At 44.4% G+C, this 144,179-nt stretch overlaps 3 protein-coding genes and 2 long non-coding RNA genes across 6 annotated transcripts; 3 read left to right on the top strand and 2 right to left on the bottom strand.

Annotated features, from left to right (window-relative positions):
* Positions 1 to 39,715: 39,715 nt before the first annotated feature.
* On the top strand, positions 39,716 to 46,919 carry LOC309542105. The gene is made up of 3 exons (XR_014224068.1): positions 39,716 to 40,163; positions 44,086 to 44,226; positions 45,909 to 46,919. It is a non-coding gene; the product is annotated as an uncharacterized lncRNA (long non-coding RNA).
* Positions 46,920 to 54,504: 7,585 nt separating this feature from the next.
* On the top strand, positions 54,505 to 57,138 carry STMP1 (short transmembrane mitochondrial protein 1). Its single transcript, XM_082240688.1, is given in 4 exon segments — positions 54,505 to 54,555; positions 54,559 to 54,588; positions 54,725 to 54,778; positions 56,534 to 57,138. Coding segments are annotated over 4 exon segments (198 nt in total). The 5' UTR covers positions 54,505 to 54,519; the 3' UTR covers positions 56,612 to 57,138.
* A 6,592-nt stretch (positions 57,139 to 63,730) lies between these two features.
* On the bottom strand, positions 63,731 to 102,222 carry SLC13A4 (solute carrier family 13 member 4). Of its 2 annotated transcripts, none has more exons than XM_082240512.1 (16): positions 102,202 to 102,222; positions 91,031 to 91,159; positions 88,913 to 89,049; positions 87,409 to 87,590; positions 86,505 to 86,559; positions 84,694 to 84,733; positions 82,518 to 82,595; positions 80,399 to 80,589; positions 78,611 to 78,730; positions 73,202 to 73,303; positions 72,074 to 72,175; positions 70,954 to 71,051; positions 69,259 to 69,389; positions 67,405 to 67,566; positions 66,200 to 66,337; positions 63,731 to 65,272 (listed from the first exon to the last, which is right to left on the bottom strand). In XM_082240512.1, the coding sequence occupies exons 1-16, from the start codon at positions 102,205 to 102,207 to the stop codon at positions 65,135 to 65,137; spliced, it is 1,809 nt and encodes a 602-aa protein (XP_082096638.1). In that variant the 5' UTR covers positions 102,208 to 102,222; the 3' UTR covers positions 63,731 to 65,134. The 2 variants fall into 2 exon arrangements, with proteins under 2 accessions (XP_082096638.1, XP_082096637.1); XM_082240511.1 differs by lacking the exon at positions 102,202 to 102,222 and adding an exon at positions 101,465 to 102,195.
* LOC309542124 lies at positions 101,814 to 108,069 on the top strand. Its single transcript, XR_014224103.1, has 3 exons — positions 101,814 to 101,894; positions 104,634 to 104,692; positions 107,875 to 108,069. It is a non-coding gene; the product is annotated as an uncharacterized lncRNA (long non-coding RNA).
* Positions 108,070 to 108,848: 779 nt separating this feature from the next.
* Positions 108,849 to 126,094, bottom strand: FAM180A (family with sequence similarity 180 member A). Its single transcript, XM_082240664.1, has 3 exons — positions 125,793 to 126,094; positions 112,932 to 113,032; positions 108,849 to 110,801 (listed from the first exon to the last, which is right to left on the bottom strand). Exons 1-3 carry the CDS (start codon positions 125,866 to 125,868, stop codon positions 110,445 to 110,447), a joined length of 534 nt encoding a protein of 177 aa, XP_082096790.1. The 5' UTR covers positions 125,869 to 126,094; the 3' UTR covers positions 108,849 to 110,444.
* Positions 126,095 to 144,179: the final 18,085 nt, after the last annotated feature.

The following is a 144,179-nucleotide window of genomic DNA, read 5'->3' as shown; positions in this document are numbered from 1 at the left end:
GGCCCTGTGTGATCGCCACACTCCCCATTTCTGAATTTAGATGTTTAGATTCACAGAACAGTGTGTTTCCAAAATAAATCATAGAGGATGTTAAATGGGCAATGGAAAGTGCACCCCAGTCAAGATTCAAATACAATTATAGGTCCCGTTCTGTAGCTTCTCTCCCAAACAGCCCTTTTTTTCCAAAAAGTGGAACCATTTATGCATATCTGTTTCTTTGTCATTTTTTTTTAAAAAACAGTTTATTAATAAACCAAATATAAAGAGCATAAAGAAATACCATTACAGGAGTTTGAGAGCAGCATAATGTTGGACATTATTGTTGAACTTTTTGTTTCAAAATATATTAAAAGAAACACAACATCAATTTTCTCATAAACTCACTAGGCTGGTTTGAATGTATACTTTTGAGATAAGTTTGCTTAATCATAAGCAAAATATCGTTAAAAAATAAAGTAAAACACAGCCCTTTTGGTATTTTTAACAGAAGTAAATATTATGCTTTCAAATCCATGCTCAGATGGGACCATTCTACTGACTAAAAATATTACCAAGTCGTATGGCTAGAACTGTAAGCGGCTCTTTTACATGGGGGGAAAATCATTTTAATTGCTTCAGGAACAATGAGCTGATGCAAGAGCAATTAATTTCAGAAATTAGTTATAGAAATTTGCCTTCCCTTTTTGGAGGACAGGCAATGCAGTATACAATGTAGAAGCATTACGCAAAAGGAACAGGAGAAATCTCCATATTTAGTGACCATCAGACAAAGCCAATTTAGAGGGAAGACACTGCTTCCACCTCTCATTTTGAATGGGACATCATGCAGCCATCCAGTGTTATAAGGCTAAGCAAGAGAAAGGGTAATGAATTGCTGTTTTCAGCCCCCTTCTCTGAACAATTGCCCAAAGGGGTTGTTTTCTTACTGCTAGTGGGAGCTTTGGTGGAAAATTCTCCCTCCCGAACAACCTCAGGCTTATATAAATGTTATACTGATGTGTCTTTACTCCATTTGGAGCACACATTTTGAGTGCCAGTGCTTAATCCAGCCCTCTATCTCCTCTTTAAGCAATACCTTTAAACTACCTGCTGATTTCATTGTCGAAGGCTGTCACTTTTGACCCTGGCAAAAAGCAACCAAAGGAGGAGGCCACAAGTATGAGCAAAGGTGATTATTGCCTGCCAACACGAAGCTGTGGAAGCCAGTTGATTCACAGTTGCACATCTGACTCCCCAGACAGATTAAATAGCAGCATAAAGCACAAGCATTTCACTGCTGGCACAAGTCAGATAAGCCAGTGGACAGAAGTGGGTTTACGGATCACCTTGACAAGTTTCAGAAGATCCCACTACCACAGCTGAGAACCAGCCTTATCATTAGGCAGAGTGAGGCAGCTGCCTCGGGTGGCAGATGCTGAGGGTCACAGAGCAGAACAAGCTGTGAGCGCCACTCAGCTTGCCCTGTCCCATAACACCTCTGAAGGAACTCCAGGGTAGGGCAACAACCTGGCAAGGTTGACCTTCAACAGGTACAGCTGCTTCTCAACTTTTGTTTGTTGTTACACTCTGCTTCAAGCTGTAACACCTCAGGATGCAGCCATGAACTGGACCAGTGCCAGATTTACTTAAAAGCTAAACAAGCTATAGCTTAGGGCCCAACTCTCTTGGGGGACCCAAAAAAATTTAAAGGGGAAAAAAACCTGGATGTACATTTCCCCAAAAACCAAATAAAATAAAACCTACATACAGCAACAGTGGTTTGTGTAGTCTAGGCTCCTATGATGTAAGTAATGGGCCCCCAATCAATTTAAATTAGAGCTTAATAATTATTTCACTATTAATATAATTCTTCTTAATTGTATTTCATTTCAACAATTACTTTGATAAAATACATATTTTGTTATGTGCAAATGGCTTTAGATACCTATTAGGTCCATAAATTACCATATAGCATATAATCAACACAAAAAACAGTGACAATTTGTTGTTGACAAAGGACAGCTGGACACATAAAGGGCCCCATTACCTTCAGTAGCTTAGGGCCTCATTGAACCTAAATCCGGGCCTGAACTGGACCCAGTATTTTCGTATCCCCAATGGGAATTGTATGACATCTTCCTGCAGAGGTTGCACTCAGCCCAAGGACTGAGCAAAAGCCTGGCACCACACCTTTAACATGGGGGTCTATTGAGTTCAGTTCCAAAGAGCATTCCAGACTCTCCTCTTCAAGACACTCCCTTCTATATGAGGCATCTAGAACAGGGTTGACAACCTTTGTGGCCAATGGGTATGTCTGGAATTTTCATAAAGTGCTGTGGGCACTGGCCACAGGATGGCAGCAATGGGGGCATGGCATAGCTGAAAACAGGTGCCATGGGGTGTGATGTAACAACAACAAAATGGCTGCCACATCTAAAAGAGCAGAAAAAGAGACAGGAGCTCAGAATGGTTCAGACCTGGCTCCTCACTACCCCGTTGCTCCATCAATGGGGGAAAATGCACCTATATTAGCCACTCACAGAGAGCAGCTATGGACATCTCTCCTCCATTCAGAACAAATTGGAGGGTGGGAGTTCAATTCTGGCATCCAATGAGACATGGGCATGTCTGGTGGGAGAGGCTGGGCCAGTGCAAAGAAGAGTAAACAGTTTCTTGTCCAGTGGGGATTTTGAGGGCTATTTATTGAGACCTTTCATGGGCACCATAGGAGGTACTAGGGGCATGCTAGTGCCTGTGAGTGCCACATTGGTGACATGTGGCCTAGAGGCTCTTGAATATGCTATCCAATTACAATCACTTGGTACGCAGTTACAATCACATGTTCCTGATTACAATCACATGCTACACAGTTACAACCGCATGTTCCCAATGACAATCACAAAGGCTCAACCTCTTTTCAGGAAGCACTGCATATCCTTCAAGTGTCCTGATTTTCCTGGGACATCATGGAATTACAGAAGCCACACCGGCTTCTGATTTGATCCAGGAATGTTCCTGTTTTCTCCCTCCAGTACCACCACTGCTGAGCTCGAAGAAGACCTTGGGGAAGAGGATGAGGTGGCGCTTGTATCTGGTGCTGGCATTTGCAATGGTGTTGCACTCTCACAAGAGTTATCTGGTTCCTGCAAGTGCGCAGCATCAAAGAAATGTGTCCCGATTTTCATCATGGGAATGTTGGAGGGTATGGCATCGTAATGCTTTGATATCCCTATTTTGATAAAGAAAGATACCTGGGTCCCTTACTCCACAGTGGAATAAAATGCAGATCATTTTCAAGCTAATAGCGCTAGCTGAGATACTTGTAGAATTATATTTTTGCTGGAGCAGTTCCATTCAAGGATGGAAAATGTGATGCCTGAAAAAACAAAGTTCAGTGAACTAAAAGGCAATTTACACCATTGTGACTGAGTCAACTAATGCAAGCTAGTTCTTTTGGCATGTTTAAATAAGAAACGGGTAATGAGAAAACTGTAGCTAAACAATTGAGACCTCTTGTCAAGACATTGTACATTAGCACATGAGCTGATGCTAACAAAAGTTTATTGGCAAATAAGCAGCAGGCTCCACTTTTGCTGCAAAGGTCACTGACAAATGAAAGGATTGTGTAATTCTCTGCAAGGGCCTCGATACCAATTTGGTGAGTACCGCCCCAAGCTTTTACATGACTCGAGACTAGATTGCAGAAACAGCAAAGGATAGTGAGCGATAAGCGCAATATCTGTAGACTGAAGTTGCTGCTAGAGGAAGGCAGGACAGCAATGCAAACTTAGTATGCTAGATGTTCACATCATCCCAACCAATTCTCCCCCAAAAGGAATATAAGCAATAAGCCATCACTTTAATGAAATTCGAATTGTCCCCCATCATCATCATCTAATAAAATCCTTCCACAGCTGACCTTTTACATTTCTTGGAAAAAAGTTGTGATCTCCCATTTATAAGACATGAGTTGGCCTCCATCTTCCCTGATGCACACCTGCCCTCTGCTTTATCTGAAAGTAAGCAGGGATTTTGAAGAACAAGCTTGGTCACCCACCCAGCATTTACTGCACACAGATAAGTAGGAAATTATACCTTTTATAAGTTCAGGCTACCAGGTTTAATAGACTCCACAGGAACTGGATGGATCAAACAAGAGTACAGGACATTCCATCTCTCAAATGCTTTTTCTTTTGCAGGAAAGAGAGCCAGTAAGTAAAGTGATTTGAATGATAATGACCAGCTGTTTTCAAAAAAACAACTTCCTACAGAAAGGTGCCTAGGAACCTGCCTTATACTGAGTCAGACCACTGATCCACCTTGCTCAGGACTGATCACACTGGTTGGCAGTGGCTCTCCAGGGTTTTAGGGTCATGCTTCTCCTAGCCCTACTCCCCTACCCTGCCCTAAGAAAACATATTTGTAATTTGACTCAGTACTTTTAACCCAGAATTGGCAACCAGCTGTCTCTTTCCTTTCCTCCCTGCTTTCATTGCTTCAGATTGCATCTCCTGGCATGCCCCGCAGAGGACCTTAAGGTCCACAAATGACAACATTTTGCAAGGTGGTTAGATTGGTCTCAACTAGGGCCAGGGCCTTTTCAGTACTGGCCCCAACTTGGTGGAATGCTCTGTCACAAGAGACTAGGGCCCTGCGGGACTTGACATCTTTCTGCAGGGCCTGCAAGACAGAGCTGTTCCGCCTGGCCTTTGGTTTGGACTCAGTCTGACCCTTATGTTTTCCCCTCCCCTTACAGTTTTGATCTATGGGCTACTTTTAAATTGAGGCTGCATTTTAATTTGCATTTTAACCTGTATTTTAAATTGGTCCCCCCCATTATGTTTTTACTGTAATTTTACTGGTGTAAATTTATTATTATTATTATTATTATTATTATTATTATTATTATTATTATTATTATTGCTGGTCAACCATATGGAATTCAGCCCATTTCACTTTAATACACACGACTGCAACTAGGAAGCTGGCTAGATAGGATGTAATCCAATGGGTCTAAACTGTCAACAGGAAGACCAATATTTAATTTTCTCTCTTTTTCTCTTCCCAGTAAGCGCTTCTGCCAGCACTTTGCAGCCTCCCCAACTGCCTGTGCTTATTGATGTGAAAATACCACATGGAAGGAACTGTCTCATTGAAGAGTGGACACCCGGGAAGGCAGCAGAGTGCAAACCGCCAACAAGACGCAGAGATGTAGATGGGACGTTGTAGAAGGAACGACAGAAAAGATTCTCCTAAGCACACCCCACTAGTGGGAATTTCACTGAAATTTTATCTACCCTTTTGATAGTTTTTGAATGTAGTTGCTTTTCTTATTCACTGATGGAGGGTGGTTGTCGGGGGAAAGAGGGATACATTTACGACACAGCAGCACTGGAGAAAACACACCCAGCAGTGCTTACTGGGAACTTTCCATGGTTCTGAATCTGAATGTGTATTACAAGTCAGGGCACACTCTCCAGAATCGGACATTGTCTGACGTGACCTTGCTGAGACGTCCACACCATCTATGCCATACATTTAAATCACAGAGCTTCCCCAGAGAATCTTGAGGACAGTATTTTACCTCCCACAGCGCTACAACTTCCAGGACCCTCAACAAATTATTGTTCCCAGGGCTCTTTGGGGGAAGCCATATGCTTTCCATGTGTAGTGTAGATGTGACCTTTACCTGGCATGACCATTCTAGAAGAGACTTTATCTTATGTAGCCTTATCCTTTGTGCATCAGAAACCCCAATGGAACAGGTGGCTTCTCCATGTCCTTGCTTCCTCTTAGTCCCTACAGTGTTCCTTAAAACTTTCCTGCAGTAGCCCTGCTTTTGTGACCACTCTCATATTCCTATTTACAATGGACTCCCCCACAACACTAATTGCCTCACCCAAAGTACTTGCCTCACTCTTATCCCAGGAGGACTCCCCTGTGTGAATGCCTGAGAGCCCTGCTCTTGCCACTTACCACCTGGCCCAGGGGCGGGGCCTGACGGGCCTCAAAAGGACTGCTTGCTGCTTGCTGCCCAGGAGGACTCCCCTGTGTGAGTGCCTGAGGGCCCTGCTCTTGCCACTTGCCACCTGGCCCAGGGCGGGGCCTGACAGGCCTCACTAGGACAGTTGCTGTTACTGCTGGAGGGGCACAGAGTGTTTTTTAAAATGTTTTTAAAAATTTCTTTTGAATTTTTTGTATGTGGGGGGTGGGGGTGGGATGGATGTTTGGTTGGGCTTGGGGAATTTTTTTGATTTTGATGTTTTTATAATTTTTACAGTTTTTTGTTTGTATTGTTTTATTGGTTTTGTTTGTTTGTTTGAGGTGTTATTTTGTTCTTAAGGGAAGGGGTCAGGGCTGCCGGGGAGTGGGTCCCAGCCCACAAAATGGCTGGGGCATGTTCCACAGGGGGGGGTGCACTGGGACAACCGATCTCACTGATCACGGGTAGGAGGAGGAGTTACGCTAAGACTAGACCATGTCATTACAGAGGGGGCAGGTTTAGTCGTTGTCTGAGAACTATTCCTGCCTCCGGGTCTGGTCCTGACCGGATGGATACTAGAATCAGCAAGGGATACCCACATGACCTGAAGGTGCTGCTGTGCAATGCCAGGTCAATGATTCATAAGACCACTGCCATCCATGACTTGATCATGGATGGAGGACTTGACCTGGCATGTGTAACAGAGACTTGGTTGGATGAAGCAGATCGGCCTGTCCTTGTCGCTGCTTGTCCACCAGGTTTCTCTTACGCACAGCAACCCAGGTCATGTGGGCGGTGAGGGGGGGGGGTTGCAGTGATTTTTAGGAAGTCATTAGTTTGCACCAGGCGTCCTATTGGGAAGACCCAGTTTTCTGAGTGCATGTTCTGGAAGTTGGGCAATAGGGGCAGTACAGGATTCCTTTTGGTGTACCGACCTCCCTGCTGCACCAAGGATTCCCTGCCCGAGCTGCTTCAGGTCGTGGCAGATGTTCTCCTGGAGACACCTAGTTTGGTCGTCCTAGGGGATTTTAACATCCATGCCGACACGACCTTACAAGGGGCCTGTGATGGCCTGGGAATCCGATTCAGAGGCTGAACCGGAGGAATCCCAGCCTGCACAGGAGTCCCCGCCTCCAGGGCCGGCTGAACTGGGGCAGGGCCTTGATTCTGAAGCGCCTGCACCTGTGCTGGATCCTCAGGAGCAGGCACCAGGTGAAGCCACTCTGGCTCCGGAGGTGGTTGAGGACTCAGTGCCTACAGGTGAGTCTCCCCCTGGGTCCAGTAACCCTTCAGCCTCTCCTGAACTGCAGTGGCTCAGAGCAGAGAGGCGGAGGGAACTGGTTTCTCTCAGGAGGAGTGCTCACCTTAAGGCCAGGAGAGGCGGGGCTCCTGGGGGCCGGGACTGCCCCTGGCCTCAGAGAAGATAAAGGCCAGTCAGGTCCCAGGTTGCGGGAGCAACGTTGTTGAAGGCTGTTTCGGCCAGCATCCAGTCCGGTTCCCCCAGAGTTCCTGTCCTTGCCCGGCTCCTCACTGTGGACCCCGCTTCGCCCATGGAGGACTGTCTGCCAACCCTCGACTCAGGTCCTGGACCTCACCCCATGGTAACCTCCCCCCTGGACCAGCACAGGGCCACTCGGGACTTTGTGGAAAGCATGGCCTCCATGGGGCTGTCCCTGAATAAGTCTGGCCCAACCCATAGCCACGGACATGCCTTGGACCTGGTGTTTACCTCTATGGATGTTGGTGATCTGACACTAAGTAAAAGCGAAACGAAAGAAGTGCCATGGTCAGATCACTTCCTGGTGCAACTGGACTTCTCCGCGACCCTTCCCCTCTGCAGGGAGGTGGGACCAATTCGGATGGTCCGCCCCCGCCACTTAATGGATCCAAATGGTTTCCAGAGAGTGGTAGGGGATGCTTTATCCCATGTTGAAGGCCTTTCAGCTGATTCCCTGGTGGCCCGCTAGAATGTGGAGTTAACCAGGGCTATTGACTGTTTGGCTCCGAAGTGCCCTCTCCGATTGCATGGAGCCCGGACAGCCCCGTGGTTTTCCACAGATCTGAGGGCAATGAAACAATCGTTGAGACGGCTAGAGTGCTGGTGGCGGATAACTCATTCTGAATCTGACCGGACACAGGTTAGAGCTCAACGTCGAGCCTACCAAGTGACGATAGCGACGGCGAAGAATAATTTCTTCACCGCCTCTATTGCATCTGCAGAAAACAGCAGCAGGAGACTTTTTCAGGTGGTTCACAATTTAGCGGAATCACCTGCAACATCGGGGCCCAGTACGGGCCACATGATCTCCTGCAATGATTTTGCAAAGTTTTTTGCAGATAAAATCACTCAGATTCGGGAAGAAGTAGACTCCACTGTGCGGGGCGGGAGAAGGCTAGAATTTTGTCTAGTCAAGTTACGTGGGATCAATTCCAATCTGTTACCTCTGAGGATGTGGACAGGCTGCTTGGGCGAGTGAAGCCAACCACCTGTCTCCTGGATCCTTGCCCATCCTGGCTTATAAAAGCTAGCCGGGAAGGGCTGGGCGATGGGCTTCGTGGGGTGGTGAATGCTTCCCTCCATGAGGGAGCCTTCCCAGACCTGCTGAAAGAGGCGGTTATTAAACCGCTTCTTACAAAACCATCTTTAGATGCGGCCACGATGACCAACTATCGCCCAGTCTCAAATCTTCCATTCTTGGGCAAGGTGATTGAGCGAGTGGTTGCTGAACAACTCCAGGCACGCCTGGAAGAAGCGGACCATTTGGATCCCTTCCAATCGGGATTCAGGCCTCATCACGGGACTGAAACTGCCTTGGTCGCACTGGTTGATGATCTCCGGCGGGCTAGGGACAAAGGTGAGAGCTGTTTCCTAGTGCTGCTGGATCTCTCAGCGGCGTTTGATATCATTGACCATAACATCCTTCTGGACCGTCTTGAGGGGCTGGGAGCTGGGGGCACTGTTATACAGTGGTTCCGCTCCTTCCTCCTGGGCCATGTTCAGAAAGTGATGGGGGGGATGAGTGTTCAGACCCCTGGGCTCTCACTTGTGGGGTGCCTCAGGGTTCTGTCCTCTCCCCCATGCTTTTCAACATTTACATGCAGCCGCTGGGAGAGATCATCAGGAGGTTTGGGCTGGGTGTTCATCAGTATGCAGATGATATCCAGCTCTACCTCTCTTTTAAATCAGAACCAGTGAAGGCGGTGACAGTCCTGTGTGAGTGTCTGGAGGCGGTTGGAGGATAGATGGCGGCTAACAGATTGAGGTTGAATCCTGACAAGACAGAAGTACTGTTTTGGGGGGACAGGAGGCGGGCAGGTGTGGAGGATTCCCTGGTTTTGAATGGGGTAACTGTGCCCCCGAAGGACCAGGTGCGCAGCCTGGGAGTCATTTTGGACTCACAGCTGTCCATGGAGGCACAGGTCAAATCTGTGTCCAGGGCAGCTGTTTACCAGCTCCATCTGGTACGTAAGCTGAGACATTATCTGCTTGCGGACTGTCTCACCAGAGTGGTGCATGCTCTGGTTATCTCCCGCTTGGACTACTGCAATGCGCTCTATGTGGGGCTACCTTTGAAGGTGACTCAGAAACTACAAGTAATCCAGAATGTGGCAGCTAGACTGGTGACTGGGAGCAGCCGCCGAGACCACATAACACGGGTCTTGAAAGACCTACATTGGCTCCCAGTACGTTTCTGAGCACAATTCAAAGTGTTGGTGCTGACCTTTAAAGCCCTAAATGGCCTCGGTCCAGTATACCTGAAGGAGCGTCTCCACCCCCATTGTTCTGCCCGGACGCTGAGGTCCAGCACCGAGGGCCTTCTGGTGGTTCCCTCATTGCGAGAAGCAAAGCTACAGGGAACCAGGCAGAGGGCCTTCTCGGTAGTGGCGCCCGCCCTGTGGAATGCCCTTCCAGCAGATGTCAAAGCGATAAACAACTACCTGACATTCAGAAGACATCTTAAGGCAGCCCTGTTCAGGGAAGTTTTTAATCTGTGATATTTTAGTGTATTTTTGGTTTCTATGGAAGTCGCCCAGAGTGGCTGGGGAGGCCCAGCCAGATGGGCGGGGTATAAATAAATAATAATAATAATAATAATAATAATTATTATTATTATTAGTAGTAGTAGTAGTAGTAGATGCCATGTGCTGCTATACACATGCCTACAGGCTCCCCACTCCCTGGCATAATCTGCAATGGCGTCTACTCCTTTCATCTGAACCTGTCGAGGTTGGAGAGCCAGAGAGGTCTAGGGGTCAAAGAGGGAAGAGGCATTTTTTAAAGAGAGAGAGATTGCAACAGGTGCTGTAGGCCAATCAGGGAGCACTGTGCAACTAATTGTCCAGCTGCTCTTGCTGATGTCATCAATCTATGACAAGGGGCACCTAGCTATCCAGAAAATGTGCACTTGCATGGAGCTGATTGAGACAGCACTCTGCCACCTCCTGGTTTCTTTTAAAGATGGGAATTCATTTTCCCTTCCTCAGTCGCCCTGCAGTGTTGGCCAGTGGTTCATACTAGCAAGCCACTTCGCTGGCTGCTTTTTGGGATAATAAAAGTGACCAAACTTCAGTGATGTGGGAAAGCAGTCTACAAAGACTTATGCATCACTAACAGTAGACTGAATTTGGAGCCCGGGTTGCAATGGTGTGAACTAATTGCATCAAACGTGGCCCAGTGCTTATGCTTTGATATAAAGAAAAAGATTCTGTGGTCAGCTGGAAGAAATATGCAACAAAACAAGCAAGCAAGCAAAAGCAGGAATAAAAACTCCCTGTGCGAAGAGTCGGACACGACGAAACAACTAAACAACAGCAACAACATGCTTTTTGACTAGCAAAAATAGAATTCTGCAAATTGACATAAAAGAAGCAGAAAAGAAAAACAAGCAATGACAGAACATGCTGGGCACTGTGTTGTTTTTGGTTCTCTTTTCATTGTAGCCCTTGCAGAAACAATAAACATTTCATTCAGAAGGGCTGTAGGTCCCTGGAGTACCAACTAAAATGAACAAAGAAGGCTAAGGCAAAACATTTGCTTTCGTTTTGTCTTGAGTCTGAGTAAATATAACAACTGGGAAAGACTCAAAGAATAGTGCTGTGCCAGGGACAAACAGCAAGTTTTTGCTCTTCCTACCGTGGCAACTTAGGACTGCAACACATTCTTCTGAGAGATAAAGCAATTCTCCAACATCTATACAACACCTATACAAGGTGCTTTGCACAGAGTCAGATCTGTGGTCTATCTAGCTCAGTATTGTCAACACTGACTGACAGCAGCTCTCCAGGGTTTTCAGGCCGGTATCTTTGCTCAGCTTTACCTGGAGACACCAAGTGCTGAATCTAGGACTTTTGAATGCAATGCATGTGCTCTACAGCTGACCAAGGCCCTTCCACAAAAATCTCTCTTCCCAATCTCTATCAAATATGAATGCAACTTTTACAAATGAAACAAATGCACATACGTGCAACGTGCATTTGCACAATCATATCAAAACTCTTTTCACTTGGAATTCCTCATACCTGAGGAAGGAACCCAATGTTTGCCAGCGTTGACCCATGTATTTGAGAAACTCATTCTTGCTTCAAGGGGAAATCTCTAAGCAGAATCTTAAAAAACAAACAAAAACAACCAACCAAACCCTAGCCTAACAGTTCAGCAGTGTAGACTATCTCCAATGTTTCCCGTTCAATCCCTGTTTATAGTCAGCCCCAGTGTTGGCGATGAATAGTACAGTTGCTTCCACTTGGTGAGATGGCAACACAATTAGACATGACCTGATCGCATTCATAACACTAATTAAAAAGTCCTTGGCAAAGGCAATCAAAGCATGTAAGAAAGCACCAAGACACAAAGAAGATGTTCTTGAGCGCTACAGCCCTCTAATGGAGGAAAGAGTACCAACATTTGAAAATTCATCAGGTCATCACAAGCTGAGAGAGATGCACTGGCTGCCAATTTGCTACCAAGCCAGGTGAAAAGCCCAAGACAACTTGGGTCCAAATTACTTTGAGGACCAGCTGGTTCCTTATGCTCCATCTTGATCACTGAGATCCTCTGATGGGACACTTCTGGTTGTTCCCCGCAACCCCAAAGTCCAGCTGATCATCACTAGGGTCAAGCTTTTCGTGTGACAGGTCCTGCCCTGTGGAACTCCCTACCTGTAGAGGTTCAATGAGAACCATCTCTACTTTCTTTCGGATGTCTCTTGAAGACTTCCTTGTCGGGACAGGCCTTTGGACCACAAATTTTCTTTTTAATCCAGTCAGCATTCAATGATGTTTTTAAAACTATGTTCTTATGGATATCTTTGCTGGTTTTGTTTTTATATGTTGTGTTCCATCATATTTTCTCCCGTGTCCTTACCAATCATGCCTATGATGGTGGCAGGGCCCAGAGAAGGGCCTCCTCTGAAGATCTCATAGAATCATAGAATTTTAGAGTTGGAAGGGACCTCAAGGGTCCAACCCTCTGCAATGCAGGAATAACCTGGGCAGGTTCATATGAAGGAATGTTGTTGTTGTTTAGTCGTTTAGTCGTGTCCGACTCTTCATGACCCCATGGACCAGAGCACACCAGGCACTCCTGTCTTCCACTGCCTCCCGCAGTTTGGTCAAACACATGCTGGTAGCTTCGAGAACACTATCCAACCATCTCGTCCTCTGTCGTCCCCTTCTCCTTGTGCCCTCCATCTTTCCCAACATCAGGGTATTTTCCAGGGAGTCTTCTCTTCTCATGAGGTGGCCAAAGTACTGGAGCCTCAGCTTCAGGATCTGTCCTTCCAGTGAGCACTCAGGGCTGATTTCCTTAAGAATGGATAGGTTTGATCTTCTTGCAGTCCATGGGACTCTCAAGGAGTGAAGGAATATGAAGGAATAGAGTCTCTCAAATAGCTTGGACCCAAGAATTCTGTACTACATGGGATTTTGGCCTCTTGGCAATGTGCAAGGAGCAAGACGTCCTGAGATGCACCCATTGCACATACAGTAGTACCTCAGGTGACAAACACCTCAGGTTACAAACACTTTGGGTTACAGACTCTGCTAACCCGGAAGTAGTACCTGGGTTACGAACTTTACCTAAGGATGAGAACAGAAATCGTGCGCTGGCGGCATGGCGGTAGCAGGAGGCCCCATTAGCTGAAGTGGTATCTCAGGTTGAGAATGGTTTCAGGTTAAGAACGGACCTCCAGAACAAATTAAGTTCGTAACCAGAGGTACCACTGTACTGGAGATATGCCAGTGTCTGTATCACACCATTTAGATTAGCAGATTCAACTCCACTTGCCATGAAACTGTAGTATATCAAAACGGTCATGTCGTCCAGAGACACAATCATTGCCAACTCTCATCACAAGACAGATGTGGGGCTGATTGCCTCTTTGTTTGCTGAAAACTGAGGATGGCAGAAGCAATGTTTTGCCATCCAAAACCTATTTCAGGCGGCAGGTGATGATCTCCAGCACAAATCAAGTTGCTGTCCCTGGGGAAGCAGGAATTCATACGGAAACTTCATTTCACTGCTATCAGGTATCTGTATGAATTAGTCATCTGGAACAACTTCTCTTGATTTATCATGCACGATTCTTTTAGCTGTAACACTTGGCGCTACAGCCAGGTCCTTCAGTCCCCCTCCATCCCCCGCCCTTTACAGAAAATTTTCAGGTGAGAAATTGTAAGGCTGAGTTTTTTTTGCAGCTCAATTTCCTGGTTGCCATTAGACGTTCCCACCAAACTGCTGCAGTTTGAAGTAGGAGACCTCCGTTGCTCATTGGATTCCAGATCACTACAGAGGAAAGCAAGAAGGAAGTGGAAGGAGGGGTTTTTTATTTCTCATTCTTAGAAGAGAAGAGAATCGTGTATTTCGTTTTTTGCATGGATGCTTCCCCCCCCCCAATTCCTTCTTCAATGCCTGATGGGATTCTCTTTAGTTTCCTTCAAAGTTATTAATGAAAAGTCAGGAAGTTAGCCTGGTCAAATGTAATTTATGACTGGGCTTTACATCTGGAGAAAACAGTATGTCCAATTTGATTTGTACAAATGCCATGCACAGACCTCAGACGCCACATTATTCCCTACTCTGCCTTCAGTTGAGCAGTGTAGGGTCACCCCTCCCCCCAATCTGAGTATCTGGTGCTTGTTCTCCAAATGCAAAATATTATGTTGCCAATAGGCTACAGTAAGGGGAAAAAGCTAACACCAAAAGCCTAGAAACTTGACCAGCCGCAAGAGATTCTGAGATGGGAGGAGGGTTAAAAGAACAATTTTTTTAAAATAGAACATCTAAATCAAAACCTTCACAGAAATGATAGATGATAGATCGATAGACAGATAGATGATTACAATTGATAAGCCAGGACAGAAGCAGAAAACACACTATACATTTAAAGTGCATGACTTGCCCTAAATAATCCTGGGGGCTGTAGCTTATGCTACACAGAGTTGCAATTTCAAGCACCCATAGCAAACTACAGCTCCCAGGATTCTTTGGGGCAAGTCATGCGCTTTCATTGAAGCCATAGTTAAAATGTAACTGCCTGCTGGAATGAAGCACCTGCAGGTCTATCTTTCTACCTGGATCAACACAACTGCACGTTTTTAGGGTCTCTCCATGGGTGTGAGGCTATTGGAGCTGTCAGGAGGAGCTGCCACACCTCAACATTTTATCCCGACACCACTACTGGGTGTGCTGGAGCTAGTAAACTAAGCCGCACTCTCAGTGGAAAAGCATACTCTGCTGGAGAGCCACTGCTTCAGGAGTTCCTCCTGCCTGTCTTCTTTTTCTGGCCTAATGGTAAGTAACTGGGTGAGCTGGGACTCATGTACCAGAGAAAATGTTTTTTAGCTATTAAGGTATGTTGGAGGTGCCCTGCTTGTTTCCCCAGCCTTAGTTTCTCCTGGGTAAGTGGCAACATGAGGCAGGGATATCTTGGTGGTGGCCCCATGATTATGTGACCTTCAGTTGCCCCATGGTGGTATCACTTAGGCATAAGGTAATAACTTTTCCATTTACCAAGGCATTTGGAACGCAACCAACCTTCTTTGATGACTCTGCTACTTTCCCTGTCTCTACTGCTGCTGTGTCAGTCCTGATTTCTTTTCTGGATCTGTTGTACTGTTAACAATTTTGTTAAAAGTGTAGTAGACTGCTGTGTATGACATCAGGTGTGGGGCAGGTGAAGACCTAGCTCAGTCCAAAAGGAGTTGCTGTGATCAGCTGATTGACCCACCCGCAAAGGACACATAGGTTATAGCCTGGAAAAGAGAAGACTGAGAAGAGATACGATTGGGAAGCAAGTCAATATGGGAGACATCTAGTGCAAATCTGCCTTGAGATTTTGAGTAGCTGGACTTCTTAGTAAAAGAAAGAAAGGAAAGATTTTTTTTTTAAAAAAAATGAGATGCAGAGATTACTTATTAAATGATCCCAGTGGACTAGAACTCCAAACAGCTGTGCAAAAACTTTCCAGCAGCTCTTAACATATTGTTATCTGCATGACTTTTTCTGAAATGAAAGCCAGTGAAATTGCTGTCAAAAGAGCAGGCAGCACAATATAATAATCAAGGGCTTAGCTCTGGGTTTCTGGAGAAGGACTTCGAATTCTCAGTAAGCTTTCCTTGTACACCCATTTAATATAGCCAAAGACATTCTCAAGGCAACAATACTCTGTCTGACTACATTTTGCAGGTTTTAACCTCTGCAATAAGTCATCATGGCTTAGCTAGGCTTTTCCTCGATGTCTCAGGGGAGAGCCTTGACGGATCGAAGACCCTGGGCTTTTCAAGCAGATGTATCTTAATAAGGAAATACAATATTAGCTCCTCTTCTTGTCAGTCTTTGGACATGTTTATTGCTAAAAGGCGCAGTGTTTTGAAGATGTGTCTAAATATAAAAGCTCCATGTTGACCTGATTGCTAGCCAAAGTGCAGACTGTAGAGAGACAGAGAAAGGAAAAGAAAAGGGGCAGATTTCTACTTATTATCTGTTCTGTTTCTATACCACTCTTCATGTGAGGATCACAAGGCAGTTTACAATATAAAAACACAAAAATAGCAGCAATAATAATAACAACGTAGCAGCAATAATAATAATATTCCCTTCACAGTTTAAAAGACCATAGATTGCTTAATCAGCCAAAGCCCTGGGAGAAGAGGAATGCTTTTGTCTGGTGCCTAAAGATATGTAATGAAGGTGCCAGGTGAGCCTTCCTTGGGAGAACATTGCACAAGCAGGGAGCCACCACAGGAAAGGCCCGTTCTAGTGGTGTCACCCTCTGGACCTCTCATTTTTTTAAAAAATAATTTTATATTAACAGGCCAATCAGATCACATTAATTCCAAATCACATTAGTTCCTAATTATACAGCCAAATTTTTAAAATTTTGTTGGGGGTACGCATACTTCAAGCTCCGAAAGGGATCCAAACATCACTCTTGCTGCTGCTTTAATTACACAGTTCTGTCCAGATAGTCTCTTTGTTATTTTCCTCATCTTCTTGTTGTTATCATATATTCCTTTCTTTGTGATCTCTGATAATCTTCACAAGCGGGTTGAAAACAAACATATCCTGTGTGGATTTTACTTTTTCCAAGAGCCATATCACATAAAGGACAGACGCCATTTCCACACCTCCGTACAGAACATTCCCACAGTCTATCCATTGATTTCCACAGGCCTGCCAGTCTGTCATCAACTTTCTCAGGGGGCCCTGCCAAGTCGAATTCGCATTCTGATAACCATACATTCACATTCCGATGACCATGGTCCTCCTCCCCCTCGTCCTCTTGTGGGCAGGCCTGCAGTAACAAATCTCCATTTGTAACTGCGTCACAAAGCTTTCTTTCCATTCCCGATGTTCCCACAAGTCCTCTCTTTGATTAGTAATTTATTTCCACACAGTTCTTAATCTCCTGCTTGTGATTGGTAATTTGCAATGATTCTTTCTCTTTGGGGGGGGGGTTATTGGGTATTCACATAAGACAAATAAAGAAAAGTTTTTTCCTCCCCCCTTTTCTGTTTCGCTTCGACATTCCAATCTTTTAATGATGAGTCTTCTTTTGATTTATTGTCCAGCCCGTCGCTCCGCTTCACAGAGATCCCATTAATTAGCAGTCTTTACTCCCGATCTTCACTTGAAGTATGTGCATTTGCTTCTTTTTCTAATTGTTTATTTTGAGCTCTGCAACTAGCTGCGCAATCAGAGACAGCGTCCGGGAGAGCCGACCCACCCGAGGGCTTTGTGCCTAGTGCCCTCACCCCCTTCTTTCGAATTGGGGGGTGATATATGGCAACAGCAGGCAAGGCAGTGTTCCCCATTCCCTTGGGGTAACACAGGGAGGCTCTTAATTACCTCGTGTGAGTCGGAGAGAAGGTGTTCTCGGCCATCTTCCAGTGCATCCCCTAGCGGCTCCCCCACCCTCTGGACCTCTCACAGAGGCAGCTTCATGCTGCAGTAATCTAACATAGGGGTTATTAGAGCATAGACCACAGAAGTTAGGCTATCCCTGTCCAGTTATGGCTGCAGCTAGACCCCCAGCTGAAGCTGATGTCAGGCACATCCACTGCCACCAAACATAATCAAACAAACAAACAAACAAACAAACAAACAAACAAACCTGGTTTTCAAATGGATCGTGTGATTGTGCTGTGCCAAAAATGGCTATTGTAATGCCAAAGGCAGATTTTGGTCCGCCATCTTGATTTAAAATGGCAGACAGCATCCAAACATCGATGAAGACGCCCCTGAAACTCTTGTGCCAAGTTTGTTAAAGAGATACCCCACACTTTCCTTCTCCAGTTTGTCCCTGTTGCATTTCTCCTTCCCATTTCACATTGTCTTATTTCCCCTTCCTTTCCATAACTATTTCAGTGTGAATAGCTTCCTCTTGATGGGCAGACAGATGCCCAGCTTCACAGGAGAGCAGCTGCAATCTCCAGCCAGAAAACCTTGCTGCAAAGGAGGAGAGAGGCCAGTCAGCGGAATGGAGAAGTGTTTTGGGGAGGGGGTGAGGAAGTGGCGTCACATGAGCACTTGCCTGAATGGAGGATAGGAAAGTATGTGCATAGATGAAGGAACTGCCCCAGGGAGAAGGAAGCATTGTTATGGCAAGCAAGCAGGAAGGAGGCAGGGAGGGAGGTGCAGCAGCCAGATCCAAATCTGCCACCCCTCCCAGAATGCTGCCTGAGTTGACTGCCTTGGAAAGGCTCAAAGTAGTGCCAGCCCTGGGCTGTTCCCAGTGATGTATGGAACACACTCCTGCCCCTGACACATGGGAAATGCATCAGGAACCTCAACTGCCTGTCCCTTACCTTGCAGCCAGATCTCATTTTGAGCCTCTGAGCTAGGGTTACCAGATGTCCCCGGTTCCTGGGGACAGTCCCCGGATTTGCGAATAAGTCCCCGTACAAATTCCATCCCCAGAATGTCCCCGGATTTCATCTAATGTCCCCGGGAAAAGCAGCAGCGGCAGTCTCAGCAGCCTGGAGCAGTTGGCTCTGGCTGGCTTCAGGAGCTGCTTGGAAGTCCCCATATGATGGTGGTGCAGGGGCTCTAAGATGCAGCTTCCGGGCTGCCTCCACCTTCCCTGACCCCAGCAAGTAAGCTGTGAAGGAAGGCTTCATGCTGCCTATCGGAGCAGCCTCCCAACTCCTACTTGCATGCAAGCAGGAGCGGGGCGATGATCTCTCCCTTCCCAGCTGAGGGATCCCCGCCCCCTCCTGCTTGCACACAAGTAGGAATGGGATTGGGGATGCTCTGATGGCCTCACCGTCGCTGCTCTCGGCCCTCCTTCTCCTCCTTCCATGCCTGACCCACTGCGTACCACTTCCCCACCACCGCCACTGAAGAACCAACAACTCAGGGGCTGTCCAGGCTCATGGAGAAAGGAGATAGAAGCCTCAGAGGAAGGGGAAACAAGGCGGTTGAGGTCAAGGCGACGGCTGCCCCTCTGCCACTACCATAGCTGCAGCATCAACGTCCCGAACGTGTAGTATTTATTTATTTATTTAAAGTGTCCCCGGATTCATTGGAAAAAAATCTGGTAACCTTACTCTGAGCTGTCAGTCATGTATGGTTTTGCATGAATCTTAGAAAGCAATGCTGTACAGCTGGGCAATAATAACTGATTAGTTGAAACACCATAAGCAGACCAATAAATCTACATTGGAACAACTATTTCAGAGCAGAAACTATTCTCTGCTTTCACAAGGGTGCGGGGGAATGTAAGGTTAGACTGAGATCATCCCAGACTTCAAAGAGTCCTTATTGATTGTTTGCAATAAGAACCAAAAGGATTTAAAAGCATGCTTGGAGCAAGAACTTTGCTTGTATATAGTAATGGCACAAAGACACTTTGACAGGGAACTAGAAAGCAAAAAAATAGATTCATGATGTTCATGAACGAAAGCCTGCGAGATGCGATATTCTGCATCAGTGATCCCAGACAGGCAACTGTTTTGGGTAGTATTTCTTTTTGCCATCCAGTGTGATTGCTGTGGGATTGCTACATGGTTTTATTCTAGTCCGCTGAATCCGAGTAGACATCATTTTGACAAAGATGCTTTGAGAGAGCAAAAGAATACAAGTTGGAAATAAGAGTGAGTTCTGGAATGGCTTTGAAGGCCCTTTCAACAGGGCTGCTTCCAAGCGGCTGCTTGAAATTTTGCCAACTTTGAGAATGTGGTATCTTTTCCCCCAAATTTTGCAATTGGGAATACGGACAGTGAGATGAATAATGTGGTTTTTGGAGGAGGATGAACAGCAGCGGAACAGAAACCATGCTGCATGCAAGACATACAGAGCAGAACAGAAAATGAGGGCTTCTGACATCTCTATCAGGACCCAGAGCACCGCCACATCCTCATTTAAAGCATTCTTATATCACTTTAACTGTCATGGCTTCCCCACAAGAATCCTGGAAAATGCAGTTCATTAAGGGTGCTGGGAACTGTAGCTCTGTGAGCGGTCTCCAAGCATCTCTTGGTACTCTTAATGAACTACAGTTCCCAGGATTCTTGGGGGGAAGTCACCACTATGGCGAATGCTCTAAATGTAGGGTGTCAATGTGACTGAAGATTCTGCTTTCGTCCTTCCAAGTTTCTCTTGGAAGAACCAGACAGTGACACCAGAGCAACAATTGGGCCCCAAGAACAGTACTTTGGAGGGGAGAGTCAAGATGGCTCCAAATAAAGTGGTACCTCGGGTTACATACACTTCAGGTTACAGACTCTGCTAACCCAGAAATAGTGCTTCAGGATAAGAACTTTGCTTCAGGATGAGAACAGAAATCATGCAGCAGCGGTGCAGCAGCAGCAGGAAGCCCAATTAGCTAAAGTGGTGCTTCAGGTTAAGAACAGTTTCAGGTTAAGAACAGACCTCCAGAACGAATTATTTTTTTTTAAATGATTTTTTTTATTGCTTTTTTTCCAGGGTAAGAATACATCGTCAGTAACACAACAAAAGCAGTTTTACAGAAAGAAGAAAGAATTATAGAAAGAAAAGAAAAATTCACTTTTTCAAATCAGTTTTCATAATCAACCGGACTTCCCCACGTCCTCCATCCCCTGCTTTCTTTGCAATAAAAATAAACAGCAAATTAATACCTTATTTTATATGTTTTTGTGTTTTCATTTAGTTATATAATCTGTAATTTATACTTTTCAAAATCATAACTTAATTTCCATCATTTACCAATCTCAATACTGAAGCATGTTTTTCCCAAAAGCTTAGCAAATTCTCAACATTCATATAACTTATAATGTTTTTGTAGATAGTCCTTAAATTTTTTTCCAGTCCTCTTCCACTGCCTCTTCTCCCAGATCCCGGATTCTGCCGGTCATTTCGGCTAATTCCATGTAGTCCATCAGCTGCGAATGCCATTCTTCCAGCGTGGGTAACTCCTGTGCCTTCCAGTATTTAGCTATAAGAATTATTGCTGCTGTAGTTGCATATAAAAAGAAAGTTCTATCTTTTTTTGACACTCTCTGGCCTACAATGCCCAGGAGGAAGGCCTCTGGTTTCTTATGAAAGGTGTACTTAAACACCTTTTTCAACTCATTGTAAATCATTTCCCAAAAAGCCTTCACCCTCGGGCATGTCCACCAGAGGTGAAAGAATGTTCCTTCAGCCTCCTTACATTTCCAACATTTATTGTCAGACAAATGGTATATCTTTGCAAGTTTGACTGGGGTCATGTACCACCTGTATACCATTTTCATAATGTTTTCTTTTAAGGCACTACATGCCGTAAATTTCATACCGGTGGTCCACAACCTTTCCCAGTCTTCAGACATAATGTTGTACCCAATGTCCTGTGCCCATTTTATCATGGCTGATTTAACTGTCTCATCTTGTGTATTCCATTTAAGCAACAAGTTATACATTCTTGAAAGCACTTTCGTCTTAGGTTCAAGTAATTCTGTCTCTAGTTTTGATTTTTCCACCTGGAAACCATTTTTTTTGTCCTTTTTAAAGATCTCTAAAATTTGGGCATAATGAAACCAGTCTCGCACCTTTCCTTTCAATTTTTCAAAACTCTGCAACCTCCAGGTATCACCATCTCTTTCTATTATCTCACAGTATTTTACCCAGCCACTCTCCATATTACGTAGTTTTATAGCCTTAGCCTCCGTCGGTGATAACCACCTCGGGGTCTTACTTTCGAGTAAGTCCTTATATTTAGTCCAGACAATGAATAGAGCTTTCCTGACAATATGGTTTTTAAACAATTTATGAAACTTTATCTTGTCATACCACAGGTATGCATGCCACCCAAAAGCATTGTTAAACCCTTCCAGATCTAGGACATCAGTGTTTTCTAGCAAAAACCAATCCTTCATCCAGCAGAAGGATGCAGCTTCATAATACAATCTTAAGTCCGGCAGGGCAAACCCCCCTCTTTCCTTTGCATCTGTTAGTATCTTAAATTTTATTCGGGGCTTTTTGCCCTGCCAGACAAACTTCGTGATGTCCCTCTGCCACTTTCCAAAACATTCCACTCTGTCCACGATCTGAAGGGTTTGAAACAAGAATAACATTCTTGGCAATACATTCATCTTAACTGCTGCAATTCTTCCTGACAAGGAAAGTTTCAATCTTGACCAAGTTTCTAGGTCCTTTTTAATTTCCGACCAGCATTTTTCATAATTGTCCTTAAATAAATTCAAATTTCTCCCAGTCAAGTTAACCACTAGGTATTTCACTTTTGTAACCACATTTAATTCTGTTTCCTTCTGGAACCCATCTATTTCTGAAGATGTCAAGTTTTTTGCCAAAACCTTAGTTTTTTGTTTGTTCAACTTGAATCCCGCCACCCGACCAAACTCAGAAATTAGCTCTAAAGCTCTTTTTGTACTAGTTTCTGGCTCCTGTAATGTCAAAACCAAATCATCTGCGAAGGCCTTAAGTTTGTATTGTTTTTCTCCGACCTGTATTCCTTCCACCAGCTGGTCTCTCCTAATCAAATTCAGCAAAACCTCCAGGACAGAGATAAATAGCAAGGGTGATAGGGGGCACCCCTGTCGTGTCCCTTTTTCAATTTTAAACTCCTCTGTCACCACATTATTTACTATCAGTTTAGCCTTTTGTTCTGAATAAATTGCTTCAATACCATTTTGAAACACCCTTCCCACTCCCATCCCTTCCAAATTTTTCTTCATAAAATTCCAAGATATATTGTCAAAGGCCTTCTCCGCATCTATGAAAATCAGGACTGCTTTCGTATTCATATTTGTCTGTAGTAGCTCCAAAACATCAATAATATTCCTAGTGTTATCAGACAAGTGCCTACCAGGGAGAAAGCCTGCTTGGTCCTTATGAATTACTTCATTCAAAACTTTTTTCAGTCTGTTTGCTAAAATATCAGCAAAAATTTTGTAATCCACATTTAGGAGTGAGATGGGACGATAATTCTTAAGTTGAGTCTTTTCAGATTCCAATTTTGGTATCAGAGTAATAAATGCTTCTTTCCACGATTCTGGTGCCCCCTTCCCTTCCATAATCTGATTGCATACCTCCATTAGTGGCTGTGTCAGATATTCCTTCAGTGTCTTATAATATTTGGAGGTAAGCCCGTCTGGGCCTGGGGATTTGCCTATTTGCATGTTCTGAATGGCTCTTTCAATTTCCTGTTGTGTTATTTTATGATTCAGGGCTGTTTGTTTATCTTGCGTTAACTTTTGAAGGCCGTGACTTTTTAAAAAATTATTTATTTCAACCTCTACTTGTGGTCCTTGGGTGTACAGTTTTTTGAAGTATCTCTGGAAACACTTTCTAATTTCTTCTGGTTTCTGAATACACTCTCCTTCAACCTCCAGATTGGTAACAAAGTTCAATTTTTGTCTCTTTTTCAGCTGCCATGCCAGCAGCTTCCCACATTTATTTGCCGATTCAAATGATCTTTGTTTCATCTGTTTAATTTTCCATTCAATTTCTTGGTTTATCAGTTTCGTATATTGTGCTTGATAGAATTTTATTTCTCTTAAAACTTCTTTTGATTTTGGATTTAGTCTCAGCTTTTTTTCTCCATCTCTTATTTTGTCCAGAATCTTGTCCTTTTTGCCATTCCAGAGTTTCTTCTTAATAGTGTTCTGTTGTATCAGGAACCCTCTCATAACAGCTTTGCTCGCGTCCCAGATTGTTTTCTTTTCCACCGAAGTATTCAAATTTATTTCAAAATAGTCTTTCAACGTTTTTTGGGCCTTCTTCACGATCTCCTGATCTCTAAACAAATAGTCATTCATTCTCCATCTGAAGGATCCAGCTGGTGTGAGTCTCAAGTCCATTTTCAAAGCATTATGATCGGAGCAAGTTTTAGGGCAGATCTCTATTTTTTTTGTCTTAGGAGCCAGCCCTCTAGATATCCAGATTTGGTCGATTCTTGTCCATGATAGGTGGGCCTCAGAAAAGAATGTTCCCTCCTTACCTAAAGGGTTCTTTGTCCTCCAAATATCAATCATATCCATATTGTCTGTGAGTTCAAAAAAGGTCTTTGGAAGTCTGCCGTCTTTGTTCAAATTTTGGTTTTGTGACTTGTCCATGTAAGTGGAGACTACCCCATTCATATCTCCCATCAAAATGATGTTGGTATAGTCAATATGGTCCAGCATTGTCTCATGCAGCTTCTTATAAAATTCCGATTTCCCGTCGTTTGGTGCATATATTCCAACTATCAAGAATTTTTCTCCTTGTGATTGTATTTCAACCGCCGAAATTCTTCCTTGTTCATCTTTAAACACCAATTTTGGTGCTAGGCTCTCCTTTGCATAAATCACCACTCCTCTTCTTTTTACCTTGCCTGATGAAATAAATTCTTGGCCTAATCTCTTATTAATTAGCACTCTCCTGTGGAGCCTAGTCACGTGTGTTTCTTGAAGACAGATGATGTCCAATTGTTCTTTTCTTAATATATGAAAAATCTTTTTCCTTTTTTCGGGAGAATTTGCGCCATTAATGTTCCAACTAAGAAGCTGCAGAGCCATCCTGGATCAATTTATTTGTCAGTGGGAGTGTCTCCTTTGTCTTCTTTACCTGGAGGTGGAACCGGGTTGAGGCCAAACGAAGGAGGTGGCCAGGCTCCTGCTACTCCTTTCCGAAGGTCCTCCCCGTGGTCGTTTAGGAACTTTTCTTGCTCCTCTGCTGTTCTGATTCTTACCTTCCTCCCTTTCAGGGTAAAGGATAATCCTTGAGGGAATTCCCACCTATAAGGGATTGTGTTGTTTCTCAGTAAGCTTGCTAGGTCTTTATATGTAGCTCTTAAATCCAATAGCTGTTTTGGTATGTCTCTGAAGATTTCTGCCGTCCTTCCCTGAATCACCAATGAGTTTTTAAAATGCAGGCCGAGTATGTTATCTTTTTCTTGCTTAGATCTCAAAACGATCAAGCAATCTCTTGGTTTATCCTTCTTGACCACTCTTCCTAGTCTGAAGGCGGTGACGATTTTAAAGTCCTTCTCTTCTGCCAATCCCCAGAATTTAGATATTTCTGTTGTCAAAAAGCCAATCAAGTCCTCTTTTTCTGATTCTGGGATATTTCTAAGCCTGAGATTGTTTTCCCTATTTTTCAATTCAGCCAGGGACAGGTACGCTTGCTGTTCAGTGACCTGTCTACTCAGTGGTCTTACCTCCCCTTTTAATTCCTCTATCCTCTTTTTATTTTCGTCTGCTTTTGTATTTACTTCTTCAACTAATTTTCGATTTTCTGTTGTAGTCTTTTCGATGTTGCCTATTGCCTGTGTATTCTTAGTGACCTGGTCTGTCAATTTATTAATTGAGGCTGTCACCTGGTCAAATTTAGCAGATTGTTCATCAAATCTAGCTGCTTGTTCATCAGCTTTCTTATTCAAAGCTGCCAATTGGTCCAATATTTCTTTAGAGACAGGATCTAGCCCTCCAGCAGCCATCTCCCCTAGAGGTGGCTGTATGGATTGTCCTTCTTGCAGACCTGTCAAAATTGGAACTGACGATCTGCGTAGCTGCACAGGCAAGGTTGTTTGCAAAAGTTCAGTTTGTTTCGCTTTCTTTCCAGCCCTTGTTTTTGGTGCGCCACTCATTCCACAGCTGTCCCTGATTCAAGGTCAAATTGTAAATCCCATGGGAAAAGAATCCAAAAGAAAGTAAACATCCAAATATATAGAAAAACAAGAAATTCCAAATCAACCGGCAGTTCTCAGAGACCAGTAGTTCTATAATCCAGTAGGGGGAGCTCCCAAAAAATTTAGGAAGGGAGGTTAGAAATTTTCTGCCATTAAGTTCCCACAAAAAAGAATTTAAATAAAGTCCAGAACAGGGGGGGAACCCTCCATTTAATTTAACTGCAGAGAGTAAAAGTTCCAAACAAAGGTGCATGCAACAGTTCCTTTTTTTTCCAGTACAAAGTAGCCCAATATAACTTTATATTTTATATACAGTTACCGCAGTCCGATGTTACTTGTATCCATGCAGACCGAGAACCAGGTTTCATAACTTTGTAATCCACGGGTAAATAGAAAAGGGGACCACAGTCTTTATCCACTTATAAAGCTGTTATAACTTTTTTCTAGGTTTTTAACAGTCCAGACCGAATTTGCAAAGTAAATTCCCACTTCTTTTAACCTCCTTTCAATGCTTCCGCTTTAGAAAAATCTTTGCTCGATACTTTAAACAGAGCCGGAAGACTGACTTCCTTTTTAGCGTCTCCCGCTTTCAGCCAAATTTCGCCAGATTTTGTTCAAATAAAGCCTCAAGTTTCTTACTCACGAGTAAGTTGTTTCAGTTCAGTTGTTTAAGGAAGAAAGGTCAGCGCTGATCAGCAGCAGCCGCGCGGCTTCACTTCCGCGGAAAGAGCGATGGATTCACAGCACCGCTACCCCCTCCACGTTCCGATACCCCTTACGGGGTCTCTTCTGCGTTTCCGAGGTCGCTTCTGGTGCCCGCCGAACCCCACGGCCACGAGCTCACTCTACCCGTGGTTTCTCTAAGTGGGTCGTCGCTGTGCCGCAGCGCACGACCCTTTTCCGCGGAGCCCCTCTTCAGCAGCTGAAGAGGACCGCCATTGCTGAGCGCGCCGCCTCCGGACATTTTGTTTAATGCATTCTCAAGCTACTTTTCCTTGACCTCCCCCCCCCCATCCTGGTCTACCGTGTCTGCAAATACCGAATATTTTTGCTACCCTGCGCCAACAGATCCACATGTCCACAATGTACAAAACTACAAGTGGGTTGTTTCTTTGAATACAAGGGCATGCTTGCTTCACCAGCTGCAACTTTCCCTGTGGCTCATAATTACGATCCCATCAGAATCCTGTTGTGCATTGTTAACGTCTGCAAAGCTGCCTGCTTCCCTGCAGCCCTTTGCTCTTCCTGTCACGCTTTATTAATTAGAAGTGATTTTTTAATTACTCAGGAGTTATGAGCACATCTGGGTGATCTACACGTTTTTTCTCAAGGTAAGCAACACTGCTGCATACACAACACATTCCCCAGGAATCAAACTACAGTCTTTTTTAATCTCTCTTTTTAAAAACTTTTTATTTCAAAAACTAAAACAAATGGTGGGTGCGAAAACAATCACAATCTCACTACAAAACACACCCTTCTTGCAAAACAAATATGGTTGCCTCTGATCTTGAAGAGTGATATTCCAATACTTAATAGATAAGATCAGTGTCTGCCAATCTTTTAACAAGGAGCTGAGGAACTTTTGAACCTCCAGATGTTGTTTGACTACAACTCCCATAATTTCCAACAAATGGCCATGCTGACTAGGGTCAATAGAAGGTAGCATCCAGCAACATCTGGAGAAACATAAGTTCCTCATTTTTGGTAAAGGTAAAGGATCCCTGACCATTAGGTCCATTCATGGCCGACTCTGGTATTGCGGCGCTCATCTCGCTTTATTGGCCGAGGGAGCCGGCGTACAGCTTCCGGGTCATGTGGCCAGCATGACTAAGCCACTTCTGGCGAAACCAGAGCAGCACACAGAAATGCTGTTTACCTTCCCGCTGGCGTGGTACCTACTTTTTATCTACTTGCACTTTGACGTGCTTTCGAACTGCTAGGTTGGCAGGAGCAGGGACAGAGCAATGGAAGCTCACCCCGTCACGGGGATTCGAACCACCAACCTCCTGATCAGCAAGTCCTAGGCACAGTGGTTTAACCCACAGTGCCACCCACTTGCCTTGTCATCTCTGATACAACATGCCAATTGTCATCCAGAGAGTCTGCTTAAAATGTCACAGTGCAAAGCACTCTCCTGTGGTTGAGGTAACCTGAGTATTCCTCAGGGACATCTTCATTCCTAGGGAATGTCATAGAAATCTGACAGAAACAAAAATGGGAGTGGATAGAGCCCAGTGTTCACTGGTTTGCCCCATGTCTGGAACTCAATCCAGTGAATGGGATGGGTATTCACTGCTGCTGCTTTCAGCCTGCAAATGCTATGAAACTGATAATATTTCCCCAATTTGGATTGTGTTTTCTTTTGCCATAAAAGGAATCAGATGGAATGACATAATAGCAATGTAATTTACGTTAATTCCATAATTTTGCTACAGCGGACAGACAAATTTTGTAGTTTGGGCAGAAGACAAACAGAAGCAGAATGGGCGAACACAGGACAAGAATGAACGTAGTTGCGATGTATAAAAAGCAACCAAGAAAAATGCTCTTTTTAAAAAATATTTTTTTTCTTAACATCAAAAGCAGAAAAAAAAGAAAAAAGAAAAATGCACATTAACAATGAAATAATGTAAATACAACATGGAGCTGTTGATGATGGAGTCTAAAAGGCTAAACAAACTGGCAGTAAATGAACTGGGAAAAATTATAAATGTGGTATAAAAACATAACTTGTATTATACAATGAAGGAAATGGGGGAGTGGGGAGAGAAGTTTAGGGAAATTTTTAATGTTTGAAGTTTTATTCTGTTTTAGTTCAGTGTTCTGTTATAATAATAATGATGATGATGATGATGATGATGATGATGATGGCCTGGCCTGTTTACAAATGCTGCCATGTAAGACCATATGCTCTTAATTCACTCAGTGGGTCGATTACTCTCTCTCTCAATCTCTTAGTCTACCACAACTCAAAAAGCTGCTCTTCATCAAATTACAGTTTGATAAAAATAGAGACATCCTAAGGATATTCCATAATCAAATCAGAAACCGGGCGGCTTCTGTTCCTGGAAAATAAGGACACTCGAAGGGTGTGCACCCTTGGGCGGCTGCTGGGACCCAAAACTAGTGACACTTGCCCCCCACCGCCAGTTTGGTAGGGCTGCAAAGGTCCGGAATTTCCTGGACATATCCGGAATACTGCAGCCACAAGCAGTGTCTGGGCAAAAATCACCAAAATGTCTGGGGAAATCCATATGTATGTCAGCAGTTAGGAGGAACATCATTTATATTTCCCACATGTAAGCCTTCCATATCTGGATAGAACCATCTGAATGTTTGTTATCCTCAGTAGCATAGCTCATAGCTCCAAAGATTTTCATGCTGAGCCATTCCGGAATGCCACAAGTTAGATTTCCTCTGGGACATTAAATATGCCAGTCAGAAGTTAAACTGAGCTTTTCAAACATTTCCTGGTTTACTCAAACCCTTCATGATTTTTGCTCTAGCTCTTTAAATCATAAACCTCTCTCCCTTCATTTTCCACCTGGTTTGTCCTTTCCTGCACAGTGTCCCACTTGAATTATATAAATTATGATTGGTAAACTGTTCCCGAAGCCAAAATCTCACCGTTTATCAAGCATGATGTGTCCTCGTTTTGTGAATCCAGCTAATTAATTCTGCTACTCAAGTTTCTCAGGGTTTTATGTGCCTTTGCCCTCTGTTTAAATATTTTCACTGGATACGATAGGCAGAAATTAATTTGGGTTTGTAGACCTGGAAGGCAAAAATGGCCTAATCTTGCCGCACTCCTGCTGGCCTCATAATCGCTATTTTTTAAGTGTAATTATATTTTATCCTCCTTCATCTTAATATCAGTATTATTTTAAGCTGTTTTGTAAGCACAGCGAGTTTGCCTTGGGTGATGAGCCTGCTCAAAACCTGCTCCGTGCTTCGGATAAGAAGAGTAAAGCTTTTGCCAGCTTAAGAACAAAGCTCAGCCTGACTTAAATGTCACCTTCGGATGTTAGAGAGGTAGCAGATTATGAAGATAATGAAAAGCTGCAGCCTGTTGCTATGTTACGAGTCACTCAGAACTGACATGTCAGGACAAACAGCAATGAAATGAATTCTTACTTAATGACCCTCCCAGGGCCTCGCACTTAATATTCAGAGGTGTGTCAAATAAAAAAATAATTAGCTGGTGTTTCTTAGAGGATGTAGCTGTAAAAATTTACATCCTCAAAGATTTTCAGTATTTCCTGAAAAAAGGTTCAAGATTCTACCAGTTCTGAACTCTCCTTTGCCAGTCTGGAACTCTCCCAATGCTTTGGATCACAACTCCCAGAAGCCCCGGCCACCGCCATGATGAATCATCAAGATGACACTTAGCAAAGGTTTACAGTGACGCCACAGCACTTTTCTGATGGCTTCACCACTTTACTTGGCAAGAACAATCCTCCGTCAGCTTCTGGTTCTATTACTGATGTGGAGATTTCATATTATTGGTAATTTTCACCTGTGACTCAGAGTGTGCTCGCAAACAGTGTGGATCAAATGCGTATGTACTATGCATTGCCCAAATCCAGCTCATCATATTATTTTGTCTGGTAAATTGCCCAGCAATTTTCCTGAGGAAGAAAACATGTTTCTGTACAATTCTGCTTGTATAACAACAACAACAACAACAACAACAACATATTATTATTATTATTATTATTATTATTATTATTATTATTATTTATACCCCGCCCATCTGGCTGGGTTTCCCCAGCCACTCTGGGTGGCTTCCAGCAAAATATTAAAATACAATAAATCATCAAATATTAAAAGCTTCCCTAAACAGGGCTGCCTTCAGATGTCTTAGAAGATGTCAGATAGTTGTGTGACTAGACAAGAGACATTAGAGCACTGTTTGGTGTATTAAGCCCTCTTTTCTCAATGTTTTATTATTATTATTAAAGTTTTCTTGGTTTACAAAGGTATGTGCAATGCCTCTTTTTTCAAGTTACATTTTCCATAGGTCAGTTTTATTTGTTAAGACATTAGGCTACATTAGGAAGAAAGGGGAAGGGGAGAGGTGGAGGGGGGAAAGGCGAGTGGGGGTGGGGTCGGTAGGTGATGTTTCTAATTTGCTTAATGTATATGTGGGGTTTTGTGTCAGGCCCTGGGTAAGCATGTGGAAACCCTGGAATCTCCCACCACTCAGAGATTGGGGTGACGTGCATCAGTATAAAACCCATACAATTGGATGGGGCCGTATTAGGAAGTTATTCTGACCCCTGGCCTGCAGCTTTGAATGGAAAGACTATATCAGTCATTGCAGCACAATTCTATACATCTCGGCTCAGAAAGAATTCCTAATATATTCAATGAAGGTAACTTCCAGGTTAAATGGGTATAGGACTGCAGGTTGAAATCCTCTACTAACTCACCTGCAGCTATAAAAAGGCATAGGATTACAGCATTGTTGTTGTTGCTTTAAAAAAAACATATTCTGAGGAGCCAGGTAGGTAGCAGCTAGCTGAAAGCAGACATGTAACATATAAATTCTTCAAGATATATTGAAATAAATCAAGTACAGTCATATCTTGGTTTTTGAACAGCTTAGTTCTCGATTGTTTTGGCTCCCAAACGCCGCAAACCTGGAAGTGACTGTTCCGGTTTGCGTACTGTTTTTGGAAGCCGAACGTCCGACGGGGCTTCCGCGGCTTCCGATTGGCCTCAGGAGCTTCCTGCAGACAAGCAGAAGTCGCACTTTGGTTTTCAAACATTTTAGAAGTCAAACTGTTAGGTTGTGGGTGAACATATCAGACGACACAGCGATTTTTCAAACAGCTCTTTTTTATTCACAGGCCAGAACAGAACTGAACTGAAGGGTTCAGTCAGCCTGCTTATATAGAGCTCCAGTACAATGTAACTGTAACAATTTTCTAAAACTATCCAATCACTGAACGTCACTTTCGATCCCTTATTTGCATAACTATCTACAGTATCCCCCTGCTGGCCCAAGGTGAGAACTTCAGTACATAACACAAGCAGACTTCTGGAACGGTTTCCATTTGACTTCCAAGGTACGACTGTACCATCATCTTAGAAAATACATATCGTTTTGGAAAATAGGCTTTGAAGCTAAAATCTGTACCTTTAAAATTATTATTCTTAACAAAATAATTATACCAAACTCAAACTAGCAACTACTGTGTTGTCTGTTGTGTATAAATACATGGAATGGACTAATTGCTTCTTCCTATCTGCCCTGTGCCCAAGCAACCTTGAGAGAGCAGGTGCATTTTTGTCAAAGAGAAAAAGCTTATTATTTAAGATTTATGTCATAAGAGTGGATGCCAAGTGCTCTTACACAAGGTCATTCAGAGACCCATTGTTATGCCACACGTGAAAGTGTTAACTGTGCTTCATTAGGAAGGGTTCCCCCCCCCTTTTATTTGGGTTTATTTCCTATTTGCTTTGCAGCAATTAAGTATTGCCTGTCCGACATGTGCAGAGAGATTTGTCACCCTGAGAACTATTGTGATGGGTTGGCAGGCCATATATAACTTAACAAATAAAATAATAAAACGAAACAGCCAGTAAGAGAGACAAGGCGAGCTACTAAAATTAAATCATAAATCACACCGAGTAGAATTTAGTAGGATGCAACCCAGAGTCGACCTGTTGAAATTAGCAGACATAAATTAGGTACATCCGTTCATTTCAAGTGCTCTACTCTGAGTAGGACTAACATACTGGCTATGACCCACTGTCGCCTTCATAAAACAAGAATTTCTTCAACAATTCTCAGAACACTGTTAAGTCAGCTGCAAGGTGTTCTGCGATCTGAGAACAGCCACTGAGATGGCCTCTTCCTCCTCCTCTTCTGCTCACTTGTGCTTCTGTGATTACAAATACAAAGAAAGGCTTTCCATCAGGTCTTTGCAAGCAGGCAGCATAATTTGGGAGAAAAGTACCGGGAATCTACGCCATTGAGGGCTTTGAAAAGTGCACACCAACAACTCTGAATTGTTCCCAGAAACAAAATGTTGAAACCTGGGATATATGCTGTTATTCATTTAGATATTTATAAACTGCACCTTCCTGTAAGATATCGCAAGACTCAAACCACCACCTTGCAATGAAGGCGTCAAACATCTCAATAAGAGCTAGTTGGCAAAGAATCTCAGGTTCCAAAGGCCTGTCTGAATGATAGTTTTTAGGAGGCATCTAAAAATGGGCATGGATGGACCTCTATTGGCAAGGAGTTCCACAGGGTAGGACCTGCCACACTAAAGGCTCGATCCCTGGTAAAAGCCAGGGACCACCAATATGTGATTTTTTTCTGACAATTTAATATTTCTTGTTATGGCTGATCAATATGGTTGGAAGTTAAGCGAACTTCATGCTGCTGAAGATGCCTTATACCGAGTCCGGCTGCTGGTCTGTCTAGTTCAGTATTGCCCATATGGCATGGCAGCAAATCTCCAGGATTTCAGATCCCTCTTCGCCCTATCTGGAGACGTTGGGAACTGAACACAGTATGCATGCAATGCAGACTATGACTGTTCAGGTAACGATGCTCATGAACATTCAGTCAGTTAAGATGTCACAAAAGAGCTGTTTCCTCCTGTTTGAGAGAGAAGGCCACATGCGCCTCTTCTAAGATCATGCTTGTCATCTGTAGTTCTGTGAACGTGTGTGTGTGTGCCAGATTAATTAGCGCACTTGCTTGGTCAATCAAAAGTTTTATATACATACGTCCTGATGAATCCAACTGCTAAGTGCTTAGACGATAACATATTTTGGTTAATAGAAACAGAATGATACCGAGAACACAGGGCTTCACAGTGTGATGAGAAAATTACTCAGGGGCAAGGACTTTGGAAATGTAACTCACGCTGCACAACACAATAAGGCTCATTATAAGCTGAACCCTGAATTGCACAAAGCTGTTGGGTTGTGTTGAGTGCTTTTGGAAACCTGCAGTAACTTTGCACCAGGCAGCGAGCGAATGCAAAGCTCTTATGGATGCTGTGCTGCCAAAATAAAATAAAATGAAATAAAATAAAATAAAATAAAATCACAGTTGAAGCCCCCTTGCTTTCATTCCGTTGATACGCAGATCTCAGTTCCCAGCTTGCTGATAATTGTGCCTAGTTTCTGCTGCATCACTAATAAATCTTCATGTTCAATTTGAGGTTGCATGGCTACTGTTAAAAAACCATGCACTGCCCATGGTCCCATGCGACTCCAGTGAACAAATTTCAGCCACTTGGATTATGTAGCTACCTTCCAAGCAGTTTTGCAACTTGGAGAGCATCTCCAACAATCCAGACTTGCCTTCAAAGCAGCTATAGAGGTTCCAGATCTTCTAGGAAGGTAGCAAAGCTTTGGTGAAGTTGGCTGAGTCACAGTCAGTTGGTTCTTGCAGTAACTTGACAGTATCGGTGCTCCTTTTATGCGATACTCGATTGAATTCTCTGCATCTGATGACTGGCTCTGTGGGGGTCCAACACAGCTCTGAATTGTTTAAAGAAGAATGGGAACCTTTTACAACAAAATGAACTGGACTCCTTGGCAGGTTTTGAATAAATATCCACAAACTTCTTATTGGTAATATATAGATAGATAAATTAAGGATCTTTACAATTTTATAATATGCAGAAATTAAAATGTGCCGAAAAACCAGAGAAAGGAGCTGAGGGAAGTCTGGGGGATGGGTGGTGGGTTTTTCTTTTTGGGGAGGAGGGAGGGGGAAATGGGGGGTGAGGATGATATGTTTTTGATAAATTGTTATGTTGAAATTCCTAATAGAAATATTCAAAACAACAACAACATAGCTCTGAATTGTAAAAAAAAATGTACCCCCCTTTTGCTGGGGAGGGGCTGCAGCCGAGTGATAGCCGAGTGAGGAGTTCCCAGGTTCAATCCCCATCATCTCCAGGCAGAATTCTTCCTTGAAATCCCAAAGAATCACTGCCAGTCAGTGTTGACAAGAATGAGCTAGATGGACCAATTGTCCAACTCTGCATAAGACAGTTTCCTGTGTTCCTATGGTTCTTCTGCATCAGATATCCACAATTCATGAACCATCTGAGCCAAATGTAGCTGAACTCCATTTTTCCCCAGTCCAAGGCAAGCAACAAAAATGGAAGGCTTACTGCAGGGCTTTGAGGGCCACACTGAAGCTTCACCCAAGGGCCACATGCCAGCACCTGCACACACAGTGGAGGGGAGCGCACACAAACATTGGACAGCTCTTCCTTCTGCCATAGGAGATGCTCCTTCTATGATTGGTTTTACACCTATTTATTTGCCCAGGCTGTCTCTGACCATGGAATGTGGTTGCTAAATTTGTATTTTGTTTCGTCAAAATGATATGGTTAGTAATGGTTTCACATTGCTGTTATTCTATATTGAGATTTGTATACTGCTTAGAGACTTTGCTTGAATGTTAAGCAGATTATAAAGCGTGTTCTCATTAAGAGGAGAGCACGTGTTGCGGATGGGGCCAAACAAAACACCCCTTGGTTGCCAGGCAGTATAGATTCAAGGGGCTTGGATCAGATTGGTGGCTGGTGTTACTGGGGTAAATTTGATGTTGCCAATTTAGGGTGGGATCAGAGGTTATTTAAACAAGGTCCATAGCTTGTTCCTTTCTCTTTCGCTGTGGACACCGAATCACCCGCCCTCCCTCCCTTGATTGGGCTTGTGCTTTGACCTTGCTATGCCTGTCATGGGGTCGTCCGCATTGGTGCGGGGGCCTGGTAGGAATTTTTCCTTTTGGCTGATTAGTGTGTGCCAATTGGTTTTTGCCTACTGCGTAGCAAATCGTCACAACTTGTAAGGTTGGCGGTTAGGCATTGGTTAAATTGGTTGGTGGAGGGGTATGGATTGGCTGTGCCTGCCCCTCTAATGCTGCTGCTGCACGGGAATTCCATTAAAGGAATTCAGGGGCTTACCATCCCCCTCGTCCAAACCCTTGGTGCAGGGTGCGGGCCGCGTAAGCTCCTGGGAGCATGCGGGGAGTAGCTGAGGGTCTGTGTCGCAGCTCCAGTTATCCCTGATCTTGTTCCTCCACACTGACTCTCGCCGGAGTCTGGGAGTCAGTGCTGTCCCCCAAGGCGGGGGGGACAGCTAGCCATAACCAATGCCTAAGCAGCCACTCACAATTTGTATGTTAATAAAGTTGTGGCCAAAATTATGCCAAAAACCTTAAACAAAAATTATGTGTGATGTGTGAGTTATTGGGGTAGGGGTGTTTTGGGGACCTCAGCACGCAAGTGAATAAACAAACTCCACTCTGCCACACACACACACACACACACACACAGAGAGAGAGAGAGAAGCATTTTTACTTTCTAGGGCAGCGCTGGTGTAGGAAGGTCCAAAAGCAAAGCACCGTTTGTCTTTGCAAAAAGGAATAAACAGAGATCTAGTATTGTACCAGGGCTAGGAGATCTTAGAGCACTTCTTCCCACTTTCTAAGAAGTACAGTGGTACCTCGGAGGTCGAACGGAATCGGTTCCAGAAGTCCATTCGACTTCCAAAATGTTCAGAAATCACTCTGTGTAGAAGTCTGTAGAATCATAGAGTCATAGAATTGTAGATTTGTAGAGTTGGAGGGACCACGAGTCTGGTCTAGTCCAAACTCTGCAATGCAGGAGTCTTTTTTACAAGGACCAAACCAGGATGTAGAAACAAAGAATAATCAAGTATATAGGATAGCTTGGGAAGACCAGACATCTCATGCAAGGAAGTCCTTTCCAGGGACTTCTTCTCAGGCCCAGCCCTGCTGTTATGTAGAGTGATGTAGCTACCTCAGGCAGCAAATTTCAGGTTGCATGAAAAGCAGGAAATAGTTCGTTTTTATTGCATTTTTCAGCTCATGGAGGGAGACAGCAAACTAAATTTAATTTTTGGCAACCATGAGCGCACACACTCTTCCTTGCTGATCCAATTGTGTGCGTAATTGCATTCTCAACCGTTCCCCCCTATCCCCTGCCACAAAGCACAGTTTTAATATGCATGAGCAAAAAAACCTGCGCAGTTAAGCTGGTGGCAGAAAGAAAAAGTCAGATGAGCAAAAGAAATAGAAAACTGCCTGTGGCAAACCGAGAATATAGCACTTCCAAGATCAGTTATTTGCTTTGCATAGCAAGAAGAAAAGTGGACTCTGGGACTAGTTATGTCACTGAGATGGAGCAGAACAGGGGGGACCAGTCCATTTATTATGTTGGGTCAAGTTGCAGCATCTTTGAAATGCCTGATACTGGATCTTGATGCTGGAGCAATTAAACAAATTGTAGAAGTGTACCACCCTATGCCCATAATGATTTGCTGCTGGAAAAAGGAATCTGGGCACCTACCTCAGTAATGCTACACTGCCTGGCAGAGGCGTATTGGTTCATTTTTCTTTATTTTATTTCATTAACTTTATAAGCCGCTGAATTGTAAAAACAAACCTCAAAGTGGTTTACAAAAAGACAAGGCAATAAAATCGAGGCGGATTTTACAACCCTGCTGCAAAACATACAAAAGTTAGAATACTAAGACAAATTAAAGTCACCTCAACTTTCTAAGCCTCTGGGTAGGCTTGTCTAAACGGGAATGTTTTTAGCAGGCACCAAAAAGAGTATGTTGAAGGAGCCTGTTTAATCTCAATAGTTCCAAAGTGCAGGGGCTGCCCAACGATCGAGTTCTTACAAATGTGGAATAAGAATTATGTGACACCTGTAGTGCCAATTTTGTTCATCTTAATCAGGCATAGGCAAACTCAGCCCTCCAGATGTTTTGAGACTACAATTCACATCATCCTTGACCACTGGTCCTGTTAGCTAGGGATGATGGGAGTTGTAGTCCCAAAACATCTGGAGGGCCGAGTTTGGGGATGCCTGATCTAAATGGTCAAGTGGGTACGTGTAAGGTGTTCTTGCACCTGGAGACATCAGGGATTGAGCCTGGGACTTTTGGCATGCAAAGCAGATGCTCTGCTTCTAAGTTACAGCCCTTCCTCTTAATAAGGACTGATTTAAACAGGAACATAAGATCATCTTTGGTTCATCTAGCTAAATATTACACATACTGACTGGCATTGGGTCTCCAATGTTTCAGAGTGGGTTTTGTCCCAGCCCTACCCGGAGATACTAAGACCTTCTGCATTCAAGGCATGTGCTCTACCACTGAGCCTTTCGTCCTTCTCCGCAGTTAAAGGCCAACCTGGATAAATAATTTCACTTAGCAAATGTGCAGACCCCTCTGGTGAACATTGCCAATCAAATACCAGTCAAAACCAAAGACTAAAGTGTGTGTGTGTGTGTGGGGGTCTTCAGATGAATACCACCCAAGGAATTTGGAAAAATACCAAATCACTTTGCATAAGACCAGTGAAATTTCCCCAGAGGGATCTGCACATTTGCTAAGTGATGTGTCGCTGAATACCAGAGTTATTGCTCTGCTAAATTCAAGAAATCTGGCAGAACAAAGTCTCCTGTTCTGGAATAAACAGAAAGTCTGGTGTGGCTTTGGGAAGGAAAGCACAACATATTTAAGCTATTGTTACACTTTATCATCCATGTATGTGAATTGCAAAACAAACAAAAAAACCCAGAACTTGAAAAAGCTGAACATGTTCCTAATTATTGTGGAGGAATGATTAAACTATTTGCAAAGGGAAACATTGCCATCTAGCTTCCATTGCCCAAAATGTCATTGTGCTAGGTTTATTTACAAAGTTTGCTTATATCGAATACCGAAGGAAATATAAGCATAAAATGAAAGGGGTTGATGGGAGTTGGAGTGCAAAAATTCCCTGAGAGTCACAGGTATATAGCTGGATGGGAAAATGTTCAGATTTGCCCCCTGCAGATTTGAGATTATGACTCCGTTTCTGTGGTCATTAAATGAATAAAGTATCACCACTGAGAAAAATCCACTAATGTGGATTTCTGGTGCCATCTTGTGTTTGTTTTGTAAAATTTCATTATTCAACAAACTTGAACGAATTTCTAACAGCTAAGACAAAACATGACCATTTTGATACATAAGTTCTGTTTATCAGCTGTATTAACAAACAACTTCCTCTGTGCCCTCCATTGGCTCATTCAACTTTGTTGAAGTTCCATTCAAAAATGGGAGATTTGTGGAATGTAGTGGTGGAACGAAACACACACACACTTTATTCCGTCATCTGAAAAATGGCATTGTTTGTCATTCTACAATTACAAAAAACTTTTATTTTTAACAAGTTTCTTGATTGGGACAGTAAAGCACATTGTTAACAGAAACACACACACATATAATTACAGTGGTACCTCGGGTTAAGTACTTAATTCGTTCTGGAGGTCCGTTCTTAACCTGAAACTGTTCTTAACCTGAAGCACCACTTTAGCTAATGGGGCCTCCTGCTGCCGCCGCGCCGCTGGAGCACGGTTTCTGTTCTCATCCTGAAGCAAAGTTCTTAACCTGAGGTACTATTTCTGGGTTAGCGGAGTCTGTAACCTGAAGCGTATGTAACCTGAACCATATGTAACCCGAGGTAGCACTGTATAGGATAGATTCTGAAGCTGAGGCGCCAATACTTTGGCCACCTCATTAGATGAGAAGACTCCCTGGAAAAGACCCTGATGTTGGGAAAGATGGAGGGCACAAGGAGAAGGGGACGACAGAGGACGAGATGGTTGGACAGTGTTCTCAAGCTACCAGCATGAGTTTGACCAAACTGCGGGAGGCAGTGGAAGACAGGAGGGCCTGGCGTGCTCTGGTCCATGGGGTCACAAAAAGTCGGACACGACTAAACAACAACAGATATGCATAGGTTTGCATGGCTTCAGTTCTGGTCACCTTGCTTCCAAAAGGCAATTGTAAGAATTGGGAAAAGTTCTGAAAAAGAACAACCAAAATGATGAAGGATGGCTCCCTGCTTGTGGAATCCTCTCCCCAGGGAGGCTCACCTGGCACCTTCTTCATTAGGCAGCATTCAAAATATTCCTCTTCTTCTAGGCCTTGGGCTAACTTTCTATGGATTTTTAAACTGTGTGTGTGTGTGTGTGTGTGTGTATCATTATGATTGTTACTGTTACGCATTTTTGTGTTTTTATATTGTAGACCTCCCTGTGACCCGCAGGTGGTGGTACTGTTGTTGCTGGTATCCGTCTGTCTCCAGAGACAATGCCGTGCGCCTCTGGGGGGTGAAGTCAAACCACTGCGCCAGCAGCCCCCAAGTAACTTCCTCCCCAGGATGCAAGCCTGGGAACTGCGTGTATGGAGGTCCTGGCCAAGCAACGTAACGGAAGCAGCTCGGTCGGCGCCGTAAACTGAGCTTAGCCAAGCGCCACCTTCGCCGCTGAATCATCAGCCTGCGCGCGCTTCCTTCCCGGAGCTACGAGGGCAGAGAGAGGAGGAAGCGAGGCTGCCTAAGCTGCGCGCCGCCGAGATCAAGGAGCCCCGGATAGGGCTCCTGAGAGGCCCGTCTAAAGGTTCAGCCAGTGAGGGAAGCCGGAGTTGGGTTGGGAGGCGGGCACCCGGAAGAGAAGAGGCTCTGTGCTGCGCGCGAGGTTCTCCAACTGGAAACGGAGGGGGGAAAAAGGCGGCTGCGCGCAGGCACCATGTTTCAGTTTTTGGTGAGTCTTTTCCCAGGGGCGCAGAGGCTGGGTTGGCTTGGAGCAGGGGTGGGCAGGCATCAGGATCGGAGGTACCCTTTGGATTTCTCTCTCTCTCTCTCTCTCTCTCTCTCTCTCTCTCTCTCTCTCTCTCTCTTGCTCAGACCCCCCAACCAGGGCCGGGCGCAAAAGAGCACATAGTTAGAATGGGCACAGATCCCCGTTTTCAGTTCCAGAACTTGAACTCAACTCGCGGTGCTTTCAGGGGAAAGTGTCCCCTCGGTTAACTGTCTTCCTTTCATTAGTTGGGAAGGTCTCTCTGTCGCTGCCACTGTTAAACAGAGTGGGAGTCAAGAAACTCTTACCAATTTGCTGTACATTAGTAGGCCACCCGGCTTCCGACCGCGATCTACTGAGGGCAGAGGAAGAGAGGCGAATTTGCAGTCACATTGGGCTACTAGAAGAGAAAGATGGTGGTTATGCCTATGAAAGACACCCCCGCCTTTTAAATGAGCAGAGGAATAAATTAAGGCATCGAGAGTGCAAGCCTGTAAGTGGGAGTAAACCCCAAGAAAAGCAGTGGGCTAGGTGTGTGTAAGATTGCACGGCAAGACATTTATTTGGGAGTGCGTCCCTCTGACTTCAAACTTCTGAGTAGATACACAAAGAAGGTTGTGTTGTGAGCCTGGAAACTTATATATCCCTTCCCAAGCCCAAGGTCTGTTGTTGTTTATTAGATTCGTTGGTCGCTTTTGTCTTTCCCAGGCCAACTCAAAGCAACTTACAAACAAACAGAGACAAAAACAGAGGCGTCTAATGTTTCCCCATCCCAATTGTTCTAAGGATGAAAGCTTTCTCCTGACCCACATTTGTGGCAGCTGACAGCAGCTCAGTAATATGGCACCTATTTGGTAGTGTTTGTAAACTGCTGTTGTAATCACACTGTTCAGTATTTTCTCAGCATCATTTCACATGGGTTAAGTGCTCTTCTGTTCCACTTACGAATCATAAGGGCGGAATAACTGCTCTGAGGAAGGTCTGGTCAGCCTGATGTTCTCTTTCCATTAGTGATGCCTCTGGAAACTCACAAGCAGGGCATCAAGATGGCAGCCATCTCCCCTTGCTTGATCCTAGCACCTTCTTGATACATTCCTGGGCTTATTTTGTCTTTTCAAACACAATCAAGCCGCTTTCCCACACTGTCATCTTTGTATGCCCTCTGCCTTAAGCTATCTATTGCATGCAGCCTGACAACGCCTTCCAGAGGCCGTACAACCCCTTAACATATCTCAGAAAACAACACTGGTTGTTGTTTTAAATAAAGCCATTTAAATGTGTCCTGTATATATATTGGAACTATTGGACCGGTGGGTCTCCAGATGTTGCTGAACTCAGCCCCAGTCAGCATGGCCAGCAGCCAGGGATGATGGGAGCTGTAGTCCAACAATGTCTGGAGGGCTATACATTCCCCACCTCTGCCCTGCTGGTTCCTGCAGTAGGCTAGATCATGCCTGATGTGTTCAATATCGCATCTCAAAACTGGGTGCTCTGCCATCTTAACAGTGTATTCCTCATTATTGGGGACCAACACAATTACTAATTGCCTGTCAAATTTCTCCTTGGGATTCCCTGGACTTTCATCCATTTGGGGGCCTGTGCAGTTTCCTTTTAGATTTATGCAACGATATCTTTGCACCAGTTTTGCTTAAATGCTTTGGAGCTAGCTCCTGATATTTGTTAATGCATTTTGACATATTTATCCCTGTGACCTTTCACACAGCCAGGCAGTTTGCTGGGCCAGTGGTTGTTAGTGCCCACAACATACCAGAAGTTTCCAAGTTGTGGGTTTCCTTTTTCTTTTTCTAGCTGTCTCTAGAAAAACAAGATATTAACTTGTCCATATCCAAAGTTCAACTCGTTTCGTCCCTGATAAGGTGCATGCCTTCCACTCTTCCCCTGTTTGTTTCACTGAGCTGCTGCTGCAATCCTAGACCCACGTACCTGGGAATAAACCCCATCTGAAATCAGTGGGACTGAACAGCATAATTCTGTGCATGTCGTCTCAAGTCCTTCGGGAGAGGGCTGTTGTGTTGTGGTCCTGTTTGATTGCAGGCTTCCTGCTGGCAACTGGTTGCCCATTGAGAACAGGATGACAGAGTAGATGGACCAGCAGAGTTTTTCTTATGTTTCAACCTGGATGTTGAACTAATTAAACTTCAAATTTCTAAATATTGTTTCAGAAATGTAGTCACACCCTCATGTGGATAGGTAAATCAGCCACATGTATCGGTGTACTGCAAATAATGTACAATCATACCTTGGGTTACAGACGCTGCAAGTTGTGCATTTTTGGGTTATGGATGCGCTGAAACCCGGAAGTACCGGAACGGGTTACTTCCAGGTTCCGGCGCATGCGCAGAAGCGCTGAATTGCAACCCACATGTGTGCAGATGTGGCGCTGCGGGTTGTGAGTGCTGCAGGTTGCGAACGTGCCTCCCGCATGGATGACATTTACAACCCGAGCATCCACTGTATTGTTGTTGTTTAGTCGTTTAGTCGTGTCCGACTCTTCGTGACCCCATGGACCAGAGCACGCCAGGCACTTCTGTCCTCCACTGCCTCCCACAGTTTGATCAAACTCATGCTGGTAGCTTCAAGAACACCATCCAACCATCTCATTCTCTGTCGTCCCCTTCTCCTTGTGCCCTCCATCTTTCCCAACATCAGGGTCTTTTCCAGTGAGTCTTCTCTTCTCATGAGGTATTACATATATATTAGCAAATGCAAATCTTATGCACATTGGTGTTCTCTCTTGCTGTTTTCCATGATGCATAGTTGCTACCCTATTGAAAAACAACTACTGTAGTTTAAATAAATCCAATTTCTTATATCTATCTTGCAAGTATTACTGAAGTTCCTCGAATGCTGCAACAGAATTTAAATAAATATAGTAGCTTAAATTATGTTGCTGCATTCGAGGAACTTCAGTAATACTTGCAAGGTAGATATAAGAAATTAGATTTATTGAGAATAAGTTTAATTATGATAAAAGAGTGTACTGGCAAAAAGTAATATGAGTTTGAAATATGGAATAGATGGGAAGTTGGGTCTTTAGTGTTAAGACCAATAGATGTTTTATTGTTTGCTAAGAAAATTATGTGTCTATGGTTATTTTTGTAATTTGTGTGTAATTTGGTATTTGTGTGTGTTTTTTTTTCTTGTTGTATAAATAAAAAACTTTTTTTTTAAAAAAGAAAAACAACTACTGCTTGCTCTAGTGCCGTGTTAAAAAGGAAAGGTGGGATGCTGGAGACGGAATGGTTTCTGGCCAGGGCATCTGTACCAAGAGCTGAACAACTTTCCAGCATTTTCAAGTGAAGCATTGAGAACCGGAATCACAGACTTGTAGAGTTGGAAGGGGCCATGAGGGTCATCTAGACCAACCCCCTTTTGATGCAGGAATCTTTTACCCAACATGGGGATGAAACCCTGAGATTAAGAGTCTTATGCTCTACCAAATGAGCTATCCATAGTCAGTAGAAGTCTGGATGTCTGCTGGTTGGCCATTATAATCCGGGCAGGCCAGAGATTCCCTGCAATCACCTGATTACTCACCCTGTCAAGATCTTCCATAACGGCTCAGGATACTAATCCTAGCCAACCTTGAGCCAGCCACATAAGCACTTCAAAGCCGTTTCTGTGGTCTTAACTGTCCCATTGAAATGAATTGTCCCACTGAAATTGAAATACGTGCTTTAATTTCCCACTGGATTGTTCCTGCTGTATTCCTGGGACTCCCTTGGTAACTCATGACACCCCTGATTCTTACACTTCTTGAAATACAATGCCACACAGATGTTTGCTTTCTGAGCTTTGGCTATATTTTGATCAGGCATTAGTAAGGTGCATGTAAAGTTCAGAGGTTCATGTGTCTCTTTTGCAGTAAACATTAGGACCACGGTCCCATAAACAGAGCCACCGGGTCTCTTATTGAAAGGCATCCTGTGTGCTTGAGCAAGACGCAATAGAACTGCATTCTTATTCCACCCTTCCTCCTGGGAACTCAGGACACAAAAGGCCATAGGTCAGTGGGAGAGAACAATGTTTTGTATGCTGGTTTCTAGTTCAGTCTTTGGCACCTCCACATACAGTTGGGAGATACACCCGTCTGAAACCATTGAAAGCTACTGCTGGTCAGCATAGATAGACCATACTGAGCTAGATGGACCAATGCTCTGACTCAGTCTAAGGCAGCTTCCTATGTCCCTGCCACAATCCTGTGAGGTAGATCAGGCTGAGAGTGAGTGACTGGCCCAAGGCAACCATGCGATGAAGAAGAAGAAGAAGAGTTTGGATTTGATATCCCGCCTTTCACTCCCCTTCAGGAGTCTCAAAGCGGCTAACAATCTCCTTTCCCTTCCTCCCCCACAACAAACACTCTGTGAGGTGAGTGGGGCTGAGAGACTTCAGAGAAGTGTGACTGGCCCAAGGTCACCAAGCAGCTGCATGTGGAGGAGCGGAGACGCGAACCCGGTTACCCAGATTACGTGACTACCGCTCTTAACCACTACACCACACTGGCTCTCAATCCTGCTGGATCAGGCCAGGGGTCTACCTAGTCCACCTTCCTGTTCCCACAGTGGCCAACCGGATGCCCAAGCAACATAATCTCAACATAGCCATTAAAAAGGATTCCTGAACTGACGTACAAATTGCGAGACAAGGAGAACTGTGACTTCAAGGAAGAATGGGAACTTTATACAAACTATTTAAAAACACAACAAAATGAATTGGACTCCTTGGCAGGTTTTGAATAAACATACATAGAGTTACTGTTGATAACATGGTAGACAGATAATGTAAGGATTTGTATAATTTTACAATATGCAGAGAATAATATATGCTGAGAAATCAGAGAGAGGAGCTGAGGGACGTCTCTGGGGGAGGGGAGGGAGTGTTTGGGGGGGAAGGGGAAAAATAATGAATACGTTATGGTTTGATATGTTGTCATGTTGAAATTGCTAATAAAAAAAAGGATTCCTGAAAATACAGGGAAGTAGCATCCTCTAAAATGTGCAAGAGTTCCGTGGAAGACGCATAGGGTGGCAAACTGATGCGCAGTAGGTTTTTGAAGTTTGGGCAAACTGATGCGCAGTAGGTTTTTGAAGTTTGGGCAATCTGTGCATTGGGTGTGGCGGCACATTCCCTTTGAAATGCGCTCCCAGTGAACATCAGATGAGCACCTAGTTACTGGCATTTAGGCACCTACTTTAAACTCATCTGTTCACCTAGGCTTTCCCTGGGAGGTGATCTTACTATCTTCTTGCAGCACAGTTTGGAAATCACAGGCCTACACATCAGCCCCCAGGCAGCACATCTGTCTGTCCATTTTAATAAAGTTGCTCTGTGTGGAGGGTCTACATGTTAAAGTTCTGTTTTTCATGGGCATTGTATGTGATGCTCCTGGTGATTGTGGCTCAGAGACGTGGTTAGAGAGTCTTGCAACCTTTAAAGCTACTTTCTCTAACCAGGTTCCTCCAGATGTTTTTTTGGACTGCATCTGACCATTGGTCATGCTGGCTGGCTTTGATGAGATCTGTGGTCCCAAACATCTGGAGGACAAACAGACTAGGGAAGGCTGTTGCAAATGGCACCCTGTGTCCATATTTAATTCCAAGTCCAGACTTTTAATTAAACTATTGCGGGTGTTTGTGTAATTTTACAGTAAATCAGACTTTAATTTGTTTTTCTCTTTTATTTATACAGCTACCTAGCTCAGATGCTGATCTTTGTTGAGAGTCGGCCTTTTGTTATTGTTGCTATTGATTTTCTTTTTTTAATGCTTCACAATCCAAAGCAAAGTCGGAATCGTTCGAAGGACGTCTCTTATTTCTCTGGCGTTGTCTCTTATTCCTCTGACAAAACGACAGATAAGACTCGCAACAGAGAGGGCATCTTTAAGTATTCTTTGATGGAGTAGATGTCTGGTGTTCTCTTGCGTTGCAAATCCACAATAAAAATCACTCCTGTAGAAGACTTTCTGATTAGTGTCTCAGAACCGGAAGAATGGAAGAGGGAAAAGCTGACATATTCAGCCTTGCCTTCTCTTCCCTGTTTTGGTAACATACAGTGTCGGGACTCCGCTCCTTCCTAGTTAAGACTGCTGCAGGCAGATAAAGGGATAATCTCATAAATGGGGCTTTTGTTTTTCAAAAGAACAAAGTAACTATGTGCTTTTTTAAAGGACTATGCATAAAATTAGGATAACTGTGGGAAGCCCTATACACTCCAGCCAATGTTTTGCAGGCCTCACTTGGCATGCAAATTGCCGATTGTCAAACGGGCTGCCAGCTTTTTCCCTCCTAAGACTATTTAAATCCACTTGCAGATGCCGCAGCAAGTAAAAAGTACTTTAAAATATCGGAAAATGAGCTGTGTGTAGGCCCCACAGGGGGAGGGTATTTTGCTTCAGGAACTGACCTTTTATGAACTCCGAAATAAATGGGCCAGAGTACATGGTTGCCACTACCCTAAACTCTGAGGGTGGGATTCAGTGTTGTGCTGTGATGAACTTTCCATCTGCACAAAGCATCGCAGCTTGCCAGATAGAAACACCACCCCTCTCCCCACCCATAGGCTCTGTTATCAGGCTTCACCTGACACAGAATGCCATGGAAGACGGAATCAGGATGCAAGATGGCCTTAACAGAATGGAGAACTGGGCCAAAACTAACCACTGGCTTGATCTAGCTGACTATTCATATGTTCTTAACATGAAGATAACGGACCTGGGGTTGCGGTGCTCATCTTGCTTTATTGGCCGAGGGAGCCAGCATACAGCTTCCGGGTCATGTGGCCAGCATGACTAAGCCGCTCCTGGCGAACCAGAGCAGTGCACGGAAATGCTGTTTACCTTCCTGCCAGAGTGGTACCTATTTATCTACTTGCACTTTGACGTGCTTTCGGACTGCTAGGTTGGCAGGAGCAGGGACTGAGCAACGGGAGCTCACCCTGTTGCGGGGATCCGAACCGCCAACCTTCTGATTGGCAAGTCCTAGGCTCTGTGGTTTAACCCACAGCGCCACCCGCGTCCCATCAACATGAAGATAGGCTTCCCATCAACATGAAGATAGGTGTGTCCAAATAAACCGGATGTCAATGAACAACAATTCCCCTCTTCCCTGGCTGCTGGGAGTTGTAGTTCAGCCACATTTGGGTGGCCAAAGTTTTCCCCACGCCTAAAATAGACAGAGCCAGCTGAGACCATGTTGTTCTCATATAGATATTTGATCTGCGGTTAGCTTTGCCCGTTGACATGCTCCAGCAACTGCCTCACAGCAGTCAATTTTTCCGACCACCAATCGATGGAATGGTGCCGGTACGCATTTTATGTTCTGTTGGCCTGAAAGCAAAGGGGGAGGGGGGAAAGAGGAGTGAGTGGGTGCGGCTTTTGAGATGCAATCTGTTCCCACACCACACCCCTCGATACCCGCAAGTACATGGCAAGCGAAGCAGAACACTGAGGTCTATAAATCTGTTTTCTAAGAGTGGAATGGTAAGCATGACTGTGTTGGAACCAAGATAAATTAGGACAGATGTACCGAAATGCTGGATGGGCAAGGAGAAGCAGTTTGGATTAAGAGTGTTGTTGTTGTTTAGTCGTTTAGTCGTGTCCGACTCTTCGTGACCCCATGGACCAGAGCACGCCAGGCACTTCTGTCCTCCACTGCCTCCCGCAGTTTGATCAAACTCATGCTGGTAGCTTCAAGAACACCATCCAACCATCTCATTCTCTGTCGTCCCCTTCTCCTTGTGCCCTCCATCTTTCCCAACATCAGGGTCTTTTCCAGGGAGTCTTCTCTTCTCATGAGGTGGCCAAAGTATTGGAGCCTCAGCTTCACGATCTGTCCTTCCAGTGAGCGCTCAGGGCTGATTTCCTTCAGAATGGAGAGGTTTGATCTCCTTGCAGTCCATGGGACTCTCAAGAGTCTCCTCCAGCACCATAATTCAAAAGCATCAATTCTTTGGCGATCAGCCTTCCTTATGGTCCAGCTCTCACTTCCATACATCACTACTGGGAAAACCATGGCTTTTACTATACGGACCTTTGTTGGCAAGGTGATGTCTCTGCTTTTTAAGATGTTGTCTAGGTTTGCCATCGCCTTTCTCCCAAGGAGCAGGCGTCTTTTAATTTCGTGACTGCTGTCACCATCTGCACTGATCATGGAGCCCAAGAAAGTAAAATCTCTCACTGCCTCCATTTCTTCCCCTTCTATTTGCCAGGAGGTGATGGGCCCAGTGGCCATGATCTTCGTTTTTTTGATGTTGAGCTTCAGACCATATTTTGCGCTCTCCTCTTTCACCCTCATTAAAAGGTTCTTTAATTCCTCTTCACTTTCTGCCATCAAGGTTGTGTCATCTGCATATCTGAGGTTGTTGATATTTCTTCCGGCAATCTTAATTCCGGCTTGGGATTCATCCAGCCCAGCCTTTCGCATGATGAATTCTGCATATAAGTTAAATAAGCAGGGAGACAATATACAGCCTTGCCGTACTCCTTTCCCAATTTGGAACCAATCAGTTGTTCCATATCCAGTTCTAACTGTAGCTTCTTGTCCCACATAGAGATTTCTCAGGAGACAGATGAGGTGATCAGGCACTCCCATTTCTTTAAGAGCTTGCCATAGTTTGCTGTGGTCAACACAGTCAAAGGCTTTTGCATAGTCAATGAAGCAGAAGTAGATGTCTTTCTGGAACTCTCTAGCTTTCTCCATAATCCAGCGCATGTTTGCAATTTGGTCTCTGGTTCCTCTGCCTCTTCTAAATCCAGCTTGCACTTCTGGGAGTTCTTGGTCCACATACTGCTTGAGCCTTCCTTGTAGAATTTTAAGCATAACCTTGCTAGCATGTGAAATGAGTGAAATTGTGCGGTAGTTGGAGCATTCTTTGGCACTGCCTTTCTTTGGGATTGGGATGTAGACTGATCTTCTCCAATCCTCTGGCCACTGCTGAGTTTTCCAAACTTGCTGGCATATTGAGTGTAGCACCTTAACAGCATCATCTTTTAAAATTTTAAACAGTTCAGCTGGAATACCATCACTTCCACTGGCCTTGTTATTTGCAGTGCTTTCTAAGGCCCATTTGACTTCACTCTCCAGGATGTCTGGCTCAAGGTCAGCAACCACACTACCTGGGGTGTACGAGACATCCATATCTTTCTGGTATAATTCCTCTGTGTATTCTTGCCACCTCTTCTTGATGTCTTCTGCTTCAGTTAGGTCTTTACCACTTTTGTCCTTTATTATGGTAATCTTTGTACGAAATGTTCCTTTCATATTTCCGATTTTCTTGAACAGATCTCTGGTTCTTCCCATTCTGTTGCTTTCCTCTATTTCTTTGCATTGCTCGTTTAAGAAGGCCTTCTTGTCTCTCCTTGCTATTCTTTGGAAATCTGCATTCAATTTCCTGTATCTTTCACTATCTCCCTCGCATTTTGCTTGCCTTCTCTCCCCCGCTATTTGTAAGGCCTCGTTGGACAGCCACTTTGCTTTCTTGCATTTCTTTTTCATTGGGATGGTTTTAGTTGCTGCCTCCTGTATAATGTTGCGAGCCTCCACCCATAGTTCTTCAGGCACTCTGTCCAGCAAATCTAAATCCTTAAACCTGTTCCTCACTTCCACTGTGTATTCATAAGGGATTTGGTTTAGATTGTATCTTACCTGTCCAGTGGTTTTTCCTACTTTCTTCAGTTTAAGCTTGAATTTTGCTATAAGAAGCTGATGATCTGAGCCACAGTCAGCTCCAGGTCTTGTTTTTGCTGACTGTATAGAGCTTCTCCATCTTTGGCTGCAGAGAATATAATCAATCTGATTTCGATGTTGCCCATCTGGGGATGTCCATGTGTAGAGCCGTCTCTTGTGTTGTTGGAAAAGCGTGTTTGTGATGACCAGCTTGTTCTCTTGACAGAACTCTATTAGCCTTTGCCCTGCTTCATTTTGATCTCCAAGGCCAAACTTGCCAGTTGTTCCTTTTATCTCTTGATTCCCTACTTTAGCATTCCAATCCCCTATAATGAGCAGAACATCCTTCTTTGGTGTCACTTCTATAAGGTCTTGTAAGTCTTCATAGAATTGGTCAATTTCAGTTTCTTCAGCACCAGTAGTTGGTGCATAAACTTGGATTACTGTGATGTTAAAAGGTCTGCCTTGGATTCGTATCGAGATCATTCTATCATTTTTGAGATTGCATCCCAGTACAGCTTTCGCCACTCTTTTGTTGACTATGAGGGCCACTCCATTTCTTTTACGGGTTTCTTGCCCACAGTAGTAGATATGATAGTCATCCGAACTGAATTCGCCCATTCCCGTCCATTTTAGCTCACTGATGCCCAGGATGTCAATATTTATTCTTGCCATCTCATTTTTGACCACATCCAACTTACCCAGGTTCATGGTTCTTACATTCCAGGTTCCTATGCAATATTTTTCTTTACAGCATTGGACTTTCCTTTCGCTTCCATGCATATCCACAACTGAGCGTCCTTTCGGCTTTGGCCCAGCCGCTTCATCAGCTCTGGATCTACTTGTACTTGTCCTCCGCTCTTCCCCAGTAGCATGTTGGACACCTTCCGACCTGAGGGGCTCATCTTCCAGCGTCATAACTTTTATATGCCTGTTGTCTTTGTCCATGGAGTTTTCTTGGCAGGGATACTGGAGTGGCTTGCCGGTTCCTACTCCAGGTGGATCACGTTTGGTCAAAACTCTCCACTATGACCTGTTCATCTTGGGTGCCCTGCTCGGCATAGTTCATAGCTTCTCTGAGTTCTTCAAGCCCCTTCGCCACGGCAAGGCAGTGATCCATGAAGGGGTGGATTAGGAGTAGGGATATATATATATATGGAGCTGGATCATGGGATGGAAATCTTGTTAGGATGTTAGTTAAAGGAGATACGGTGCCATTGTGAGGCATTTTTTGAGAAGAGTTGGATGCAAATGATGTCTTAGCTTCCAGCTAGACTAAATGTCTCTTGGCCTGTTTCAGGCACTGCACTATTTCAGAGCAAGGAATGCAGCAAATAACTTTGTGTTTTGTGATGGCACATTCACATGCAGTGGAGTCCAGCAAATCATAAACAAGGCAATGTTCTTTGTTTAATGTGACTGTAAAAAGAAGCCAGTGACTTGAAAAACAGCAACCTATTTTACTTTTGAAACTCAAGAGTGTTGCTTTTGCTGTATGAAAGAGGATGGCTTTTTTTGTTTGGAAATTGGCCATTGTGTCCTGGACTGTCCTGAGACTGTGATTCCTAAGTGACCTCCAGATCATGCAAGCCGCTGGGGGTGTCTTTTGAGAGCTGTAGCAGGACAATCAGACTCAAGTTCTGGCACCGTCCTCAAACTGGCTTCATTCATACATATACAGACAGAGCATCTTCAAGGGTAGCAAAAGCAGCATATATGCATAAAATACCATATTACATAATGGGATGCGGGTGGCGCTGTGGGTTAAACCACAGAGCCTAGGACTTGCCGATCAGAAGGTTGGCGGTTCAAATCCCCACATCGGGGTGAGCTCCCGTTGCTCGGTCCCTGCTCCTGCCAACCTAGCAGTTCGAAAGCACGTCAAAGTGCAAGTAGATAAATAGGTACTGCTCCGGCGGGAAGGTAAACAGCGTTTCTGTGTGCTGCTCTGGTTCGCCAGAAGTGGCTTAGTCATGCTGGCCACATGACCCGGAAGCTGTACACCGGCTCCCTCGGCCAATAAAGCGAAATGAGCGCCGCAACCCCAGAGTCGGTCACGACTGGACCTAACGGTCAGGGGTCCCTTTTCCTTTACCATATTACAGAAAGTAAAATGGATGTAATACAAACTTTTTTAAAAAAAACAAGGCAGTTTTATAGGAGCTATTATCAAGCACATGGCCATGCAACCTATTTGTTTGACTTTCAGCACTGAAATGAGTATTAGACCATGTTTATCTTTGTGTAGCACTGAAATTAGTATTAAATACTATTTAGCTACATGCAGCATGTGTTAATTAATTAATATCAAAACTCCCACATGGTGGGGGGCGGGGGCCGGGGCGGGCGGAAGCTTTGTTAGCTTTTCAAGTAAAATGTAACCCGTACAAGAAAATGCGTAACAAGAATGTTGCCTGTTAATGTGCCAATTGACGAAAATAAGTGCAACGTACCATCCTCCCGAAGAGTCATATATTAAGTTAATAACTGGTGGTATGGAAAAGTGAGGAACCAGTTTTTATTTTTCCATAGAACCTTCTTAATCATGGTATTTCCCCCAAAAGAATGTGTTTTATGACCATGACAGAAGACGCCGGCTCTCTTTATTATTCTGTTGCCTGCTTGCTGCCTAGTAGCCAGATGTTAATTAGGAAACAATTCATACTTAATTATTATTTCTTAAAGTTGGCATTCCGATATTGGCACATCAAGCTCCAATCCACAAGCAACTTTATGTGCAAGATTTTAAGGGTTAGGCAGATTGTTTGCTAGCAATCTGACATTTTTAAAATCTGTTCTGCCCTGAGGCATTGTTGGGAGAGGAGGCACACTTCCTACCACCTTCCCTTACTTCTCCTCTGACCCAAATCCTGCTTCTTGTTCTTCCACGTCTGCCAAGGACTTGGAGGATGACCACTTCATTCCTTGCTGGAAGAAATGATACTCTAGCAAGGTGGGAAGAAACCCCATTTGAAGGCAGTTTCTCCCAGGACCTAATGGCAGCAGATTAAGAAGTGGTGGCGCCAGAATCTCCAGAGGGGAAGCAGCACAATGCAATCAAGTGAATGTGGGCAGAAAGAAGTTCCCATCTTCCTTCTAGCCTACTCTTCTCCTTCCACCCACGTGTTAAGATGCTGTTGTCAACCCCAATCCCCAAAGTCTTGAACAGTGAGGACTTCACTGCATACTTGTTCTTCTCAGATGATGACTGGAGAGGCATTTAGGTGCCTAGCGTGAGGGTGACATGTATGGTTTATAACCTACAATTTCTTCAAGCCAATCTGGTGTAGTGGTTGAGAGTGCTGGACCAGGACCCAGGTGACCACAATTCAAAACCCCATGCAGCCATGAAGCTTACTGGCTGACCTTGGGCCAAAGGGGGTTGTGAAACTGAATTTTTCATGGCGCACACAATCCAAAATTGGCTTTGTTCTCCTATTGCAAGCACTAGATTGACTAGCTCCTACAAAGTGTGATTTCAGCTCCTGAAATAGTGTCCCCACTTTTCCAAGTTTAATTGTTTAAGGCAATTTTAACTTTACTGTACATATTTTTTTATTCCACAGCTTTTTCTACACCCAGTGGCAATAAAATCTGCATTTCTTTTGTGGCTGAAAAATAGATCCTCTTGTGGTTAAACCAGCAACCACAGGCATTGAAATATTTTCACCACTTGGCGACACATTTATTTATCCATTTAACATACAAGATTTGAGGACTTTATCATCCAGATGGAAGAGGTTTACGAGGCCCAAGCTCTCAGATGCTGGATTGGGAAAAACAAAAACCCTTTTGCATAGAGTGGTCACTGCTGGGTTAGGATAAACCTTTAGTCTGTCTTAAGTCAGGGTTTTGGAATCTTTTTCAGCCTGAGGTCCTCATTTCTTCATGGGTAGTCTTTTGGGGGCCATATACCAGTGGTGGTTGGGAGCGGATGCAAACATAGGCAGAGAAGTGGATGAAACCTTTGTGCATTTCTACCACACAAAAGTCGATTTGTGTACAGACACTTCTCCGCCTTCCTTCCAGGAAACCAAGAGACCTTGTCGATGTTTAGTGGCACATTTCCAGCCAGGCAAAAATACTCAAGGAGGATGTGCCCCGTGAAAGACATGTGCAGCCTGGGGAGAGTCCTGAAGGCCACATTTGGCCTCTGAGTCTGTGGTTCCCCATCCTAGATCTATGACAATTTCATAGTGGGCATGCAGTCATATTGGATCCAGTGTCAGGGGTCAGGGCATGGCATGGTCCATGACCTGGGAAGGGGCCCACCATAGAGACCCTGCCAGCTCTACTACCCCTCAGTTCAATTATTGGCACCCCTTTGATCGCCTCTGCTCCAGCCCCGAGTGGATGAGTTGGTGAGAGGCAATTGCGGCAAAGAGGAAGCAGCAGCCATTTTTCACTTTCTCCTTTGCAAGCAGCAATGGCAGTAAGGAGAAGGAGGGGGACCCCCACCCCAATGCCTTTAGCATGTTACATAACATCACCACTCCCATGAAAAAAATCCCCTGGTGCTTGTCAAGTGCTAGGAAGTGTTTGAAATTTTTCAAAATCCCTGCATTTGTACTGAAAATCATGACTGAAGGAATTAATTACAGTATTTGCTACGTAGCTTAACTTCCGAAGCAAGCATTATGAGCAGCAGAAACCACTTGGCAAAAACCAGCAGCTGAGAATGTGACAAACACTTTAATGAGTATCAGGTTTGTTTTGAAACTGGAAAAAAGTTGTTGTTTTTTGTTTTAAAAAGCTTAATGGAAGAGAAGCTATATCCTTAAGCACATTCACCAGATGAGAGAAAAGTATAATCCTTGTCTATCCTTTTTATTTCTTCTTTAGGTTGGTTTTGCACTTGGCAATGTAGTTGGGATGTATCTGGCCCAGAACTATGATGTAAGTATTATTTTGCTAGTTTCCTACTGCTGAGCTTCTGTTAACATTGTTTATGGGGTTGCAGTTTTGTGGGAAGGCAGTTCCATATTCTGGTTCATACCATTTTCACGTGTTCACTTAGAAATCCACTCTGTCCTGTTTCCTTGTTGATCTGATATATTTTAAAAGTCAGTACCAATTGTCTATCAGCAAATTTTGAAGTGCAGAAGCCCATCATGACAGACCCTATATCCATTCCCCTATGGAGAGCCCAAAAACGGAGTCAGCTGCATTGACCCTTATCTAACACACATAAAAAGATAAGAAGGGCCTGCTGGATGAGGCCAGTGGTCTATGTACAGTGGTGCCTCGCAAGACGAAATTAATTCGTTCTGCAAGTCTCTTCGTCTTGCGAGTTTTTCGTCTTGCGATGCACGGTTTCCCATAGGAATGCATTGAAAATCAATTAATGCGTTCCTATGGAAACCGCCTTCAGACCAGGTCCGGGGACAGTCTGTCCCCGACCTCTTCTGAAGGCTGGGGGGGGGGGACAAGGGCTTTTCTTCCCACCCCCAGCATTTTAAAAACCCCCGGGACAGCGGAGGACTTCTCCGCTGTCCGGGGCGATCTTAAAATGCTGGCGGGCGGCATTTTAAAATCGCCCCGGGACAGCGGAGGACTTCGTTCCGAAGCCGGGCGGCGGTGGGAGGTGTTCCCGCCCCACCACCCGGCTTCGGAGGAGCCTTCCGAAGCCCGGCGGCGGGAAGAGGTGTCCCCGCCCCGCCGCCAGGCTTCGGAGGAGGTCCGAGGACAGTGGGGAAGACGCGCTGCGCTTCCCCGCTGTCCCGGAGATTTCCCTATGGGCTGTCGTCTTGCGAAGCAAGCCCATAGGGAAATTCGTTTTGCGAAGCGCCTCCAAAACGGAAAACCCTTTCGTCTAGCGGGTTTTCCGTCTTGCGAGGCGTTCGTCTTGCGGGGTACCACTGTAATTTAACATCCTGTTCTCACAGTGGCCAATGAGATGAAGCCTGCAACCAGGACCTGATGTAGGTGCTTCCTCCCTCACACAATTGATGAAGGGGGGGGGCAGGTCCACAACATTTCTTTGTGTGGTATCTTTTTCTGCCCTTTTAGAGTTGGCAGCCATTTTGTGTGATGTAGCCTCCACAGCAGCCATTTTGTAACAGGTGCCCAGAGCAGTTTCTCAAAATCCCAGTGCTTCCACTGGCCCAGAAAGGTTGGCAGTGTCATTGAAATACTACTCAATATAATCCAGAGCAGATTCCAACGTATAGTTAGCGGAGTAACAACATAAACACATTGCAGGATTCCCCCAAAATAGACCAGAGGCAATTGTATTTCATCCATTAGAGCTTTACTGCTACTGAAGGCAAATGAGCATAATGGTCACAAATCTAATACATTCAGAATTGGCACTGTTTATAAGAAATCCAGTTGCAGCAGACTTATTATAAGTTATTGTAAGTTTAAGTTAAGTCTAAACCTTAACACTAAGTGTACTACGTATAGAACACCAGAACAAAAGAGAGACAGAAACTCTGTTGTAGGGTTTCAGAACCAAACAATAATTCTCTTCCCCGTGCCCACCCACCAAACACCCAGCCTTTCTTACCACACAGACTGATGAAGATAAATGGAAAGCTTGCTCACTGCTTTGTGACATTTTGGTTGGCCTAATGATGGTATCGCCATGCTACAGACAATGAATTCTGTGAACAGTAGAAGATTCTGATACCCTGTTCTGCTTTCAAACAGGTTCCGAACATTTCAAAGAAGATTGAAGACATCAAGAGAGACGTGGAAGCTAGAAAGAAACCTCCAAACGACAAATGATGTTTACCTAGTTGTCTCTGTATTAAATGTAGATCATGTAGTTTTGCCACTAGGTCGCAGATGCCAAACCTTCATGTGGCTTTTCTGGATTTCCTCCAGATGTGTAGTCTTGAAAAACCAAGCTGCTCTCAGGCTGAAGTGTCACCACATCCAAGGGACCTTCTAGCACTTTCTGGATATTTGACTTCTTTTTCTTTCTTTCTTTTTACCCCATGTGTAATAAGAAAAACCATGCAGGGAGAGACTGAGAGATTGGACTATTGTTCTCAGTGTTTGTTTTCAATAATATTTTCTATTCAGTATTAATTTGATTTCGGAGTAGAGTAATGAAATTAATTATTCCAGTGTGACAATCAGTAATGGTCTGGCTGTAGAAGTGACTCATGAAAGAAATTAAAATGCGTCAGGAATTAGCATCCAAAGATTTTTAATGGTATTTTAAAAATTAATTCAGTATTTTTTTGTACAACCTATTTGTAATATACTAAATCACAGATAAAAGTCCTCCTCTCTTTCCCCCCTCTGAAGTGAGAGGCTTTTTTATTTTATTTTAACCTTGTTGATTCTTGTGCTGTGTATTTTCCATGCAAAAGGAGTGTGACTTATTGAGCAAATCAGAGAACTCTGTAATAGTTTCCGGTCTTGCTTTCACCCGTTTTCTTCTCTCAGGCATTTTGTATGGTTGCTCCTTAGATTCAACATTGGTTGCTTTTTTAAAAGTCTTACAAGATGCCCAATAACAAAGTTGTTCCCTGTGAAGAGGAATTGTCTCTCAAACTACTTTGAGAATTGTAACTCTTTGAGGACAATTTGGGTCTCTTGACGACTATCAACACCAGTAACAAAGTGCAGCTCCCAGAATGCTTTGGGGGAAGCCATGGCTGTTTAAAGTGGCATAACAGTGCTTTAAATGCATGGTGTGAATGTGGCCTAATTCTTGTTTTGTCCCTGGTCTGCTCTCTGCTGAGTTCCATAAGGGTGCCTCTCCTGAGATGTATGGCAAGTTAGCAGGTATGAGGGGGTAAGAGCAGACTGAGGTGGGTAGATCAGTGCCTCATTCACCCTAATGAACGAGTGTCCACTATTCAGACATTCACTTACATTCAGTTAATACTGTGCGAACTGGGAGTACAGGGCCATGGGTGTTCGGCCCATGCTTGCCCCTTCCCAAAGTTGTACATACAATTGGGAGGGTATCTGCATCAAGGTGGTCCATGGGATCCCTCTCTGCAGCAGTCGCCATGGAAACTCATGGGCTTCATTCCACTGGGCAGATTTCTGAGGCATTAGCATGGGTACATTGGAGGTCGGGGGTGTGGAGCCTGAGGCCTGAGAGCTAAATGTGGCCTCTTTGGGGCTCTTCCCACACCTTTGCTCCCATATCAACTTCTTTTATTGGCTGGAATGTGTCCTTGAACTCTGACAATTCCTCCCTAGAGGGAGGATGAAGTATGTGTTGAGTGTGATGACGCTGGGGGCAGATGCTCCTTCTTCAGTGGGTGAGGTTGTGGACTCCATGTCAGAAGGGGAACTGCACCCAGGATCAGCCCCAGATAGGACAAAGCCATATTGTCATTGCTCCCTGGCCCACGGACTTATCGTTTCCACTCTCTGGCTTCAAAGATCCCATCACAGAAGCCCGAGTACAACCAGAGTCTTGCCATCTCTGTAGCCATTGTTGCTGTTCTCATGGACTTCTTGAAGACATCTGGGTGGTCATGGTGTGTGTGTGTGTGTGTGTGTGTGTGTGTGTGTGTGTGTCTGAGAAGTGTAAATACTGAAATATGGTGAGCTATTTCAACTATTAAAATGTGTTTACTTCACAGTGAATTAACTGGGAGATTATTCCCTTGACTGGAGCTTGAGGTATATATTTATACAACCTTACATACTGAAACCAGCAATTCTCTTGGATTATGTCCTAGAGCAGACATCCCCAACCTGCGGCCCTCTAGATGTTTTGGCCTACAACTCCCATGATCCCTACAACTCCCATGATCCCTACAACTCCCATGATCCCTAGATAACAGGACCAGTGGTCAGGGATGATGGGAATTGTATTCCAAAACATATGGAGGGCCGAAGGTTGGGGATGCCTGTCCTAGAGCTTCCTTTTTTTCCTTTTTTCCTTTTTACTATATTTTGAGTCTGTGACATACAGGTGCACGTTGTTATGCCGTGGTAAGAAATCCCTTCTTCAAATGAGAATTTTTTTGGGCTAAAAGAACTTGAATTCCTTCACAGGCATTTTATCAAAGAATGTTTTTGCTTCCTTTCCCAGAAATGCAGAGTGTCCATTCTGTATACACTACAAGGAAAAACTGAGGGGTCCCCTCGACCTCATTTTTAAAGTTCCTGCTTATTCAAATCTGCCAAGCAATTAACTTTCAGGCAAACAAAGCTAGTTCTAAACAAAGCCAAGAGACATTCTGATGTCAGTACCCATTAATGTGAATTGAGCGGACTTCTTCCGTCTCTTTCGAGATCTGCAATCCTTTGTACATCAGCGGCAATGGCTTTCGAAAGTCGCTAATGGGTTTCTGAAGTGCCAGAACTATTTGGCAAGGGCACCCTGGTCCGTGGTGCTGACATAATTATGAAGGTTCAAGTAGTAGCAAACACAGACCAGGATTAGCATAAAGCTCCATCTACTTCCATGCCTGCAGGCAGAGATTCTCCCAACCCTTGGTCCATCTAGCTCAATATTGTCTACACTGACTGGCAGTAGCTCTCCAGGGTTTCAGGCAGGGGGCATTCCCAGCGCTACCTGGACATGCCAAAAACTGAACCTGGGCTCTGTAGAGTAGGTGCTCTTAATGTTAGCAGTTTCTTTGAAGAGTGGTTCTACATTGCTTCTCATTGCAAGAAAACAAACAAACAAAATTCTAATACCAGGGATGTTTGTCTACTTCCGAAAGAGGTATGCTTCTCTTCTAGTCTATTGGCAATGCCCATTTCTGTGAAAAGGGAGGCAAGGGAGATGTAAAATGTCAGTGCTGAATTTGTGGCTGAAATCACTTATGCATTCAAAGCAAGAAAGGGAGCAGGCAGGGTTGAGGATATGTATGTTTGTTGTTATACTTTTAAAAAAATCATGGAAGATAATTAAAAAATAAAATAAATGTAGGTCGATACAAACACCAGTTTTCCCCATGCTGTGATTTTTCGTCTGTGAAGGTCTAGCAAGTGTAGCACCTTGAGCAATGCTTGCAAGAGGTATTGATTGATGATAGATAGATAGATAGATAGATAGATAGATAGATAGATAGATGATAGATAGATGATAGATGATACAGTACTTTATAGCAAATAAAATAGCCCACAGTCCCTGATAATGTTGGAAAGGTTCTGGCTCGGTGTGCTTTCTGGGAAGAAGGTCCCAGGTTTAGTTTCTGGCATTTCCAGGTAAGGATGAGAAAGAACTTACTCTGAAATCCCAAAGAACAACCACTACCAAGAAGTGTAGACATGGCTGACTAGATCATGGTTGAAATTATCAATTTGTCCCTTGACACGGGGACATTCCCAGGGGAACTGAAGGAAGCAGTAGTGTGTCCACTCTTAAAGAAAACTTCATTAGATCCCTTAGAGCTATCCAATTACCGCCCAGTTTCAAATCTTCCATAACTGGGTAAGGTAATTGAGAGAGCGGTTGCTGAACAGCTTGGTAGGTTTCTGGAGGAAACATCGGCTTTAGATCCATTTCAGTCCGGTTTCCGTCCTGGTTTTGGGACCGAGACGGCTCTGGTTGCCCTAACAGATGATCTCTGTAGACAACTGGATCGAGGCGGGTCAGGACTGCTGATCCTTTTAGATTTGTCAGCAGCCTTTGACATGGTCGATCATGATCTTCTGGACCACCGCCTCGCGAATGTGGGGACATAGGGCATAGCCCGTAACTGGCTGTGCTCTTTTATCTCTGGTCGGGGACAGAGGGTGGCACTAGGGAGGGAAATGTCGTCGTGCCACTCCTTGGTGTGTGGAGTGCCGCAGGGCGCAATTCTCTCCCCGATGCTTTTTAACATTTTTATGCGCCCCCTTGCCCAGATTATCAGGAGCTTTGGGCTGGGCTGTCACCAATATGCTGATGACACTCAGCTCTGTCTTGCTGATGGATGGCCACACCGACTCGGCCCCCAACACACTTACCAGATGCTTGGAAGCTGTGGCTGGATGGTTTCGTGGGAGCCGATTGAAACTAAATCCTTCGAAGACAGAGGTCCTATGGCTGGGTTGGGATGGCATGGGGATGAGGGACCAATCTCCCTTCTCTTGCGGGGGCCCAGTTAGTGCCATTGCCTTCCGTTAAGAGTTTGGGTGTAATCCTTGACGCCTCCCTGTCCATAGAGGCGCAAGTTACAGCAACAGCCAAGGCGACATTTTTCCACCTTCGCCACATCAAGCAGTTGGTCCCTTACCTTTCCCGCCCCGACCTGGCCACAGGTGATCCATACGACGGTCATCTCCAGGCTTGACTACTGTAATTCGCTCTACGCGGGGCTGCCCTTGAAGCTGACCCAGAAACTCCAGAGGGTGCAGAATGCTGCAGCGAGGCTCCTCACGGGGTCTCTGCCATGGGAGCATATTCACCCAGTGCTTTTCAAACTGCACTGGCTCCCGGTAGAGTACAGGGTCAGATTTAAGGTGCTGCTTTTGACCTTTAAAGCCCTTCACAGCCTAGGACCCTTATACCTATGGGACCACCTCTCCCGGTATGCCCCACGGAGAGCCTCAAGGTCCATAAATAGCAACACCCTAGTGGTCCCGGGCCCTAAGGAAATTAGACTGGCTTCAACTAGAGCCAGAGCCTTTTCAACTCTGGCTCCAGCCTGGTGGAACGCTCTGCCTCATGAGACCAGGGCCCTGCAGGATCTGATTTCTTTCTGCAGGGCCTGTAAGACAGAGTTGTTCCACCTGGCCTTTGGCTTGGAGCCAATTTGATTGCCTCCCTCTCTTTATTTTTTCCTTTCCTTCTCCTCCTGCGATGAAGCTACATTTTAATATTTTAATATTTTAATGTTTCAATATTTTAATGTTGCATTTTAATTTTGTTTTTAAGTTGTAATCATTCAACTTGTTTTTATTATTGCTTGTAAGCCGCTCTGAGCCCGGCCTTGGCTGGGGAGGGCAGGGTATAAATAAAAATTATTATTATTAGATGGGCCAGTAGTCTAACTCAGGGTATTGGCAACTTCCTATCAGCCTCTGTTCCTAAAACACTGCAAATCCCAGGCCTGAATGCTTCCATCTGTACTGTCATGTCCGGGTTACTTCTTTGTGAGTTTTATCAATGCATCTGAATGAGGAAAAGATACCAATGAAGCTGAAGGACTTGGAAGCTGTAGCAAACTGAGGCACTGCAATTCTAGAATTCATGTTAGGAGAAGAATGAGAGCAGAGCAAATCGGAGAATTAACTAGCTTACGGGTGGAGAAGTTGTGGCCCTCAAGATGCTGTTGGATGACCATTCTTTCCCCCCATATTTATTGACTCACTGGGGCTGATGGGAGAGAGTCCTTCATCTTTGAACTAAATGGAATGGAAAAGCCAATGCAGTTCTGGGCTGCATCAATAGGAGTATAGCATCTAGATCAAGGGAAGTAATAGTGCCACTGTATTCTGCTCTGGTCAGACCTCACCTGGAGTACTGTGTCCAGTTCTGGGCACCACAATTCAAGAAGGACACAGACAAACTGGAACGTGTCCAGAGGAGGGCAACCAAAATGGTCAAAGGCCTGGAAATGATGCCTTATGAGGAACGGCTAAGAGAGCTGGGCATGTTTAGCCTGGAGAAGAGGAGGTTAAGGGGTGATATGATAGCCATGTTCAAATATATAAAAGGATGTCACATAGAGGAGGGAGAAAGGTTGTTTTCTGCTGCTCCAGAGAAGCGGACACGGAGCAATGGATCCAAACTACAAGAAAGAAGATTCCACCTAAACATTAGGAAGAACTTCCTGACAGTAAGAGCTGTTCGACAGTGGAATTTGCTGCCAAGGAGTGTGGTGGAGTCTCCTCCTTTGGAGGTCTTTAAGCAGAGGCTTGACAACCATATGTCAGGAGTGCTCTGATGGTGTTTCCTGCATGGCAGGGGGTTGGACCCGATGGCCCTTGTGGTCTCTTCCAACTCTATGATTCTATGATTCTAGATCATCTTGTTTCTGCCGCACTCCAAACATCAGATAAAAACTTGCTGTTTTAATGGAGCTGTGGCGTTATCTACAATCAATAACTTACAGTTGTCACACTGAAGCTAATTTGGGGCTCAAATCCAGTTCTCTCTCTCTTAGTAGAATGGTAAAATTATTTCAGATGCACTTAATAGGATGTATATATTTGGGCAACAATGGTGGCATTCTGTGTCCAGCTGGGACAGGACTTTTGAATCTGGAAGTGATTTGCCCTGGAATTGCCTCTTTAACTTTGGGATAATCAAAACAAGTGTCCTAATAAATTACCCAAGGCATTTCTAATTCAGTTGCTTTCCTATATATTGCTCAAGACATTACTAGTTTAGCTGTTTTCTATTTTGTTGTTGTTTGTTTGCAACTTGGTCTATATGTGCAGAGAATTTTCTTTGTTGTCAATCATCCACTTAAATTAACAACTCAGTGGGTGGCCACTTCTTCTCCCATCATGACTGCCAACTCCCTTCTGGTCACGGACGTGCCATAGACCAACAGAATGAAGTTCACAGCCCTGGTTGAAGAACCCTTGATGTACTGAGTGGGTTCATGCCTGAGTGGCCATTTAAACCTGGGTCTCTCTGCATGCTGCTGGAATAGTGTGGGAAGACGTCACTGTAGGGGAAGTGGATCCCAGGATGATGAGATGAAGTGTGAACTAGGTCTCCGTCACTTGGCAAGCCAGCCATCTCTACATGTGGAGGCTTGTGGCACTGCTATGTCATCTCCACAGAGGGCAGCAGGGCAGTGCTCCCCCACAAGGAGGTACTAGATGGTACGCAGTACTGGCACCTTTCTTGTTTGTTTTGTTACAAAGTGTGTAACAGCTTCACAGTGAATACCGGCACCTATATTTCTAGGGGGGAAAGCACTGCCGCAGAGTACTCACCCAGGCTTTCAACATCTCCATTAATATGTCTACAGATCACAATAATTTCCAAAGCTTGAATAATTTATTTTATTCACAAGCAATTTCTACAGCATAGACATTTTTATTAGCATCAGAGGAGCCCTCCCCTTTAATGGGGAACCCTCCCCGCAAAAAAATTGATCCTAGTACAGTTACTGTGGTTAACAAAGGCTCTATTTATTTCTGTACACATCCAAGAGTTTCTGGTTACATCAGTTATTAAAATAATATGCCTGTTGTAGAGGCCTGGTATTTAGTTTGGGAGAGATTCAGGTGTAAATTGTTCTCTCTGGGAGTCTGGTTTGCCACCTCAAGGCTGCCCCTGTAGTGTAGTGTAGTGTAGTGTAGTGTAGTGTAGTGTAGTGGAAGGAGAACAGAGATCTAGGAATGTATATATATTTAGAACAGGAATGCTGCATCATCTGCAAGAGTGCCAGGCATCTGAAAGATGCTCCTTGCTCTGGCAAGTGAATGTGGTGTTGATGAGGCTTTCAAGTTTTACTTGAAAAAACTTTACTTGAAAAAACATCATCTGCCACAGAAGGCACATGAGCATCAAAGTTGGAGAATGAGGAATATAATTAGCCAGAGGCTGGATATCTGCCTCCCCAGCTTTTTCTATCACTGGGTTCCTTCTTCATGCTAGCAGTTTGGTAACACACCATCACAAGAGTGCATAATGCAGCCTGATGCCCTCTGGCTGTTTTTATTTAATTTATTATTACATTTATGCCCTGCCTTTCATCCAAGGAGCTCCAGGTTGCCTATATGGTTCTTTCCCCTCTTCATTTTATAATTGCAGGAACCCTGTTAAGTTAGACAGAGAGACAATGACCGGCCCAAGATTACTCCGTGAGCTTCACGGCCGAGGTGGGATTTGAACCCTGGTCTACCATGCACTTGGTCTTCTTCCTGGACCAAAGGGCAGCTGTGCAGATAACCCTCTGGCCTTGAGCAATTGGCTGATCAAATTGGTTCTTGTTACCAAATAAATAACTCCACATACAACTTTTTACTTTTTCTTTTTAAAAAAATGTTCTATAGATATATACATATGGATACAGTCTTCAAAACACACTTTGGATGTTGGGACTGTAGGCACTGTGATTTATGTATCAAGTAAAGAAGACAAATTGGCTGAGTGTTCTGTAGAACAAAAATGGGTTTTCTGTGGAAAAGATGGGGGGTGGGGGATCAAAGCAATTCCATGGTATTGCTGAAAGACAAGAATAATGCATGCTTTCCCCAGCCCCTTCAGTACTAGATGGTGGAGATATGATGATCATTAAGGAAACCTCCAAGAGAGTTACTTCTTACTTAGTTCAGGTTAATGGAACAAATATACACTCAAGTGTTTTCCTTTCTTAACAGCTGTGCAAATATTTTGCTCCCAACTTGCTGTGAGCCAGCAAGTTCTGTGGACGCTGACTATGATGGGCCAGTGACATTGCTGGCTGTTGCCCAGTCTGGAAACTTATCCAAGTGAAAGAGTCTAATTCCCCAAGTATTTATTGCCACCGTAACAACCACTAGACCAATCAGATTGACACCAAAGCCAGCTTTGATCTATGAATGAAAAAAAAACAAGGGAAACAGACCACATTAAATGTCAGTTAAGGCAGGACTTCTCCTCTCAAGGTAGCAAGGGGTACAGGCAGACATGCTTTCAATGAAATTATGAGGTTAATCATTTTTCTAAAATGTTCTGGACAAAATCCTCAACATTAGCAAGGGGTGGTGTGATTTCAATTCATCCTAGAGCAGGTGAGAAATCTCTTTTGTATTGTGGTTGTTTTCCACATTTTAACACAAGCGCACCCACAACCACACCTTCCTTTGGCCCTTGTCCATCTGATCCAGTCTGCTTGTAAATTGTGCTAGTAACTTCATTGATGAAGCTGCTGATAATGGGGCAGGGTAATTCTCTTGGTTTTGCCTTTGTGCCATATCCAGGTAACTCATTCTGCACAACACCTGGCTGAGAAGCTGACTCTAAGTATTGCCTTATTTCAGGAAACCTCAGACCCAAGGTAAAAGGTATGCATGCATTTAAACCAACACATGCCTGTCTCTATGCTAGTGTTTTCATTGCTCTCGTAGAAGTGCATGTTGGGGTCATGGGCATGTGGGTTCCGACATACACATGTAACAGAACTGAGATAATATCTGGATGGAGGATGGAGGGGGTGCATGTTTAGAAACCTTTGGCACTTGTGTAAAATTATTTACCCTTTTGTACAGAGGTAAGAGGCTCTTCCTTGGTCCCCAGTCAAGATTCCTCAAGCACATTCCTTGTGCAATTCACAAAAATGTTGACATCCAATCTGAACTCACAATTGAAATGATAGATGCTACCCAGTTTCAAATTTGGGGGGAAACCATCATTTAAGCACCACAACAAAACAGTTGCAGTGTTAAGTGATTATTATCACTGCCCCTTATCTAACCAGTTTGATCACTGATCATTCTGGATGCATCACTCTTGGTACTTACCATATCTTTGATCTGGCAGTGCCCATAATTGAAGACAATGGCATTTGGGGGGTTGCCCACTGGCAGCATCACCGCAAAAGAGATGCACATGGTGACAGGGATCAGGGTGTACAGAGGGTTGATTTGTAGGGTTTCCGACTGGGAAGAGAAAGGGGAGATATGAGCATTTGTAGTCAAAGAAAGTAGTAGACTACCAAAACCTATTCCTTGCAGGAAACCATTGTTTTTCAGAGCCAATGTCAGGTAGTAGATAGAATAAGGTAAAAGGTAAAGGACCCCTGGACGGTCAAAGGCAACTATGGGGTTTCAGTGCTCATCTTGCTTTCAGGCCGAGGGAGCCGGCATTTGTCCACAGACAGCTTTCCGGGTCATGTGGCCAGCATGAGCAAACCGCTTCTGGCGCAATGGAAACTAGAGCACACAGAAATGTCATTTACCTTCCCGCCGCAGCAGTGCCTATTTATCTACTTGCACTGGTGTGCTTTCGACCTGCTAGGTTGGCAGGAGCCGGGGCAGAGCAACGGGAGCTCACGCCATCACGGGATCCGAACTGCCGACCTTCTGATCGGCAAGCCCAAGAAGCTCAGTTGTTTAGACCACAGCACCATCCACGTCCCTTAGTGGATAGAGTATTAGATCAAGGCATGGACCTCCAAAGTGGCACCTGTAGGCACCACTGCACCCAAGTCCCTTTGTCCTTTCATTTTTAAAATTTGGGCTGGCGGGGGTGCAGGTTCTGCTTGTTTGCCCTGGAGGGGGAGGTTGCCTTAGGTTGGGGGCAGAACGTTACTTTTTTTGGTCTGTGTTTTATTTGTTTTGTGGGAGGGGACTTGGTGTTTTGCCTTCTATTTGGGAGGGGCGGTTGAGCACCATCCAGTTTTCTTCTGTGAAATGGATATTTTGTAGTGTCCACAACAGTTTCTGGGTCCTAAAGCGTTGCTGACTCCAGGACTAAGGCAGCAATCTTATATCTGAGAGCACTTGCTTTTAGGTACGCACGTGTAGGATTACTCTGCAATAATATGTTTGTTTTGGCAAGTTTTAGGGTCTTCGTTTTGTATCGTTTTCAAACTTATTTTCAGTTGTATTTGTACTGCTTTATAAACCATTTTAGCTGTTTTAAAGACATGTCTGCAAGTTGCCTTGAGACATATCTGTAACTAGGTGACTGATTGTTAATAAATTGATCCAAAGTCTGTACTCACCATGCTGCATAAAATAGGTAGGAAGATGGTTATAGTTGCTGGGTTACTAACAAACTCTGTTACTATGGAGACCAGGACACAGGCCAACAGACTGACAGCCCAAGAGGGAAGGCTACTCAGGGATAACATTTGTCGCCCAATCCATGTGGAAAGGCCGGAAGTCTGTGGGGGAAAGACAGTGAGTGAAAAAAACTGAAGTCAGGCATCTCCAGTCCATCAGCATCTTTTCAAGACATCAGTCCCACTACTCTGCAGGAATACAGAATGGACTGGTCACTACACTGAGCTGAGCACACATAACTGAATACAGTGGTACCTCGGGTTACAGATGCTTCAGGTTACAGACACTTTAGGTTACAGGCTCTGCTAACCCAGAAATAGTACCTCGGGTTAAGAAGTTTACTTCAGGATGAGAACAAAAATCGTGCAGCGGCGGCGTGGCGGCAGCGGGAGGCTCCATTAGCTAAAGTGGTACTTCAGGTTAAGAACAGTTTCAGGTTAAGAATGGACCTCCAGAATGAATTAAGTTATTAACCCGAGGTACCACTGTACCAAGTTGGGCTATGTGGCCTGGGTTCAGCTAAATTAGCAGAAGATAGCACAAGGACCCTCAATAACACAATGGGGCTTTCCCTCATCTCTGCCCCCACCTTTCAAATGCCCTGCTTGGAGATACTTTCTCCGATACCTTCCTGTCATGGAGCAGGAGGAGGCAGTGGGCTTGATGCCTGGTGGAGAAACTTCAGAGAGTTTACATGGGCCAGAAGCCAGAGAAAAGGCATTGGTTACTATAGTTTTCTTAATAATTGCAGCAATGATTATATTTAGATTAAAATGCTCACAATAACTTTTGTTCCCTAAGTAGGTTTTCCTCATAAATTTAAGATGACCCTACAATTCTGATTTGGCAATCCCTGTACAGTAATCTATTTCTGCAAAACTGTATGTGTGTTCTTAGTATAGTGCACTCTTGCATTTTTTTATTTTTAAAAAAGTTGTTCAGAATAGTGAGTGGGGGATCTCTCGTCGTAATGGGAGATTGCTGAAAAAAATGATCTTCATGTTGCTTCCACTTCAGTATGCTTATGTTAATCTGGCCTTCAGGGTAGAGTAGGGAAGCAGGGGTTATTGTTTTGCTGTTTTGTTTTAGCTATTTACTTGTTTTTATCCTGTATTTTATTCTGTGAACCACCCTAAGATCGTATGATGGGCGGTATATAAATCTAATAAATGGAATAAAATAAAACTAAAATTAAGGATTGAGCCTGGGGCCTTCCTGCAGCCACCAGGAATTCTTTGGCTTCATGCTTTAGGTCTATTGTGATTTTACTAACTGGATTGCATTTATAAGTTTTGCTCAATGCATTTTTATGTATTGCTGGAAACCATCCTGGAGATCATGTCAACATGATGAAGGATGGTGTACAAATTAATAGAACGAAATCAATGTTTTTGACCCACTCCTAAATTCGGGAGGGACCGAGGGTCTCAAACTGGGGTGAGGATTTCCAACTGCAGGGAATTCACTGCAGTGCTGAATTCACTTCATCTCTAACTTTGACTAGGCCCCAATATTACAATGAAAGTCATCCAGGCATCAGTCTTCAGAGTATAATTTCAGTCCAGTGTCATAGGGACATCTGTAGAACAGGAAGGAGAAAAACAGAGAGGGAGGAAGCTCAAAGAATAGTATCTTTGGGGCACCAGAAAGAGTGGAACTGAGTGACTAGGGTGTGTGTGACCTGAGATAAAACAGCATTCTCTTGAAGAGAGTTACATCATTGTTAAGGCGCTCCAACATGTGTGGATCCCAGTTTTATAGCCCAGGGGTTTATCTGGGGATAATGGTGTTACCTTGCATCCAGCTGCTAAAGCATAACCTCCTCCAACCAAGACCACAATCTCCCAGGGCATGGTTTTCTCAAAGTCCTTCCAGGTGATTATTGGTTCCCCTGCATTAACATTGGTGGAATTCGGAACATCTCCTGAGTCAAAACAAAACACACATAGAAAAATAAATTTGTCATTTCCCCAGGTTCCTTTGCAAACTCAGATTGGCATGGAACACACTGTCAGGAAATGTTCACAAAGAAACACAGAGTCCTGGAACAGGACTGACAGGAATGAAGACATCCTCCCTCTGCATTGGTTGCTTGCTCTGAACTTTAAAAAAAACCACAAAAAACCCACAAATCTAGTTAGAAACTGGAGCCTATATGAAACCGCATACACTGAGGATGTGCCGAAAAAGAAGGCTTGGGTTAAAAGTGGTCTCACTTAGCAGTCGCAAAAGGCCAACATTTTCTTCTGAGGGGCAAATTGTTGTTCCTGTTCTGCTTTCAATTTGCTGTGGTGAGTGTGTGAAGCAAACTGTGATCATGCCCAGCTGAAACAAGCCTGGAGAATCTGAGGTAAGGAAGAGGCAACACCTAAATTGTGGAATCCCCCCCCCACCAAAAGGTTTGTTTAGACCTTTAGCTTCTGCAATATGCTTAAGATACACGTCTTTAACCTGGCCTTTGATGCTATATATTGCGAGGGGAGCCTGATGGGAGAAAAGAGCTGAGAAAATAGAAGCTGGTCCCACCCAGAGTCTAGTGAAAAGAATAGCTTCAGGGAAAGAAGTCTGGCCCTCCTATAAAAAGTAAGAATTTATTAATCTAGCAGAAGACCACTGCCTTCTTTTACAGCAGCCTTACCCAACGTTTTGGACTACAACTCCCATATAGCTTAGCCAGCATGGTTGTATGCTGCTGGGGTTGATGGGAGTTGTAGTCCCAAACATCAGGAGGGCATCGTTTTAGGTAAGGCCAGTGTCAGGGAGCTGCCGTCAGCTCAGAGGCGAGAGATGGAAGGGCAGTTGTGTTACAGGGAGCCTCCGAAAATCTTGCGAAGCAGTTCCTCTTCCGGCGAGGAGGAAAGCCCCACCTCCAGTGGAGAAGAGGTGCAGGGACCAGAGGATGCTAGGGAGAGCCTCAACACCAAGCCGAGCAAACCGGAGAGGCGGGAAGTTCGCCCCTGGCAGCGCCCATTCTGTGCAGTAGGCTCTGGTGCAGGGAGGGATGGAAAAGGTTGGGGGCGACACGACTTTTATGCTGGGGGAGGTACAAAAACCGACCACTCCCAGATTCTGCTAGCGACTGAGCCAGACATGAACTTAAGACGCTCTTCACTGTAAATAGTTTGCACCAAGAATAAAGTCTGGAAAAGACAGGTCGGAGTCTTGCCTGGTTACTCTCGAGCAACCACACCATCATCTGACAGCCAGTTTTCAGGAAAGCCTCAGAGTTCACAAGCAAACTAGAATGCAAATGGCTGGAATTGCCCCCATGTGGTTAATCATCATACATCATTGCCTCTTACCTATGTATGTTACGCAAATGCTCCCAATGGGAGCCAATCTGGAAACAAGTATTATCTGAAGCTCACTGTTGCGACCGATTTGAATGTGTGAACTCCCCTGCAGGTACCGTACTTTGTGTGTGGCTGGAGACCAAAAGGAGCTAATACAAGATGTGTCGAGTGCTCTTATGTTTGAGTCCCTCATACCTTTCCTCTTCTTTCCAAAGCATGGCTTCTTTGCTGGAATCAAGAAGAGGAGGAACCCAAGGAAAACAGAGACTGTGGCATCGGTCCGATAGCCTTTCCTAGGGAAGAGACATGGGAGTTGTTTTATAGAAGGCAGGGAAAACAGGCAGCAGAGATCTGTGTGGCTCCTCCTGTTTCCTCTTAATGGCTTGTTGCAAGTTCTACTGGCATGCTGCTCATGTTCTTGCAGTTCTTAGACTCCATGTTACATCCCCAAAACACCACGCCATATATTTTATACATGTTATAGGAAAAGTAACACCAGGGTGGGTCCTAATATATATCTCAAGTGTCAAAGGCCATGACAAAGAGAGGTGTCTTCAAAATGCTAGGAAAACTACAAAATGAAGGTGCCAAATCTACCTCTGTGGGGAGGGAATTCCACAGCATGGGGGCAGCCCCAAAAGATGCCCTCTCCTGAGTTGTCATCCCTCAAAGCTCTGAAGGTGGTACAACAACAAAGAATGTCTCAAATCTTACAACCTGAGAGGGTCTGGAGGGAAGGAGATGGCCCTTCAGATATTTGGGGCTGAAGCTTCACATATGTATCTTCAGAAAAACTGAAAAACTACGTTTGTAAGTTGTGGCAGCGCATTTATTGCCATAAATGGCTTAAGTGTAGCGTAGACTGAAGGCCTTGCCCACAAATTTATTGACAGCTGCACGCATTATTATAGCTAGGAAGTGGAAGGGGCAAGTATAATTTAAATGGAAGAATGGCATCAAGAGGTGTGGGATATAGCTATTAATGATAAATTGACATGTGTCATTAAGGTAAGACGGGGAATATGCAGAAGAAATGATTTTGAGGAGATATGGAGGGTGCTTGTAGAATGTGTTCTGTTAAAGTGGAAAGGGGTCAAACCATCGCAAGAGGTGTTAATGTTTTGGGAGGTTGGATAGTTACAATGGAATGGTCTCGGTGGTGGTGGGGCGTTTGCCTGACACCAAATGTGGCGCTGGAGGCCTCGTTGACATTTCAGTATTAAATATGGCACCAAATATTACACAGGTCCTTCTTGCCCACTCTGCCCCTCCCAAGTCCACTTGGAAAAGTTATTGCTACGAACTAGGAACTTACTTTCCAAAGAAGGATGACCAGCCTGGGACAAATCCAGGCTCCCTTGTAAACCAGAGCAAAGTCATCAAGATGAAAAAGAACGCTGTCACCCACTCTGGATAACTAGAAAGGAAATGGGACAAGGGGAAGCATTTAATACTAGAGAGGCCAATAAATAAAGATTTTACCGATTAGCAGTTAGCTCTTTTTTTTTTAGTTAAAAAACCAAACACTCAGCTCCTCAGTTGACAGCTGTGCATGTGTAGCAACGGGCAATTTTTCCATCCTCTCAGTTTCTCATTTTCCCAATCTTAAATTCTCCACATTAGTTTATGATTTTTTCAAAGTAAAGAGTCTGCCTGAAAATCCATCAGAATTTATTCTAACATGCACCTTTTTGTAAGCAATTCTTTTCTTGTATGATCGTTTCTACAAAGCAGGTTCCCCTAATATAATGCATTTTTGTAAGTCATGTTCATTAATGTTAATTATATGCTTTTCTAGCTGCACTCTAACTTGATACATGCATTTCTGCTTGGCTGGAGAACTGTACTGCAAAGTTCAGAGAAGTGTGAACTTCAAAGAACACCTGAGTTTTGCTTCATGTAATGTTATAGAAAGTACAAATTATGTAACTTTGCCTTTAAATGCAAATTGAATCAAATTCTCCGATGCCTATGCATGAGAAGCAAAACCTATACAGTTCTTCAAATATTTAAAGGACTAGAAGACAGAACAGACTCAAGAGGTAACATAGGCAGTTTCTGCATACCTAGCCAGACCATTGGTTCATTGAACACAGTATTTTCTACGCTACTTGGCAATGGCTTTCCAAAGTTCCAAACAAGGAAAATGCTCAGTCCTACCTAGAGATGCCGGGGATTGAACCTGGGACCTTCGGAATGCAAAGCAGGTGCTCTACCACTGAGCTACAGCCCTTCCCCTTAGGTGGAAATGGAAGGGAAGCAGATTGTGGCTGAAGCTCAAGAGAAACTTCCTACTGATAGGAGCTGTTTGACAGACTGACTCTGGAGGTGGTGGATCTCTCCTTTGCTGTAGATATTTAAGCAGAAACTAGACAGGATGCTGTGAGTGCTAAACCTGGTGATGTTTAATGTCCTTTCCAAAGCTATGACTCTATGATTTTACCTAATATTTCCCAGTTTCTCATATTCTTCCTGGATTCTCTTCTCAGACATCTCTTCCCGTCTGGTCTTCTTCTTCTTGCTTAGTGAACATGTCTCTTTAAAACTGAAAATAATGTGAGGCATGGAAACAGAAAGCAATTAGAGTTGTATAACTCGGTTTGCACCAAATACTCTCTATTTTCATCACTCAACTTGAAATCCATATACTGGATAAAGGTGAGCCAATTACAATCCCTCTCTCAAACCCACCCAAACTGTACCATTTTTTGGGCATGTAAGGAAAAACTGTAACTGTGAGTAAACTAAGAAAATCTCTTGCAGATATCCCACAGAAATAAATGGGATTTGCAGAGCAGTGTGCAATATACAGTGTACTTTTACGCAAAGACTATCACATCCCCAAAGTGAAGCATGAATGACAACACTTCTGTAGATGATCTGCAAAAATAAGGCAGGGGTTTTTGCTGTTGGCAAACTTTAATTTGTTTCTTTGCTCATTCCCAATATTTCAGGGCAAGCCCTCCTAATGTATCTCTCACACATGATGAAAAACATAAAACACACCTAAAAACATATTTTAACAATTACAGAGATAATAACATTTAAACCAGGGGTAGTCAATGTAGTGCCTTTCAGATGTTTTTGGATTCCCAGCTCCCCTTGCCCCAGCCAGTCTGACCAATGGTTGGGAATAATGGGAGTTGTGGTCCAGCATCACCAATCCAGCCCCTTATATTACATGTATTTGCATGACTAGCAACCAAAGGATGATGGGAGTTGTAGTTCAACAACATCTGACTAACATGTTGGCTACCAATAATTTAAATACCCAGCCCAGCACCTTAACTAAAAGCATACTGAAACAGGGATGGCTTTTCAGATGTTCTTGGAGTCCAGCTCCCACCAGCCCCAGACACAGCAGCCGATAGTGAGCACTGAAGGCAGTGCATCCAATATCATCTGGAGGGCCAGAGATTCCTCACCTCTGAGCTAAAATGAGCTGGCCCCTACATCTCTACCACCTGTGTTTTGCAAGAAATGTTTCTGAACACAGCATGAAAAGCTGGTGCAATCTGCACCTGAGCAAAGAGCATATCACAGTAAGCCCCACAGCACTCAGGTCAGGACTCTAGCAACAAGACTCTACTGCAGCAGTAGCAGCTTATCAGAAGAAAGTACATCAAGCCAGCTGGCCGCCGTTCTTGAATACTGCTGATGCAGCTGGCCAAAAGGCAGAACTTCAAACATAATGCCGCTGTTATTCTCCAAACTCCACTGACTCAGCAATCGGTCAGGTGACTCACGGAATCGACAATGCTTCTCCATTCACAATAAACCTGTTCTTGCTCTTTAGCCTCCTCAGGAAAGGGACAGCTCAGTAGCAGGGCACAAGTTTTGCATGAAGAAACCCCCACGTTTGATTTCCACTTAAATGGTCATGGAGCAGACAATGAGAAGGACTTCTACTGGAGACCTTCAAGAGCCACTGCTGGTCAGAGCAAACAACAAAGGGCTAGAGCAGGGATAGCCAACACGGAAACTGTCAGACTCCAACTGCCATTAGTCTCAGCCAGCATAGTCAATGGTCAGAGATGATGGGAGTTGCAGTCCAGCCATCAGGAGGAAACCATGTTGGCTACCACTGAGCACCAACGTGGGATGACACAGCTTCATGCGTCCTTCTTTCTGAGTGCACAGCTTATTGGGAAACAAGGCATCCTTTGGGAGAGCCAAGACATTCTATCTCCTAGCCTCTGACTCACTCACCCTCAGTCAGGGAGTCTGTCATCACAGCCAGAAAATATATATTCATTTCTCTGAATCAACAGCACTGGGGAATCTTGGCTAGTTTTGAAGCTTCACAGGAGTGACCCAATTTACAGGGTAGCTTCCTCCTCTGGTGCGTCTTTGTTTTTGTACCTCTTTGTACTTCTCCAAGCAGGATTCCACCACAACCCCTGCTCCTCCATGCTGCAAAGAGCAGCTGGAACCAAGGAAAAGTTGCCCTTGATGCAGCCTCCCACAAAGTTGGCTAATTTTGTGGAACCAAGTGCTGAAATCCAGTTACACAAAGTACCTGGGGACAAGGACACGGAACATAAAAAGAAGCTGCTGGATCAGACTAAGGGCCAATCTAGTTCAGCATCCTGTTCTCACAGTGATCCACCAGATATTGCAAGCAGGAAGCGAGCACAACAGCACTCTCTTCACCTGCAATTCCCAGGAAATGGTACCCAGAGGCCTACTGCGTCCAACAATGGAAGCAGAACCTAGCTATCATGTCTAATAGACTCCAATAGCCTTATCCTCCATGAATTTGTCTAATCCTTTTTTTAAATCACCCAAGTTGGTGGCCATTACATATCACTTATAGGTGCAATAGGTGAGGTAAAGGGACCCCTGACCCTAATGGTGACAACTGTGGGGTTGCAGTGCTCATCTCGCTTTACTGGCCGAGGGAGCCGACGTACAGCTTCCGGGTTATCTGGCCAGCATGACTAAGCCGCTTCTAGTGAACCAGAGCAGCACACGGAAGCGCTGTTTACTTTCCCGCCGGAGCGGTACCTATTTATCTACTTGCACTTCGTGCTTTCGAACTACTAGGTTGGCAGGAGCATTGACCAAGCAACGGGAGCTCACCCCGTTGCGGGGATTCGAACCACTGACCTTCTGATTGGCAAGTCCTAGGCTCTGTGTTTTAACCCATGGTGCCACCCACATCCCTATGGTGCAATAGTTGTAGTTTAATTATGTGGTTCTCAGCAGGGTAAGTGACCTACTCAACTAGGGCTCATCATCTTCAATTCTGGGTATTGCCATGCAAGGTCCAGGTTTCTTTGCCTGATCTCTGGGTGGCAGGTGAATCAAGCAGGGTGTCCCAGCCTTCTTTCTCCTAACCTGCCTAGCCTGACTTCTTCTTGTGCTGCATTCACTCTCTCTTGCCTCCTGCCCTTCAGTTTCCCTTTCCTCTTTAAAGCAGTCTGGCCTCACCTCTGGCTCTGCCCTCTACATACTTGTGACAATTCCAAAGCCTCTTGTTGTTATCTAAGTCAATCTGAGGTAGGAAGGAGCGAATCTGTCAATTCTGGTTTCACTCAGTTTCTCATTTTCCTAGCCTTAAATTTAGTTTTCCACATGAGTTTGCAAATTCTTTTTAAGTTCTCATGAAAAGTTATACGCATTTCTTCTAGAAACATTTTTTTGCAAGCATTTTTCCTTAATATAATGCATGTTTGTATGCATGCACAATTTTTTATGCCCAGTTTACCCAGCATATGCATTTTTGTATATGTTTACCTGACCGGAGAACTGCATTGCAATATTCAGAGAAGGGCAAATTTTTAAGGATGACTATGAATTAGGTCGATTCACATTCAAATGTGAACTGAATTGAATTTCTTCCCCATGATGTCCCTCATAAATGACAGTGCCCATGCCACACTGGGTTGATGCTGGCAATGCCAGGATGGCACAGGGGCATGTCACCAAACCCTGACACTGTCACGATAAGAATCAAGCTTCTGCTCAAACAAACCCTGTTCCAGAGGACCTTCTTGCCCCCATCTTCTCCCTTGCTTTGTCCTACACATTTGACCCACTGTCTAGGTCAGAAAGAATAGTCTTTGGTGTCTTCACATATTCCCTCCTCTTGAACTATTGCAGCATCAGGTTTCCAGGGGAATATATTCCTGAATGAACTGCAGTAAGCAGGAGTCAGAGATTAATGAGCCTCAGAATCCACTAATGTTTCATAATAGGTTGCTAACGCTTTAATTCCCTTACGGATTTTTTAAAAAACCAACCCTTGTTAGAAAGAATATTTGGAACTGTAATGTGGAATGCAAATGCTCTTTGTGAAAGAACTGTGGATCATGTTAGGACTTGTCGTGGGATTATAAATTATTTCTGATTTACTATAGCCCCCCTTTTTTTGCTAGGGAACAGACAACTTATGGGACTGAATGGTAAAGCACATGGAACAGATTCATATTTAATGCCAGAAAAAGCCAGGGGCAACCAGAGGTTTAACATCTTCCAGCTATTCATGTACTAGCATGAAAACTATTTCTTTATTTAGCATAGTTCTCAATGTGACTTGAAGAACAGAAGGCTCTGGTTTTTTTAAAAAATAAAACCTCCAAATATAATTGATTAATAAACTCAGGGTCATGAGCCCCACATTGGGCAAAAGATTCCTGAATTGCAGGGGTTGGAGTAGAGGAGCCTCATGGTCCCTTCCAACTCTACAGTTCTATGGTTCTAAGGGAAATCTTCACCTGCCAGCAACATGAGGACATGGAAGTTGCTAGGCAGATATCCTTTGACAAAGAATTCCAAAGAGTGGGTGCCAACGCAGACAAGGTCCTACCTTAGATACCTTCCAATCTTTCATCTGAGGAGCAAGGATACATGAGCATCTCAACAGTCAACCAGAACAAAACTGCACTTTTGCAAGCACATGGTGCCCGTGAAAAGCCAACAAACAGGACCTGGGAACAACAGCATGCTTCCCTCCTGTGATTCCTAGCAACTGGTATTTAGAGGCATACTGCCTCTGACAGTGGGACCAGAGCTTAGCCTCCATCATGGCTAGTAGCCATCAATAGCGCCCTCTTCCATGAATTTGTCTAATCCTCTTTTAAAGTAAGCTAAGTTAGTAGTTGTCATGGGCCAGGAGTCACCTTCATCTGCTGAGCAGTAGCCTGCAGGAGCAGGAGGCAAAGTGACTCCACCCGCTAATGATCAGCCTTCTTGCTCCTAATGAGAACCAACTGGCTCCAGCTTTCTTAAGCAGGGTTTCGAGCCTCATTCAGTTGCTGGAAACAACATTTGTCATTACTGGCCAAACCTTGCTGCTTCTTGCTTCTCATGACCTTGGACCCTCAGCTTTCTTGACCCCTGGACTGTCTGACTACATTGGCCTTTCTCAACTTGTTGGTCCCCAGATGTTGTTGAACTACAACTCCCATCACCCCTAGCTAGCAAGGCCGGAGCTCAGGGATGATGGGAGTTGTAGTCCAACAACATCTGGAGACCCACAGGTTGAGAACCACTGGACTACATGAACTGAGATACTCCTGACCTTAGGACTGGACTGGACCTTGTATACGGAGTTCCCCCCTGAGACACAGCTGGTTGGCTGGTTTCTCCCTCCACTGAGCTCTGCTGTGGCTGGCAGCACAGGACTATGACAGTGGCTATTACTGCCTCCTGTGGGAGTGAGTTCCATGGTTTAAGTATGCATGAATCTCCCAAAATTCAGCTCCATTAGATGCCTTCCCATGACAAAAGTATTGGACATCCAATGATGCAAAATGGTGGACGTTTCTGTGAGCTTCTGCATGCAAAACATATGCTCTACTGCTGAGCTGTGCTGAGCTTTTACGAAGATCTTGCAGACCCCACTTACTTGCATCCAAGGAAAAGCCAATGCATCCAAAACCAGGTCAGCACCAGCATGATGAGGGAGATGGGTAAGCTGAGTAAGAACCAGGTTCCAAAATTCACCACTTCAGCATTGGGATAATGGCTGTAAGGAAATCAAAAACAGCCACTTTGTAGTATGCTTTTTCAGGCAGCATCAGGGACCTTTTCCCTTTTCAAGTTCACCTTGTGTACTGCCTGCTTCAGGATGCCTTTAAAATACCAAGTAAACAAATGAACAGCCCCCAAGAAGATTAGTATAGCTCAGTTGGTTAGAGCATGGTGCTAATAGCACCAAGGTTGCAGGTTTGATTCCCATATGGGACAGCTGCATTGCAGGGGGTTGGACTAGGCAATCCTCAGGGTCCCTTCCCACTCTACAATTTTATTATTCTATGAAAAGTCTTCATCTGCCAGCATCAGAAGGATAAGGAAGTTGCTATGCAGAACTCCCTTGACGTAAGTTCCATAATAGACAAGTCAGAGCATTAGTTAATTTCGCTCCGTATTGGTGACTCTGACTCTCCATAAATCTTTCCCAGTCCTACCTGGATTGAACCTGGCTCCTTTTGCATGCCAAGCATGGGTCATAACACCGAGTTTCAGCCTTGGATGTGTAATCTGTGAAATGGCCTTCAGGGTAACCTGAGAGATAGCAAGTTTTGGCTCTTTGGTTGGCTGAGCAAACACAATAGGTTCCATTGTGGAGAACTCTATATAAGAGATCTTGAGGGGGCGGAGGGGGGGAATTCAGAGCACCGTCCTTAAATTCTGCTTTCCCCTCTCAGGCATTTTATTCCCTCCTCCTCTCCCCCCCCCTTGCTAATCGTTAAACAGTAAATTTGCATGAAAATATTCATAAAATCAGATCGTTTTTCTTTTGAAGTAGTTTAGGCATGCCTTTGGCTTCATTAATTTCCCATCTATTGTTAACATAATTTGCTACATTAAAAAGCATAATGATGTTGCACTTGGAAGATTATTACTTTGCAGGGGGAACAAATCACTAGAACAGATGGAGCCGTCCCAGAAACAAAAAGATTCCCCCCTCCCTGCTGCCACCTCCCCTTCAATTCCAGAGCCTGTAGTGATAAAGAATTAGAGAAGAGCGTAAATAGAAATGAAAAAAGAAGCATGTTCCGTCTAGGGTACGGTTAAAAAAGCAGTGACAAAGTCTGCTGGTTCAAAGTGACAAAGTCTCGCTAGTTCAGCGAGAACTCACTCTCTCTTGATGAGCCTGAAGCAGGTCACGATTTCTCAGTCTTTGCTCACCATCTGTTATACGGGGACTGCCTTAGCTTCCTTTCAGGGCTGTTATAAGGGTCAGACACAATAGGAACCAGCTTCATGGTGAAGGAATGACCGCCAGGTGTGGAGCACACTTCCACCCGCAGACAAGCCATAGCTGTCTGAACACCATGCCCTCTATTTAACCTTTGCTCTCTTAGTGGTCTGCCATGCCCTGTCTGTGACCTTTGTCTCCTTCATCATACATTGTTCAAGGGGAAAATGACGCAGTGGAAACAGGTGCCAAAATAACTTTGTACCACCCCACGATCTCGGGATTAGAAGATGTGTAAAGGTCACAGTCCAAAATGTATCTGACTGACTTTGCATATTGTGCTAATAAAAAGAGCCCCAGCAGAGCTAGCTGACAGCTTGCTTGTGCACAGCTCACCTGCATTACCAACTCCTGCCATTCACTTCACATGGCTTGGAACCACACCAGGTTACCAGGTCCTTACTAAACGTGCACTGTGCATGCATTACTCACTTGTTGAAATACTCCAGGAAGATGAGGTTTGTGGAGGTGCCGATGATGGTTGTGAGTCCCCCAATGGTTGCCGCGTAGGAGATGCTCAGCGAGAGGCACTTGCAGACCATCTGGTCGTGCTTGGTTGGGTACCGAGGCTTACTGCTTAGGTCTAAACTTTGAGGCTGAGGTGGCAGAACAAGGATCTGAGCCTGTAAAGAAACCACATCATTTAACACATGTCTGTATGTTGTGACTCTTGGGTGTTGTAAGCTGTTTTGAGACCTACACCGGGAAAAGCAGGGTGGACATTTTTAAATTGAAAGCAAAATGCAGGGCGGTCCACACCAACCAGCACTGCAGAAAATCACAGGGCAGATATTGTTAAGCATAAATGGTTTAATTCACACTGAAATGGGAATGGCTATGAGTATTGGTGAAAGGGTTTAACTGGAAGTTTCCACTGAAGCTAAGTTAAGAGCAGAAAGGGCTCTCTGAGCTTCATTGATGGGTTGATAAATATGCTTTCTGTGTACCAGGATGCCTGTGTTCTGCAGACAGCTTATTTTCTCTAAGAACTAGAAAGATTCAGAACAGGTGTCTTCTCTAGTTCCCTGAAAACTGCTTCGTCAGTGACAGAAATAAAGGCTCAACAGTAATCGGGCTGCTGAGCCACATGCAGCCTTGCGGGAAAGATTCAGTTCAGACGGGTTTTGTTGGGAGCTCATAATCCTCAAGTCACGTGAGAAGTCCAGGGCAATAGTTGGCAGACTTTCCGCCTCAAATTAATCATGTCTGGAATGGTCTTGGGCAAATTGCTCTCTCATTCTCTCAATCTAACATTCATCTCTCAAATGGGACGCGAGCCAAGTCTAGTGCCACATGAGCCTCAACACTTCAGCAGGGGCTGACATTGAAATGGGCCTCCTTTAAAATATTTTAGTCTGATCAACACTGGGTGACTGAGTCTTCCAGCTGCCATTTTAGTTCTCCACAACGCTGAAGAGTGACACCATAGTATATGACAGACAAATCATCTGGTGTTGATGACTAATTAGGAACACTGTTAGGGCTACAACTTAAGTCAAAGAAGGGTGGGGTTATCAACACAGGAGAACAGGGCACTTTGTCAAGTCAGGATCCAGCCCTACACACTGAGGGAAATATCACTTCATGATAGACTGTTTAATATCAAAAAATAGTAGGAGTATTATGCATATGAAAATGCACCCCACTTTCCTGGTGGGATCAGAGCAGAAATGAATGAAACTTTGGACAAGGGGCTTAGTGCTTGCCAGGGTCAAAGGGAGTCAGCAGCCACCAAGAGCCCTTCCAATATCATCACCCAGGGTTGTGTCCTGCTTGAGGATACTGTCAGATGCTGGGTGTGATGTTTTTGATGTATTTCCATTCCCCTTTGTTTTTAATGTATTTATGTGGGGGGTTGTTGTCTGTTTGCTTGTTTAGAAGTCGCTTTGGGTTGCCTTGGGCAAGATAAAGTGACTAACCACTTTTAAAAAAAATAATAGGGTTGGAAGAAGCCTCACTGGTTTCATCACCCTGCTTCGTACCCTGCAGGATCACCCCGAGGTACAGAGGTCCAAGGGAAGGAAAAGAGCTGGAGAACAGAGCTGGAAGCACAGTGCTTCTCTGGCAGCATCTCAAACATTCCCGAGTCTTATGCATGAGGAGGAAGCAGGGCTCTAAAGGCACATGTTCTGGGTCAGGACTCTGAAGATCATAGCTGTCAACGTTTTCCTTTTTTAAAGGGAAATTCCCTTATTTTGAATAGGATTCTTCGCAAGAAAAGGGACAGCTATGCTGAAGATAGGTCAGGTAAGGTAGGGCCACAATACAGATTAAGCTGCCCAAGGGCAGCCGAAGCATCGCTGAAACAACATCTGTCTTTCTGTGCTCCCTGGGGCTCTGCACTGGACAGCTCCCATGCTAAGCTGAATGTTCTTATCCTGGACCCCTGGGGACAGCTTTCGAACTGCCTAGCTGCAGTGGCAGGAACAGAGCAAGTAGGCCACAAACACAAACAGTCCCTGTCATCAAATGTTCTGCTTTTTCCAAGCAATGGTGATAAATGAACCTGGGGTTATTCATTGTCTCTCTCAATAGCGGAGAATGTTCTTACCTGAGGGAGATGCTGCCCATTGGTTTTGTAGCTCACAGTTCCATTTGTGTTGGCAATCATGTGTACGCCGTTCATGTTCTATATATAGGAAGAGAAATCCCCCTTCATTAGAAAACAACTCTTTCAGTGCCATTCCAGGACACCAGTTGGATGGAAGCCAGTTTGAAATTCCTGTGTGGATATTTCATGTTATCGGAAATATTCTGTGCAATTCACTGGCGGAGGAACGGAGGAACGGGGTGGGGGGGTGGGGGAGTGCACTGCCCCCTGCATCATCAGGGAGGGGGGTACCATCGCGGCCACCCCCTGGACACGTGCCACGCAGCCCCCCACTGTGCCAGGTGCCACACCCCCGGGAAGCACGCCACACCCCCTAGGACACACACCAGCCACACACCAGCCTGCTCTCTGCCCCCGGTTCCAGAGCATGCAGCTTCGCCACTGGTGCAATTACAGAAACACTATCAAAGTTGCTGCCTTATCCAGTAATAAAATAGGTTTTGATGTAGAGTAGGTCTTTTCAAGTCAAGACAACACTTACCAAACAATTAGGGCCAAATAAAATGTTATTCTTAATGCACACCATGCAGCCACATTGACCAGGAAGTCAGTGGGTGAATCAAAGCGCATGAGAAGATGAGGGATTGTGTGAGTGCAATAATTTTATGTAATGCATGGGTTGGCAAGACATCCCATGCTTCTGAAGGGGGCATTTTTTTCTCAGGTGTGGACAGGGCATGAGACAGCCAACATCAGAACATCCTTTCTCCACTTTTGCCCAAAATAGAAAAGGTAGAAAGAAAGTGACTGCTCTTCAAAAATTAGTTCCTTTCCCATGCTTCAGGAGATATGTTTGCATTTTGTATTAAAATTCTACATGTGGGTTTAAATTATAACCTAAGCAGGCATCTCTACTTTTAAGCACCAAGGGATCTAGAAATGGAGTGCTAATGGGGACAGGATTAAGCCACCTTCAAGTGTTTGCTAGTACGATTCTTTCAAAAATCGGCTTTTGCCAGCCCCCTCACAGAACCACTGCTTATGTAGTCACCTAATACCCAATGTTAAGTATTGTAATTATCAGGTAGTCACTTGATCATCTGAAACCTTAAACACCTGGTGACTCACAACAAGAGAGGTTCCCCTGCCCGCCCCCATCTCCAAAGAGCAATCACTGCCTATGAGAAAAAAATGCTTCCATTTGTGGATGGTTTGGTTAGTGGATTAAAAGGATTGTTAACACATTCCCTGTACATTAGGATCAGAGGCTTCAGGAGGAATCGGATTCAGGTCCCTGACCACTGGTAAATCAATCTACCCACACATTAATGCACACTGCTTGACCCAAAGGATGGGGGCATATGAAAGGTGTTACTCCCAAGTGAATGCAATGTTAGCCGGCCCAATAAAAACATTGTGTAACTGGCTTTCTCTCTCAAGCTTTGTGGTACCTGAAGGCTTGCTAATGAGAGCATTTACATAACCTCAAACATGATAAATGAGGGTAATTCGTATATTCATCTGTTAAGTCATTAAGCACTAAGATCAAGTTTTGTATGTGAACATGGGAATTGGAAACCACCAACACATTCTATCTCCACAATGGTAGTAACACCCCATTAATCAGTTGATGCCCCCCAGCCTAAAGTAAAACTGTAGCACAACTTGGGGAAGATATCAAGGCACCTAAGAAATTGTGTTAGACCAAGTCAGGTCACTGATCCTTACGGGAGGCCAGGTATGTCAGTTTTGTTCTCAAATCAAGTCATTTCTCCCTAAAAGGCAAACAATATCTTCTTCACCATCCCTCTCAGCCCATCTTGCTTGGTATTTTTCTCTCCATACTGATTGGCAGTGACTTTTCAGGGCTTTGGGCAGGGGTCTTTTGCAGCCCTGCCTGGAGACGATGGCGACTGCACCTGGGAGCTTTTGAATGCCAAGCAAGTGGGTTCTACCACTGACCTCTGGTCTCCCCCTGATTCACACTACAGGCCTGCGCTGTGCATGCAGCCACATCAGACCTCTGTAAGCAGAACAGAAGTGCAGCATTCCTCTAAGCATAGAATGTTGTGCTCCTCCAGACACATTAAAGGGAAGAAAACCATGCAATCCTGTGTTGCTTTCTGTAGAATCAACTTGTTATTTTACAGAGTGGATTCAGCCTACAAAAATATACCTTTGAATGCATCAGAGAGCTGAGGTCAGCAGTTGTAGCACTGCAAAAAAAGAGGATAATTAATGTTGATTTGCCGCTGTACAATTGCATACCATGCAAATGAAATATGGCATTCTAGATGGGGTCATCCAATTCTATGCTTACAACTACCCAGTAAAGAAGGCTAGGCTGACAATAATTGGCCCAAAGGAGTTTCCTGGCAGAGTAGAAACTTGGTTCAAGCCAGATCACCACTGTGGTTCACCCAAGTGGTGTCCAGTTCTGAGAAGGTACAATGCTGGAATGGCAAACCGGTTGCTTCATGTGGAGTGGGGCTTCCAATGTTGCTGAACATGGCAGGAAGGAGTTGCCCTGCACCAGTTTCCCCGCCACTGAGACTAACATCATAATAAACCCTTATACCATAGTTCCCAGGGTTCTTTGAAGAAGACCATAGCTTTATATGAACTTCCCTAGATTGGTAGGTTAGAGATATGTCCATGGCACCACCTCTTTATTTTACAGGAAAGTCACAGGTTGAAATACGAGAGATGCCATAGCTTTGCTTCTGTTTGCCTAGCTCTGGTTCTTAGCCTGCTGCACAGAACCAGTATGGTGAGTGAGGAGCTTGCCTGGGCAAGAGAAAGGGAGAAAGGAGGACTGGTTTCATTTCTTCATTCTTCTCCTGGGCTTTCGGTGTTCCATACGCTGATTGGTAAGTCATCTTTAAAGAGAATGGGAGAGTGGGCTTTTGGAATCAAGATAAGGCCCATGGGAAGGGGATCCAGTGAGCTAGTACTCAGCTTCTGTGCATCTCTCAGGATTCCAGCCTTCCATCTTTGGCAATCACCTGTGAGAGGTTTTAGTCCAACTGACAATTGTCCCTGTGCTTAGAGAAGCTTGACTGCAAACTGCTTCATTCTATAAGCAAACTGAGTCCTCCAAGTCATCCCACCAGCCCAGCCAATTGGTGTTTGCCACCACAAACACATAATGTATATACTGACTGTAGGCATTCATATGTATGTATGCATTCACCACCCTGGGACCTTCTGGCAATGGGCAGACTACAAAAGCTCTAAAATAAGCAAATGATGTGAAAGAAAAGCAAATTACTTGGCTGCATCCACTCTATACCTTTAAAGCACATTGGAAGCGCATTTCCCTCCCTCAAAGAAGTCTGAGGTTTGTTAAGGGTTGCTGGGAATTGTAACTTTGTGAGGGGTGAATTACAGGGCCCAGAATGATTGTTTGGGGTGTGTGCTTTGAATGTGCTTTAAAAGTATAGTGTGTACACAGCCTTAATTCCCACTTGAAATAATAATAATAATAATAATAATAATAATAATAATAATAATTATTATTATTATTATTATTGCTGTTGATTAAATGTCTATATCACCCTTCATCCAAGCATCACAGGGTGGTTTACAATACAATAAATAAATAAAATAAAATAAAATACATAAGGTAGTAACATACAAAAATGATACCCCACCCCCCAGTCTGAAATGCCATAGATTGTTTAATTAGCCAAAGGTGGGGAACAGGGGAATGTTTTCACCTGGTGCCTAAATATATGTAACAAATGAAATGCCACTCTGCACACAAAATTCCAGCCACCACCACCACCACCACTACCATGAACCATTCCTAAGTGTGTCTGCTTCATGTTATACATACCATTATATATTCCCTTAACATCTAAAAACCCTTAAATAAAATAAAATCTTTGTGATCATGCCATTTGCTGGTCCTGCTTTTATATTTTATCTCATTGTGACCTGAAAGGGTTCAAATGTCCATTAGAGCTGGACGGGCTTCATTCTTACTCCTCGTTGATGAAAAAGAGCTCCAGGGACGTTTGCCCACGCTTTTCGCCGAGACCTGTAGCAGGAGAAAAAGGGGTGGAGTGGTGGCATCTGTTTCTCCTATATGCATTTCAGAATTTTTGTACGCTAGGATTGGACTTAGCCTTCAACCCTTCCCTCCCTGCTTAAAAATGCATTTAAATAAGATAAATATAATTATAATTATGAGTTACTAAAAAAATCAAATCAAATCAAATCAAATGAACAAGAGAGTGTTAAATTATTTCAAAGATTGCTTATCCTTATATAGACCTGTTCATTCATTTAGTTCATCTAGGGAAATTATACTCATGGCACTACACCCTCCAGTATATCATAGAGTGGTGACCCCAAAATGAGCATTTTCTGCTGTTGCCCCTGCACTGTGAAATGTCCTTCCCTCTGCCATATGTGGAACAGCTCCAGACATCTTATAAAGACTTGACTTTTTGCCTGGACTTTCCCAATTTGGATCCAGTTTTACAAGTCTCGAGTCCTCTGAATTTCTGTTCTGTTTGCTTTTGTGTGGGTGTTTTTATACTGCCATTTCATTAGTTTTGCGCAGTAACACAGGAAGCTGCCTTATACCGAGTCGGACCATTGGTCCACCTAGCTGAGTATCGCCCACATTGATTGGCAGAGGCCGTCCAGGGCTTCAGTCCAGGTTGTCCCTCAGCCCTACCTGGAGAGTCAGAGGGCTGAGCTTCTTGCATGGAAAACAGATGTGATGGCCCTCCCTTTGGTTGCATTATTGTTTCTGTTATAATAATATATTGCTTGTTTTTCAGACCGGCCGCACACTGACTGCTTAGAGATTTTTGGAACGTGAAGCGGATTGTAAATGCTTATAAATAAATGGACAGAAGTGGGTGTCACCATCATGTACCTATAGTCTCCCGTTCTTCCAGGATGGTGTTGCCAGTGGTACCATTCATCTCGCGGTCATCTTCGGCATTCACTAACTCCTGCAGCACTGCTTCTACAATGGGCATCACCATGGCTGTGGTGGACGTGTTGGAAAGCCACATGGACAAGACAGTCGTGCAGCACATGAAGCAAAGGAGCAGCCTAGAGAATGGGAAAGGAAAGCCCTTTGGGGAAAACTGCAGATTCACGAAGGAAAGCCTAGTTTAGATGCATGTGGCTTAGAAGGAAATGGGGGTTGGTGGGGATTTCCGGAAGCTCTGAGTGAATTCATGCACTTTTGAATTTTTGTTCTACCTGGACACTGAGGTCCAGCACCGAGGGCCTTCTGGCAGTTCCCTCACTGTGAGAAGCCAAGTTACAGGGAACCAGTCAGAGGGCCTTCTCGGTAGTGGCACCCGCCCTGTGGAACGCCCTCCCACCAGATGTCAAAGAGAAAACTAACTACCAAACTTTTAGAAGACATCTGAAGGCAGCCCTGTTTAGGGAAGCTTTTAATGTTTAATAGGTTATTGAATTATAGTGTTTTGTTGGAAGCCGCCCAGAGTGGCTGGGGAAACCCAGCCAGATGGGCGGGGTAGAAATAATAAATTATTATATTATTATATTATTATTGAACTTGCCCTGCACAACTTAAAGAGGTGTCAAAGAGGAAAGAGGCCAGGGTGGGTAGCCCTGTCCAAGTTAAGGGTTGCCCTCCCTTGTGGGGTTGTCCTTCAAGGGACAAACCCAAGGGTGGGAGGGGCCAGAGATAAAAGTGGTTGCAGCAACAGCTGTGGCTCTTTCTTTTGCACAGTAGGCTACACTTGAGCCATGCAAAAGTCGGAGGTCCGACACACACATCACACAAATACACGCAAGGGACATTATCACACAGTTCAAGGGGAGCGTGGCCTGGAAAGAGTCCTGAGGGCCAGAAAGGGGAGTCTGGAGGACTACATATGACCTATGGGCTAGAAACATCATCATCATCATCATCATTACCCTCCCTAACTGGCTGGGTTGCCCCAGTCACCCTGATCTAAATGAACTGAGAGCAGAAATTAAACCAGAATCAACAAAGCAATAAGATGATGGACCAAAGAGAGAAGAAGTTGGCAGGAAGAGGAAGGGAAGGATATTTTCATCCTATTGAAGCAGACGCCACACTTGTCCTAGTGATGTATCTGGAAACCTAGTGACTTATTTATTAAGTGTGCGCCTTGCATTCTGTCAGCCCACTGGGCTCCTGAAGCAGTGCTCTCGCTGGCTAATAAGCACCACTTGACACTTTAATGACAGCGCTGTGTCTTTCTTTTCAACTCCTCTCCCTCCCTCTCCCTCTTTCTGTCATGGGTCAGGAGTCGGCTTCACCTGCTGAGCAGCAGCCTGAAGGAGCAGAAGGCGAAGTGACTCCACCTGCTGCTGGAGGGCCCATGACACTCTTCCTCTCTCCCTCCATGCTGTGAAAAAGCAGGTTCACTCACATGCCTGGTTTCGCTCCGGCCACCATCACCATGCGCAAGGCGATCCGTTTGTGCAGATTCCATTTCTCAACAGAGGCTGCCACACAAATTACACCCATGAGGAGCAAGGTGGTGTTCTTGATGTATTCAGCAGCCACCTGCAGAAAAGACGAGGTGAGGGTTGATAAACCTCTAGGGAGAGCTGACTGCTGGCAGAGAAACATCCTAGGAGCAGGTGTAGAAACAGCTAGAAAAAGCTTTTCCCCTCCCCTGCCTAGACTTTCATTCATTTTTATTTCCCCCCTGTCCCCTATGTCCCCTGTTCAGTCTGATTCATAAACCACAGCAGAATTAGACTTCTGTCTAGAGCTGGAGAAATCTGCTGGTTTGGGTATCTTTCAATTTCTCATTCTTCCAGTCTCTCCACGTTTCTGCAACAATTTCTGATTTATTTATTTTTAAAGAAATCCTCAAGAAACAGGCCCCAAAGTGACCTTTAGAGTCTTAATAAGCTTCCAACCCCAATATCTAAAATGCTGCCTTTCTCCATATAAACCTGCCCAAACCCTGAAATAATCAGCTGAAGCCCTTCTCTGTGAGTCACCTCAAAGGGCCGTTGAAGAGAACAGGCCTTTTCTTTGGTAGCTCCCGATTTCTGGAATTCTCTCTACGGGAAGGTCTACCCAGTGCCAACTTTGTCATCATTTGTCATTTTTTTAATATGCATTTTCATTAATGTATTACATTCTTGAAAACTGCTTTAGGACTTATGGAAAGTCATCCGTGAATCCAATCAGCAAATCTGCAGAGCCACCCACACTTCAGGGACTCCCAGGCCATTGCTGGCAACGTGTGAACTGGCTACCAAATAAGCATGCTTACAATGGGTTGGCAGCTTCCCCCCAAAAAAACTGAGGCTGCGTACACATCACATATGTAAAGTACATTGCACCCCCCTGCAAGAATCCTGGGACCTATCGTTTACCCCTCTCAGAGTTCCAATTCCCAGCATCCTTGTCAAACTACAGTTCCCAATATTCCGTGGGGAAGCCATGTACTTTAAATGTGCTCTGAAGGAATTCAGCCTCAGTAGCATCAGCACACGGCAGTTCTGGAAAATCAGAGCCAAGTCACTAGGGTAAACTGGAAAGCATGACGAAGGTTTTCTCCCCATTCAAGCTGGAGAAACCTGCTGCCTATTGCACAGAGCCGTGTGCATTAGTCTTTGTATCTGCCACGCTGCAAAGAGGCATGAAAGGGATAAAGTGGAATAATAAAGGCTTTTGTGCTTCTGGTTGACATGGTTTCTTTTCTTTCCATTCAAGATTACGCTTATTAAAACAATGGTTTGCATGTGCTAACCAGGGGTTGGGGTGGAGGTCGGAGAGAAAGTTTATGATGCAGACACAAGCCAAGAAGAGTGAGAAAAGAACATGAAAGTGTCTGTGAGGAACCTTTTTAACTAAGGCGCTCTATTTTCATGTTGCATTTGCACATATTTTTTAAAAGAAACTCTACTCTGAGAACTTGTTGTTAATGGGTAGCATTAAAACAATGTAAATAATGAATGAAGTGTTCTTTGCTCTGTCCAAAAATACAGATTAGTCAAGGAGCATGAATTTTGCAGTGCACATCCCTTAGTCGTAAAAGCAGGTGTTATGTGTTGAAAAGAGAAATGTGCATGCCTGCTGCTCTCCAGTACTAGGGAGAAAGTAATACAGTTGGCCCCAACCTTCAAATACAAAGTCACGGAATGATCCGACATAATAGAATCACAGCATTAAAGAGATCAATTAACCCAGCTCCCGTGCTCAGTGCAAGATCTGCAATGCAGACTACAGCCTCAGTATTCCTACCCCCTGGCCAATGTTTAAATACCTGCAGCAGACAGCTCTCTCTCTTCCTCCTGAGGCAATCTGTTGCCCTGCCAGATAACTCAAACCATTAGGGGGTTGCTCCTAATGTTTAGCCAAAATCTGATTCCTTGCCATTTCTGCCCACTGGTTCTATCCCTGCCCAACAGAGAGCACAGCTTCTCCATCTTCCTTATGTCCTCCCTGCAATTGTTTGAAGGGCCCACATGCACAGGTGACTCAGGCCCCAGTAGCACGGATAAGAAAAGGACACGTAAAGCCTGACCTCGCTGGATTTCATGACTCCAAACAGTGGATAGAGGAAAGCAGGAACAAGGGCTGCTGCCCCAAGTGGGACTGCCTCCGAAACCCAGTACACTGCCGTCACGATCAGCACATAGCCACACGAGGCTTCCTGAAAGAAAGAAAGGGAGGAGAAAGTCAATTGAGCTGTAGTGAAGCAATGGCATTCTCTCTGGCTTAGGCAACTTCATGGAGGAAAAGGCTATCAGTGGAACCTAGACATGGTTTATTGATTGGTTGATTTCCAATATTTATAGAATGCTTTTTGCTATCAGTGGTACCTTGGTTCTCAAATTTAATCCATTTCAGGAGTCCATTCGACTCCTGAAATAGTTCGAAAACCAAGGTGCAGTTTCTGTTTGGCTGCAGGAGCTTCTTGCACTCAATCAGAAGCTGTGGAAGCTGCTTCGGAGATTTGGTTTCCGAAAAGCCTTTGCAAACTGGAACACCCACATCCAGGTTTGTGGCGTTCGGGAGCCAATTTGTTCAGGAGCCAAGCTGTTCGACTACCAAGGCACCACTGTAGATTGGTTGCAAGTTGGTTTACACAACAATCAATAGAATAATCCCCAATTCAAATTATACAGTGTTTAAAAGAAACAGAAACTGCAGGTCCAAATGCAAGGACAATAAATAGACATTGCACAACCAACTGAGAGCATCCTCTAATTTATTGCTACAAGGCATTCCTATCTACTTACTCGGCATGTTTAGGGGAGTTACTTACCAGGCAAATTATTCAGGGCTGATGGTGCTGTGGATGGAAGAAGGACTGAAGATCTGTTGCAGGCAAATTGCTCAGGGGGTTTATTGTTTATTTATTTAGGTCAGTGATGGCCAAACTTGACCCTCTAGCTGTTTTGGGACTACAATTCCCATCATCCCTGACCACTGGTCCTGTTAGCTAGGGATGATAGGAGTTCTAGTCCCAAAACAGCTGGAGGGCAAGTTTGGCCATCACTGATTAGGTGATTTAAATCCTGCCCCTCATCACTCGGACTTCAGGGTGGGTTACAGCAGTGTCAAACCCAATAAACTTGAACATCTCCATCTATTCAGTATATAACTCAAGTATCTCTTGGGCTTGGAACTGCCCACTCAGAAGACCAGGTGGAAGAAAACAGTCTTCATTGGTTGCCAAAAAGAATATACAACCTAAGTGCAGTGGGTAGAGTATTTGATAACTGGCTGCTATTGCTGAGAAGACCCTCCATTGAGTTACAGTTCCTTCTATGCCAGCATTGTTGAAAGAACGTCCCAAACCAACTTGAAAGCCCTGGCAGGATTATATAGGGAGAGATGCTCCTTCAGTCTACATTGATGCAAGTGTAGAAAGGAGAGATTCTGGTGTGCAATCCACTTGCTAAGGGGAGCCCATCTCTCCCAACATCACCACCACCTTTATCCTGGTCCAGACAGAAGAAACTGGCTTCATCGCTTGTGTAGATGAAAAACCAGGCCAGGCTGCTCTAGTGCCTGCAGCTTTAGACATGCACACAGCCACTCTTGGAAAGGTACTATAATCTTCCATCCTTAACTTTGTTTTGGTACTTAGCCATTATGTAACTCTGATTCAAATGGTTAAGCTCTCCAGCACAGGGTCCATTATTATTCCTTCGTTAGGGGATCTGACTGTATTAAAGAACAGAGGCCATTTCTCAAGCGCCTGTAGAAGCAGAAGCAATCAGAATTGGCAGCTGCTGTGACCCAAAGCTCTGATATGCATGCATGAAATAAAAGCGTGTGAAAATCATGGGTTGCCCCATTTCACCCAGTGTAAGAGAATGCAGTCAATGGGCCAAACACAATGGATGTTTAATAAACTGGCAGGAATGCCTTCCACTGATTCAGGTTATTTGTCCATCTAGTCCACTATTGTTTGCTCTGACTGGCAGCTTCCCACCAGCTTGAAGCTGATCATTTGTGGACATCGTAAATAAATTGCTGTTTATTCTGTGTATTGGATGTTTTTGTTGGTTTTAGGTATGCTTTCCTCTGCCAGTTTTTGGTAATTTTCTAGTGTTTTTGCTTTATATTTTGCAACTGTTGGCCACCTTGAGCACAGATTGATGGAAATAATAATAATAATAATAATAATAATTATAATAATTATACTCTGCCCATTTGGCTGGGTTTCCCCATTCACTCTGGGGAGCTTATAGCATATATAAAAACATAGGAAGGATGGAAATTGAACAAATGAATAGGACTGCACTCAAAATAAGGCTAAGGAGATCATTCCATAACTAGGAGTCCAAAAATATTTGGAGGGCACCAATTTGGGGAAGACTGATTTAAACAATTGCCATTTCACTCCAGAGCACCTGACTCTATCCTTACGGAATGCTAACCACGTTAAGGATGTGCAGAGCATCCCTAAGATATGTCACTAGCGTCACTGAAATCCTTTCCCCACTTTGTCTCAATAATCCTCAGAAGTTTCACAACCAAGCAGGAAATTCCAAATTTGCCCTGGGCTTCAGGGCAAAACTTAGGTGGAATCTACACACATATAAAAAAAACACGCTGTGGCAATGCTTTTTTTTAAAAAAAAAAACCCCACCGTTTTGAATAATATATTGTATTTGCCATAGCTAACCATCGCCACCTAGTGTCACATTTCTATATTGCACTTTGCAACACAATTAAAACGTTTGATTTGCAGCTGTATATCTGAGTCCTTAGTGACCATCAAGGATCTACAGGATTCTTTCCTACTGCCCTCAAGACATTTTGCTGTTTAAGTGTCTTTGTTTCCCTTAGATTTTTCATCTGAACAGGAACCTTCAAGTCAGCGATGGGCAAGCAGTGCCCTGCCAGTATGGTCAATAGTCGGAAATGATGGAAGTCGTAGCTCAGCAGTATCTGAGAAGAGTGTGCTGGCCCATCTAGTCTAGCATTCTGTTCTCACAGTGGCCAAACTGTTGCCCTTTGCCCTCCTGCAATTTCCAGCAACTGGTATTCAAAGGCATTTCTGCCTCCAAGCATGGAGACAGGGCATAGCCACCATGACTAGTAGCCACCGTTATTCTTTATCCTCCATGAATTTGTCTAATCCTCTTTTAAAGCTATCCATGTTTCCCATTTAAGTGAAATTCAGTGGGAACTCCTGCTACATGTCCACAACTGATGGTGATGATACGCCATCGGTGTACATCTGATGAAGATTATCCCCAAAACACACAGCAGGGAATATAAATTATTTGCCACAGACATTTCTTCCTCTGATCTTTTGAACTCACTGCTAGCATTGATGACTTGGTTATGTGGCAGGATATTTACACTGGCTGCGATTCAGGAAAGCACATGGCTTAGAGCTGTGCACGCCGCAGAATATTCTGCTTGTTTTCCAAACAGCAACCTCTGACTCTACTGCAAAGAATTGAAATCGGAGAGGAGCTCCAGAGCAATTTGTCATATGGAGTTGAGCGATAGGATGGAGGTTTGCTGTTTGAAGAGTGAAAAAGGAAAACAAAAGAGGAACACAAAAATCTGGCCGAAGGAGTGCAAGCTGACCTTAAGGCAAGCGGAAAGATATTTTGAATGTAAACAGCTTTATTCAAAAATATTCACAAGCCACCTTTGCACTGTGCAAACCGCACTAAATCAAAGCATGAAGACCAACAATGAATCAGAAGCAGGGAGGCATCTGGACCGCTAGACGACAAGGGAGTGAAGGGTGTGCTAAAATAGGGCAGGGAGACTGCAGAGGAGCTGAATGAATTCTCTGCAGTTATGGTGCAGATTCTAGGAGGTGGGTGTACATCAGTTCTGTGTGTCCCTCAAATAATGAGGCAAATCTGGGTGCTTCTGGGCAAACTCTCACATTGCTCAGTTAGGTGGTACTGTTAGCTAGGACCGTTTTGGAGATTCCCCAACTTTCAACTTTTTATTATTACGACAAATTAAATTCATCAGTTGCTTTTTCTCCAGAATTGACTTACAATATATAAACAAACACATACATTGAAACTGACATAAAAGAAAAAATATAAAAGACAATCCTTTTGTTTAAAGACAGGATTATAACATCGCAATTCCACCAGGCCACAGATAATTAAGAGCCAAAGGCCTGGCAATAAAGAAACGTTTTCATGCATGGCCTCACATTGTATTGATGGTGCCAGGCGAGTCTCCCCAGGGAGAGCATTCCACAAGCAGGAAGCTACCACTGAGAAGGCCTTTTGTCATGTTGCCACCCTCCTAACCTTCCAAGGCAGGACACACATATGATGATTGTAAGGTCTCGGTTGGTTCACGTGGGGAGAGGTGATCCTTGAAGTCTTGAATGTTGCCTCATCTCATCCCCTCACCTCCTTCTTTTCTGGGAAATGAAACTAAACTGAGTGGGGAAACACCTAGAACTTGAGAGCAGAGGGGTGCAAAGGTGAAGGATCCATTCTCCTGCCACGCTGTTGTGGAAGCACCCCCCTGCCCCCCCACCCCAAAGAGGGAGGATAAGGTTGGATGTGAAAGAGAATGGATCAAGGGGCTCATTAAATGGCAACAGATAATCAGGGGAGGGGAAAGACTCATTCAGTCAATGTTAATTCAGGAAAGACTTGGCAGACATGGATTTTTAGAAGAGATTTAAATGAGGCTTAATGTATGCATCTTTCATATGTAAAGAATGGATATTCTACTAGCAAAGACGCTTATGAATGTCAAAAATGAAACAATAAACCAAAGCAAGTATCAAAGTGGCTGAACATAAGAAGACCCCTACTATCCTACTATCCAGCATAAAGTAGGGCTGCCATAGGTCCGGGATTTCAAAGGTGAAATTGATGTCCGGGAGTGTGTGTGTGTGCTCTGAAAGGTGGTGCTTTGTCCGGGATTTTAGGCAAGTCAATTGAAAAAAATCTTGCTTTTTTGGTTATATATATAAAAAGCTCAACAATTATGGAGTGTCCTGGGGTTGAAATTAATATGGCAACCCTAGCATAAAGATTCAAAACCTTTTCTATTGGTCACCACACGTCTAGTGATAGTATCAGTGGAAATCCCAGGTGGAGCTACTTCTTGAGATGTGATTCAATAATATTTGGGATCTGGCTAGTTCAGGATGACTAACTGGGCTTAGAAGAATCGTGAATGGAAGAGACCTTGTTTTCCTTCCTTGTTTTCATAGGTAAGGGAAGAAGAAAGCAAAGCTCTCCCACCAGCCTCACAAACCTGTCATTTTCTCAGGTTTTAATCCACACATTGTGGCTGGTTTTTTGAGCAGCTTTAGAACTGCTATGGTTAAAGTTAAAAATAATAATAATAAAGAAGAACCCTCTTACAGAGAAGGACTGAAGCTCAGTGGTAGAGTGGTCTTGCATGCAGAAGGTCCCTGGTTCTGGCATCTCCAGATTTGGGAAGGACAACTGGGAAGGACGCCTGCCTGAAACCTGGGGAAGCTGCAGTCCATCAACATAGATAATACTAGATGTGCCAGTGGTTTGACTCTGTATAAGGCAGCTTCCTACATTCCTCCAGGATCAGACCAAACCATTGTCCATCTCGTTCCCACAGCGTCCAATCAAGAAGCTCACAGTCAGGGCACGAGGACAATAAACCACTCGCATTGTCTCTTCACAGCAGCAGCTGTCCACTACCACACTACTTTTGGACCTCAAGATGCCATGCAGACATGATGACTAACAGCAAAGGGCTGACTGGCAAGCCATCAGGAAGAAAAGTGATTCACAACAGCCGTTTTATTAATCTCAGCTAAACCATAATCGGCCTCCATGGGGCTATTTAATGATCAAGTAACTAGGCTATCGGATAACTGGGCTATTGAATGAAGAAGTGCTTAGAAACCAGCTTGTCGTGAGTAGGCACTCTGCGCTAATTTCTTTCCATTCCACTTGATCCACCGAGAAAGACCGCAGGGTTTTCTTTCTGATTGAGTTACGCAATGTTAAATTATTGTCTGTGCTTCGATTCTTCGTGCAGAACACAAAAGGATCAGTTTGATTAGTCATTCTAAACTGCAGCTTATGATGCTCCAGAGGGAGGGGAGCACTGCAGCTGAGTCTCGCTTCTAAAGATGGTGTTTTGGAAACCAGTGGAGACATGGGATACTTGGGTGCTGGTTCGATGCCTTATCATTCGGCATGAGTGAATCTGCTGATTTCATAGGACTGTAGAGTTGGAGGGGACACCTAGTCCAACCCCCTAGAATGCAGGACTCTCAACTAACGAACCCATGGCAGACGTCCATCTGTTCATTTCAGTTTCTCATTTCTCCCAAGTTCAGCTCTCAACATTTCTGCATCATTCTGCATTTTGTTTATTGTTTTTGTTTGTTACCATGTTGTGTATTTTTGTGTTTTTATGTTGTCAACTGCCCTGTGGACTTTGGATGAAATTTAATAAATAATAATGCGGTAAGCAATTTCCCCTCATATACACATTTTTGCAAATCTACATAACCCCTAATATAACCCCTAATATAACAGTAAGCCCTGCAATTTATCTGGGAATTACATTCTGGGGATTGTGCCTAAAGCCAAAATGGCATATTGTCAAAACATATTGGGTTCAATAATGGGTGGGATTGCCAAAGTCATTTTCCCCAGATGCCAGCCTCCTCCCCTTTAATCTTTTTTTTGCCAAGCATGTAAAGCTGAATGCACATGAGTTAAAGGCACATAAGTTGTGGGTTTACTGTATATTATATTATTTATATTGTATCATCCTTTATCCAAAGAGCATGGGACAGTTCACAACATAAAAATACAAGATAGGAACACACTGTCCCTGCCCTGCAACTTTCTCAAGTGTGTTTGTTTGGCTGGAATGTGTCCTTGAAGTATTATAATATCTCTCGCATTTCTGGATGGAGATATGAGTGGAGCTTGTAGGAAGCTCTGAGAGAACAAAGCGTGCAAACATCCATCTTGTGTTTTGCTCTGCGCAAGAGAGACGTGCATGGAGAAAACTGGAGAAAAACCAGGAATGGTTTAATTGAATTTTTAGGCTTTTACAAAAGAATTAAAGTGAGCAGGGAGCGAGAAAGAGAGGTACTAATGCCTATAGTTGAATTGAATCTGATCAAGCACATTTAATAGCATGATGTTTCTGACTTGAGTTACGGTTCCCAATCCTAAAGCCACCTTTTCCAACCTGGTGTCCTTCCACTCTCGTCGGCACAGCTTCAGACAATTCCATGAATTCGCAAAACCACAGAGAAGAGGTTTATTACCACTTCTCTGCCATGATAGCCAAAGAGAACTTCCATCTGCAGGGGCACAATAGCCCTGACAGCCAACTGCTGCAGCCAAAGAACAAGGGGAGGTTGAGCATTGAGCACCTCAGCCCAGAAACCTGCACTGGTTGCCAGTCTGCTGCTGGGCCAAGTTCAAAGGTGTTACTGCTGGTATATGAGGCCTGTCACAGTTTACCTGCAAGATTGCTTTACTCCATGCATACCCACTCAAACCCCTTTGGCACTGTTACAGGTTTCACATAATACTCATTCAGCAGTTGGAAGAAATCTCTCTTTTGGTGTGGCTGCACCTGCACTTTGGAAACTGAGGCAGGCACCTTCCCTGTAATCTTTTCAGCACCCGCTAAAAGCAATTTTGTTTCGGCAAGTCTATCCAGACATGTGGAATGTTGGCATGTGCTTTAAGCTGGTTTTCAGCTTGTGGCTGATTTTAACTATTCTTTGAGTGTTTCAAACAGTTGTTTTCCCACTGATCTAAAATTGTGATTTTAAGCTGTATGTGGGGCATTGTGAGTGATTTGTGGGCATTAGAAGGGAAGCGTATAAATGTTTCCATGAAATAAATATATGGAATTTCCTGTTCTGTGCCTCTATGGACTAAAGGTGCAGATCAGCCCATAGCAATCCACTTGATTTTGCGTTTCTCCAAATTTTGTGATGCAGTTCTTAGAGGTTTAAATATAGCAAAATATGCATTTAAGTCAGGGTGGCCCTGTAGGCCACTGCCTCAGGCCCTCATAACTCTCCCCAAGGCCACCAACCGCCTCTCTCTGGGTCATCCCACTTATTAGCTCTGCTTTGCACCCTGAATGCTTTTGCCAGGCTGTAATGTGCCCTTAAGCACTAGTAATGCCCACTGCTTGTTCAGTTGGAGGAGACAGAGGGCTGGGTGAAACTAGCCAAGGTAAAATTTTCCTTGCTTACCCCACCCACTTTTTCCTCTGGCCCCGCCTACCACTCACATGTGGCCCTCAGAATGTTGCCCAGGAGGGAATGCGGCCCTTGAGCTGAAAAGGGTTTGCCACTCCCAATTTCAAAAGATATTTTCAGAGGAAAATACACATTTAAATATGAATATGAAATGCAGATTAATGCAGGAAAGGAAAAGAATTGTGGGCAAAAGCATACAAAAGTAAAATGGCCTGGAAGCAGACCTGCCCATCCCTTATTTAGTTCTATATTGAGTAACTACCTGCTGGCTAATTTGATTTTTTAAATTCATCATGCCGTCATTCCATCTTCATCATCGCACCAGGTCTGTAAGCTTGTAATTGCTTAACTCTTGTCAGCTCAAGAGAGGCAAAAGGAAAGGAAAAAACCCTCATTTATCTTCCTTTGCCTCGCTCTTCGTTTACTTGTTTAATGAGGTTGAAATTTGTTTTAGCTGACTTCGACTTTGCCTAATTTGCCCATTTGTTCATTTGTTCACTCCAACCCTGATAAACAAGGGGACACCATTAATTAAACAAGTTGCAAACAAATTAATCAAAAGGTGCAACTCGACTTCATTAAAACAAACACTGCCAAGTTAGCGACGCTGCCTTCCTAGAGAGCATTTGCGGCAGTGCAAATTCATTTGCGAAAGGAAACTCGTCTCCAAAATTAATGAGGAAATTTCATCTGCCTTTTCCTTCACTTCAAATGATAATGCAACTCAGCTTCATTCTTTGATTAAGATTATCACAGGAGACCAAGGAGAACTGTTTCCCTCTCCTTGTGTATTTTTGCACTCACAGCTGCATATTTAAATCTAGAATCCAAGACTGTAAACAGAACTTAATTGGAAAAAGGCGCATGGCAGCTCAGCCCTGCATGTAATCACAGCATGTTTCTGGGCATGTGCAGAGCACATTTTTTCTCATTATTATTGAGTATCAGTATTGGATTTGAAATGGTTTTTATATATTTGTTTTAGTTTGTAGATGACAGATAAATAGATAGGCTGGCAGACAATGAAAGCACGTCGAACAGCACGTCAAGCAAGTTTGCTGAACACTTCTGAGAAGTTACGGATAATGCAACAGATCCAACAACGTGGGACACATTAACACCACATGGCCTCAACCTTGAACAGCCTTTCTCAACCTTGGGTCCCCAAATGTTGTTGGACTACAACTCCCATCATCACTGCTAGCTAGGGATGGTGGGAGTTGTAGTCCAACAACACCTGGGGATCCAAGGCTGAGAAAGGCTGACCTAGAAAATAGTACAAGCATCACTTAGCTTCAGCGACCGAAAACCTCCTGAGCATTCCATCCTCAAAGCTCTATAACATCTTCAAATATCTGAAGGGCTGTCGCATGTATGATGGAGCAAGTTTGTTTTCTGCAGCTCCACAGGACCTGAACCAATGGATCCAAATTACAAGAAAGAAGATTCTGACTAAACATTAGGAAGAATTTTCTGACTGTAAGAGCTGTTTGCCAGTGGAATGGACTGCCTCCTTCACTGGAGGATTTTAAACAAAGCTTGGATGGTCATCTGTCAAGAGTTCTTTGAGCGCCTTCCAACTTTACATTTCTATGAGTCCACCCTGGAAACAGCATCACTTTCATTGGAGTAAAGCTGGAATCCAGAACAATTTGCTATAAGAATTTAATTTATATATTTAAAACTGTTTTTAATTGTTTTATATATGCAACTGTTTTAACTCCTTTTGCATACACAATTGTCTTAGAGATGTTTTTGTTGCATTGTGAAGTTGCTTCGTGAAGTGATTCATCAGTGAAATAAATAATCAAGGCTGAGTAGCGTCCTATGGAGATCCCATGCAACGGAGGAAAAGGGGCTGCCACCTTAATGTTGCATTCGAACCCCACTTATTCAATAGGGCTTACTTCTGAGTAGAGGATTGAACCGCATCTCTCCCTGCTCCCCCGCATACACCTTCCTGACTGCTTGCCAAGAATGCTTTGCCTAGTTGGCCTGCTAACTTTTCTCCTTGAGCACATTAATTTATTTATCACAGTTATAACCCACCTTTCCTACGAGGAGCTCAAGGTGGCGTAAACAGTTCTCCTCTTCCCTATTTTATACTCAACACAACCCTGTGAAGGTAGGTTAGGCTGAGCTTGAGTGACTGGGTTCATCCCATCCCCTCTCAGCCATGGTTCTGGTCCAGCACTCTAACCACTACACCAGGCTGGCTCCCAATCCAGTTATGGTGAAAATGAGAGGACGGGGAAGCAAAGTACTTACACTGCTGGGATATAAGAGAGGCAAAGGAAGCAACAAGAGTGGAATCAGGATAACCAGCAACAGGTTTCTGGCGCGGAGCAGCTCCTTGACTACTGTCATCCTTCTGTTCCTGGTGTACCTCCTTGATGACCCAATGGGAATCCTCAGGGTCTTCCTCCAGCCCTGGGGAAATGGTTCCCTCCTTCTACGGAAGAGTTATTGGCGGCTCTTGCTTCTTTTCTCCTTTAAGGGGACGTTGCGAAATGCATTGGAGAGTCTCTGCCTTTATGTAGGACTGACTAGTGCCTCCTCATGACCATCGCACCATAAGTGTCTGAGGAACATAATGTCCTTCCTTCTGACCACCACCAGGAAAATCACCAGGCGGCCTCCGTGGAGCCCATTTTCTTTTCGCCTCCCATCACGTTTGTTTGCTTGGAGTATGAATCAGGTAGGCAGAAACCCAAATGTTTTTTTGAGCCTCGCTTTCTTCTTCTTGCAGGTATGCCCACTTTCAGGTGCACCTCAACTAAAGAGTAGGCATTCAGTTTAGCACAAATTAAAATAGGGAAGAAAATCCACAGCTTTAAAAAAAGAAGAAGTATTTTCTCTCCCTCTCTCTCCCTTTATACTTTTTGCATTCTTTCCTGTAACATTTCTCAACTGCTTAAAGATTATCTTTCTGCTCCTTTCCCTCCCTACCCTCAGATCAGCAGTTCTCAGGGAATGCACAGAGAAGCAATTCTTACACAGATTACCTTCATCTTGAGATAAAAACTTGAGAGGAAGTCCCGACCTATTGCAGCTCACCAATGGGAGGGATGGAAAGGAGCCCAGACTCCGCCTGCTAAGAGGATGGCATTGGGGGAAACCAATATCCTTCCAAGACAAGTGCTATTCCCTCCCTCCCCCCAACTCCTGGCCCCACCCCCCACCTCAGCTGCTGGGCAGTGTGACTGCTTCAAGGCCAAGGAATGGCTGTGAAAATATAAACTCCCCACTGGCAATGCAGAATGATTCACTTTTTACCTCACGTTGTTCACCAGTTGCAACTTTAGCCATAAAGCAGGCCTGTACAAATAGTGGTGCCCATAATATTAGTCAGGGGCCATATTGTTCTGTAACCTTTGGCTCCTGCCCCAGGTTCTCAAGCAGTTAAATCTCTGTGGGAGACAATTATAGTAGAGAAATATTTGACGAAGGGCCACAACTCAGTGGTAGAGCATCTGCTTCCAGACCCTATTTTCCAGGGACATCCCTGATTTAGAGAAGCCATCCCAGTTTCTGATTTGATCCCGGAATGTCCCACTTTTCCTTAGGACGTCCCTATTTTCATTGGAGAAATGTTGGAGGGTATGGAGTTATCTGATGCCCGAGCTGTCTGAAGGCAATCATGTATGTAAAGGCAAAGGGACCCCTGACCATTAGGTCCAGTCGCGAACGACTCTGGGGTTGCGGCACTCATCTCGCTTTATTGGCCGAGGGAGCCGGCGTACAGCTTCTGGGTCATGTGGCCAGCATGACTAAGCCATTTCTGGCGAAACCAGAGCAGCGCACGGAAACACCATTTACCTTCCCACCTATTTATCTACTTCCACTTTGACATGCTTTCAAACTGCTAGGTTGGCAGGAGCAGGGACCGAGCAACGGGAGCTCACCCCGTTGTGGGGATTCGAACTGCCAACCTTCTGATCGGCAAGTCCTAGGCTCTGTGGTTTAACCCACAGCGCCACCCGTGTCCCTTAATCCTGTATAGGGAGGTTTTTTTTTAATGGTCAATGTTTTATTATGTTTTTATATATGTTGAAAGCTGCCCAGAGTGGCTGGGGCAAAGACGTGTGGGGTATAAATAGTAAAATTATCATTATGGAATGGGACATCCCTATTTTCATTGGAGAAATGTTGGAGGGTATGTGCTTTTGCAGGTTCAATCTGTGACATTTCCAGGTTGGGCTGGGAATGTGCCCAGCATGAAACCTTGGAGAACTGCTGCCAGTCAGTCTAGACAATACTGATCTAGATGGACCAGTGGTCTGACTCAGTATGAGAGCTTCCTATATTCCGATGGGCTTGAAAGTACGCTGAACCTTGGTGCACAGAGTCAACTGCAGCTCACCCCTTGAGGGATGGGTTTGCCTTCCTTCTGGAGCTTGAGTCCTGTTTACACACACTTAGTAATGCTACTGGAAAAAGCTAGCTAGCTTTTATTTTTGATTTATTTAATGGCCACACCACACTTTGCCTGTTACCCTGAAATTTACTCATTCTTAGCCTTGGTGTGGGGTGTAGGCCGGGATAGAGGAGAAATTCAATTCAGTTCACATGCAAAGGTGAATCTACCTGATTCTCTCTCTCTCTTTGAAACATAATGTGAACCGAAACACAGCCCCTGATCGAAATTTGAACTTTTCTGAATTTTGCAGGAAGACTATGCCTAGGAGAAATGTGTATATTAGTGAAAATTGCATGCAGAAATGTGTCTGTTATGAGAAATTTCCATAGAAATGCTGGTGAATTTTCTTGAGAACTTTTTCTTTTTCTTTTTTAAAAAAGCAAACTGATGTAACAAAGTGAAGAATGGAACTGAAGATTGGAAAAGTGGGAGAGTGAGAGAAACCAAAAGTGACAGATTTGCCCAGCCCTACTCCCTCTGGGAGCCTTTTCTGGCTGGAGAGCGGGATAAAAATCATGTAAACAAATGCATTTATTAAATGTATAGATGCATAAATGAGACTTGCGACTCCCTTAATGGCTTCCTTCTTTGTTCATGTGCCAGAGGTTTTTAATGTATCAAAGAAGAAAGGTTTAAAAAACAGTTCATAGCAAAAAGATGTGAAGTGGTAAACCTCCCCATCCCAAAGAGGAAAAGTACTAATATATTTTTAAAGTGACTCCCCCACTCCCAAGCAATGAGTAGATGAGTTCATAGAGGACTGGCATTTAGTTAGAAAATCAGTGAAACTTGAAATTAGGGTTGTTTTCAACTGACTGGAATTAAAAATAAAATAAAATGCTGGATGAGCTTTCTTGGTTCTGTGCTTGCTGCCAGAATTATGTGTGCAACTGCATTAATGGCCAGAATCTGGGGCACGTTGCCAAAGTGTTGTTGTTTTTGAGTAAAATCAGAATCTTTTGACTGAAGGTCAGCTGCATCATTGTCACCTCGTGTGCATGCTTCTTCTCAAAGTAGGAAATCCAGAGGAACCTACCTGAAGACCTCCAGCACTGGACAGCTCATCATCCCTCTAGGTCAGTAGTCTTCAGCCTTTTCTGATCTGGGATCCACTTTTAACCCAGAAATGCATTTGGGGATAGAGAGAGAGGTGCTGCTGTTGCAGGATCAGGCCATGATCTGGTAGTGGGTCCACCTACTAGTCTAAGACCAATGCTTTAGATAGTTGGTTGCATTGTCAAGTGTCTCTTACCATCAAGAAGTATCTTACAACATTCAGCTGACATCTACCTTTCTGTAACTTAAGCCTGCTAATGCCATTGCTGGATTTTGGACAAGATGGCCTCTGTGGAATTCCCTTCCCTAAGTTCTATATTCCAGACCCTCCAAGTGTCCCTATTTTCCAGGGACATCCCTGATTTAGAGAAGCCATCCCAGTTTCTGGTTGGATCCCGAAATGTCCCACTTTTCCTTAGGACATCCCTATTTTCATTGGAGAAATGTTGGAGGAGATGGAGTTATTCAACTGCCGAGCCATCTGAAGGCAATCCTGTGTAGGGAATGCCCCCCCCCCCAATATTTAATATTTTGTCATGTTTTTATATATATTGGAAACTGCCCAGAGTGGCTGGGGCAACCCATTCAGTTGTGTGGGATATAAATAGTAAAATTATCATTATGGTATGGGGCGCCCCTATTTTAATTGGAGAAATGTTGGAGGGTATGCCTGCATTCCTGCTCTAAGGATATGCTTGGCGACCAGCTCATTATCTCCTGGTTGCCTCTCTAGCTTTTCTGAGCACCTGGAAAGACTTTTCTTTTAAAAAGAAAACTAAATTAGATGGTGGAGATAAGGGCTTTTAAATACCTTGTGTGCACTTTCTGCTGGCCTTGTTGCTTATCTCCACTGATAAATGTACCTTGAATCCAAGCGTGCCTCAAAGCACGGGTGTTTTGCTTCTTCGTTAGAGATGCTTTAGTAAATAAAATAGACCTTTATGGATGTCATTCCCATATTTTGTGCTTCTGACATTACCCACAGTAAAAGAGGAGGGTGGAAGCCAACAAAGCTCTATTTTACAAGCAGGAAGCAGAGGGTTGTAAGAGTTATTTCTAAGGTTCATTGATCCACTGGGAGCCTGAGGGTGTTTTATGCTTTGTTTGTATATGTATTATTCAGAGAGCTAGCAACGCCGGCTCTTAAATCAACAACACTCCATGTTGACTGTGGGAGAAATCCCACTGTGCTGGGAAATGTGCTTTAGAGTTTAACAATGGCTCTCTATATAAAGAAGGGGTGATGAAGCCCAGGCCTGAAGGCCAAATGCCCCCCCCTCTCTCTGGACCTTGGCACTCTCCCCCTTCTTTGCCCCCCCCCCAAGTGTTTTTGCTTGGCTGGAATGGGTCCTAGAACTTTGATAATGCCTCTTGCTTTCCTCGATGGGGGATAGAGGGGTTATACAAGTTTAAAATATACATGTGTTGCTCGGTCTACCTTTGGCTCTGGCCCTGCCCAGCACTGGCATGTGACTCCCTGTAAGATTGCCTAGAAATGAATGGCACTTCGCAGCCAAAGAATACACACGGCAGAGAGTTAGCTCTTTACTGTCAATGGGAACACTTGCAGTCGCTTCGACACCTCTGAATTCCTGCACACACCAATCTGGCATCTAGGCAGCTACCGGTAATCCCAGGTCTATGGAGCAGTTTCAGCAGAGTCAGCACCCTAGTGGTGGCAATTCTTGTATTCTGCTGACCTGGGCTGTCTGTCTCTCCTAACTGCCTTCTTCCAATGCACCACAGACAGCATGTTTAGGTAGGGCTGTCATACATCTGGGATTTCCCAGATATTACCAGGATTTGAAAGGCGGAAGGGACGTCCAAGGGGAATTTCTATTATTATTATTATTATTATTATTATTATTATTATTATTATTAAATTCAGTTTTACATTTAACATTTGCACTCACATGTAGATCATAATTATATACAAATAGGATTCTCTGAATCCTTCGTCTTCCCTCCATTTCCCCTCCACGGGTTCCATAGTTATTCTTTCCAACTGCATCATATAAACTCAGTTCATACCATAGTTCTTGTTACATTGCAAGTGGTTTTTTTTAAAAAATCCTGCCAATGTTTTTCATTGCTTACAGTTGCTTTTTAAGTAACTTATAATTTTTTCCCATTCTTTATTAAATTTATTATCTGCTTGGTTTCTGAGCTTCCTGGTTCCTGAGATCCAATGGAGTGTGCTGTCCCATCACTGGAGTCCCGTGACACAGATGTGGTCCTGCTACACACATGTAGTTGGATTCCTTTCCTCGCTGCATGTCAAACAAGATTAGCTGCCTGCTGTTGGTTCTCTGACTGGCTGACCAAATGCGACCTAAACTAAACTATTCATTCTGCAGGGGATGCAGCAAAATTATGACTCACACCACAGAGTTACTCAATCACAGGACAGGAACAGCCAGGAATGGTGTAATTACACAGCTAGTAGAATCTTTGATCTGCCATAGCTGAACAGATGTCTGAGCCCACACAGAGTCAGCTCTAGGCTTGGAGCCATACTAGGACGTTGACGCTGCTTGGGCCCTTTCAATCTGACTGCGAGTGCTCTGTTTTTGGAGATATATATAAATATTAGTGTTCCTAGAAAATAAATGCTGACTCTCCACCATTTCTGTGCAAAGGGGCTTCAAAAGCCACTGTTGCTAAGGTTCCTCGTTTAATTTGCAGAAATTGTGGGATTATCTCCCCATTCCTTTAATATCATCTCCAATCTCTGAGGAAAGTGAGACCTGGATAACTCAGTTTTCATCTCTTACAGTGGGTAACTGCAAAATAATTGTGTCATCATCTCTTAACCAAGCTAAACCAAAAGTATGTTCTAGGCATGTGAAGCAACCACAATATTCATTTTGTATCTGTATCTAGCAATGCGAAGGAGCCTGATCTGTTTCAGATCTGGTCTGTGTTGTTCTGGTTTGACATTTGGGTCCAAATCTGACCTGTTAAGCCCAACGCTCTATTTAGCTCCCATTGACCAAAATGGGAAATCTAAAAGCGGCTATGACTTCTTTTCACACAAGTGGATGTAATTTGTAGGCCCAATAGCCCTTGCAGAATGGATCAAGTCTGCCAAAGTTCAAACAGATGCATCCAGGGATTTCCATGCAGGGAACATTTAAGGTGGTTTGTTGTTTGTTTGTTGTCTGAAAGAAATAAAGTATTTAACTGTTTTATTTTATTCCAGAACTGGATGCAAATTGCAGGCACAGTTCTCACTTCTGAAGGAATGAATACTGCCAAATTTCTGACAGGTAGCTACAGCAGTTCTCCTACAAGGTCAGACTACCATTTTCATGTGGGAAAACAAAAAACCACATTCCCTCTCTTAATTTGATCGGGGCAATCCATTTGAGAAATGGGGACACAAGGACAGTTAAGTAACCTGCCAAAGTTCGGACAGATATGATATGATAGCCATGTTCAAATATATAAAAGGATGTCACATAGAGGAGGGAGAAAGGTTGTTTTCTGCTGCTCCAGAGAAGCAGACACGGAGCAATGGAAAGAAGATTCCACCTAAACATTAGGAAGAACTTCCTGACAGTAAGAGCTGTTTGACAGTGGAATTTGCTGCTAAGGAGTGTGGTGGAGTCTCCTACTTTGGAGGTCTTTAAGCAGAGGCTTGACAACCATATGTCAGGAGTGCTCTGATGGTGTTTCCTGCTTGGCAGGGGGTTGGACTCGATGGCCCTTGTGGTCTCTTCCAACTCTATGATTCTATGATTCTAGATAGGTCCAGGGGCTATCATGCTAGGTGATTTTATCTTGTTATAACAAAATAGAAAAGTCACTGCTTTTTCTCCCCACTCCCCACTTCCTAGAAGTACCCCACTTGAAGAAAAAAGAGAGGGCATTATGATTTCTGATGGTTTGTTAGGAAAAGGGATTATTTTCTTAGACCCCAGTAGCCTAACTCTACTGCTTATGCCCTGTTCTTGCAGCCAGAATATGGAGGAGAAAGGCAGACCACATGTTTACTTCAACATTCCTCCTTTAAATCACTGACAGTGAAGTGCACTGGGAAAATAATTCACTGATTAAAAGATAATCAAAATGTCCATCAAAATGAAAGATCCCCCATCTCCCCTCTCCTATATATTCCCTCTCCTCTCAAGTGCTAGACATTTTACCATTCAACTTGATTTCATTTTTCAGGAAAGGAAAGGAAAGGAAGGTCATGCACAGAATTTTTGGGGCATGGGGGAACCGAGGCAACAGAACTACTTCCCTGGGGATTCCCTAATTCACCTGTTAATAGCCTGATCTAACTCAGGAGCATGATATTGTGACCTGTATCACACCAATTTGCCTCATTACCTGAGGTGCACACAGAGCCAATGCACAACCCTATTATTCCCTGCTGAAAAGCTAATGAATTCATCAATGAGAATTTTATTGAAAGGGTATTTTCTCCACCGTGGATCCCAAACATTCACCAGTTTTCAAGTTGGGGGAAAAAAAATTAAGGCTGCAATTGTATGCACACTTACGAGGGACAAAGACCTATAAAATACAACAGGATGATCCTGAATAGGCATGCTTAAAAATGCCCTGCATTGCTGTTTGCACAAACAACTCTGAGGCCTTTTGACCCTGGATATATGTGTATCAAAGCACACACTTTTTATGCATGTTCACATGAACCTAGAGGGAGTAACAAGAGGGAACATCAAAGAACCAATGATTCATTCACTTAGAGTAAAAAGAAGGTACCCTAAAAGTTAGGATCAGATTAACTGATCTTGATGTATAAGTCTATGGAAATTAATTTTCCCTATACAGATTTTGCACGGTTTATACTGATTCCACTTGCCAGTGAGTGGGAGAGAAAATGTGTGCCGTGGTGTTTTGGGCTTTGTGGCTACCATAGTATCTGAAAACAAAGGGGCATGTTGGTTGCCAGAGAAATGTCCTTGGTTCTTTATATAAATTAATGTCAGCTGGGATGGACAGATTGGTGCATCTGTCCATTTTGGTTTCTCCCACTTTCTCACTGACCCAATTTTAAGGGCAGTTTGGTGGATCGTTTCAGAAAATGTGAACCAGGTAGGCTTGCATTAAACTAAGAAACAAACTGAAGCAGGCCTAGCCTGGGATGGGACTCCAGGATGTTAGCACTTTACAGAGAAGGAATATGTGAATAAGGTTGGGGAGGGAACAAGGAAACAGAGCAATATTCCCTTCTCTCCTGTGCCCTCCCCATTTGGTCACTGATTGTCAGACAAAGAAAATGAAGTGTGTCTGGGGGTTGAGGTCAGCTTGCAAGGAGAGTTTTGGGAGACAGCAGGCTGGCAGGACTGAGATGGTGTTTTGAGTCCTCAGACTGGCTCCGTAAAAAAAAAAAAAAGGTAAGTTGTCTCATTTTTCCTTCTGGGAGAACTCAGTTAATTTCCAATCTAATCTGAGCGGAGCTTTGGGGAAATCACTTATGTCTACGAAAGACTGTGGAAAACTCTGCATTCATGGGGCTTCATACAAAATTTGGATTATTTAAAGGAGAAAAGAATAAGAAAGGATTCTTAACTCATTGGTTCCATTTCAGAAGCAGGCACAGGCAATTTGTAACTCCCAAAATCCAGGGAGAAATTCAGACAAGGAGAAATTTCAGAAGCACGTAAAAGATTTTTCAACAGGTGCCCTCTAGGAGGAGCTAGAGAATAAAGAATCTTTCCACGCCTGCAGTCCTAAACTTTTTATATATACAAAAACAAAGCAAAGAGGCAGATGTGCTTCCTATTAAAGTAAATTTCTGGACTACAAAGTCCGCTGAGATGAGGACGTCTGGCTGGTTGAGAATGTCAAGTCGTGCTTCAGGGCCTTGTAGAGACCCACAAAGGATTCCGCCCACGTGTCTTTCTGGTGACCTTGGGACTGAGCTGCCCTATAGGCTGTGTAGACCATGGTCAACACTGTCCTCTCGAAATCTTCTTTCTTTAGCACCCCAGGGTGACCCAGCAGCCTGGCATTCAGTCGGCGAATGTCCGTGATGCTTTTAGGGATGACGTCATTGCAGAGAGTGTCAAATGCAGTCGCCTTCCTCATCGAAGCCAGCTCCTCATCTTTGACAGAGATCTTCAGGTCGTCGTTGATCTGCAGCTCACTTAGAAGAAGCTGGGGCAGAAACACACAGAGGAGGAATGAGGCAAAATTGTCCCAAAAGACGGCAGGGCAACCGTATTTTGGAGTGGTACCTTCCAAACAAAACTTGGCTCATTTGCTGTTTGGGAGAACCCAGCCAGCCTCCCACAGGAACAATGCATAACATTTAGGTTAAATTTAGATTGTTTTTATTGGAACATAAAGCAGACAAAGGGGCTGATTAGTTTAAAAATAAAATGGCAGGAGGCAGGTCAGCAGCCGTTACAGCTGTAGCCCATCACTCAGCTGTGTTTGAGACCACGTTCTTCTGAAGCCAGCATCTAACCACCATCTACGATTTCTGTTAAAATATTGCTCTGGGGCAGGGCCACGGAACCCGTGGCTTTCCACAGGTTGTTGGACTTCAATTCCCATCAGCCCCTGCCAGAACAGCCAATAGCCAGGGGTGCATACCCATCAACATCTTGGAATCCCACTGTATTTGATTGCTTGTATTTGATTATATGTTGTTCTTATATTCAACTAATAAAATATTCAAAACAACAACAACATATTGGAATCCCCAAACTGGGACGTGTGTCTTCGCACCCATGCTCCTGTATGAGTCACGGCACCCAAAATGGTTGCCATGCTCTCACATGAGAAAACGGGATGTCCTGTTTTTTTCCGGGACATTTGCAGGCTGTGCGGGACGATGGTTCCCTATTCCTGCTTTATGGTGACAACTTTAAGCATGCTTATTGGATTCAGCAATGAAGCTACAGATTGACAGTGACAACTCTACACTTCTATGATTCTGTGATTCTATATTTGATGTGCGAGAGAGGCTTTCCATATGCCTCATTCCCTAATCACAGTAAACTTGATTCTTCAGGGTTTTTTTCCTAATGTCCGTAACTTTATTTCAGTGGCATGGATGGCTGCTCTTAAACATGAGAGCAAAAGCCTGCAAATAAATGTCATGACACCTCTCCTCCAGTAGCATAGAGCAGTGTTTCCCAACCTTTTTTGGGCAAAGGCACACTTGTTTCATGAAAAAAATCTCGAGGCACACCACCATGCCAGATGGGGAAAGGTCACTTTTTACTTATGTAAAAAAAATTAAAAAAATAGTAACAGCATAGAAGGTAATGGTTAGGCTAGCATCCCTCTTCCAAATATGCTAGGTTTTTATTTGCAGGGACTGTTCTACATGGGAAAGCATTCAGCACTGTCATTCTCCCATCTGCCATCTGAATTGGTACTATTCTGGGTCAACTTACTCTGCTGCATGTGTAGATGAAAATGGCACCAAGTGTGGGGGAGGTGCAGATATAGGATATTAAGCATACACGTACTTCAGATTGAACTGGTTGCTTGCTTTGCAAGTTTTCATTTCCCAAATGACTGCCTTGGCAAGCGCAATACCTACCAGGCTCAACGCCGGTCTCGCGCTGCCGCTTCCCGCGCTCTCAAGGACCCGGGAGGAGGAAGGTGTGAAGGGAATCCCGAAGGCGCGAAAACCTCGCGCATGCGCAGGCCTTCCGCCTGCGACAGCCCAGTAGGCCGGCCGAAGCGAGCGGCGATGGGATGTGGGAGGGAGCTCGCTCGCCGCCCCGCGTGTGCCTATGTGGGGCACGTTACAGCCCCGTGACGTCAGCGCCACGCAGGCAGCCAGGCAGGCAGACGGCGAGAGCCCCACGCTGGGCGGCCTCTCCTCGCCGCCGCCGCCCCGCCTCTCGCCGCCCGACTTGCCCGCCTCCCTCCCACGGCACACCAGGCAACGTCTCGCGGCACACTAGTGTGCCGCGGAACACCGGTTGGGAAACACTGGCATAGAGCATGGTAGGGCAGAGGCACTCACCTGCCCTCTGAGCAGGTGAGTCACTGAGGAGGAGGATGGGTGAGACAGCAGGAAGGCAGCATGGTGCAAACACACTGGCGGGCGCACCAGGTGGGCTTTACCAGTGCATTTGTGCTGTGCTGCCTGCCCTGCCACCTCACCCCTCCCCTTCATAAGCAGCAGTGAGTCAACAAGTGCTTCTGTCCCACCAGGCTATCCAGGCTCTGAACCAAGCTCCTTATCCTCTGTGCTGCCTTGACGATATTGTTATATCTGGTATATTTCTACACAGAAAGATGGTTCTCTGGTGTATACTAAACCTCGAACAGAAGGTCCACATCATCCTGAGACTTCTGAAGCACTGGGTTGAGGAGAGCTGCCGAAGACCTCTTCACTCGCTGAGCGGATGGGAAGAGCATCGCTGGGGAGGAAGGGAGAGATAAGAAAGAAGCTGTTGCTCTCACTGTGCAGCTGCCCCTGCTACCCAGCCCAGCCTGGCAGGGCCGCTGTTTTTCAGAGCTGCTGCTCATCAGGCAGAAATGCAGCCTTTCATTTAAACCATACCTTTTGAACTTCTGCCCGGCACTGATAATTATAATAAATCTGGTATCTGAGCTCTGACAAACCTTGGCTTAAACTGAAATAATGGCTCCCTTTTTAGCCATTTTGTTCCTTCCATCTAACACCATATTCCAAGACTTTCCTTCTTGCTCTAATGGGGAAGATTATTCAGTCTGAGGCTCAAATTCCCCTCTGAGCACAAGGCATTATGGGAGTTCAAGGACACATTCCTGCCAGGCAAAAACACTTGGGGTGTGTAACAAGAGGCATAGAGGGGTGTGCTTGAGGAGAGGGGGTGTGGCAGGTGGAGAATTCTGAGGGCCAGATGGAGAAGGCAGGGGGCCGCATTCAATCCATCCAGGCCTGAGGTTCCTCTGTGGGAATTTTCCAATGTTATCCTGATGACAGTGAAGAGTCTGAGGATAAAGCGTGTTCTCCTTCATGGAGAGCACGTGTTGCGGTGGGGTCTACTGAGCCACCCCTTTGTTGCCAGGCAGGTTCTCCAAGATGGCATGGGGGCAGTGATTGGTTTGCTGGGGGAAAAGTTATGTTGCAATTTTGGTGGGAGGGGTAAAATGTTTAAATACTCTGCACGCAGCTTGGGACTTTCTCTTTGCTGTGTGCAACAGATCACCCGCCCACCCGCCCTAGAGTAAGGGGTTGTTGTGTTGACCTTGCTATGCCTGTCATGGGATCGTCTGCCTTCGAGCAGGGGCCTGGTAGGAATTTTTCCATCTGGCAAATTGGCCGGTCAGGTGGTTTTTGCCTACTATGTAGCAAATCGTCACAACTTGTAAGGTTGCAGTTAGGCATTGGTTATAAATTGGTGGAGGAGGGGTTAGGATAGGATGGGCCTGCCCCTCCATGGTTGCTGCGGAAAGGGAATTCCGTTAAAGGAATCCTGGGGCTTGCCAACTTTTCGTCCAATCCCTGGAATGGGACTAGGGCCGGCAAGCCTTCGGGGAGCTTGTGGGTGAGAATTGAGGGTCTGTGACTCAGCTCCAATTCTTCCCCGACTTGTTTTCCCACACTGGCTTTCGGTGGTGCCCGGAAGTCAGTTCTGTCCCCAGGCAGGGGGACAGATAGTCTTAACCAATGCCTAAACAACCACTCACAGTTTGTAATTGAATAAAGTTGTGGCCAAAATCATGCCAAAAATCTTAAACAAAAATTATGTGTCCGTTGTGAGTTATTTGGGGGGGTAGATTGGGGACCTCGACACGCAAACAGCAGCAAAACCCCACACCCACTGATGAAGGTTCTGATTCTGAATCTGAAACTGACTCAGATGGTTCAGAGGATTTCAAGAGTGCTAAGGCCTCTCTGCGACCCTCTGAAGGCTCTGATCGAAAACTGGAGGAACCACTGTTCACTATAGGCCACTTTTCTCCTAAGAAAGAAGAGGAGAGCCTTGAAGACTTACGTCTAATTTGCAGGTCTGAAAGAGCCACAAAAGGTAGACCTCCAAAGAGATTTGCTGATGAATTTGCTAAAGCAGCTGAAGCTGTAACTGCTGTTAATAGCTTCAAGAAGGTATTTGAACCTTCAAACTTCCAAGAGATCCAGGCTTTGGACTCGAAGGATTCTGAGCCATGGTTAACTGCTAATGGGAGCACAGTAAGAACATATGAACATAATGTTCTGCTGGATCAGGCCAATGGCCCATCTAGTCTAGCATCTTGTGGCCAACCAGATGCCTGTAGGAAGTCCACATGCAGGACCCGAGCAAAAGAGCACTCCATCTTCCACCCAGTGGTTTCAAACAGCTGGCATTCAGAAGCAGGACTGCCTTTCAACGTGGAGGCAGAGCGTGGCCATCAGAACTACTGGTTAACAACAACCTTATCCTCCATGAATTTCCCCAATCCTCTTTTAGAGCCATCCAAATTGATGGCCATCTCTATCTCCTGTGGGAGATAAAGATTTTGCTCATTGTTTCAACCCTTTGGACCCACACTATGGGGGTGAGATCTTTAAATCAGAAGTCCTTTTTTATTATTCTTTATATATCTGGTTGGCCACTGAAAAAACAGGATGCTGGAGTAGAAAGAATTCAGGTTGATCAATGTCCATCAGTCCCCCGCACCGTGTCATCCTCACAACGGCCCTGTGAGGAAGGGGGTTGCAATCCAGGCCTCCATTTCTCCTCCTCCTCCATTCCTTTTAGGTTCTGCTCTCCTTTGCATTCCCTTCCCTCCTGCCTGAGCTGCAGCACCTTTCCCACAATGTTCTGCCTTGAAATCTTGAAGTGTTAATTGCTTAGTAATTAAAACTTCAATCACCCAGCAGTTACAATGTTTATTTGCTAAACAACCGCTGGCAGGGATCCAGGCTACAATGATCAAATTAATAACTTTTAAAGCACCGTTCTTTGGGGAACATAACTCATGGAAAGGTCTAGTCCTGAGGGATAGATGAATTAATCCATTGCAAAACGACTAAGGGCTCACACAGATTTCCTTTCGTGCCACCGTTTCCAGACCCTCTAGGTGTCTCTATTTTCCAGGGACAGCCCCTGATTTACAGAAGCCATCCCAGTTTCTGATTTGATCCTGGAATTGTTGGGTGTTCCCTGGCTCTCTAATTATTTATGGCTTTTATTTTATGGCTGCCAAAAGGCGATCTTGAAAACCTCATGCCCTTCCATCCCAGGCCACTGGGCACGCTAAGACTTCTATCTCCTCCCATTTATGCACGTGGTTTCTTGTTTCGTTAGCTTGCTCTTCCATTGGCTTTACTCAGTAAATGCATCATCACCAATTGCCAGTGATTCATTTTGCAAATTGTGCAAAAACAGAAACGATCTTGAGATGGAGAAAGGTGTACCGACAATATTTGGCGCAGTGTTTACAAAACCACGCAGAAACTTTTCTGCTGACTCGGCTTCCCCCTACGCCAACGCAGAGCTGTGACACTTGTTCCGTATCAGAGAATAGGATGGCAGGATTAATGTGATTTGCCATCTCCGTCTTCTTCCCCTGGAGGAGTTTATGTAAAACAATTATTTCATCTCACCATGCACTAATTTATTTTAATGATGCCTCCGACTCACATCATGTACAGTAATTGTGACTGCTTGGGAGACAGGAGATCCCTGATCCAGCATAGGACTGGATTTCAAAATACACTGAATTGGGAAACTCTCAGCACAATTAATGCTCTGCTTTGCTTTGGACCACATCAATGAGTCCAAAGGGGGGGGTCTTGCTCTCTGGGCAGCCCAGGACCTCCACACATGATGCCCAAGATTGCGTCCCAGAGAGGTCACCTCAGTGCTGGTCACTTTAGTGCTGCTATTGCAGAAAAAACAATGTGGGAGGCAGCAGTTACTATGACTTGCAATGCCTTTCTGGGATCTCCAGCATATAGTCTTTCCCATCACCAGCTGCTAATCCCTATGTTAATTGGGGAGGGCATGGACTGAACCTGGCTGTGCCCTTCTGCTGTGCCCTGACCCCACTGCTTCTTGGTGGTTTTCTTACTGTTCTAATATTTTAACCAGATGTGTGACTCTCCAGGTGTTGTTGAAGAACCTCCCTCAGTCATGCTATCTGGAATTGATGGGGTTCAGAGTTCAAGAGCATCCAGATAGCCATAGGTTCCACATCCATACTATAAGGAATGTCTGCCTGTAGGCAGATCGAACAAGCCCGCTAAAGTAGGGATGGGGAACCAGTGGTTACCCTTACACTGGAGGACTCCAACTCCCATCAATCCCATACAACATGGCCAATGACCCAGGCTGATAGGATTTAGAGTCTAGCAACATCAGGTGTAGCTTGCACAATAACCTAGAACAGCTCTGCTGGTTCTGGTTTCTTTCTTTTTACTATGGAAGGAGGTGGTCAGTGGGTGAAGGCATGGTGGGTGCTTTCAATTCGGAAACAAGCCAGCACTGCATCCTGCTGCAGTCACTGCCAGCCCGCTGCTGTGCTGTGCACCGTGTGAATCCTCAAATGGCCCTGGGAAATTGCTTAATTCAAAGTGCATTGGCTTTGCTGCCTGCCAGGCACACAGCGAAAGAAGACAAGCAGTGGGAAACCAGCATGAAAGAGGATAACTGGCCACTCTTCCTGGTGGGCATCACATGGAGATGCTGGTTGCATCAGACAGTACTTTCAGGTGGGGACTGTTGACATGGCCTCCACTATTTGTGTTGGCATGGTGACAGAATCTGACCATTGCAAATTCCAATGCGAACTGCTTTTAACTGCACCTCCTGAAGAAGAATATAAGCATCCACTGGATTTTCCACATCTCTAAATGTTGCAGTATGGCATCCCAAAATACATCCATTTCCCCCCCTTTTTTCAGTATTTAAGGAATTTTTAGTAAAGCAAGAATCTTATAATCCAAATTATGGTTCTTTGCTCAGCTATCAATTCCTACTGTTAAAGGACAGTTGATTTTCACTCCCATGGGGAAGATAAATCTACCTTCCACTCTCGGCACTAGGTCGTCAGCACCCTTATCCGCTAAGCCTTTAATAGCCGCTAAACCGCTAATAGCGCTAATCCGCTAAGCCGCTAATAGGGTTGCTTCGCAAGACGGAAAAACCGCTAGACGAAGAGACTCGCGGAACGGATTATTTTCGTCTTGCGAGGCACCACTGTAAGTTGCTATTAGATGAAGTGATCATGCAATATCCTTTCAAAGGATGGAGAACGGACAGGGAGGAAGAGAATTACCCACATACCATATTTTTGGCTCTATAAGTCGCACCAGACCACAAGACGCACCTAGTTTTTGGAGGAGGAAAACAAGAAAAAAATATCTGAATCTCAGAAGCCAGAACAGCAAGAGGGATCGTTGTGCAGTGAAAGCAGCAATCCCTCTTGCTGTTCTGGCTTCTGCGATAGCTGCACAGCCTGCATTCGCTCCATAAGACGCACACACATTTCCCCTTACTTTTTAGGAGGGAAAATGTGAGTCTTATAGAGCAAAAAGTACGGTACTTCCCAAATTCAATCACAGCTGCAATTTGTAGAATGCTTTGAAATCTGAAGATGCAGATTTAAAGATGAGGCCCCAACTCCACTTACCTGGGCATAAGCCCGACTGAATTGTGTAGGATTGTGCTGCAAATCCTTTGAAACAGCACAGTTGTATGCAAAATTGTTTCGCTGTAAGGAATTCATTCCAAGCAGGTCATTGACATCACGGGGCAGTTTGGCTCAGCAGATGAGCCCCACCATCATGGAATTAAGGGTGGAGTGCCCCCATTTTCCAGGAAGTCTAGAAAGGAAAACCCGACTCCACCAAATGATCTCTTCAGAGAACATGACATAAAGCCAGACTCCAGACAGAGAACAAGCGATCTCTCCAAATGCTGCTCTCATTACAGTGTTCTCTGCTCTTTTCCTCTTAAAGAAGGTGAGGCCCTGGCAATGAGCCTAATGGCTAAGGGCCCTCAGGCTCTCGTGCGTCTGGCAAAAATTGCCCTTAGGTGGGTTTGAGAAAGGGAGTGGTCAGCAGGCTAGGCTATTGCGGGTGGAATCACTCCCTCTTCTCCCTCTAGAAGGAGGAGGAGCAGATTTTATGCTGCAAAAGGAGTCTACTGTCTCCTGCTTATATGAATTCAGCTCTTTCATAATCTTAGAAAGCAGTACTCTTATTTAAAAATGAATCAGAATAATAGCTGGTCTGTGGAACTTCAGTGAGTGCCAATTCCAGCTGGGCATGATTTGTTTTTATTCTTGGGGCAGAGCCGTGGAAAAGATAATCATAACCTCAGGCAAGCCAAAAGTGTGACCCTGTAGACAAGAAGCTTCTGTAAGTGTCTGTGAATATTTGCATTTATGTGGAATTAGAGGTATTGGGTTTGATCCAGACTGATCTGGGGTTAGATCCAGACTAAAAGTGCAGGCCTAACTCTGTCCACTCAGAGGTATTTCCTACTGAATTCAGTGGGATGGGTGATCTTATTCCCAGGTGCTTTTAAAGCAGAGATTGGATGGCCATCTGTCATGGATGCTTTAGTTGAGATTTTTGCATTGCAGGGGGTTGGGCTAGATGACCCTCAGGGTCCTCAACAACTTGAAACATTTATGATTCTATGATTCAGGTAGGGATGAGTAAATCTGACAATCATCTTGCCCCATAAAGATGGGCAAATCTGACAATTTAGGTTGCTCCCTGTCTCTTCTTTTTCCAATCTTAAATTCAATCCTCCACATTTCCACATCAGTTTGCAATTTTTAAAAAAAGCCTTTGTGAAAATACATCTGCATTTCAGTGCAAACCTAGTCCAAATATACACTGCTTTGACTGCATTTTAGCCTAATGTAACCTTTTTGCAAAGCTTCAGGATACTTGAACCAGCCGAATGGTTGGTTGGGATAGAGATGGCCTGAGAAAAAACAGCTTTTCCTTGAGATTTTATTCCTTTTCCTAGGGACACTAAGAAGGAGGCTAAAACCTTGACATTTGGCAACCCTAGCCAGGATTGGCAGACAAGTCGTTCCAAAAATATCTACCACATCTCTGTGGTTATTTCATGCTGCACTTATTCACAATGAACCCTAAATGTTAATAATTAGCTGGATTTGCCGTGTGCAGGCAACCCATTTTTTCAGATGTCACTGACTGCATAGTCCTCATTCCATGGAGAATGCTGCATATGGCTCATTAGAGACATCTGTCCTTAATATATCCTGCCCTGATTCAACTGACAATGGATAATTATTGTTCGTTTACAGCTTCTTGGGGAGGGGGGGGAGAAATACATTTTTTTAAGCGTTCAGATTAGTGCCGCACCAAATTTTGGCCACTAAAAATATGGGGGATAATAATATCCCACCCACCCCTTCCCAACACTGCACTGTAACCAAGCCAAGATGTCTCATTGATTCAGCAACAAGCTTGGAATAAAGAAGGGCACTGCACTTTGAGAAGGACATAGAGCAGGGGCTGATGGGACAGGTAATCCAATAACATATGGGAGTCACAAGCTCCCCATCTTTGATGTAGAAAAAGTGGTCCAAAGGAGGTCAACAAAGATGGAAATTGGAAAATAGGTCTTGTTAAGAAAAGAGGTAAAGGAGCTCAGTATGTTTAACTTGGAGAAGCGGAGCAGGGTGAGGCGGAACTGTTAGAATTCCTGCTCCATTATTGCAGTCATGGGATTGTTGTCTTTCACATGACCGTATATGTTTTGACTCCACAAAGTGGGAAGTGACAGAGACAGGATGTTTGTGTTACTGTGTTCTGTGAAGTGGGACTATTGTCCTTTGTTCTTTCTCTTTGCTGTCTGATGCTAGAGACAGGGAGCCATATTGCAGTGCTCCATGTGTGTTTATATGTAAATAAAGTAGATTAGCCAAAATGCTGAGTTGCTGAGGTCTGTCATGCAATGCTCCAAAGACTCTGCAGATCCTTAAGTGTGCTGGTGTCGGTTGCCATCGGTTGCTAAGATGTTCGGGCTGAAGAAAGCTTTGGAAGCTCCCGAACAAAAGACCAGGAGGGAGAGAACATGCCAGTTGGGCATGTGTCTCTGCCAGGGTCCTACTCGAGTGTAGGCATACTTTGGATACCTGAAGCATAGAATCATAGAGTTGGAAGGGATCCCTAAGGATCTAGTCCCAACTCTCCAAAGGATTCCACCTAGAAAGAGGGCAAAGACTTGTTTGTTGCCCCAAGGAACAGCGCATGATCTAAGGAGCTTAAATTCCAGGATGAAAGATTTCAGCTGAACAGTAAGATAACAACAAAAAGCAGTATGGACAATGGAATCAATTACTCACTGGTAGGGATGGGGGGGGGTGAAATTTGATCCAGTTTGCATTGAAAGGGGAACCTGCCAAATTTCTCAGAAGCAATGTGTGAACACAGCTATGCCAGATCTGCATTCTCTGAGACACAGGTATCCTTCAAAGTTCACAGGGGAAAGTGCATACAGAAATGTTTATATTAGGAGAAATTTGCATGGAAAAGGTGAAGGATTTTCATAAGGACTAAATCCGCCCCCCACCCCACAAAGTGATATGGAAGTGCGGAGAACTGAATTTTGAGATTGGAAAAATGAAAAACCGAGGGGGAAATGAAGTTGACAGAGTCGCCCATCTCTAGCTAGCGAGTGAGTGAGTGTATGGACCCTCTGTCATTGGAGGTCTTCAAGTGGAATGGCACTGGGCAGTAGTTGTGGGCCTCTAGATGTTATTGGACTCCAACTTTCACAAGTCCCAACCAGCACAACCAATGGACAAGAATGATGGAAGTTGCCATCTTGTGACACCTAAAGGGTGTCATCTCTCTATCTCTGGGTTTCCCGCAACAAGCAGGGAGTTGGACTAGTTGACCTACGATACCCCATAAAACTGTACAATTCTATGGACAAATTTGTTTCAAAATATCCAAATCAGGCAAAGGCTTTCTCTCTTTTAATTTCTTTAAAAATTACAAATTAAACTTGTCCTGTAAGCCAAAGTTCTCTTGAAAACCTGTGGATTTTGGGGCAGTCCCAACAATCTTGGCTAAGAAGTGTTTTTCTTCTCCATTACAGACAGTGCAATCAAAGCAAACACAGACCAAGTGCCAAATAACAGCGGAGAGATCAAACAGGTTAGGACATTATTACAGACTTCTTCTTTTTTTCATTTTAGCCACATGGACCTCAAAGTAACCCATGAACTTGACTTTCCCTATTACCTAGCAGTGCTTAAAGGACTCCTGGTGAAATGCCATCTGGAATCTGCTAATTTACAAGCATAGATGCCTTTGGGCACCTTAAGGAAACTGGGGTCTCTATGGCCTTGAAGCGTGATCAGTTGCCCTGTAAGCCACATTTTACATTAAAAAGTGGGAAGGGCAAGCAATCTGGGTCCTGGCCACCCCTTAACAATGCCCCCACTATTAATCACCAGCAAAACGAACCAGATATTGCCATATTCCATACCAAGCTCTAAATATTTCCAGGGAGCTTTTTCGAACACAGTGGAACATTTTGATCCCATCAGAAACGAAAAGGGAAACTCCCGTTAGTTAAATATCCAGTTCTCTAAGGGGGATCTGAGGACACAGAAGCACATCCAGCTGAAACTCATCTGCTTCCCAGTCTACATCTCCGGATGTGCCTTTTCATGCAGACGGGGTCAGGCATTCCTATTTGGGGCCATTGGTTCTTGCACATGAGTAGAGATGGATCCGGCGCCCTGTATATGAGCAAGATGATTATTGCAAGTGGTCGTTTGCCTGCCTCCATAAACAGTACAACACACAAATAAGTTACCATGCTTTTTTTCCTCTAAATGATGCTCACAAATCCTCAATAACCCTAAGAAATGAACGTGTATGGTACCCCAGCACTGGGAGTGATATGGAGTGACAATTGAAGGGGTCCTGCTAATATACCTTAGAGAGAAGCAGTGTCAAAAGGGCGGCTTTTAGCCCCTGCCACTGAACGAGAGGCCCAGTGTGCTTGCCAGATGGTGGCACAGTGGTTAGAGTGTTGAACTAGGACTTGGGAGACCAGGGTTCAAATTACCACACAGCCAAGAAGCTTGCTGGGTGACCCTGGGCCTGTCACTCTCAGGCTAACCCACCTCCCAGGGTTGTTGTGAGGATAAAATGGGGAGGAAGAAAATTAAGCATCCCCCCTTGAGATTTTTGGAGAAAAGGTGAGATATATGTGTATTAAAAATAAAAATAAAGAATATACTTTAGCACCATGCAGGAGGGCAATTGCCAAGTGCACCACAACTCTTGTGAAGGCCACTTATGCCATCACTGCTATGCACTCAGGAAGGGAAGTGGAATCTCAGTTCCAGGGGCCAAATGGGGCCCTTGGGAGTCTCCCCAGCTCACACACATCACTGCCCCGACTCTGCATCCTCCTTGAGATTGTGGGGAGTGGTTGGCCTGACCAGCCCGTGACCTTGGACTCTGATCCTGCTTTTGGCTTAACTGGATGGCATACTCTCCAACATCTCACTGATCAAAACCAGGATGCTCATTTTTCTTTTGCCCCCCCCCCAAGTTCTCGCGGGAGCCAGCTGACTTGCACCAGAGCGCTGGACCAAAAAGAATGGGACATTCCGGGATCCAATCAGAAGCCAGGATGGGTTCTGTAATTCTGAGATGTCCGGCTCAAGTTGAGATGGTTGAGGGGTACGGGATGGTGTGATGGGTGGGTGGGTGTAGAAACCAGCCTATGGTACAAAGGGGGAACTGACCTTTGTTGCCCTGCCCACTTTTGCATCTGGCCCCACCCACCACCAGCATGGTTCCCTGGAAAAATGCCCAGAAAGGAATGCAGCCCTTAGGCTGAAAATGGTTTCCCATCCCTGCACTCAAGTGTAAGAGCCCCAACTGCTGGATCTCCTTCCTCCATTCAGAATTCCTTGGCACAAAAACTGGCTGTCTACCAGTGAGTCACCAGAAGAGCCATTGATGGAGCCAAAGCTAACCAGGCTAGCCCCCAGGAGGCTCTCCAAATTGGTTCATGGCCACCCAACTGGCGCGGAGAACACTGACTCATGTGTGTTAAGCACCATGGCTCCTGCATATCACTTATTGACCTTCTACACATGTGTCTGGCCTGACTGATTTCTGGATAACCTAGAAAGGAATGTAGATCTCTGTGTTGCTACAGATTAATTTTTTTACATGTACGTGATGGTAACAACCCAGGCTGAACCTAGATTAAGTAAAAAGTTCTCATTCTGACATCTGCACTTTTAATAGTAAAAAAGTATTATCCATTTTTAAACTCCCATTGGCTTTTAAAATTCCCAGAAGGACTCCAGAAGCTTTCTATGCTATAGTTGATCATTTTAAGGTGTGACGTATTAGTGCCATGAGAAATTGTTATGTGGCAGATGAATGGACGCACAGAGGCAGGGCTGGGGAGGTTGCACACCATAACCAAGAGTCATTTTGGCTACCTGGAGCAAATGCCTTTGGCACTATGCTATCACCTTCAGAAGTAAATCAACTTTTCTTATCGGAACTGATAGCAACAAGCAACACAGCAGGATAAGCTTTGAGAAGCATTGAATGATTCTGTTGGTTCGCAGGTATACAATGCATTCTGTACCACCACTTTGCATGTAAGCATTCTGGTTCTGGGGCAGATCAGTGGCGTAGCGTGGGTTGTCAGCACCCGGGGCAAGGCAAGTAATTTGCGCCCCCTAACCCGTGGATTTGCGCCCCCTAACCCTAACCCCCATATGTTGCGCCTGGTGCGGCCGGCCCCCCCTGCACCCCCACGCTACGCCACTGGGGCAGATTCGTGTCCCACCTGATCCCAATTATACAGGACTGCAGCAGCATCCTAATAATATGTCAATCAATCTTCCCCCCAACTAGTCCATGCCGTATGTTGTGCAAATAATGGTCATTGGTGACTGAGGCTGGTGGGAGTTCTAGTCCATAGTATCCGGAGGGCACCAGGTTCAGAAAAATGGAAGACCACGTCAGGGGAGTTGTATGGCTCAATCCCAATTTAGCCTTGCCTTTTTTTCTGCGCTCACACCTAGGTGGTTACATCTCCACTGTGAAAAAGTGAAAAAGTATTATCCATTTTTAAACTCCCTTTTTAAATTCCCAGAAGAACTCCAGAAGCCTTCTGGAGTCCTCCTTTGGGGCAGCCCAAGTATATCAGCAAGTGAATGTATTAGATGGAGTACAAGGATTGCCACAGCAGCACAGTATTTGCAACCAGAACCCACAACAGGAGCCAATCTGAAGTATTGCTCTGGTGTCATCAAATGGGGCAATGCTATAGTTGATCATTTTAAGGTGCAATGTATCATAAGGTGCCATTGCCTGCCTTTCTGCGCTCACACCTAGGTGGTGACATAGGATGAAGCTATAGGGAAGTTGTTTCTAAGCTGCTGCGGTAATATATGAATAGAGGTGGATGAATAATATACACTCCTCTTTTAAGAAATGCTGCTACTTAGCTTTCCTAAGATGAGATGAGGCCCAGAGCTGGGTTTAAAGGCACATGGTACAGAGACCCCTTGCTGAAGCTAAGCGGTTCTGGCTCTGGTTTTGCAAGCTTCTTTGAGATCAATAAAAGAATGGTGATATACATATAATAAATAATGGTGGCAGCCGGGTGCGTGTGAAGTTAAGTTGAAATAAAAGAGGCACGGCAACATTTCTTTAAAAGAGGAATCAACCGTTCTTCCTTAATTTCCCTTTACATTGCGAGAAAAAGCAGAGCTCAAGATAGGATTCCACCGCAATGTGTTTAAAATCAGCCAGGCTCAAAATGCACAGCTGCATGTGGTTGAGTGTAGCAAAAATAATAATTCAGTTCAGGTCTTCGGCTTGCAGGGTTTCTGTTTGTGTGAACAGAGTCAATGTAGAAACATATGAGACCAATTAGTAGTGTTCGTTTACGGGACTTAATTCCAGATAGGTACCCTGTGGTTTCAATGTCCACCTTTTACAGATGGAAGAGAATCTATGTTAAAGTTAATTTTTTGCAAGAAAGAAAACAGGGGGGCTGTTTTATGAAATGGATGGGAATAGATGAACATAAGCAAACAAGCAAATACGCAGACCACTCTCAAGAGCTGGTAGAGGGAGATGGGGAGAGGGAGCCCTCAATTGATCTCTCCTGTGCAAACACCTCTGTTTCTCTGCTGTAAGCAATTTATATTTATAACTCTTACCTCGGTTCCACCTGGGAGGCACAGTGGCATGAGCATTGTAATATAACAATAGCAGCAGCAGCGTCTTCAAGTGCATCCTTGATTGTCCAAAAATAGTGCCCTAGCTGTGCCTATAGGTTAGGCCTTTCTTCCCAACCTTCTCCTTGTATCTGTAACAGCCAGCAAATTCTTATCCTCTTCCCTCCTGGTAGCAGGAAAAACTTGCTGAGCGCAATTTTTTTCCTGACAAACTAGCGGCACCTCGCCTTAAACCAAGTCTCTTTGGGATCAGGGAATTCATTTGCACAGACGGGCTCTGTTTTATATCCACATCTGGAATGACTCATGACGCATGTGAGTTTGCTGGCAGCTGTGGGGGTATATAAATATCATTACATTTTTGCATTTCAGTTCCATTCAGTAGTCAGGCCAGTTGGAATTTCCCTGTGTCAACAGACAGAAGTAGCTGTATTAAGGAGCACTATTAAATCTTTAGGGTTGCAGTCTGCTATACGCATGTCCTCGTGATCAAAGCCTGTGCTCTTGGAGTGACACATTGGATGCATAAATGAGGGAGTGGGTCGTGCTCATTGAGAGAATGTTCTGTTTTTCTCGGTGCCAATTTATTTTACAGAGAACATTGGAAAAGACTTCAGCCAATCAGGTCACTACTGGGTGGAAGGTGTGTAGAAGTCAATCCTTGACTTGGATTGATGCTCTTGTAAAACAATATTTAATAACAAACCGGACACATTTATGGAAGATGTAGTGAGCTTTTAGTGAGACCACATTCATATTCTCACAGCATGCAGTTTGAAGAATGAGCATGATCCAGCCAAAGTTAAGTGCTTTTTTTTTTTATAAAATTTTTATTGGTTTTACAAAAGTTTTTATAACAAACAAACATAAAAGAAAAACAGACAAACAAACAAATATAATTTCAAAATGTCCTTTCATAAACTTCTTTCCTCGGACTTCCCCATACCTCCCCTTTCTGCATCCTCATGTCCAAATTTTATAGCAACTTATAAATGTTTTTTCCCATCCTAATTCATCATAGTCCTTTCTTGATCTAATCTTATATTACTGCAACCCTTTCTCTCTGTAAAATCTCGACAGACTAAACTTCATCAAGTTTATAATAGTTCTTAAGATAAATCTTAAATTTCTTCCAGTCTTCTTCCGCAGTCTCCTTTCCCTGGTCACGAATTCTGCTCGTCATTTCCGCCAATGTCATATAGTCAATCACTTTTATCTGCCATTCTTCCAAGGTGGGTAAATCTTGTGTCTTCCAATACTTTGCGATCAGTATTCTTGCTGCTGTTGTTGCATACATGAAAAAAGTTCTATCCTTTTTTGGCACCAATTGGCCGACAATGCCCAAGAGAAAGGCCTCTGGTTTCTTAAGGAAGGTATATTTGAATACCTTTTTCATTTCATTATATATCATCTCCCAGAAAACCTTAATCTTCGGGCATGTCCACCAAAGGTGATAATAAGTACCTTCAGTTTCCTTACATTTCCAACATTTGTTATCAGGCAAATGGTAAATTTTTGCTAGCTTAACTGGGGTCATGTACCACCTATAGACCATTTTCATCACATTTTCCTTTAAAGCACTACATGCCGTAAATTTAATACCAGTGTTCCACAACCTTTCCCAGTCAGCAGACATAATATTATGACCAATGTCCTGTGCCCACTTAATCATAACTGATTTAACTGTTTCGTCTTGTGTATTCCATTTCAACAGCAAGTTATACATTCTTGACAAATTCTTAGTATTGGGTTCTAACAATTCTGTCTCAAGTTTTGATTTTTCCTCCTGGAAGCCAATTTTCCTGTCTTGTTTAAAAACTTCCATTATTTGATAATAGTGGAGCCAATCTTGTACTTTGGGTTTTAGTTTTTCATGGCTCTTTAATTTCAGTTTCTCTCCATCCTGTTCTAAGATCTCACAATACTTTGGCCATCCGACCTCCATATTAACTTTCTTGTGGGCCTTAGCCTCTAAGGGTGACAACCATCTAGGGGTTTTGTTTTCCAACAGATCTTTATATCTCATCCAAACATTAAACAACGCTTTCCTTACAATATGATTTTTAAAGGCACTATGCACTTTGATTTTGTCATACCATAGATATGCATGCCAGCCAAATGCATTATTGAAACCTTCTAAGTCCAAAATATCTGTATTCTCGAGGAGCATCCACTCTTTCAGCCAGCAGAATGCTGCTGCTTCATAATACAATTTTAAGTCCGGCAGGGCAAATCCCCCTCTTTCTTTTGCATCTGTTAATATTTTATATTTTATTCTGGGCTTTTTGCCCTGCCAGACAAATTTCGCAATGTCTTTCTGCCACCTCTTGAAACAGTCCATCTTGTCAATAATCTGCAAAGTTTGAAATAAAAATAACATTCTAGGCAATACATTCATCTTAATCACAGCAATTCGGCCTAACATTGACAATCTCAAATTTGACCATATTTCTAGATCTTTTTTAATTTCTGACCAACATTTTTCATAATTGTCCTTATACAGATTCAAGTTTTTAGATGTTAAATTAACCCCTAGATATTTCACCTTCTTAACCACCGTCAGACCTGTCTCTTCTTGAAACTTATTCTTTTCCATATCTGTTAGGTTTTTCCCTAAGACTTTAGTTTTTTGTTTATTCAATTTAAATCCAGCTACCTGTCCAAATTGTTGGATTATTTCCAACACTCTTTTTGTACTAGTGTTTGGCTCCTGCAAGGTCAATACAAGGTCATCTGCAAACGCTCTTAACTTATAGTGTTTGGTTCCGACCTTTACACCTTTAACTTGCTGGTCATCTCTAATCATGTTCAGCAACACCTCCAGGACCGAAAAGTTAAGTGCTTTTAAGGTTTGCTGTTTTTGATGGCACATCTTTAAGCAAGGCTTAATTCTCTCCCATTGAATTCATAGCACCCTCCAGATTTTTTGGGGTGTGTGCTGAACTACAATTTCCATTGTAGTTCTGTCCATTGGCCATGCTGACTAGGGTAATTGGAACTGTATTCCAACAACTTTTGGTGGGCACTTCATTGGTAACCCAGGGCTAGATTGCTCCAAATGTTAAGTGTCATTATGAAAATGGATTTAGACACCCCCTGCAGATTTTTGGCGAATTCTATAGGAAATAATAAGCCTCCATTCTCTAGTTCACTCTTCCATAGCCTCTGATGCTGCAGCATCTCTGAGAACCCAGTCTGCCATCTTGATGTTGTTCACAGCACCATGAGTCAGGGGCCTAGTGAACTGTTGCATGACAACAGCCGTACATGTTTATTATGTGCAAAACATACACATGAAACAGAGGAAGGTTGCTTTTCTTGTGATTACCTTGTGGCATAATTTTTCTTTCCTTTTCAGTGCAGAGTACAAACAGTGTCTGGATCTTAGCCAATTTTTGTAGAGGCAGTTGTAAAGATTGTTGACATGCTGTTCAGAGTGTAGCTGGGCAGAATGTAGATTGGGATCTACCGGTAAATCTCTGGGTGATGTTTGTTAGATTGGCAAGGCCTTCAGACTCCCTATTCTTGAACAACAGCAACAAACCAAAACTCCCCGCACCTTCTCCCCCAGATTAGATTGCTGGGGAAAGTATACTGTTTACTGTCCTGATCACAAATTCCCTGGGTGAGTATGTATTCATAGGCACCCTCACCCTTCCTTCTTAATAAGAACTGTCAGTGGAGTAGACCCACTGAAATTAATAGCCAAGAGTAATGTTGCTTCATTAATTTCAGTGGGTTTACTCTGAGTAGCAGCTAGTCAAATGCAACCCAGCTGAGCCACAATTTTGCATTTGGTTCCTGTTGGTGGGCCTCATGGTTCTAGTAAGAGCCAAAGCAGATGCCACAAATCTGAATTGTGTCGGTGCCTACTCCTGGTCTGCCATCCTTCTACAGAGATTCAGCTGGGGAGGGTGCCCTCTGCTGGCTACTGAGAAGCGTTGTGCTGCTGCTGTTGTCCCAAGCAGCAGTCTAGCTACATTTCCCCCCTGTTAGAAAACAGGGGCGGCAAGGGGAAGCCAACACTGCCCACCACTATTTCATTTAGCACAGGCATAGGCAAACTCCGGCCCTCCAGATGTTTGGGACTACAATTCCCATCATCCCTAGCTAACAGGACCAGTGGTCAGGGATGGTGGGAATTGTAGTCCCAAATATCTGGAGGGCCGGAGTTTGCCTGTGCCTGATTTAGCACTTATGTACCGTTTAAGATAAAAACACCGAAACACCATACAGTATAAGAATATACCACAATAATCAATATAAAATTTAATCAGTGGAACATACAGCTGAGGTCACCCCATCTTTCCCTCCAGGCAGCTCAAGGTGCAACGCGTGGTTCTCCCCATTTTCATTTTCACCTCACAAGAATCCTGTGAGCTAGACGAAGTGATAGTGACTGGCCCAAGGTCACCCCATGAGCTTCACAGCTGAGCGAGGAGCTGAACCCCAGTCTCCCAGGTCCTAGTTGGGCCCTCTAACACTATGCTGTGGATACCTGGCATTCACACAGAAAATGGCTTGTACATGAAAAAAGCTCCCGCCTTCACCAAGCCTGCAGCACATGCTGCGCACGTAGCTTGATTGGTGTTGGCAGCCCCATGTAAACAGGCGAAACCATCCTTGGGCCAAGAGCTACTTTGGAAACACCCTCTGGTGAATGAGCCTTCAGTCTCTTGATGCAGCCGTTGCCTGGCTACTCCGCTTAGCATATAGTCTCGCGGCACTGTTCTATTTGGGGAATCCTCAACGAGGTGTGTACATTTTAATGAAGGAAATGCAGCTCTGGAAGCATGAAGTCATCTCAGCTAAAAATACAAGAAGGGGAACGTTTCCCTTTGCATGGAGCCAGTGTAAATATACGTGTGTGAATGCATCAATGGTCCCAGCAAGCCACGTGATGCTAGTGCAGTTCGTTCCAGATCACACCCATAAGACATACCTTTTAAGAACCATCAGGTTAAAAAATGGCCCATAGGAACTTGGTGTAGTTCTATGGCTGAAGTTAACCAGGTTTGGCTCTTCTACCTTCCTGGATGCCACTTTGAGCTCCTTGCAAATAGGATTGCTTTTAGTTATATTAAGTCAGACTATTTGCCTGTTTTGGTCCAGCATTGCCTATTTCCTGGGGTCTTAGGCAGAGGTCTTTCTCATCAACTGCTACTTGATATCTCTCTCTCTCTCTCTCTCTCTCTCTCTCTCTCTCTCTCTCTCTCTCTAACTTGAGACATTGAGGGTCGGCAGGGGGTTGGACTCGATGGCCCTTGTGGTCTATTAACTCTATGATTCTATGATTCTATGAATCTTGGACCTTCTACTTGCAAAAATCACCTGCTCCACCACTGAGCTATGGCCTCTCCTCATCTTCTTGGAGCCCTTGGGAAACAAGCAAGGCACCCTCCTTAGTTATGAGGAAAGCAACAACGCTTGCAATAAGTTACCTGAACCAGTCGGGGGCAATAGACAGAAAGGCAGCCTATTCTTTTCTTGTAGATTCTTCCTTAAAGAACTACTTGTTGATATGTGGCCTGTGTTCTCAGGCTTCCTTCCTTCCTACTTCTTCTCCAAGTCCATTAGTGTTAGCAAGCGTTAGTGTTAACCTCTTGACTCCATATTGGCCACCTGTAAGCTTATACACAGAATAACTTCGTTTGCCATGAGGAATAAAGGTAAAGTAAAGGTACCCCTGCCCGAACGGGCCAGTCTTGACAGACTCTGGGGTTTGTGCGCCCATCTCACATCTATTGGCCGGGGGCCAGCGCTGTCCGCAGACACTTCCGGGTCACGTGGCCAGCATGACAACGCTGCTCTGGCGAGCCAGAGCCGCACACGGAACGCCGTTTACCTTCCCGCTGGTAAGCGGTACCTATTTATCTACTTGCCCCGGGGGTACTTTCGAACTGCTAGGTGGGCAGGCGCTGGGACCGAGCAGCGGGAGCGCACCCCGCCGCGGGGATTCGAACCGCCGACCTTTCGATCGGCAAGCCCTAGGCGCTGAGGCTTTAGCCATGAGGAATAGACCTTCTTTATTCTTTCAACCAGCACTCTTACTAGACTCTCTATTTCTGCACTCCACTGTGATGATATATACCAAACTCCAGCATTCTTTACCTGTTGCTTTTCAGACATGAGTGTGTCTTTGTTCTTTTGTCAGAACAAGTGGGTAGGTTGGTACACTGATGTAAAAGGTAAAGGTAAAGGGACCCCTGACCATTAGGTCCAGTCGTGGCCGACTCTGGGGTTGCGGCGCTCATCTCGCTTTATTGGCTGAGGGAGCCGGCGTACAGCTTCCGGGTCATGTGGCCAGCAAGACTAAGCTGCTTCTGGCGAACCAGAGCAGTGCACGGAAACGCTGTTTACCTTCCCACCGGAGTGGTACCTATTTATCTACTTGCACTTTGATGTGTTTTCGAACTGCTAGGTTGGCAGGAGCAGGGACCGAGCAGCGGGAGCTCACCCCGTCGCGGGGATTCAAACCGCCGACCTTCTGATCAGCAACTCCTAGGCTCTGTGGTTTAATCCACAGTGCCACCTGCGTCCCATGACTTGGTCATAAATCAATTTCATTCCCAGTTCATGTCTCCAGGCTCATCTGCCATTTTCAATTTCAGCTGCTTCCCATTGTGTTTCCATGCCTCCAATGTGTTCTCAGTTGCATTCTTTAATCAAAGGCCTCGTGCTCTTATCCACATGCAAAATTTCTTAAATATCTTAATGGCATGAACTTGCACTCAATCCTGTGCATTCCCGGTCAAGTTGCATCATGGGCTTTGTGGTTTTAAGGCTGCATAAACAATAGTTAGCAGTGCCTTGGAAGGAAGCCTCTAATTCTTCAATTCCTCTGTGGCTCTTTAATTGCTAAGTATAGACCACTTTGGAGTGTCAGTGTAACTGGAACACATATAATAGTACCAGCTACTTGTACATAAGAAAGTACACCGTAAATCCAGGCTGACAATCTCTTGGATGCTGGTGATAAATTTTTGAGATCCCCCCAGGAGTCCCTTCTTTAAGAGGTTTGATCCAACCTCCCAAAGACAGAACTCATCTCTGCTTAGCACATTGAACTCTTTCCCAGATGTCTGGAAATTTGGGAGCTATCCTGTGAGCTGACCAAGTTACAGAAGCAAAAAACAGTCATTTACTTGTTGGAAAGCTGGATAGGTTGTTTGGAGTACAAACAACCTTCTCTTAATTCAAGAAGGTTCATCCCGATATGGAACAAACCCAGACCCTTTCAAATTTAGGCCTAGCCCATATTGGGGTTCACCTGCCATTGCTGCCAGCCTGCTTCTCTCAAATCCACCTGGAGGCCAAGACACCAGTAGGGAATCAGAAAGGTGTCTTTGGAAACTGGTGGGATAACTCTCCCTCCCTGGTAACTACAGTAGATTGCTGTTTCAGCGCCACTAAAGCGCTACTAACCCTGATGGTCTGCCTTTACTGCTGGAGGCAGCATCCTTCTGAATACCATTTGCTGGAAACTGCAGGAGGAGTCCTGCACATGGGCTTCCCATAGGCATCTGACTGGCCATTGTGAGAATAAGATACTAGACTAGATAGGCTACTGGCTTGATCCAGAAGGCTCTTTCTATGTTCCTAGCGGTGTTCGGTCATCAGAGAACCTGGGAAAGGTAGTACTCTAAGGCATCTCAGTCTAGACCAGCTTTCTCAGCCTTGGGTCCCTACAACTCCCATGAACCCAAGATTAAGAAAGGCTGGTCTAGACTAAGGTCTTATATTATGGACCCAGATGCTTCCTGGTTACTCTTACATCTGGGGTGCTATCCGTGAGATTGCTCAATGCATTCCCTTCAGTTTTGTTTAGGCTCGACATGACCTCAGAGCCCTATTATTCACTGGAAGGTTCTGGCCAGTCCTTTATTCCTCTTGGGAAAAGTTGAGGACTCTTCTTACTATAGGGCACTGCCACTTATCAAGCACAGTGTTTGCTGCTTTTAAGTTACAGAAGCCCTTACAATTCCGCTCCTCTAATCATGGAGTTGACTTCAGTCCTCTTATCAGTTAAGCACATTCTCCACTTGAAATCAGTTTCCCTTTTCCATGGTGGTTCATGGGTCTGGTATGCTTCTGTCTCTAGGCATCAAGGTCAGTTGCTCTCAGCTGAGTGTTCAGCCTCCCCCAGCTGCACCCTCTCCTTATATGCCGCTGGGGGAGAACAGAGCAATGACATGTCTCAGACAGCATCTCATACTATCTCAGCGTGAGAGGAGGAGGAGGAGGAAGGGAGATCTCACATGGGTTTCTCAAAGAGATTTTGCTGCTTTCTGCTGCTGCCCGGAATGTTTTGGCACACAATATTGAAACAAGGAAGCCTGCTATGTAGGCCCCTGCCGAATGGGAAACTGGAAGGGTTTGTGCCTCAGGGAGAGTGCTGGTGGGGAAGATTGGGCCTGCAGATCAAAAGCCCACTGTGCCTTATTTAGATGGTTAAGAGCTATAGCAAAGGTGTCTTGGTCAGATTGTGCCACTGTACCATTCTGGACTCACATTTTGCATCAACAACAGAACATAGGAAGCTGAGTTAGTCAAACTCAATACCGTACTGACTGGCAGCAAATGCCCAGGGTTTCAAGCAGGGGACACCTGAAGTTGCTGGATACTGAACCTGAGACCTAAGACCGGGCATAATCTCCAGGAGATACCTTGATACCTTGAAAAGGGTGCTTCTTCTGACTCTACCAGTGTCAAATATAAGCTGGGTGTGGTGCAAAGTATCACTGAATTCTCAGGAATGGAGGCTGCTGAAAAAAGGGGTCAGTTGCCCCTAACCATCATTAAACTTAACTATGGCTTTATCTGGGTCAGATATGGTTGGTACTGTATTAGTTACATCACTCTGATTAGAGGGTATGCTTGTCTGAATGACTTTCAGGAAAACATACAACCCAACTGGTTGGACAATCAAGTAGACTCCAAAGGCTTCTTACAAAAGCTAAATGGTCATAAGAACATAAGAACATAAGAACAACCCCAGTGGATCAGGACCAATGTCTGCATAGTCTAGTCCAGCTTCTTGATCTCACAGCGGCCAGCCAGATGCCTATGGGTTAGTTGGTTGGTTGGCAGCTGTCTGTCTCAGGAGTCCCTCTGGGGGTGAAGTCAAACTGCTGGAAGGTTGCGGCACCTGCTGTGGCAGTAGAGACTGATACAGGAGAGACATGTTTAGTTGTAGCTGGGGCAGATGAAGGTGTCTGATTTTGCTGCTGCATTTCCTCTCTCTGCGCTCCCCACAATCAAATAATTTATGACAGGCTTCCTCAAACTCAGCCTTCCAGATGTTTTGAGACTACAATTCCCATTGTCCCTGACCACTGGTCCTGCTAGCTAGGGATCATGGGAGTTGTAGGCCAAAAACATCTGGAGGGCCGAGTTTGAGGAAGCCTGATTTATGATAATGACTTTGCAAAGCTGGGGAGAGAAAACACTAAGGCCCAGGGGCCAAATGCACCCCTCTGGGCTTCTCTCACCGGCCCTTTGAGCTCTCTCATAGAATCATAGAATTGTAGAGTTGGAAGTGACCCCAAAGGTCATCAAGTCCAGCTCCCTGCAATGCTGGAATTTCAGCTAAAGCATCCATGACAGATGGCCATCCAACTTGAGCTTAAAAACATCCAAGGAAGGAGAGTCCACAACCTCCCACAGGAGACCATTCTCGAAGTCTCCTTCCTAAGCTACTCATTCTCTCCAGAGGCCACAACTTTCACTGGTCTTGATCCTCCTCTGCACCTCTCAAGTGGCTTGACATACTGAAATGTGTTATTGAGCTGTATTAATGCCTCCTCTTACTTACCTGGATGAAGGCCGGAGAGGTGTGTGTGAGGAGTGGAAGCCCTCCTACACCACCCACTGCCTCTGGAAGACTAGAAAATGCAGACCTTGTGATGAAATATGTTCCCAGCCTCTGAGGTTAAGCCACGACTCAAACCCAAGACTCCTGCGTTTTTGCACTGGCTTGATTAGCTGTACCTCTTCCAGCAGCATCAGCTTGGCTGAATCAACCACGGGAAGAGGATCCCCACCCCCTCCAGATGCCTTTAATCAGCTCAAAGGCAACTTTTCACCCCTTAAAAGGATGGCTCACAGACTTCCAAGGAACAGTTACTTGAAAAACAGATGATTGGCAGCTGAATCTCATTAGTAACCAGGGGTTCTTGGGATTTTTTTGGTCTCGGCCTAAAGTTGCTCGCAATAAGTGTTTATATGTTGAAGGGAAAGCTCATACAAGAACTCCTAAGAAGCTGAAGGGATCGGAACGCCCTTTGAACATTTCTCATTTTGTATCCTTGTTGGGACAGTTCTTCAATATGTAGGGAGGATTCTTCAAGCCACCTTGATGGCCCACAAAATCCTGTTAGCTGGGAGTTTCTGTGCAGTGGTCACACATATGTCAGCCAGGTTGCCATCACTGGGAAGTGGAACATAGGAATGCAGGATGCTGCCTTATGTGATGGCAAACAATTGGTCTATCTAGCTCTTATCGTCTACACTGACTAGCTGTGGCTCTCCATGGGTTCAGGCAGGACATCCGGTTGGGAAAGTCTGGCTAAGACACGGACTGCCGCTTGCGTCTTGCATCCTGTGAAGATCACTCCCGTCTCTGTATCCACTGGGATGGTGACAGTCCCCCTTGTTTTTGTGTATGGAGGTTTCTAAGTTCTGAAGTGCAAATCTGCTACTTGGGATCCTCCACAGCCCCCTAGCAGGAATCCAGTGGCCAAGAGCCAATCCAAACTTTGAGGCCATAACCCATCACTAAATAAAAGAGAAGGCTGCTAGGGATATTATGGAGGGAACATGTTCCAAAACAAATCAGACGATAGCTCCATGCCACAAAATGCTGCTAGAATCATAAAGGAAGGTCAACAATGTGAAGAATTTCCTGCCTTGCAGCTTGCAAAGTCAACAACCAGCACTCCAAATGTTCACAGATGAAGGATTTATGATTAATTCTTCAGAACAGCACCAGCGTGTCTTTTCAGTAAATGCTATCAAGCAGGGTTTTTTAAAATTTATTTAAAAGAATCCAAAGAAAGGAGGTCGGACCCTTAAAAGTGAATGGGATTTGATACTGTAAAGACATACTAAGTGGCGCCTTTTCTGTAGCAGTGAAACCAGGTTGAACAGCAGCAGCAGCCTGTAGCCAGATTATCAACAATTAGGTTGGTTAGTTTGACTTTTTCAGCCTCAAGGGGAACACAACAACAACAGCAGCAGCAACAACAACAACAACAACAACAGATGCTAAGTGTGAGGATGGGGAAGATGTTGCCAGGGTTGAAGCAAATGCCTTGAATAGTACTGCCAAAGGGTGTTTCACAGAGCTCAGAAACAGCATGGTGGCTGCTCCAGACAATTTACAGTCTACACTAGATTGAGTTTGTTCTGTTATACACCCAAATAAACAGTTGTCACACTCTCAGCATAGAGCAGTAATTCTTCAGGCGGTTTACCAGGGCATGCTAGTTTGCCACAAGAAAATTTGATTGACTGGTTGATTGCATTTATATCTCACCTTTTTCTCCCACGAGTCCACAGTGGCCTAAATGGTTCACCCCTTCCTCATTTAATACCAACTCCATGAAGGATGTTAGGCTGAGAGGTGGTGATGGGCCCAAGGTCACCCAGCAAGCTTCATGGCTGAGTGGAAATTGGAACCTTGATTTCCCAGGTCCTGGTCTGACACACTAACCACTACACAACACCTGCTCTCAGTTACATGGGCTGTAATGATTTGGGTCTTCCAGAAGACCGAAACCAATTACAGAGATATATGTAAATTCTTGAACTATGTATTTCAACTGTACATGCATATGTACAAATACAAACCATACAGTCTAGAATACGAGCAGCAAATTCTTTGCACAGTCTTACTGGGGAAAAGCTCGTCCTTTGTGGAACTTGAAATATGTGTGGCTTAGTGTGCTCACTCTAACACAGGGTTGGGCAGCCTGTGGCTACCATGACTAATGGTCAAGGTCAAGGATGGTAGGGTTTCAACAACACCAAGTTCTCCACCTCTGCTCTAAGCTTACCATGACATTTTCAGGAGCTATACATTAAACTCTCAGAAGATTTACTCATTTGGGCATTGGTTAGAAGAGTGAATGAATGAGTGTTCATTGGGTGTTGCTACGCATTTTTTTGGCAGGACGCTAAAAATACGTTTCACATTTTAGGGGTGTGTCCACATGATCATTTTTCTTAATATACATTCTCTCTGTCTCCTCTCCCAGCTTTTTCCAGTCTGGCCTTTCCAAAGCAATGGAAAGAAGAGAAAATACCTGCCTTGTTTTTGTCCCTGCATTAAGCACATACATAGCTGGATGGAGCACTGCTAATGTCCAGACCCTTTGTGGTAGCTAAAGGCATCCTTGAACATGTCAAACATGGAAGGACACATCTCATCTGACCTGCCTCACCTTCTCTGCTGCTTCTTTTCATTTTTGATCTATTCTGTGCATGCTTTCAGCACTCATCTCGGATTTAGGCATTCTGCTGAAACGACAGCATTTCAATATTAGATTTTGGCTCATGGGTGATGTGGCAGGCAGGACTGGGTGGGTTCTGCTGTTCTCCACAACTGTACTCTGCAAGTTCAGGATGTGATATTTAAGGAGAGAATGCAGTGTTCTTTCATGCTCTCATTGAACCATAAAACATAAAACCATAAAACCATAAAACCATAAAACCATAAAACAAAATAAAATGCATTTAAAAAACAAACAAACTAATTGTGAGAAGTGGCCATATTTTAGTGGCTAAGCACATACTTTGAATGCAGAAGATCACAGGTTCAATCCTGGCAATCTCAAGGAAGGATTGGGAATGTTATCTGCCTGGAACCCAAGGGCCAGGCAGAGAGATGTAGAGACATCTAATTTGTGTGCCTAAGGTTCCCTACCCCATCCTAGATGTCAGAATTTAAAAAGAGTTACATCTTGCTCTGTTTTCATCAGCATCCAAACAGCAGGCATTATGGCTGCTCTGCCTTTCACTTTCTTACAACTGTTTGCACAAACCTTTCCTTGGAAGCAAATAAAGAAGAATTAAAGCTACAACGTTCCGTCTTCTACCTTTCAAGAATGGATGTCTATATTTTATTTAAAGGGGGGGGCAGAGAACGCGAGAGAGGGATTACGCTACAGCAGATGCCAGCTATTCTGAAAGTGAGATTAACTATAAACATTAGAAAACTGAGAAAGGAAAGGGAATTTAACATAATCCTTTTTGAAATTATAAATTAAAGAAGGATGATCCCTTCTTTCCTCCCTCCCATTCTATTTCATCTCCTATCTTGCCTTCTTATTTTTATTTTGACAGTAAGCCCAGCGGAAAACACCAACAGCTGAGCTACTTCTCCATTGCAAGTGGGTGGAGGAGCCCAGCATTTAGAAGGGCACTTTGCAAGATTCACAGGTTATGCATCCAAAACAATGGGTTCTTTTGTCCCGTCCTTGCCATGAAGAACGTGTCTATTCTCCTGTCTTTAATAGCTAGAAATGGGAAAGAACTTGAGAGATAAAATAGGCACAAGCATATGTTCCGGCAAGATAATACTTCTGAAGTTCCAATTTTCTCCCAGACAAACTATGGACTGCTGTCACTGAAGCCTTTTATACAGCACAAGAGCTCTTACTGATGGGAACAACCTACTGGGAGGACGGCGTAAATGGAGCTGATCAACCAAGAGAAAATGATGCTACTTCAGAGTAGAGTGCTGGGGACACAAGGAGAAGGCTGAAATAAAGAGCCTGTGCTCTCCCAAGCTGCAAAATGGAATAAAGCAAAGTAAAAGCACGCAGGTTGCATATGAATTTGCACTATGCGGAAGTACCTTTTTTTTTAAAAAAAGAAATAAATCTGAATTTGTCCTTACCATGGAAAAGCCAACGGCACCTTGTTAAGGGTGTTGGGAATTGTAGCTCTATGAAGGGTGAACTACAGTTCCCAGACTTCTTTGGGAGGAAGCCATGCGCTTTAAATGTGCTTTAAATGTATAGAGTGTATAAAGCCCAGGAAAGTGCATATGGGACAGCAGCCTTGGTGTCTAGCCATAGAGAATATTCAATAATAGCAGTAATAGGTGCTAACACAATCATTTTAGCCTAGCTAAATGTTTTAACGTATGTGGCAGGACAGGAAACCCATTGTCTCTATTCAGACCCCAATGAATGGACCCAAACTCAATTACTAAAACAAGTAGAAATTAAGATTTGGAAAATGCACATCTCCTTTAAAATGGCTGGTGTGGAATCATTTTTAGCAATAATAATACATTGGTATGTTTTAAATGGTTTATATATGTATGTGGTTTAATTCTATCAATGTTTAATTGTATTTTAATGATCAGTTTTTCTCTTTTTAGCAGTTCTTGGTTTTATTTGTAAGTTGCCTTACAAATCAGGGAGAAAGGTGGGGAGAAAGCAAGTAAATAAATAAATATATAATGATTATAACAATTATAATTTTAGGGGAGAGGATATTCCTGCTCAGACCACCCAAAGAACATTTTTTTTGCAATTTACTGTAAACCTCTGAAACAACTGGATTCCACAAACATGTTATAATTCACAATGAATACGTCGCATTTCCTGAACTTCAGCAGTTTTGTTTAGCTGGAAAACATGAGTTGCCCTTTGTCATTCAGGATGCCGGAGAACAAATGACTGCAGCAAAATTTATCTTATCCCTCTGACAAGAAGTCACCTTAAAGTGCACTCTGGTGAGACAAGACCATGGAGAAGAGAATGAATTATTTGTCTGTTGTCTGGAACTTCGTAAACTCCCTAAATTTTAGTGCTCACAATGAGTAGGAAGAATGCACTTGTTTAAAAACTAATTAAGAAGCCCATATAAAGGAGGTTTCACTCCTTTATTTTCTGGAGGGCTCATTTTCTATCTGCACAGGGCTCCCTACAACATGTGCTAAGCATCAGTATGAAGGAAGCTGCCTTACTGAGTCAGAGCTTTGGTTCATCTCAATCAGGATTCTCCACAGAACTGCTAGGAAAATCTCTGGCCCTCCAGATGTGGCGGAACTTTCATCATCCCTGGCTGAGGCTGCTGGGAGTTGCAGTGCATTAACACCTGAATTTATCTTAATGCTGCCAACGTTTTCAAATGTACACAATTTCCCCCCATATATTCAATAAACCTTTTCCAATCTTCTTTAAGCGTATGTTCTTTTTGTTCTCTTATTAAATACGTTGGGTCCGCACACTGTGCATATTCCATCAGTTTAAGTTGCCATTCTTCTTTGGTTGAGACCTCACTCGTTTTCCATTTTTGGGCTAACAAAACACGGGCCGCAGTAGTGGCATACAGTGGTACCTCGGGTTACAGATGCTTCAGGTTACAGACTCCGCTAACCCAGAAATAGTACCTCGGGTTAAGAATTTTACTTCAGGATGAGAACAGAAATTGGGTGGTGGCAGTGCAGCGGTAGCAGGAGGCCCATTAGCTAAAGTGGTACCTCAGGTTAAGAACAGTTTCAGGTTAAGAACTGGCCTCCAGAACGAATTAAGTTCTTAACCCAAGGTACCACTCTACATAAATAACCCTTTTTTGACACCTGGGAATTATCCCTAACAGAAAGGACTCTGGGTGTTGTTGTTTTTTGGAAAAGTGCTTTTAAACATTTTTTTCAATTCATTATAAATTATTTCCCAATACTCTTTTTACCCTTTTACAGGTCCACCACATATGAAACCAGGGGTTCAGGCAGGAGTCTCTTTCAGAGGATTGAACCTGGGACCGTCTGAATGCGAAGTAGTTGCTCTACCCCTGAGCTGCTTCCCATCCCAAAGCAGGATGTGATGCCACAGCAGTGAAGAAAAGCAATAGCACATATTGAGAAAACTTCATGCGGCAGCTGCTTAGACAGGTACAAGTATCCACTATCAGCCCCACCAGGAAAGGACTGGTAGCAAAGGCTGGCATGATTGAGGCCCACACGCCAGTAAGGGGCCCACTGCCAACTATTACAGAAGTCTCCTGGCCCTTCTCCTGCTCTTCCCTCTTGCTGTTGCTACATGTTTAGCTGCCATCTCTGAGCAAGAAAGCAGGCACAGTAAAAAAGAGAGATAATAATAACCTCCACTTTTCTTCAGTGGTGTAGCAAAGTCAGGTGGTACCCAGTGCAGAAAATTTATTGTCACCCACCTCCACATTGAAATTTTATTTTTTTTACCTGTATAAATGTTTTGACTTTATTTCATGGGGGGGGGGGAGCCAGAGCTGTTGAGCTTTTTTTTTTGCAGAGATTGTGTGCCTTGGAACGAAGAGTCTTCCTGCTGCCCTACAACTGAGGGGGAGCCGTTGGGAGGACTGTTTTGGCAGTGGGAAGCCTGCGCAGGCCAAAGCCACAGTGTCTCTCACAGATGTTGAGTGCCGCACAGCATTTTTTCACCCCCTCAGAGGTGACACCTGGGGCGAACCGCACCCACTGCACCCACCTTGCCCGGCCCCTGCTTTTCTTATCCTGCTTTCCCCAAGAAGTATTGCTGCTTGAATCCAGAAAAAAGACTGCAAGTGACTTGGCAGCATCCCCTCCAATGTGAAAATGATTTGCCTGGTTTTATGAGCTTGGACTTGCGGACTCGAATTGTCAAAGACTTGGAGGAGCTAGCGAAGGTCCTTCCTGCCACAACCATTTTTTGGTCACAGCTCCTGGCAAGGCGCACATGGCGCAAGAGTTCATGCCCAGCTGCTACAGACAGAGCCAGAAGGCGTGTTGATTGCACTGCTTCTCGGAGGGTGCTTGCTTTGGGTGGCAGTGCTGATTCCACACCCATCAATTACTTTCAGAAATGTGCCCCTGTTTAGGGTGGATGGTGTGCCCCTGTCGGATGGTGGTAGTGATGTATGACTCACTGGAACTGTAAAAAGTTTATTAGATTTGTTGTGGGAGTGAGGATATTGGCAGTGAGCGATTGGCTTGTGTGGCAGTTAGGCATTGGCTTATGGTGAATGGGGGAAGGAAGGTCAGCCTTCGCCTGCGCCTCCATTTTCAAAGGTATTCCATTAAAGGTTCCTGTCCAAAGTCCGCTTGAGGGTGAGGGCCATGCCAGGCCTCTGGGAACACCAGGGGAGATGCAGGCGTGTTCCCCCGAAGCAATTTCCCTTTCAGTGGTTTACCCTTACAGACTTCTTGCAAAGGGGGCAGAAGTCAGCTATAGTCTTGCCAATGCCTAAGCCAATACTGCTCTCATTCCTATAATCAATAAAGTTGTGGCCAAAAATCTTAAACAAAATATCTGTGTCTGTGTGAATTTATTTGCCCTAATGGGGGGTTGGCTTGAGGGTCTTGCCACGCAACTACGGAAACCATCCTGGCTTCTGATTTCATCCCAGAATGTCTCTATTTCCCTCACCAGTGCTGCCACCGCTGCCAAGCTTGGAGAAGAGGATGAGCCGGCACTTCTCCCCTAACAGCGGTGGCAAGGGAACATTCTGTGGCCTCTCCATGGCCTCTCCATGGCTTCCACTGCAGGCCTCCTCCCTTGGGCAGCTCATAGTGGATGCTGTTGAGCAGGTGAGGAGAAGCTGCTGCCATGGCCCAGCGCCACATGATGCACCGGTTTTGAGATGCAGGCAGAGGGCAGGGCCCTCTTGATCTTTTTCATGCTTTGTGCAACTACAACTACCATATTTTTTGCTCCATAAGACTCACTTTTTCCCTCCTAAAAAGTAAGGGGAAATGTGTGCGCGTCTTATGGAGCGAATGCAGGCTGCGCAGCTATCCCAGAAGCCAGAACAGCAAGAGGGATCCCTCTTGCTGTTCTGGCTTCTGGGATTCAGAATTTTTTTTTTCTTGTTTTCCTCCTCCAAAAACTAGGTGCGTCTTCTGGTCTGGTGCGTCTTATAGAGCAAAAAATACAGTAATCTTGCCCCTTTCTAAATTTCTTTTTATGGGTGTGTGTTGTAATAAATATAGGGGTTGCTCGTGCGTAAGTTGCCACCACTCCTGGCTATGTTGCCTTGTTAAACCTTTTCTGTCTGGACAGCCCTTCACTTCGTGGCTGCCTCAGTCGCTAGCAGAATCCGTCAGTGGGCGTTTCTTAAACCTTTTCCAGCATAAAAGCTGTTTGACGCCAAGTCTCCTCCTACTCTCCCTGCACGGAAGTCTTCTGCGCAGGGTGGGTGTGGGTAGCGGAGGACCCGTGCTCTCCCCGCTGGTGTCCGGCGAGGAGTCCTGGAGCCCTCTCGCCGATTCCCCCATCTGCCCCCCTTTATCCCTGGTGTTGCGCTGATTTCCTTCCCCAGCTGATGAGCTGCCTCTCTCCCTGCTGGGTCCCTCTCCAGCATCACTTGGGAGCCTTCCCTCCGCCTCTGGCTCCGATGTTA

This window comes from Podarcis vaucheri (assembly GCF_965113315.1).
Source record: "Podarcis vaucheri genome assembly, chromosome: 10".
Taxonomy (NCBI): Eukaryota; Metazoa; Chordata; class Lepidosauria; order Squamata; family Lacertidae; genus Podarcis; species Podarcis vaucheri.
This window is presented reverse-complemented; position numbering and strand designations above follow the sequence as displayed.

Excerpts from the sequence above, each read along its gene's own strand:
- SLC13A4 (XM_082240511.1), bottom strand. The coding sequence starts at position 101,563 with ATGACAGTAGTCAAGGAGCTGCTCCGCGCCAGAAACCTGTTGCTGGTT. Across the intron at positions 69,390-70,953 it reads CTTTGGAAAGAAGAGGAAAG|GAGATGTTCCGAATTCCACC; the intron begins GTATGAGGGACT and ends GTTTTGACTCAG. Across the intron at positions 67,567-69,258 it reads CTTTAGCAGCTGGATGCAAG|ACTTCCGGCCTTTCCACATG; the intron begins GTAACACCATTA and ends TTTCCCCCACAG.
- FAM180A (XM_082240664.1), bottom strand. The coding sequence starts at position 125,868 with ATGCACTTGAAGACGCTGCTGCTGCTATTGTTATATTACAATGCTCAT. Across the intron at positions 113,033-125,792 it reads GCCTCCCAGGTGGAACCGAG|CGATGCTCTTCCCATCCGCT; the intron begins GTAAGAGTTATA and ends CTTCCTCCCCAG. Across the intron at positions 110,802-112,931 it reads ATGTGGACCTTCTGTTCGAG|CTTCTTCTAAGTGAGCTGCA; the intron begins GTTTAGTATACA and ends TTTCTGCCCCAG.